The sequence below is a fragment of the Ostrinia furnacalis genome, unplaced genomic scaffold (genome assembly GCF_004193835.3).
Source record: "Ostrinia furnacalis isolate ACB-3 unplaced genomic scaffold, ASM419383v2 OfSCF3655, whole genome shotgun sequence".
NCBI classification, from domain to species: domain Eukaryota; kingdom Metazoa; phylum Arthropoda; class Insecta; order Lepidoptera; family Crambidae; genus Ostrinia; species Ostrinia furnacalis.
The window spans coordinates 11,441-155,619 of record NW_021133894.1 but is presented as its reverse complement, the minus strand read 5'-3'; the positions used below and the strand labels follow the sequence as shown (position 1 = coordinate 155,619).

At 35.3% G+C, this 144,179-nt stretch overlaps 8 protein-coding genes and 1 long non-coding RNA gene across 16 annotated transcripts; 3 read left to right on the top strand and 6 right to left on the bottom strand.

Moving 5' to 3' along the window:
- Positions 1-24,770: 24,770 nt before the first annotated feature.
- LOC114358053 (uncharacterized) lies at positions 24,771-26,622 on the bottom strand. Its single transcript, XM_028311917.1, has 3 exons — positions 26,125-26,622; positions 25,792-26,007; positions 24,771-24,969 (listed from the first exon to the last, which is right to left on the bottom strand). The coding sequence occupies exons 1-3, from the start codon at positions 26,408-26,410 to the stop codon at positions 24,839-24,841; spliced, it is 633 nt and encodes a 210-aa protein (XP_028167718.1). The 5' UTR covers positions 26,411-26,622; the 3' UTR covers positions 24,771-24,838.
- Positions 26,623-27,970: 1,348 nt separating this feature from the next.
- On the top strand, positions 27,971-30,095 carry SCCRO3 (defective in cullin neddylation 1 domain containing SCCRO3). 4 transcript variants are annotated; one of them, XM_028311914.1, is made up of 3 exons: positions 27,971-28,171; positions 28,388-28,620; positions 28,720-30,095. In XM_028311914.1, the coding sequence occupies exons 2-3, from the start codon at positions 28,548-28,550 to the stop codon at positions 29,625-29,627; spliced, it is 981 nt and encodes a 326-aa protein (XP_028167715.1). In that variant the 5' UTR covers positions 27,971-28,171; positions 28,388-28,547; the 3' UTR covers positions 29,628-30,095. The 4 variants fall into 4 exon arrangements, with proteins under 4 accessions (XP_028167715.1, XP_028167714.1, XP_028167716.1 ...); XM_028311913.1 differs by having other exon boundaries at positions 27,971-28,175; XM_028311915.1 differs by lacking the exon at positions 27,971-28,171 and adding an exon at positions 28,187-28,303.
- A 4,501-nt stretch (positions 30,096-34,596) lies between these two features.
- On the bottom strand, positions 34,597-45,309 carry eRF3 (eukaryotic translation release factor 3). Of its 3 annotated transcripts, none has more exons than XM_028311921.1 (12): positions 44,936-45,309; positions 43,828-44,063; positions 42,848-42,953; positions 42,605-42,751; positions 42,306-42,451; positions 42,053-42,207; positions 41,633-41,750; positions 41,328-41,531; positions 41,086-41,244; positions 40,817-40,921; positions 40,442-40,610; positions 34,597-36,069 (listed from the first exon to the last, which is right to left on the bottom strand). In XM_028311921.1, the coding sequence occupies exons 1-12, from the start codon at positions 45,171-45,173 to the stop codon at positions 36,026-36,028; spliced, it is 1,827 nt and encodes a 608-aa protein (XP_028167722.1). In that variant the 5' UTR covers positions 45,174-45,309; the 3' UTR covers positions 34,597-36,025. The 3 variants fall into 3 exon arrangements, with proteins under 3 accessions (XP_028167722.1, XP_028167723.1, XP_028167724.1); XM_028311922.1 differs by having other exon boundaries at positions 45,113-45,309; XM_028311923.1 differs by lacking the exon at positions 44,936-45,309 and adding an exon at positions 44,637-44,727.
- A 430-nt stretch (positions 45,310-45,739) lies between these two features.
- snama (something that sticks like glue) lies at positions 45,740-70,886 on the top strand. Of its 2 annotated transcripts, XM_028311918.1 has the most exons (17): positions 45,740-46,244; positions 46,925-47,159; positions 47,377-47,488; positions 47,621-47,748; positions 47,826-47,992; positions 48,119-48,209; positions 48,303-48,409; positions 48,499-48,561; positions 52,921-52,982; positions 53,068-53,139; positions 53,261-53,328; positions 53,405-53,524; positions 53,723-53,965; positions 54,860-54,949; positions 55,591-55,806; positions 57,402-57,470; positions 67,768-70,886. In XM_028311918.1, the coding sequence occupies exons 1-17, from the start codon at positions 46,079-46,081 to the stop codon at positions 70,658-70,660; spliced, it is 4,902 nt and encodes a 1,633-aa protein (XP_028167719.1). In that variant the 5' UTR covers positions 45,740-46,078; the 3' UTR covers positions 70,661-70,886. The 2 variants fall into 2 exon arrangements, with proteins under 2 accessions (XP_028167719.1, XP_028167721.1); XM_028311920.1 differs by lacking the exon at positions 53,723-53,965 and having other exon boundaries at positions 45,768-46,244; positions 53,065-53,139.
- Positions 70,887-71,201: 315 nt separating this feature from the next.
- Positions 71,202-77,796, bottom strand: LOC114358056 (sodium-dependent nutrient amino acid transporter 1-like). Its single transcript, XM_028311924.1, has 14 exons — positions 77,681-77,796; positions 77,461-77,601; positions 75,643-75,910; positions 74,836-75,055; positions 74,152-74,195; positions 73,918-74,065; positions 73,706-73,784; positions 73,515-73,618; positions 72,815-73,007; positions 72,546-72,722; positions 72,234-72,333; positions 71,966-72,145; positions 71,706-71,800; positions 71,202-71,568 (listed from the first exon to the last, which is right to left on the bottom strand). Exons 1-14 carry the CDS (start codon positions 77,681-77,683, stop codon positions 71,395-71,397), a joined length of 1,926 nt encoding a protein of 641 aa, XP_028167725.1. The 5' UTR covers positions 77,684-77,796; the 3' UTR covers positions 71,202-71,394.
- Positions 77,797-83,514: 5,718 nt separating this feature from the next.
- Positions 83,515-86,719, bottom strand: LOC114358045 (sodium-dependent nutrient amino acid transporter 1-like). The gene is made up of 7 exons (XM_028311908.1): positions 86,624-86,719; positions 86,255-86,441; positions 85,747-85,923; positions 84,851-84,950; positions 84,289-84,468; positions 83,823-83,917; positions 83,515-83,715 (listed from the first exon to the last, which is right to left on the bottom strand). Exons 1-7 carry the CDS (start codon positions 86,662-86,664, stop codon positions 83,548-83,550), a joined length of 948 nt encoding a protein of 315 aa, XP_028167709.1. The 5' UTR covers positions 86,665-86,719; the 3' UTR covers positions 83,515-83,547.
- A 33,896-nt stretch (positions 86,720-120,615) lies between these two features.
- On the top strand, positions 120,616-124,971 carry LOC114358046 (uncharacterized). Its single transcript, XR_003656351.1, has 2 exons — positions 120,616-120,643; positions 124,904-124,971. It is a non-coding gene; the product is annotated as an uncharacterized LOC114358046 (long non-coding RNA).
- Positions 124,972-125,885: 914 nt separating this feature from the next.
- LOC114358044 (sodium-dependent nutrient amino acid transporter 1-like) lies at positions 125,886-131,615 on the bottom strand. Its single transcript, XM_028311907.1, has 7 exons — positions 131,455-131,615; positions 127,679-127,900; positions 127,157-127,427; positions 126,835-127,048; positions 126,602-126,645; positions 126,189-126,336; positions 125,886-126,101 (listed from the first exon to the last, which is right to left on the bottom strand). Exons 1-7 carry the CDS (start codon positions 131,455-131,457, stop codon positions 125,951-125,953), a joined length of 1,053 nt encoding a protein of 350 aa, XP_028167708.1. The 5' UTR covers positions 131,458-131,615; the 3' UTR covers positions 125,886-125,950.
- A 214-nt stretch (positions 131,616-131,829) lies between these two features.
- On the bottom strand, positions 131,830-140,342 carry LOC114358043 (sodium-dependent nutrient amino acid transporter 1-like). 2 transcript variants are annotated; one of them, XM_028311906.1, is made up of 14 exons: positions 140,051-140,342; positions 139,518-139,731; positions 138,707-138,750; positions 138,398-138,545; positions 138,239-138,317; positions 138,018-138,121; positions 137,345-137,531; positions 136,825-137,001; positions 136,245-136,344; positions 135,888-136,067; positions 134,845-134,939; positions 133,606-134,626; positions 132,117-132,215; positions 131,830-132,086 (listed from the first exon to the last, which is right to left on the bottom strand). In XM_028311906.1, the coding sequence occupies exons 1-12, from the start codon at positions 140,256-140,258 to the stop codon at positions 134,459-134,461; spliced, it is 1,704 nt and encodes a 567-aa protein (XP_028167707.1). In that variant the 5' UTR covers positions 140,259-140,342; the 3' UTR covers positions 131,830-132,086; positions 132,117-132,215; positions 133,606-134,458. The 2 variants fall into 2 exon arrangements, with proteins under 2 accessions (XP_028167707.1, XP_028167706.1); XM_028311905.1 differs by having other exon boundaries at positions 131,830-132,219; positions 133,610-134,626.
- Between the last annotated feature and the right edge of the window lie 3,837 nt (positions 140,343-144,179).

Genomic DNA, 144,179 nt, shown 5'->3' with positions numbered 1-144,179 from the left:
CAAATAACCAAAAAAACACGAATTTAAAAGCAGATTTTTTTCAAAAAGTATCATTTTTTATTATTTTTTGGCCTTTTTTGTGTATTTTATGTATTTTTTTAGTATTTCCTGTTATTTAGCATTATTACTGTTTTTATTTTATCAGGATATACCGCTTAGTTTAAAAGTTATTACGTTTTCTTTACAATAAGTAATTGGAAGAAAAAACATTCTATAAAAAATTTAAAAAAAAATCTCAAAAATTTTTTGACCTCTTTTTTGTCGATAAAAATAGGTCTAGTTTCATCTATTTTCATATGTACACTTTAACGTGACTCACACTGTATAAGGTTGCTTTCCAGGTCCAGTACATTCGTGAATTGATCTCGACTAAATGTGATGAATTCAAGACTTTTAAACAAAGAAAACAAGCCATAGTATGCTCATGAAGGCTATTTATTACTTTACAAGTACTATTAGGGATGATGACTAGGTAATGAAATCGAAATTCTATTTAGTCCGTCAGACAGATAATTAGAAAATATTAGACTCATATTTTTTTCCATAATCGAATAATTACAGTGTTATATTGAGTTGAAATGTCGCGTGACGTCACTTTTGAATAAAAATTCTACTCAAGCGTGACGTGTCGCGCCATTTCTACTCGATGTAGCACTGTTATTATTTAATTATGAAAGAAAATAAAAAATATGAGTCTAATATTTTCTAATTATCTGTCTGACGGACAAATAATTGAAATTTTGTCATCTAGCCTTTACTTTTAGCTGTAATTTAAATTTGGGTTTCTTGTAAAGATATAAATTCCTTAGAGAAATTCTCAAAAAATTACAAATCCTTCTCTTGAGCATACTGGGGCTCTTCTCTTTATGCAAAATTTATCATAACCAAACGAATTCAATATGCGTCAGCAGAGAACCAGGAAAGCTGTCTTAATGTTTTGCTGTAATTGTATTTTTTTGTTCAAAATTTATGGTGATAAGTTTTGTTTAAAATTATTAGTTTTGCCATAATTTTCCTGCAAAATTGTAAAAAAAAACAATAAACTTGTTATTTTTCGTATGCAAGCAAATTTATTATTTCTACCTCAACCAAATATAGTTTTTACACTGTTAAATATCTTTGTGCAAATTCTCTAAACAACAAAAGCCTGGAAATAATAAACAATACATTATTTACATGTATAGTTTTAATAATACATTTGAATAAATCACTTTATCAATGGGTGTATAAACCAAAAAAAATTCATCTAATGGTCTTTAAGCCATCAATTTCAGTCTCGTGTTTACTAAAAAATCAAATACGACGTAAAGAGTTATTTTTAGGTCCAATATAATGGGTCGTATAAACCACCCAGTGCCTTTTTTAAGGACGTAACTCCAAGCTAACTTTAAAACTACTGAAGATGCCCATTTTTTAAATATAGACTATACTATACTAGACTAGACTTTTACATCGCAAGAATTGAAAAATGTTTTCTCTTGGTCATTTTTTTATAACTTCTCAAATAAAAAAGTTACGATTTTTTTATTTAAAAAAAAAAACGTTTTTTGGCTCTCCTGAAAAGTAGGGTTTTGGTTTATACGACAATTGAACCTGAAGGTATCGAGATAGTAAATCCACCTCTTAAATTACTCATCGATACCGGCGCAAATCAATCATTTATTAGCCCCGAAGCCGTCGAAAGATTTTACTCAAATATTCCATGTAACTATGACCCCTTTGAGGTAACTAATATTCATGCCACTTCAAGGAATGATTATTCAATAACAATACCTTGTTTTCGGGAGTTTAATGAACAGGAAGACATCACTCTGTTCATATATAAATTTCATAATTATTTTGACGGGTTGATTGGTTATGATTTATTAGAAAAACTAGAATCTAGTATTGATTTAAAGAACAAGGTCTTGGTTACACGACAATCTCATACGCCCTTATTAATGTATGACTCTCGTAACTGCAATCTTTACGAAAATATCATCCCAGCGAAGTCATCTAAATTACTACGCATACCGGTTAACTTTTATGACGGAGATGCATTTATATCAGAGCAGACTATCTCAAATTGTAAAATAAAATATTGCATAACCACAGTTATGAATAGTCGCGGCGTTGTCGAAGTTTTTAACCCGACTAAACATGACATAGTTTTTTCAATGGATAGACCTGTTAGTGCAGAACTGTTTAATGTTCAGTGCACGCGCACCGAACATTCACCCGATCGCGTAAAAGAAGTACCTACTATCGCGCTTACGTACAGACCATTTGAATCCTGAAGAACGAGCTAACTTAGAGTCGCTTTGCGCTCGATATGCCGATGTCTTTTATGTTGATGGTGAGCCCTTAACTTTCACTAATAAGATCAAGCACAGCATCCGTACTACAGATGAAATACCAGTATACACTAAGACTTATCGTTATCCTTTCATTCATAGACAGGAAGTTCAGGATCAAATATCTAAGATGCTGGATCAAGGCATCATTCAACCCTCACAATCAGCATGGAGTTCACCTATTTGGGTGGTTCCCAAGAAAACTGACGCATCTGGGAAAACCAAATGGCGTATTGTTGTAGATTTCAGAAAACTGAACGAAAAAACCATAGATGATAAATATCCCATCCCAAATATTGCTGACGTCCTGGATAAACTGGGTAACTGCCACTATTTCACTACCCTGGATTTAGCCAGTGGATTTTATCAGGTTGAGATGAACCCAGAGGATATTCCCAAAACAGCCTTTAATGTCGAGCATGGGCACTTTGAATTTTTGCGCATGCCCATGGGACTTAAGAATTCTCCATCTACTTTCCAACGGGTGATGGATAATGTCCTCAGGGACCTCCAAAACAAGATATGCCTGGTTTATTTTGATGACATAATTATTTTCAGTGTATCCCTACAGGAACACATGGATAATCTAGAGAAAGTGTTCAAAAGATTAAGAGATTCGAACTTCAAAATTCAAATGGACAAGTCGGAATTTTTAAAATTAGAAACAGCTTACTTAGGACATATAATTAGTAAAGATGGGATCAAACCCAACCTAGATTCCTAGGACTGTTAGGCTATTATAGGAAATTTATACCAGATTTTGCTCGTGTAACTAAACCAATGACACAATGTTTAAAAAAGGGTTCGAAAATAACATACAACGACGTAAATTACATTAACTGTTTCGAGACATGCAAGAAACTGTTGACTAACGATCCAATTTTACAGTATCCCGACTTTGACAAAGACTTTATTCTCACCACTGACGCGTCCAACTTCGCTATAGGAGCCGTACTTTCTCAAGGCACTATAGGCAGTGACAAACCGATAGCTTATGCGTCGCGAACACTTAACTCTAGTGAAATAAATTACAGCACGATAGAAAAAGAGCTCTTAGCCATAGTTTGGGCTACTAAATATTTCAGGCCATATTTATTCGGTAGAAAATTTAAAATTGTCACTGATCATAAACCACTACAGTGGGTATTGAATCTTAAAGAACCCAATTCCAGATTGACACGATGGAGATTAAAGTTGAGTGAGTACAATTTCACTACGGTGTACAAGCAAGGCAAACATAATACCAATGCTGACGCTTTATCTCGAATCAAAATAAATAATGAAGATATCAGTTCTATTGTAGTCAATACCTCAGAAAAGCCACCATCCTTGGCTAGTTTTTCCACTGAAACAGCTCACACAAGTGCTAAACACCCTATTTTAGAGATTCCAATATCCGACGACCCTCTTAATAAATTTAACCGTCAAATATGTTTTGTAATAGTAGGTGACATTAAAAAACGGCCGACCGTGACTAAACCTTTCGAGACTCATACTAGAACGACTATTCAATTATCAGAATCCCAGCTCGAAGATGATGTTATAACAGCAATTAAAGAACATGTCAACCCTAAAGTTAAAACAGGTCTTTTTACATCCACCTTTGGCCATGCACAAAATCATTCCCATCATCCAAAATAAGTTTAAAAGCTCCGCTATGAGCTTAGTGTTAACTAAAACAGAAGTAGAAAATGTGAAAGACTATTTACGACAACAAGAAATCATACAGAAATATCACGACGGCAAGACCAACCATCGTGGTATTAATGAATGCTATTTAGCCCTGTCCTCTAAATATTATTGGCCGAAAATGAAGAGCATATAACTAAATACATCAACGAATGTAGCATATGTGGCCAAGCCAAATATGACCGAAGCCCCATCAAACAAAAGTTCTCGATTGTTCCACCACCTACCAAGCCTCTCGAGATAGTTCATCTTGATCTCTTCACGGCTCAAAACGAGAAATATCTAACATTAGTCGATGCCTTCTCGAAATATGCTCAAGCATATCATCTCAGAGATGGAACAGCTCTTAGCGTCGTCCAAGGCCTTCTTCAATTTTCTACACATCACGGGCTCCCTCTAACAGTTATCACCGATCAAGGTCCCGAATTCTCCAACCAGCTATTCGCTGAATTTATAAAACTTCACAAAATCCAGCACCATAAGGTCCTGGCGCACTCTCCAAATGATAACGGTATCGTAGAAAGATTCCATTCCACAATTTTAGAACACCTACGCATATTAAAACTCCAGAAACCCGATGAACCCGTAATCAATCTTATGCTATGGCATAAGCGTATGCGCAGTCTTAGCTTATAATAGCTCAATTCACAGCTTCACTAGGTGTAGACCTTTAGACTTGATTACAGGTCACTTTGACCCACGCGACCCCTTAGACATAGACCTAACAGAACATTTACTACAACAGTATTCTACAGACCATAAGAAACGAATGACTCAAGTATACGACTTAATAAACGAATCTGCCTTGCAACACAGAACTGTTTTGACTGAAAGTAAAAACAAGGATCGTGAACCTGAAAAAAATTATGTTCCTGACCAACAAGTGTTCATACGAAATCCTCTGGCAAATAGACAAAAGTTAGCCCCACGATATACCCACGACACAGTTCTTGCTGATCTTCCCATACATATTTATACGAAAAAGAAACGCGGTCCCGTTGCCAAATCTCGCCTGAAACGAAGTCCTAAAGATCCTACTTTGTTACAGGATACTTCTACTAACGTCACTGCTTCAACTGACTCGAGGGCAAGATGTCCCAATTGATTCATTGGATGGCGGACCAGGTTTACTCCCATTTAAGCTAGGACCTACTAAAATCGTTGCCCACTACCATTCCTTCCTGAACTATGTAGATCTCGATGACATTCATAAGCAAATTGAACTAGTTAAAGCCCAGTTACTCGATCTTAAACCTAAACTTAACGATAAAACCTTATCTATATACGACCCTCACATTAATCATCTTAATACTAAAGTCGAATCGATTTTAGATCAACTGCGTACCTTTGAACCAAATCGTATTAGAAGAGGCCTCATTGATGGACTTGGATCTGTAGTGAAGAGCATTTCAGGTAACTTAGATTACACAGACGCTTTAAAATATGATCAAGCCATTAAAGTTCTCCAGGATAACGAGTTTAAGTTAGAAACTGAGTTTAATAATCACGTTACTTTAAATAAAAAATGGACTTCACTTAACACAAAAGCCATAGATAATCTAGTAAAAAATCAAGATAAGATCAATATAATTTTAAATGCAATCATGGCAAGTGACACTCAAAGAGAAACGGACATAATTAAATACGCTCATATGGCATAATATCTTATTATTTTAGGAGATAACATCGAAGATTTATCTCAAGAACTCGTAAAACTAGAAAATACCCTAGCTTTTATTCGTGCATCGAGCACTCCTCATTCTATTATAACTTTAGATAACCTTAAGAACATGCTTGATAAAATAAGGATTTTATACTCCAAAAATGAAATCCTTGACTTAGAATATAGGGATTTTTATGACGTAATTAAGCTAGGCTATTTTTATGTAGGTGATAGAATCACTATAGTTATAAAGGTACCGATTGTCTATCCCTTACCTTACGACCTATTCTTCNAATGTTATTTTTATAATTATGTAGATGCTAAAAGTCCATTCTACAAACATTATGATGTTGCACATTATTTAATTAACTAGCTGAGTTTACCTCAGGTTTATTGCTGACTCTATCAAGCTACAGATAATCTAATTCTCGCAATACCTAATTGCAATTAGGTGTTGATTTTGAATCGGCAATAGAACTAATGATTTTGCTTTGCCTGAATACGTTAGATTAAGTCCTTATTAATATTGCACGATATTCTATGAGTGTCAAGTTTCATACTGGAAACAGATTTGGAAGGTATATACAGGGTATGAAATTAATGTCTACAGATATTAAACTATGTATGTATATAATCGTAGTGCAGTTTAGGATAATCATAATGTATTGTGGGCTAGTGCTGAGCACAAGAAAATCACTCACTATTGGCATCCTCTTTATTTCATACCCAAAGTGAGAAAATATGGGGGTTTTATATAAAAAAACGATTTTTTAGTTTTTATTTCTTTCAAATAATTATTATTATAGTAATAGAAGGTTCAAGTATTGTATGATGGTAATAAACCGTTCGTGTGTAAAACTCACATACTTAACTGGTGTTTAAAAAGTTAAATTAATAGTAATTTAATCATGTTGGCAAGCGAAAGGTTATTGGTTCGATTCCCACCTTAGGCAGTTGATGAAATAAAATTAAGAAGCAGGAAAAACAAATTGAATTACTAAAAGCAATCAGCAGTGACATTGTACATAAGAAGACAAACATGACTCCAATACGAAGAAAAATTTTACATATAAACACAAATATATCACGGACGTCTCCAATACACATGGACAAATCAGTTCTGTATAATACTTGTACATCGCCGAGTAACTCGAAACCCCACGTAGCAGAAGAAACCTGTACACCCTTCGATAGGAACACTGACATCTCGACGGATGGCAGCAGTTGTGTCAACAATAGCACCAAAAATGATACACAGAGTGAGAAAAAATCTCAGATCTTCATTCTGGGCGACGAACAAATCAAGGGCTTATCAAAAAAGCTGCATAGTAGCCGGAACTGCATCTTGAATAATCCCTATACGATTACTACGATGACGAAAACAGAGGCAACAAGTAAACAGGTACTGAATACCTGCGATAACCTAACAGAAACTCTCAAGAAAGACGACATCGTAGTACTGGCCATCGGAGCAAATGATAAAAATCCTTACGTCCTGCTATCTGAGTTAGGGATAGCATTGTATAAATTAAGAAATTTCAAAGTTTTTGTTGTAAACGTCCTGTTTAATACACACTTAAACGTAGACTTATTAAACTACAATATTAATTTACTTGTTACGCTTTCCCGCTTAAACCTCGCAACCGATTTTGATGAAATTTGGCATAGAGATAGTTTGAGTCCCGGGAAAGAACATAGGATAGTTTTTATCCCGGTTTTTGAAACAGGGACGCGCGCGATAAAGTTTTTCTGTGACAGACAAAATTCCACGCGGGCGAAGCCGCGGGCGGAAAGCTAGTAATATTATAAAAGGGAAAGTAACTCGTGTCTGTTACGCTTTCACACCTAAACCACTGAACCGATTTTGATGAAATTTGACATAGAGGTAGTTTGAGTCCCGAGAAAGGACATCGGCGTGACTAATACACATATCTCCACAAAATTACAGCTCTCTAGTGCAAGTTGAAGAACAATTAAATTTAAGTAATATAAAGTTTTTATAAATTAATACTCACGGACAGCATGTGTATAGTTCAGCATAGCTGCAGTACGAGCACTCAACACTTGGGCAGCAGTTTTGACCTTCATTTTTGTTATCTTTTTAGGATCAACATGCTCTGCTGTTAATCTAGGCAACGCTCTTGTATGCCCAGATTTGCTATCCAGGTCATACACATAAGATATATCTCCCCATGATGCTCGTTTTCCTTGAAATAATATATCTTTTTCTACAAAATTATTTCTTATCCCTTTTAGTAAATGTGGGGGATCGTGAAATACAAATACATCATGTCCAGCAACATGGATTGTATTATCTGAAACAAATAAAATAATATTATTCGGCATGTAACGATGCACAGCATCTGGTGAGAGAGATGCGTCTACTTCCGGTNACTTCGCAAACAACTTATCGCCAAAGTTTCATTTCCCAAATGAACTTTTAGCAACTGTACTTTTGGCAACTAATTCATTTGGTCAAATTATCATTTGGTCAAATTTTACTTGGCAAATGTTTATATAGCAAATGTTTTATTTCGCCAAATATTATATCCCAAATAATTTGTTTGGTCAAATTGACACTTCACTTCACATACTTACCCACCGTTACCCACAAATCAAAGCATAAGGCGTGGTTTTCACAAGAATTTGATGTAAAACAACACAAGAGAATGCAGAAAATAGTATGATTGCAGAAAGTAGGTATTGAAGAAAATAGTAGGTTAGGTTAGGTTAGAACAGTGACCCTTAACGNCAAAATAGTGAATACGTTATGCATTCCATTTGCTGTTTAGACTCTACGAATCATAATAAGATTCAATAAGATTGTTTTGAAATTCAGATGGACATTTTCAAATTGGTGTTAAATAATGTTGGAACTAGTGAAAGTTATTAATAACATTAAACAATAATTATAACTAATGGCCATATTATGCGATAATATCTAATGTTATACAAAAATAAAAATACTGTAAATGTTTGTTTTACTTAATAATAATTGATTGTCGTAATTAATGAATTTCATTCCCTTTTATAACGTGTGTAAAACAGAAACTTAGCTCAAATATCTAATCGACAGTTATAATTACTGACTTTTCCTTTTATAGATCATGATTGTACAGTGTAATGATGGTCGACAACACCTCAGTATACCTACATTTTTATTGCAAAAACGCACTTAATACAACAGCTTAAGAAGCCACAGTGTTAAACTTGATGCGCTGTCGTTACCTTGTAGTTGAACATTGTAGAATGCACACGCGTTTGTAAATGCGTCGTTATAATATTATGATATGGGACGCGTCGTGAGAATGGACACACCTAATTGATTATGTCAATCTAGACACTTGGGCTGAGTTGCACCACCAAACTTCGACCATAACTATAACGATAACTGCCCCCCTAGACAAAACGCACTTTTTGATCGAATCGAAAATCGAATCCGTCAAAACTCCATACAAAAAAGGGGCTTTTCGACCACTTATCGACTAGTTTGCGATTATAATTTGCATTTTGTCTAGACCTACTGGTGATTTTTGTATTGAGTTTGACAGACTTTTGACGTTTGTTACAGTCAAAGTAAGATGGCCAGTGGGTCTAGACAAAGTGCAAATTATAATCGCAAACCAGCCGAAAAGTGGTCGAAAAGCCCCTTTTGAGTTTTGACGGATTCGATTTTCGATTCGATCAAAAAGTGCGTTTTGTCTAGGGGGCTGTAGGATGACCCAGCCTAAAATAGCGGCATAAATGACATAATCCCACAAAAAAAGGTGCTAGGCCATTTTATTCTTTGTGAGTTGTGTCATTTTTGAACTCGGACAAAACTTAAGTATGCATACACAATAATTCAAAACTGGCTTTCTCATATTTCATTTCATTTGTATACAGGCATATTATTTTTCAAAAAGGTATCAACAGCTTGTCTATAAAGACAGCACAATAAAATAATAATAAACTATTAAAAATGTGATATTTCTAATAAATTAGTAACCGACTGAGATCCCATATTATGACAGGTGGCAATACTAATAATGCACCAGGGTCAATGTATTTAAATTAATATTCAGTCACATTTTAATATGTCTGATGCCTTTTTTATTGAAACTTGTATATCAGACTGTTCGTTGACCGTAGACAGGTTTTTTAGTTAGTAGTTGATTGCTATCATATTTTGAAGTTAGGGTAATTAAGATTTTACAAAAAACATGTCTCCTTTTTTATACGAGAAGTGTCCACACATCTTCGATATCATTAAGCACATAGGTAGACTTTGATAATAGTGCATCAGTATTTAAGAGCAATTGAAGATATCTATCAATCAATGAATGCATAAGTATTACTAATAATGACTTATTACGGAACGATCAAGTTGATAAAACCTGTTCATTACGAACTAAAGCCAAAATAAGTTACATAAAAATATACTAATTTCTAAGAAGTTCAGGTAAAAATAAAAAGGGAACAGCGAATTACGCTACAAGTGTAACTCTTTGGTGTACTGGCACAAGCGAAAATAAGCTCCTCCATTTTAAGTATGACGTAACTACGTACCAAAGACATAGTAGGGGAGACTGGGTACGGTTGAAACAAAGGACGGTTGAAACAGAGCAAATATCTCGTAAACGGTTCTACGGGGAGTTAGGGGTCCTAGGGGAAAAAGAAGCGGACAACAGGTCCGAACACGAATTTAGTGCCTAAAACTTCCTAACGCGTTGACGTTGTGTGCAAAACGCCATACTGTTTTTTACTACCCAAAAGTAAGTATTTTTCTTCAGACATTAACGCTTATACTACCTGTTCTTTTTATGTGAATGTATCGAGTGTGCGTTTGCGATTATAATGAAGCTTGTAGAATAAGGGACAGTAACTATTTTTAATGTGATAACATTAGTGTCGAAACTATAAAGCATATTTTACCAAAAGTGGGGTTGGGGACGGTTGAAACATTTTTTGTGGGTACGGTTGAAACAGAAAATTTATTAATGTTTATTTTTTGTAGATACCGAGAGTTTGGGTAAGGAAGATTTCCAGAGAGGAAATTGACTTAGTAAAGCATAAGAGGAGGTAAAAGCTGGAGATTCATTGCGGAAAGCGACGGAAAAGTCTGGTTTGAAAAAAAAAAAGATTTTCGTTAACTTTATTCAGAATGTTAATATTATTTTATTATTATTGTTTATTAGGTTTGGAAATATCATTTAGTTAATCATATTTCTGTAATTTTTTTAAATGTTTACTACTTATCAAAGGCTAATTAATGTTTTAGAAATATTAAATACTTAGACTGATTAATGTCGTCATGTAGTACCATAATTTTAATATTCGTAGTATTAATTATAAATAAAACACGTTTTATTAGTACTTATTGTATTATTTGTATGTATTTCAACAGATCCCAATCGCTGTTTCAACCGCCCCCGGCATGGGGACGGTTGAAACAAAATTTCTTTTTTTTTAAATTCCGTATATTTCTATAAATAGTAACCCGGGAACTATAATGATACAGCCATATCATAGCTAAAACTTCAAATTTCAATTTCACGTATCGTAATCGTCACTTNTTCGCCCGCGTGGAATTTTGTCTGTCACAGAAAAACTTTATCGCGCGCGTCCCTGTTTCAAAAACCGGGATAAAAACTATCCTATGTTCTTTCCCGGGACTCAAACTATCTCTATGCCAAATTTCATCAAAATCGGTTGCGAGGTTTAAGCGGGAAAGCGTAACAGACAGACAGACAGACAGACAGACAGACAGACAGACAGACAGACAGACAGACAGAGTTACTTTCGCATTTATAATATTAGTTGGGATAGTTGGGATTCAGTAAAAAAATATTAATAGTGTCAATTTACAAATTATTTAAATTGAAACGTGACACTCAAAATGTTGATGATTTCCAATTAATTTTAACACTTTGTATGAATTTTGGCTGATTGGTAAGATAAGAGTCGAAGATGAAAGTTGTTAGTAGTTAGCTTTATGAATCAATATGATAATAATATCAATCGCACGTGTGAGGGTTACTTTTTTTTCTATTTCTGGTAATTTCTGACAAGACCCTACTGGCAACACTGGAAACAGTTTTTTTTACAAAGTCAAACAAACACAAGTTCACACAACACATTGGATTTATCGTATTTGTGACTTGTGATATTTTAGATGGATTCTAAACTACATAATAATAATCCTAAACAGCAGTTTTTTTTAATGTGTTTCAAACGAAGGACGAATTGTACAGACATTTTAATTAAAACTGACTTTAAATTGTCAATAAATTCCTTTGTCACACTGACGAGCTACGGCCATGAGCTACGGTAAGTGGAATTAATTGAAAATTATTTTAATGTAGGTAGGTAGGTAATTATTTAATTTTTAGCGTTAAGATTTGCATCTCTTGATTACAACTAATTTGAAAATTATAAATAACTTGAAAAAATTGGACTGCCTAAGGCGGGAATTCCGGGATTACCGGGCCGGCGACTGCTCTTCCTTTATAATTTTCTCTATTTATAATATTTTTCTGTTTTATAATTTTCAAATTATTTTAATATGTAACTCTAGCAAGTACTGATAGTAGAATGTCAGTTAAAGGGGAACTTGTACAGATTTACATTCGATAGTTAATATTATTGAGAAATACTACTTATTTAGAAAGACTTTCAGCAGTCAGCACTACCATTGTAGGTAATTATTGTGTAACTCAAACTGTGAAAATTAAAAAAAAAAGCAAGCAATAATTGTATTACCATAATAATATTTCTTGTAAAAACAAATAATATTGACTTTTCTTAGGATTTTCTCTTGATCTTTTAGTTCATTCAGTATTAAGTTCGGTACTTTTAAGCATAGCTGGGCACCGTTAATCAAATAGTTAACTTCGTTAATCGTTAAACCGTTAATAAAAAAATTAACTTCGTTAAACGTTAAAACGTTACATTTAGCAAGATTTAACGCAAGTTAACGTTAATCGTTAATCCGTTAACACATTATAATAAAACGAAAAAAATAATTGTATGCAAGGTTCTAATAATTTCGAAAGCTTGTATCGCGCATGGAATTTATTCCTCTTTTTAGCCAGACAGTTTTGACAGTTCCAACTCCTTGCCAGACAGTTTTTAGGGTTCCGTAGTCTTAGTAAAAGATTATGAGACATGTAGAGGCTCCTTAAGAGCAAAATGACGATTTGTAAGAACTATTTATTAGTCCAAACAAATAAAGAAATTTTGACTTTTGACTTTTTGACTTTTAACCAGGAATCCTTATAGTTTCGATATGTCTGTCTGTCTGTCTGTCCGAGGTTTTGCTTTGAAACTATTGGCACTAGAGAGCTGTAAGTTTGTAGAGGTATGTAGTTATATTGATCATGCCGGCAAAACGGTAAATAAAATTTTGAAAAAAAAAAATTTTAGGTTAGCTCCCGTACATGTTAAGTGGGGATGATTTTTTTTAGTCTACCCCATCGTGTGAGGTNTAAGGATCTATATCCATAGCCGTAAAACTTGTATTAAAAAAAAAGATGACAGTTGACTGCAATATTGAGAAACAGTCAGTGTTGCCAGAAGGTTACTTTTGTAACCTTTTAGCTGATTTTTGAACTGCTTTGGTTACTTTTAGGTTACACTAATGAAAAGGTTACTTTTAGGTGATTTTTCGGAATTTGTAGAATTAACTTTTACAGGTTATTCAGTAAAAAAATATTAATAGTGTCAATTTACAAATTATTTAAATTGAAACGTGACACTCAAAATGTTGATGATTTCCAATTAATTTTAACACTTTGTATGAATTTTGGCTGATTGGTAAGATAAGAGTCGAAGATGAAAGTTGTTAGTAGTTAGCTTTATGAATCAATATGATAATAATATCAATCGCACGTGTGAGGGTTACTTTTTTTTCTATTTCTGGTAATTTCTGACAAGACCCTACTGGCAACACTGGAAACAGTTTTTTTTACAAAGTCAAACAAACACAAGTTCACACAACACATTGGATTTATCGTATTTGTGACTTGTGATATTTTAGATGGATTCTAAACTACATAATAATAATCCTAAACAGCAGTTTTTTTTAATGTGTTTCAAACGAAGGACGAATTGTACAGACATTTTAATTAAAACTGACTTTAAATTGTCAATAAATTCCTTTGTCACACTGACGAGCTACGGCCATGAGCTACGGTAAGTGGAATTAATTGAAAATTATTTTAATGTAGGTAGGTAGGTAATTATTTAATTTTTAGCGTTAAGATTTGCATCTCTTGATTACAACTAATTTGAAAATTATAAATAACTTGAAAAAATCGAACTGCCTAAGGCGGGAATTCCGGGATTACCGGGCCGGCGACTGCTCTTCCTTTATAATTTTCTCTATTTATAATATTTTTCTCTTTTATAATTTTCAAATTATTTTAATATGTAACTCTAGCAAGTACTGATAGTAGAATGTCAGTTAAAGGGGAACTTGTACAGATTTACATTCGATAGTTAATATTATTGAGAAATACTACTTATTTAGAAAGACTTTCAGCAGTCAGCACTACCATTGTAGGTAATTATTGTGTAACTCAAACTGTGAAAATTAAAAAAAAAAGCAAGCAATAATTGTATTACCATAATAATATTTCTTGTAAAAACAAATAATATTGACTTTTCTTAGGATTTTCTCTTGATCTTTTAGTTCATTCAGTATTAAGTTCGGTACTTTTAAGTACCTACCTACTGTGCTAGATATTACCAAAATATTGAATAAGGTAACAGAAGAAACACTTATTTTTAATTATGATTATACAGGTGACTCAAATAAGCTACTGACACCGGAGGTAGATTGACAACAATAAGGCTACAAATAATCATGTCCGTGGAAAAGTTGCGAGAGTTTTAAGGTATGACCAATTTCAATTATTAATATTCAAAGAAAACTGTCATATTATTTATGAATTCGACTGTACATAAATGTAACTCAGATGACAATGCAACCTAATGATGTCAGGTCTAATGATAACTACTTTTTTTGGGGAATGTAGTCTCCAAGGACAGTCATGTGAGTGATTAGCCACAAAATAGACTAACCCTCTTAACGCAGCCCAGTTTTAATAATAAATTGTAGTGACCGTTTTTTTATATTCGTTAATAGTTTTATATGATTTTAATGTTGGATATTATTACAGATCCATAACTACTTTCTGATGTTTGCTGATTTTCTTATGGATGAAGATACTATGAGACGCCTTTTTGTCATGGTGCACTTCGCAGTGAAAACAGTCAAGCAAGTAAAATAACAAGATTAGTCCATTAATTAAGAATGATTTACGAGTTTTTATTACAATTCATGTTGTTAGTTTTTATTCTGTAATTTTAGTTACATTATTTTTTTAAAATGTTTCTGCCGCTTTTGTTATATTGTATTGTATTATCATTTTTTTTTATAACTTTGTTGATTCTATTAGCTAGGAATAATAAGTCTTTAGGAAAACATCGGGGTCGAAAGCTAAGTGTAGACCTGGAGCAACAAAGACAAGTTTTCCAAAAATATAAAAGTAGGATAGGAAATTTTGTACCTCCCAATAATAAAGAAAACCGCGCTTTATACTCCGATCTTCAAGATGCTTTTAAGTATCGTTTGTCGTGCAAAGCAATTTATTGTTCGTTAAAAAAAAACTATAATTACTTCTTTGATAATGATGTTAACAAACCTCTTTCTCAAGTTTCTCAATTTTCTGACTCAGAATCAAGATCAGATAACTTAACCTCGTAAGACCGAAGAGTAAATTTTGTCGACTTCTAAGTATCGCCGAATGTGCTTTCAGAAGAACGAAAAATTTGTAGTAGTAAACGCCGAGCACTTCGAGTAAAAAAATTTCTATGTTAGAGATTTTCTTTTGCATTCATATTTTCAAGGGCCCTATATAATAGTGCATAGAGCTTATTTTAGGTGAAAAATAATAAAAAAATGTTTTCTCTTAAAAGAACATTCGGTATTACAGACTATAAAAAGGAAAAGTAAATAAATTGTATTTTATACTTTAAAGTAAAACATAAATGTAACCTTCTTACTTAATTAATACTACATAAGGATACAATAATGATATTAATAAATGTAACTGAAAAGGAACAACGGTTTTAATTTTATTTAATGTTTCATAATTAGTACTTTGAAAAGTACTATCGGTTTTATAACATACACTAATGATAGTTTAGAATGTACAAGAAGTAAAGTGAATATTCATGTTAATTATAATATTTACTAAATTAAAAATTAGAACATTCTCATGGTAAATTTTCTCAATCATATAATAATTTTAAAAGTCCAATACTCAATCCATCTCAATAGAAAAAAATGTACAAAAATAAAACTTTCACTATCAAGACCGAATGTTCCTTGCAAAGAACTATTATTTTCAAACGAAAAAAAATCTTACAAAACTTGTTCGAATTGGTAAAAATATTTTTTTGCTTGTTTAGCAGTATTTAAACTTAAATTATACTGGTTAGTTTTTCAATTAAACAACGCTTTCGTGAAGAAAAAAAATTAATCGTACATCACGTCCTCTCGGAAGAACCACCTTGTCAAAGAAAAATGATAATTTGACAGTGACATTTTGTTTTTTTTACATTAATAAGTTCGGATACCTGATTTTGAATAGTTTAAACCAAAGACTATCACTCTTTTTGTTCGATAGGCGCGAATTTTTGAACTTAAAATTATCGCTAAAGTTTTAGTTCCTCTGAAGGCACATCCGGCGATACTTACAATTCACCTCCGAAAATGTCTCGGCGTTAATGACTACAAAGTTTTAGTTCCTTCTGAGGCACATCCGGGCTTACGAGGTTAAGCACAGTACTAAATCAAAATGAAGACGATAGTGATTATACAAACCAGACTGATGCATATGAATCTTTTAACTTTTATGTTGACTCACATTTTTGGAAAAAGATTGAACCTATAATATATATAACGAAACGATCAGATTCCTCTGGCAGCTTATTTCAAAGGCGACGATCGCTGCAAAAAAATAAATGGACGGATTTTGTTAGAGAAATCATATGGAAAAATACAAAATTAAATTGCTTTTGGGTGTTTAAATCCAATATTGTAAAACAGGTAATAGATAAAACAGTTGTTGTTTGCAAAGGTCGTTGTAATTATAGTGAGTGTAAAGCTAAAATTGAAATAATCATGAAAAATAAGACAGAAAATTTTACAGAAATGCAATGTATCATTAGACACAGAAATCCAGATGTTAAGCACAGTTCAAATAAAAGGTATAGAATGACAGGTTATAAATCACAAACACTAGCAAAACAATTGTCAGAAAAAAGTGCAATTGAAGTAAGAAATTCACTAGCGAATGATACTATATGTCAAACCAACTCTGACTCGCCTTATTTTTTGCCAAGTGTAAATGCACTAAGACAGTTGAAAAAAAGAGATAAATCACAGAGCTTATTTCACGATAATGTTTTACTGTCGTTATGGATAATGAGTGAGACACCTCCTTTCAAACATTTTATAAAATATATATCATTGTGCCCATTTATTTTATATTATTGGAACAATTTACAAATAACTTTTTTTAAAAAATATTTAGAACAAGTGAATAGAATTGTTATTTCTTTAGATGCTACTGGATCGATATTCAAAATGTTACGTCCACCACAAGTTAATGATTTTATTAAAAATATGAAGAAAAAACATTTGTTCTTATATATAATTATGGCATATAATGATTTTGGCAGCAGTGTACCACTCTGCCAAATGATTTCTACGTCTCATACGGCGGAAACAATAGCAACTTGGCTGCAAACGTGGAAAAAAAGTCTACCAAAATACCCTGACGAAATTGTGACAGATGATTCAAGTGCCCTGATAAAAGCCTTAGTGGAGACATTCACACAATTTACAAGTACTGAACATTATTTGCAAAATTGTTTCAAAATTTTAGAAGGCGTAATAGATGCAGAATTTCCAAAATCATTTTTGCGACTGGACACCTCTCATTTTATCAAAACTTTACACGATCAAAAGATTTTTGATACCGTTGAAACACATGTTAAGTACTTTTATATCAAATGTATAATTTCAATTAAAAACAGCTCAGAATATAAAGTAGTGAAAAAGATTTTAACCAGCATTATTATCATTGCGTTGAACAATTTCGAAAGCAATCGATGTCAAAAAGCTATTGAGACCTTAAACCAAATACATGATTCCGAAAAACATGATATAATTATCGACTCAACTCCATCAGATATAATTAATAACAATGAAGATGACGAAATAAATTCAGAATCCTTATTAGACTTATGGTTTTTAGACGAGGTTGCCAAAGAAAAACTTTATATCGATCTAACAGAAGACAAAGACAGCAAACATCCCAATCCATACTTTTTCCCTGATTTAATAAAATTACTGACGCGTTTATTAAAAAAGTTGCCCATGTGGTCAAATGTTTTGATAAAACACTTCAATTCCAATAAAACAAGACCGTCATCTAGCAATTCAGAAAGCTATTTCAAAAATATCAAATGTTTGCTTTTAAATAATAACCGCGTACGAATCGATTTATTTCTGATGCGACATTTTAATTATATTTCCGGTGAAGTAAAGCTAGCGTTAACAAATATGAACAAAAAAAATATTCCAAAAATAAGTAGTTCTTTTGAACCTAAAAGCAAAACGACAGCACGATCTCGCCAAAAAAAAAGAAAAAACACAGACCGCGATTCGTTTTCACAAGATTCAATTTTTTCAAATAAGCCATCATATATAGAAAACTGGAGAGGGTACGCAAAAAAAAAGTGTAAAACTATAAAACGAATAAAAGAAAATGAAAAAGAAAAAGAAAATGACATTATTGATTATTTATTACCAGAAATTTTCATTGAAACCCCTAAACAACATGAAAGCCAGTTCGAAGAAAAAGAAATATCAATGTCATTAAAACCTCACGATATAACTTTACTGAAGAATGGCTCCAACATTAGCGGTTCTTTTTGTATATATAACACTTGTGCGTTTGACAGTGTTGCTCATCTGTTTGCAGTAATATGCACTATAAAGAAAAATATACTACAGGTTTTTAAAAGTAGTAGTGACCTTTTTTCTAATTTAATTATTTCTTTGATTTTAAATCGGCCGGACATTGAAGATATTAGGAATAATCTATTAAACTTACACTTCAAATTTGAATCTTCAACAGTAAACTGTGAATGCAACGTAACTTACATCATAGATAAATATCTTAGTTACAGCTATTGTAAAACGACATGGACAAAAAACTGTACAGATTTTCTGTGCACTGTAAACAACTCGAGTATTAAAAGATGTACAGGGTTTGTACCCATCAATATTGAGTTAATACTTGAATCGGGGCCACAGGTTTTAGAGAAAGCTGCACTTGAGTGCATGACACAAATGTACAAGTGCACAGAAAAATGTTGTGACGGGTACAATTTTTACATATATCAATTTTCACAATTCATTGCTATTGAGCTAAATTCTCCAGATGCCGAAAGAAGCATAAAATGCGAACTCCAAAAATTTCCCCACAATTTAACTTTTTTTGACAAAACGTTCAATAATCCATGTGTGATCGAGTTTTTAGAATTTAAAAAACACTACAGAGTTCACTGCAATGTAGGAGAATCAGAATGGCTTACTTATGATGATCTAGAAATGACAATCGAAAAGCAAAGTAGTAGTACTAAAGTATTACCTCACTGCGTTATTTATTCTATAAATTAAAATACAACTGAAAATATAAGATCTGGTTATTATTATAAATATTTTAATCAAGTATGATAGGTTACTTCTGTACTGTCATAATTCATTAATTAGTTTTAAGAAATATTTTAATATTAAGTGATGACTGTGATGAGTGATACTAGCCCTGACCAATGTTCACTGTATTATTAGTAATGTGTGTAGCTATACAGTGTGAGTCACGTTAAAGTGTACATATGAAAATAGATGAAACTAGACTTATTTTTATCGACAAAAAAAGAGGTCAAAATTTTTTTGAGATGTTTTTTTTTATTTTTTATAGAATTTTTTTTCTTCCAATTACTTATTGTAAAGAAAACGTAATAAATTTTAAACTAAGCGGTATATCCTGATAAAATAAAAACAGTAATAATGCTAAATAACAGGCAATACTAAAAAATACATAAAAATACACAAAAAAGGCCAACAAATAATAAAAAATGATACTTTTTGAAAAAAATCTGCTTTTAAATTCGTGTTTTTTGGTTATTTGATAAATTTCTCCAAAAAATGCCCCTATAACCGGTGGATTTTATTACTTTGTATTATTCTCTATCGTATTATCTTCGTAAAACCAAAAATCGCATGTCTCTATCCCTATCACAACATTTGCTATGATCGTTTGAACAAAGGCCTGCCACAACATTATTCTCCGCTACAGGTAGAGACAACTTTAATTTAACTTAAATGCTTATTTTACTTCGAAATATTTTGTTTTTATTTGAAATCTAACTTGTCTTTATCAAAATTACAAATCTAGAGCCATTTTCAGTTTCGTTGTTAACGAAGCGTTGAATGGCGCGCCCGGAGAGGCTTAATTCAAACGATCATTGCAAACGTTGTGATAGGGATAGAGACATGCGATTTTTGGTTTTACGAAGGTATTACGATAGAGAATAATACAAAGTAATAAAAACCACCGGTTATATGGGCATTTTTTGGAGAAATTTATCAAATAACCAAAAAAACACGAATTTAAAAGCAGATTTTTTTTAAAAAGTATCATTTTTTATTATTTGTTGGCCTTTTTTGTGTATTTTATGTATTTTTTTAGTATCGCTTGTTATTTAGCATTATTACTGTGTTTATTTTATCAGGATATACCGCTTAGTTTAAAAGTTATTACGTTTTCTTTACAATAAGTAATTGGAAGAAAAAAAATTCTATAAAAAATTTAAAAAAATCTCCAAAAATTTTTGACCTCTTTTTTGTCGATAAAAATAGGTCTAGTTTCATCTATTTTCATATGTACACTTTAACGTGACTCACACTGTATTAATTATGTAGGTACCTATGTTAAGTTATTAAAGGACATCATCCATTTTGGTCCAAAATCAAAAGTGCCGGCCAAAAAATAAAAGTGCTGTATTCTGATAGAATACGTCCGCCTTAGCATTTATTACTATGGCACCAAAGCTGTAGCACCACTGTGCATCGTGGTATTTGAGTTCTAAAAATATATGAAACGACTGACTTTGATCTCAAATACTACGTGTCTGTCTGTATGTTCCTTATAGAAACAAAAACTACTCGACGGATTTTAATGAAACTTGGTACAATTATTTTTCATACTCCTGGGCAGGTTATAATATACTTAGGAGTATCCCACGGGAACGGGAATTAGCGGGAAAATCCTTTTGTATGAAAAATCTAAACCGCTTAAGTTAGACGCTTAAAATTTAGCATGCAGGTACCTTAGTAAACTTAAAGCTTAGTTACAACAGGATATTGCAAAATTAGAGTTAGCGGGAAAAAACATTTGTATGAAAAAATCTAAACCACATAAGATAGATGAAGGGGATAATAAAACGGGATCCACGCGTACGAAGTCGCGGGCGGCCGCTAGTCTTTCCATATCTATGTGCGGAAACGTCACGAAATCTGAATTTTAGCTGACCTCCTACCCCTCTTAAAAGCCAAGGTAAATTTTATTGATTGGTCTATGTTAGTTATGTTTAGGTTATTTTATTGATTTAAGGAAAGTACGCGAAGATGCTTATTTCTGTTTAATTTTGTTTTTAATTGTAATAAAATATAGTTATTTTAATGTTCATATTTTTCATTTCACTTTCATTTATTCGACTGACTGTATTGTGTCAGTTTGCAACTGTGTCCACGTGGGAATGTGTCTGATTGAAAATGTGTCTCGTTGAAATTGTGTCCCGTTGAAACTAAATCATGTCGCTTAGTGTGCCGTGTTAGATTCTCGCTAAAAGAAAAAAAAAACTCAGAAGAAAGACAACAATATTGGAATTATGGTCGGGTGGTCGCTGCTCCGCCCCTATTGGTTGTAGGGTGATGTTATACAGGGTGTTAGGTAAATGGGTATATAAGCCGACACTAGCCCATGTTAACATGGGCATATAAATGGTATGGTGAAGTCAGAAATTTGATATTATCATTTTAATATTTTTAATTTTCATACAAAATATTTTTTATAAAATCCGATTTGTATGAAAATTAAAATAATTAAAATTAAGATATCAATTTTCTGACTTCACCATACCATTTATATGACCATGTTAACATGTGCTAGTGTCGGCTCATATACCCATTTACCTAACACCCTGTATAACCTAAAACCATCCTTGATAAATGGGCTATCCATAACAAAAAGAATTTTTCAAATCGGACCAGTAGTTCCTGAGATTAGCGCGTAAACTACTACAATTTTTCATACAGTCATAACTTTTTACTGACAGTTTATTTATTTTTCGTCCCATACTGAAAGTTAATCTCTATTTAATGGACCATAAGCCAATATAGGTCTCATTAGTGGTGGACATTTGGACCACTTTTGGTCATTGTCCTTTTAGTACGATACCGATTTTGGAATGAATAATATATTTTTTTAAGTTATCTATGAGTGAACCTAGTCGCTGGAAGAAAAATATTTAATTTTTATCGATCCAGCGACTGGGACCACTGTCCCAGTTAATTGCGGTCCCAGTAGCCGGAATCTACGGCCCGATCGCGAACGTCTTCGCTTTCGCTTCGCGAAGCCCACACTCGGCCTCGTCGGCACGCGCACCGACGATCGCCAAACGGCTAGAGTACCTTCTGTACTCGCCACTCTGCCCGGTGAAGCTGGAAAAGCTCCTCCAGCTACCAGCGCGCGTCCCTTCAAAAAAAAAAAAAGCCGGAAACCTCCCCGACCCGACCGTGGATCACCAGTATTCTACTACACAGTAAAGTATAGGGTAAGGTGGGGCACAATGTTACAATGCATATTTCTCCGTCCCTTTCTATTAGTTGTATGATGTTCAGCGGCTCAGTTCAGCAGCTCTTATGAGCTTGACAAACGTGTATACCAACATCATACAACTAATAGAAAGGGACGGAGAAATATGCATTGTAACATTGTACCCCGTGTAACATTGTGCCCCACCTTACCCTACCTAGGTTATTAAAAGTTGATCGATCTGTGATAAATAATTTACCTGATTAATTAGTTTTATGAAGTAGGAATTTTATTTCATTAGTGATACCCGACAAGAACGTAGATCATCGGATTTCTAGTAAAGTGTATCTACCTTAATTATTAAAAATGTTAATTGATCTGTGATAATAATCGAGCTGAATAAAAACGTTTTTGATTGTTATTTTAGTATTTCATTCTAGCTATTATATTTCCAAGAATAACCTGGTTTTGCCATGTCTGAATACAGTTTTTTTTTCGGTTTCGGTAAAACCGGTTTTGTGACCCCCTAAATCCCACCCTTACGTTCATATAAAAAGAATGTGCGTAATCTATACGTACATAAGGCACCTAAAATAATAGAGAGGAAAGAATTGATTGTATTGAACAATGAACCGTCTCAGCTATAAAAGACCCACTAAACTGAACTGTCCCACCAAACACATTGATAGGGGGCGCCACCATTGTTCACCTGTACAAGGTTTCCCAAAAAGTACTGTCAAGCCGAAGCCCAGAGGTAGAGTATCACTAGGGCTACCCGAATACTCGATTTTTTCAAGTTATTTATAATTTTCAGATGATATGATAATGATGAAAATCTTTATCATATTTCAAAAACTGGGATAAAATCTATCCTACGTCCTTTCCCGGGACTCAACCATTTCTATGCCAAATTTCATCAAAATCGGTTCAGTGGTTTAGGCGTGAAAGCAAGACAAAGTTACTTTCACATTTATAATATTAGTATAGATGCAATGTTTTTGCCTCGATTAAATAAAACATTGTGATCAAAATAAAAACTTATTATCAAAATATTTTATAGGTTATTAGGTACTCAATACACAAATCAGCCGGCTCCTAGTCTAAAATTCTTATAATCGAAATTAAATGATTTAAACTACAAATAAAAATGATTCAAACAGTACTAGTTTTTAGGTTCAAATTCGACTGCTCTAGTGGACGCACGGAACGGCAACGTCGCAGTCGACCCATATTATTTGAATTATTTGGCGGGAAAATAGTTTTTGGCTTTTAATTCTGAAACTAAGAGGCCTAGAGATTTGAAATTATGTCTCGTGTGTACTTCAATTATAACGAATTATTTGATCTTTAAAACGCAACTCTAACTTATACGGTTTTAATAATCCACCGTGTGTTACGTGTCACCAGCTTACACATACGTATCGGTTCGTAGTTCGAAAACGGTTCGAAATAAAGCTTTGAAAGAATTGAAGTCGGGTTTTTTTATTCGACTTTAATTTATGAGATATAAAACATTGATGTAGCTTAAATATTTACGAAGATACAGATGTGTAAGCTGGAGACACGGTACTCCAGCTCGCACATAGTTTTTTGATCGTGGTTTTAACAGTATTTGAGCTAAAGTCTTGAAAAGTGGAAAGCCTACTATTTGGATTCGACTGTAATTTTTGAGGTATAATACATTATCGTAGCATAAATATTTACGAAGATACAGATGTGTCAGCTGGAGACACGTGTCCTCAGCTTACACATAGAAAACAACTCATAGTTATGAAGTTCTAATGGCTCTAATTGAATGACTGAGAGGTTTGATGACTCTAATTAGGCTTTTATTGATGGTATACTTGGAATTGCTCTAGGGCCAATGAGGAAGTTGGAGACATGTTCATTTTTTATTATTCACATGTGGCAACATTGACGCCGAATATGAATCTGCGAATGAATTGAATTGCGGCAATTCTGCCAAAATGTAAGACCATTTTATGAAAATTAGAGGAATTGCTTATGATCTGCTATGAATTCTGGAAATGAATTCCTTTTAGCAATGTTGCGTGATTTGGCCTTTTTAGGCCCGCAGGATGATAAAGCATGCTGATGACTCCTAATGATAGAAATGAGCTGAGCTGTCCCTCAATAAAAAACGGAATAGATCTCTCACCTAAATGTATTCTTTACCACATTTACAATTTTCGTTGTTGTTGTTACATTATAAAAAATTAATGTTTATTTTCTTTAATTACAACAAAAGCTTGTCTTATACTGCACATAATTCCAGGAACATCATTGGTTTCTTTCAATCTCCTCTGCAGTTCTTTTAGAGAGTTCAGCTTTGGAGTTGTACTCAACACTGAAAATAATAATATTATTTTAGTATGTCTCCATAAAAGTATAATGTATCATCTGGCTATGGTGCCTTCAGGTTCAGAATGTCCAATTCCCAAAATGTCCAACGGTTTCAAAATGTCCAATTCCCGGAATGTCCAATTCCCAAAATGTCCAATTCTCAAAATGTCCAATTCCCGAAATGTCCAATTCCTGAAATGTCCAGTTCCCGAAACGTCCAATTCCCAAAATGTCCAATCTACTATTATGATGGGTTTGTTAAATAAGTCCTCATAGGCTTTCTTAAAAATATTTAACAATTAACCATACTTAAATTTAAATAATAATTTATTTATTTACAAATTATTCTTTCCTTTTTAGGTCAATAGAAAAAATATAAATAACTATACATACTTGTACGAGTATAAAGTGCAGTAGCTACAATTTTTTTCTACGTACTTTTTGCAAATAATACAAATTTTCTATTTTTATATGCCGATTTTGCAAAAACTAAACGCACTCGTACAGAAATATATTAATTACTAATTTTTAAGAAAGGCTATGAGGACTTATTTTAATAAACCCATCATAATAGTACATTGGACATTTTGAGAATTGGACGTTTCGGGAACTGGACATTTCAGGAATTGGACATTTCGGGAATTGGACATTTCGGGAAATGGACATTTTGGGAATTGGACATTCTGGGAATTGGACATTTTGAAACCGTTGGACATTTTGGGAATTGGACATTCTGAACCTGAAGGCTATGGTGGTATGGCATACATGATTAAATGTGTAAATTTATAAAATACCTATGAATATAATAACTTGTTAAATGACTTACATTCATAATATCCGGACTTAGAATCACGAATCAAACGGACTGAATAGTTTTCAGCATCCTTCTTAGATTCGGTAAAAAATTGAAAAAATATTGTTTGTTTGTCTTTATTCCGCTTTTCTATTGAATAATATACTCTTAAAAACTTCTTGTAACATTTTTTAGCCATCAAGAAAGCTTCATGAGTTTCCTTGACTTCTTGTGAGAGAAGCTTCTGATCTGAAAGTACAAACAAACCAGATTATTTACGCTTTTTTTTTCAGGTTAATCTTAAAAAACAGTACTCCATCCAATGATTAAGTTTTATGTAATATTATAGTATGTTTGTAAACAAACCTCTTTTATAACTTTCATATTTATTTTGCTGTCGACCGAGTTCTTCAATTTTAGATTCGATGTCACACCTCAATTGCTTATTTTGTTCGTTCAAAATCTGAAGCTCGTCATCATTATTATAATTTATCGTACCGTTGAAAATACATTTTTGTACTTTGAAACCATCATCAAGTAATATGAGAATGTTATCTCTTTTGATGTTTATTACTTGCGCAAAGTTATCGAAAAGATCTACATCAATATCACGAATGTTATTTTGAAAACTCCACTCTTCGATTACACTCATTTCTCTGGATTAGTAGGTAACACTACTTCACAATACAATAAATTGTTTTTTGGACGCAAAACTCTTCTCACTCAATCAATCCAAATCCAACCGAACAAATTCAAATAATCAGCAGCCACCACAACTGTCAGGTACTGTCACACTGGCAGCCAACGACCTAATAATTAGGCAGCCAACCTCTGCATCACTGACATGCTTTTATCCATGGCTTTTATCTATGTTATTTATTTATTTGTTTGATTATTTATATAGTTTTTCCAGTTTTTCTTTCGCTATTTTTTAATTTTTTTAAGATGATTGTAAAATAAAATATCTATTGGTTATTAGTGTGTTCCAATTAGAGATGGGTTTCCACCCGGGTAAAAACCCACATGAGGGTAAAAACCCAATAAAAACCCGTTTCATTCCACCCGTGGGTGTTTACGCCGGGTGAAAACAAATAATTTTATAATTATTTCAATTGGTATCTTTTCTTTATTTTTATTGAATTTTTCTCATTTAAGTTTATTGATTAATAAGTAATAAGTCAAATTTAACACTAATATGCATTTATGTCGTGGCCAAATCGTAAAATTGATCACGTTATGATGATGTGACCAATTATTTTATAAAATGTAGTTATTTCAAGAATCGTTGAACCGATTTAGAAGAAATTTAGTAGGAACACAATAATTTGTGATCATGGCAAGGACATGGAGGGGGGGGGGGGTGATGCCAAAGATGCCAAACTCTCTCTTTGATGACATTACGGTATAAAGTTACAAATAACAACACCAACTACAAAGTACTTCTGCTTAAAAACTTGAAATCGAACCGCGCTTCCGCCACTGTAACGCATTGTAACGTTTTTCAAGACCTCCTCTCCCCCCAGATTGCATTACGTAACACTAGAACGCCCCCTTAGCAACAAATACCACTTCTCACTTTAAAAAAACGCTATTTTTGTTTTCACCCACCAGAATGGGTGATAATGGGTAAAAAGATGACCCACGCTGAACTGTCCCACCAAACTCAATGACAGGGGGGCGCTACCATCGTTCAACTATATGGTTTCCAACATGGCAAAAATCGGAACCAGCGATCCGGTATTGACGGTGGCGCCCCACTGTCAATGTCATGCATACATAGGACAGTTCAGTATTTTGGAACTATATATAGTTTCCAACGCGGCAAACGTGGCAAAAATCCTTAGACAAAAGTCGGAACCAGCGATTAGGTATAGACGATTGACAATGGCGCCCCCCTGTCAATGTCACGGGTTTGGTGGGTGCATAGAGGAATTAAATTCTTACGGTGAGTTATTACAGTTCAGAGCCCCGATTACGGTAACTTTTATTAACGTCTACAATCCAGACGCGTTTCTGATTCTGCAATACGATTGGTCAAAACAGCTGACGTACGCTGTTGAACGACCAATCGTATCGCAGAATCGAGAAGCGTGTCTGGATTGGAAACGTTAAAAGTTACCGTAAGCGGGGCTCAGTATAGTTCATCCATATTATGCTATCTTTGGAATGAAAAAAAAATGATTGACAGTTCTACTGTCTGTTTGATGTCAAAAAAAGAGAACTGTCAGTCATTTTACTCTTTGGTCTATATTTTCGTGAAAAATAGTGAATTAGTAGTAAAAGTATTTGTACGTTCAATCCTTGCTATCGAAAAACATTTATACACTCTTTTCCATATTTACTGCAAGCTTTGAATATCAACATAAGCAATGCTATTATGATCTTAATAAAGTTGTAAAGGGAATGAATTCAGGTAGGTAGGTACCTACTTCATCATCATTGATGTCTTTTACAATACCTGTGCTTCCGAACTTGATCAGGTCAGGATAAGGACACCTGCTGCAGAATTAGTAAATTTTACTTCTGAAATTTGACTGAATTTTGAGTTAGTTTTTAATTATTGTAAATGTATACCAAAGTACTAAACTTTTTGCTACAAATATTTATCACAATATTTTTACTTTTGCAGATTTCATGACAAAGTTATTGAAGGAGCTTATACAAAACTCTCTGTCTTACCATTATGTTTTATAGTACATATTTTAAAGAATTGAATAAGATCGACTGGAGTTATCATCTTTGTGTTATTAATTGTATGCCTGTGACTATTGCCATAAACATTTTGTCCAATGGGCCATTGTCTAAGTTGTTTCAAAAATCAAGCCAATGCTGATAACAGTACATCTCAAAGAAATAAAGATGGTAAGTATTTACATTAATTGGTGCCTTTTTACCAAGAAAGAATAATAAGAAAGCCTTTAATAATATGTACAATAAAATAATGTTATTGTTTCTTTTCAGAGATGACAGAAATTGTCACTACCCATCAAGTGCCTGCTGTCATGGTATCGGACTATCCTCAGGAAGAACCACTTCTTCATAATAATGAGAACAGCATAATTTACAGGAACAACACTAATTTGCAGAATGCTAATACTTTGGCTTCGGTAGGGGAACCCTGCCCAGAAGTACATCCTCAAAAAACTCAGTATTGTCCTGACAAGTCGCAAAAAACATTCTATCAAAAATTGCCATCAATACCTCGAACTATGTCATCATTAGGAACAAGTGAACCACGAATTTCTGAATATAAAATTAATCAACTATTTGACCAATATAAAGATTCATTAGAAGATGCTATTTTAGCAGAAGGAATAGAGAATCTTTGCAATGATTTACAACTGAACCCTGATGATTTCAAAGTTTTGGTGCTTGCATGGAAGTTAAATGCTAGTCAAATGTGCAGATTCACAAAATCGGAGTTTGTACAAGGCCTTAAAAACATGAAAACTGATTCTATTAAAGGTATTCAGCTCAAGTTGAATGAAATTACTTGTGGATTAAATAGAGATTCTGAAAGTTTTAAAGATTTGTATAGATTCACATTTAAATTTGGTTTAGATGTAAGTACTGGTCAAAGAATACTGCCAACAGATATAGCAGTACTCTTGTGGCGTCTAGTCTTCACAAACAATGAACCACCAGTATTAGATAAGTGGCTGAGTTATCTGGAGAAAAATACTCACATCCGAGGCATTCCCAAAGACACTTGGTATATGTTTTTAAACTTTAGTGAGTTTGTTGGAGAAGATCTTGGCACTTATGATGACACCGAGGCTTGGCCAAGCCTTTTTGATGATTTTGTGGAATATGAAAATGATCAGATGAACCAGAATGTTACAAAAAGTGACATCAAGATACAGGATTGAGCTCTTATATTTGCCAAATTTTAGCTGTGTAGGTACTTAAGGACATTGAGACTGATAATTGTGTGGAGTGTTTGAAAACATTTATTCTGTATCTCACTACTGAATGAAGAATGAGTGTAATATAGGAATGTGGTTCAAAATGCAGATGTATCATAAAATATACTAATGAGATTCAAACAAAGTTAAATGTACATAAGGTTATAATTATAAATTTAATATTTGTGAAATTATGTGTAGACTTAGACTTAATTCATACTTTATGTACTTGTACAACATTCCAGATATGGAATTAGCCAAAATCTGTATATATTAATATGTATTCGAAATCTGTACCCATTAAATCTAGGTTGCTTGACTTGGTTACCAGTACATATTTATTTTCTTTTGTGAATTCAATTTTTGGTGCCATTCAAGGTTGCCTAGATTGCACAATTTTTTTGATGAATAATAATAATAGATTTAATCAAAGAGAAGCTTTCATTTCAATCGTAGTCGACGCCGATTGTAGAGGCGGCCAATACAGCTCTCCGTGGCAGTTTCGGTCCTGAGTATGACTACCTTCATATTCCTTGTTTATAAAGTACCTACCCAAGAATAGAACATGTGGGTGTAGACCAGCGTTGCCAGACGTCCCGATTTTGGCGGGACGTCCCGATTTTTAAATCAAATTTAAATGTCCCGCGCGGGACAGGCTCTGTCCCGCTTTTCGGAGAGAGACACTCACTTCACCAGACTATTGTTTGAAACGCCATATTATTCTAAAAAAATAAAACTTTTTTAATTTTTTTCTTTTTTTATTCTAAAGGCGAATTTAACGATAGAGTAAATCTGATTTAAAATATAATTTTTTTGTTGAAATACATTTTCTATGGCTACTTTTGCTATCTATTGTCACGTAAACGTAATTTTAAGTCAAATAAAAAGATAAATATTTGAAAACCTTTGATTATATACGTTTTTTTTACTTTGTCCCGCTTTTGACGGAAGAATCCCGCTATTTTCACTCAAAAAGTACCAAAGTCCCGACTTGGCGAAAAAAAAAACTGGCAACGCTGGTGTAGACCAGCGTTGCCAGACGTCCCGATTTTTAAATCAAATTTAAATGTCCCGCGCGGGACAGGCTCTGTCACGCTTTTCGGAGAGAACTCGACCGTAGGTACGTAGTTTAAAATATTTTTTTTTTGTTATAATACATTTTCTATGGCTACTTTTGCTATCTATTGTCACGTAAACGTAATTTTAAGTCAATGAGGGTTTTCGCAATTGAAAAATCCGCCAGATGGCAATACGTAGACGTGAGGTCCAAATGCTGCATGATTGTGGCATGATTGGTTATTTTTGACATGACATTGACAGATATGTCGCAAAATCCACCAATCATGCAGCATTTGGACCTCGCGTCTACGTATTGCCATCTGGCGGATTTTTCAATCGCGAAAACCCTAATTAAAAAGATAAATTTGAAAACCTTTGATTAGATATATACGTATTATTACTATGTCCCGCTTCTGACGGAAGAATCCCGTTATTTTCACTCAAAAAGTACCAAAGTCCCGACTTGGCAAAAAAAAAAACTGGCAACGCTGGTGGACTGAGTGATCTTTTCAACACTCATCCAACCACAACCAAAGGACATTGGGAACTTTAATATGAGAAAATGCCCCATGGCGGACAAAGATGAAACGTATTTTATTTCAAAGCTTTATATTTGTAGGTAGTATATTCACTTAAAGCGCTATGTTGTGAGATATGGGAATTCTGAGATATGACGAGTCTAGGTTGAAAATATATTTGTCTAAAATGATTTGATATTTTTACATGTTATGTTGTTTGGCATTGCAGAGTAACCAATAAAAGTAAATAAAATAATATAAATAAATAAAAAATATAAATAAAATAATATAAATAAATAAAAAATATAAATAAAATAATATAAATAAATAAAATATTATAAATACTTAAATTAATATTAGACAACATCTCATATACAGTGTGTCCGGGCTTGTAGTGATCAAACTTTAATGGCGTAATCTATGGACAATTTTATCGATGAAAATACTTCAAATTTGAGGCTTGACCCATTTGTCGCAAAATTACGAGGATCTAAGTTTTTAATTTTTAGTTTTCACCTCTTCCTTCAAAAACAAGTGAAAACGTGGGTAACTTAACATTAATAAGCAAATATTTGATATCATGCGATAGTCAATAAAATTATCTATTAGTAGCGGTAGAAAATGGACACAAGTTTCGTACATTTTATGGAAGTAAGAATGGATTGAATTAGAAAAAGACATGTTTTCTTTCACTTCTTTTTCAGTTATTTTCCAACACAAGAAAAACCAGGTCATTAAAGTATGTTTTATTTGCATTGTATTATTAGTATTTGAGCTATTCTACAGAACGAATGTAAATGTATTAGTCTACGTCTATTAGTTTTGATTTAATAGTTAAACAAAGATACCCCTTCCCAGCCGGTTCCATAGCGCGTCGGAATAGGTTGTGTGATTCTTTCAGGCAGTGCATTTTCACATGTTAGCAGCACTATGGAACCGGCTGGGAAGGGGTATCTTTGTTCAACAATTACGTCGAAACTAATAGACGTAGACTAATAAATTTACATTCCTTTTGTAGAATAGCTCAAATACTAATAATACAATGCAAATAAAACATACTTTAATGACCTGGTTTTACTTGTGTTGGAAAATAACTGAAAAAGAAGTGAAAAAAATCATGTCTTTTTCTAATTCAATCCATTCTTACTTCCATAAAATGTATGAAACTTGTGTCCGTTTTCTACTTCTACTAATAGATAATTTTATTGACTATCGCATGATATCAAATATTTGCTTATTAATGTTAAGTTACCCACGTTTTCACTTGTTTTTGAAGGAAGAGGTGAAAACTAAAAATTAAAAACTTAAATCCTCGTAATTTTGCGACAAATGCGTCAAGCCCCAAATTTGAAGTATTTTCATCGATAAAATTGTCCATAGATTACGCCATTAAAGTTTGATCACTACAAGCCCGGACACACTGTATTACTCCAACCCAAAATAAGTAGCTAAGGCATATTTTGTGTTATGGAAATCGGGAACGACGAACCACAACACACCCAAACCAGAGACAATGTGAAAAGATCGTTTTCTATATTGTCCCGGCCGGGAATCGAACCCGGGACCTCAGGATTGGCCCGGCACACCTTGAAAACCGGTGTGTGCGGCCAGTGCGGCTCTCCGCCACGGAGGTCGTCAAAAATGTTACCTAAATGTAAAATAAAATAAAACATTAAAACTTCATTTTCTCAATATTCCCATATAAGAGAGAAAAAAAATGCACGGAAATTCATTGGATATTAGTATGTATCATCTGTGATAGGTTTCGTTTGTATCCGCTACTTTTCGAAAAGTGGGGCAAAAAGTTCCCAATGTCATTTTGAGAGGATTTAGGAAATAACTGTGAAAACTTCATGGTTAGGTATTAAATATGCGAAACCTAAAAAAAGAAAGCTAGAACTTATTAACTGGATCACTCAATCTGGACACCTGAAGAATAACTGAATAAGCCATAACGCGTATCCCAGATGTGTTTATAATTTGCGTTTGAATTAATTGTAAAGAATCTGAAAGCTGCTAAACAAATTTTTTTGATTCGATTCAAAGCCACATACCTCTACCTATAAGATTTAGAACGGTTTATGATATGGATCACTCAGAATGCACTATGTTCTATTGAGTGATCTTTTAAAACACCACCTTATACTGAAAAAGCTTAGATTAATAAAGGCTTTATAATCTAAGTGAACAAGTATGAAACATCATGTTTATTACAAATTATGCTTCTGGGAAAATCTGTGAAAGAAAGAAGATTGACATCCTACTGGTTTAAGAGAAAATGAAAATCTTGTTTTTTCTCGATCGTCCCAACTGAGTGATCCTTATCTTGAACTACCTACCTATGTTTCATAAACCCAAACTCATAGGTAGAAGACCTAGTTACCTACATCAGAAATTGTGAAAAATGTTGTACTAAAATTTGACGAACCAATCGTCGTGTGTTATATTATAAAAGATAGGGTCTCTTTTTTACAATCCATAAGGAAAACGTTGAGTAGGGTGACCATATCGGTTTACTTGAGTGTAGAATTTGTTCCTTCATTGTCCCGATAATATTGGTTACTACAGGGGACATGGTATCCATAATGACAAAATAGTCTGTTATGATGATTTGATGGGAAAAATGTATAACAGCAAAGAAGAACCAGTTATTTTACATACATACTTTGTCCTACGGATTTATCTATTAGGTTACATCCTAGTATTTGTATGTTAGAAAAAAAAAGTTAATTACTTTAAAAATGTTAAGGGATAGCTGTAATTCTTTAATAGTAGGGATAAAATGTTTTATTCCAGTGGATTTTACTGCGCCCTAACGGGTCGGACACTGGTGACCGGACACACTGTAAAATAAGCAAGTACAAAATAATGTATTATGATGTGCCATAAGCGGCAAGGAACCTTGCTGTTCAAAGCAATAAAACAACAATAGTATTAATAAAATTTTATTTTATTTTAAACAAAATAATATACTTGCAGCCTGCCAATGCTCTTCCGGTGTCTTGGCGCGAGGCGGCGTGGCGGCCGGCCGCGCCGACACAAGGCACTAGAGCGCGGCGGCCGCGGCCCCCTCGCGGTGGACCGACTCGGGGCTACGCACGCCTCGCTATTTGTCCACTGATATACACAAAATATCGATAATAATATACAGTCGCCACTAGACGAAAATCTGATTACATTAAAAAAGCTGAAAATTTATAAATCCATAATATACATTTACTATAACAATTCGGATGTTGAGCCCGAAGTTATAAGAATTAACGTTTGTGATACAAACCATCTTTTTTTCATAAGTACTCTCATTGATCCTACGATAATACTTGACAAGTAAGAAGCTTTAGGGGAATAAGTTTTACAAAAAATATTGTTTTCATCTGCTAAAAAACTGCAGCCCAATTTCTTTTGAAATCGGTTAGTAAAAGCAAATAATAAATTAAATCTATTTATTATAATTATGAATAAAAATATTGCAGATAAAGAAAGTAAACGTATGAGGGTATGTCTAGCGAGACCATGTCAATGTGGGTTTTCGCGATTGAAAAATCCGCCAGATGGCGGGACGCGGACGTGGGTCCGACCGCTGCGTGATTGGTGGATTTTGACATATCTGTCAATGTTATGTCAAAAATAACCAATCACGCAGCATCTGGACCCCGCGTCCACGTATCGCCATCTGGCGGATCCTTCAATCGCGAAAACCATTATTGATCAAAAATATTTAACAACATATTATTTGTATGTAAATTTTGTTAAAATATGTAAACAAAACTTAAGTTTTAAGTATTATTTATTACAAATAACTAAAACAATAGAAACTTGGCTAATTATATCCACAGGGATATTTACCATCTTATAGTCGGAGGAACAATGAGAAAGATGGAGTCTTGCTAGGCATACACTCGCTTTGTGAATAGCATTTACCGAAACCAATTTGAACTAAATTTAAAAATAATTTCAGTTGGCAACTGAAACACAAAATACATATATTTTAAAATCTGTGTACTGTATGTATTATAATAATACCAAACTAAAATAAAGAAAAATACATAATTTTCGCTTTACAAATAGTAACCAGTACTATAACCATTATAATATGAAATTATAATCAATAGCCTATTGTTAGGATGACCATCTATCTTATTTGAATATATTCTTAGTGAATGTCGTGAGTAGCGATAAACACGAAAGCTATATTATAATATAATATCCATTAAATTATATTAGGCTCGCTACCCACACTAGCGCTAAGTGGATGATCTCCCTAACAACAAATAATTATATGAGAGCCTTACCCATCGCCCACCGTGCTTTTTGAGTAAAATAGAACAAAACATTGATGTAAAATATATTACGATCTTTATACAATAATTCTTGGCCAAAATATAATTCAAGGCAATAAAGAAGCACATTTTACTGTAAAAAAGCAAAACTACTCGACGCTTTACACATTTTAACATCATAACAGGTACACAGATAATATTGCAATTACTGAAATGTGGCGTAAATTGAGACAGTGTAGAAGTATTTAGAGCGTCGCGTCGCGTCGTGTAATTTTAGCGTATTTTGTTCCATGGCAGTGGCTGTATAAAATATTTATTTATTTTCCCGGAGGACTAGCTGTTCTATTTTATTAAATTGCAAACAACTTTTTCTTGTGGTATTGAAGCATTACACTCGAGCTCTCACGTGATGATCCCAAAAATCAGGATTACATATTACATGCACTCTCGACTGATATAGGTTTGGAAAGGCCTATCCTAGCTAAATTACAGTTATAGTGCCAATTTACTCGACCACTTTTAGGACTTTGCCAATTGCGATTGTTTTATCTGAAACAAAAACATTTTTTGGTTATGATAATGAAAGCAATATGTATACAGGGTGTTTGGCGGAAGGTTAGACAAACTTCGTGGGTGTATAGGTAAGGTTATTTTAACCTTTAACTATGGACATCGGGTCTCAGAGGCCCACCCCCCTTTCCGATTTCTTGGTTTAAACACCTTCCCGCCACGTGTTGCTCTCGACCATCTCAGTAGCTTCAGTTTTAACTGTGTTTGGACCGAGGAGGCATAGAATCGCGTCTTCTGGCACTTACTACGTGAGTAATAATCATTTAAAATTTTGTCCGGGTCTGGGAGACCCGATGACTATAATTTCCATACAAACGTCTTGTATGGATGTGACTTGTCAACTATAATTTTTTTATATTTTATTATTATAATCTTAAGTAAATTATTCTAGTTTAAGAATACATAGTGGCAGAAAGTATCTGAGTACATCAGCTATGTTATTAGCCCAACTATCTAAAGAACATTTCAGGAGTAAGGTATTAATTGTATACTATTCTGCTTTTGAGTTTAGATGTCTTAGAATTCACCATTGCTGCAGATTCCGATTCTGAATGATGTACCTACATTTTGCCTACTTAAGTTTTCAAAGAAAGATAACACATGCCTGTGGAAATAATTTGTCTTTAGTGTTCTAGGCCACTGTGTATAAGTTTAGTAACTTTAACCCTTGTCAAAAATTTTATTTTATGTCCTTCAGAAATTCTGTTCATGTTTTTATGTTACATGATTATTAATTAGCAAAGAAAAAAATATTACTTTCATTTATTAATGATCGACTGTAATCAAGGAGCCTATATGTGATGGCAAGTCAATTTACTCTGAAAAATATCTAAGTTTTTTAAATTTGCAAAAAAATAATTAAATGATGGTTAAAATTTGATTACATTTTCTACTAAATCCTTTATTAATAGTTTTAATATATACACCGTGTTACTTTGCATTCTTGCCATATTCACAGAGATAAAAGTAGGGAACAATACCTATTATTTAAGATAAACAAGAGACTCCCATAAAGAAAGTACACTAAGATTTTAGTAAATTTGGTTTTTCAGTACAAATTGGAATAAACCAATTTTGTCTCGCACGTTCTACAGGTGCAAGTGGAATAAACCTAGTGGGCGTGGCCTAGTTCTTAATTTTATGGCTCTGGGTACCAGCCTTTTTATCCAGTCATAATAACTATTTTAAAATACTCTTCAGTTGATTTCAGATTTTCCTTTCTACTTTACGGGCTTAGGACCGTCAAAAATACGTAATAATTAATAGGGTTTCAATTTATTTACAACATTGTACCCTATTTTTACAAATTAATAAATTAAGTATGAAATGAAATCACCTTATTCACAATTAATTATTTATTTATAAGTTCCTACTTACAAAGTTTACGTACTGCGAAGCAAGTGTTTTAAGTGTCCTCCGTTCTGATGAAGGCACAGTCTAGCACGGCGAAGCGTAGGTTTTTCGCTTTAGTTTTCGCAACACATAAACGTTTTGAATCACAGTTGCACTAAAACAATCCTTTCATGTAACTAGGGTATGTAAAACCGAAAGTTTATCAAAAACCGATTTTTTTTTCGGTTTTCAAGAAAAAAAACCGGTTTTCGGTTTTTAATCGGTTATTATCGTTCTATTTTTTTTTTAATCAACTAGTAGTTACATACAGCGATTAGTTACGTCCTGTCCGTTTTGTGTTAGATTCAATGATATTAAAGAACTATAGATATGTTACGTTCATAGAAATTACGATTTGAATCCGTGCCGAGCTATTCCAAATCGCACACATTGACAAATGTAACTGATAAGTGAAACAAAACATACGAAATAGCACGCAAATGAAAGAGATAGCTATAGTTTTAACGATTCTGCACTAATTAATCTATGTCCGCAGCGCACGCATCCTTTTCGCTCTAACGTCAAAACAAGATCGCTTTCTCTTTCTTAACTTGAACATGGCGCATGGCGTCTTCATTGTTTGCATAAATAATTGAAAATATAAATACTAAATAATTTTGCATAATCACATGTGGTAAGAGATCCCTTGTATTTTGTTTACTTTAGAGTCATAATTGGTACACTTTCGAAACACACACGATGGCATTTTTTATTTATTTTGGTAAGAACAGGAACTTACGGTGTGGTACGCACGCGATTGCGCACGACGCAGGCCACACGAAGACTAAACACAAGACGTCCCAATTGGGACGTATTTGAGTATTCACAGCGCGAGCGCTTATAACATATCTGCTTTTGTTTTTATATAATATCATTGGTTAGATTACATTATTTAAGAGAGGGTTATAACAGTTTTGATAAATTTAGCTTATTCATTAGGCATTATAGGCACATAATGCATAATGTATAAGCTAAATTTAACTCAAGGGGTGGTAGTTTATCTCCATTGTACGTAATAATTGTCAACGAATACGTTTTTAAAAATAATTCATTACTCTGTCGGTTTAGTATTTTGTTAATTACCACCATGTACGTAATGTACCTACCTACATCAAAAACGTACTTGCTTACAATTACTATTGATATAAGCAATATCTTAAATTAAAAAGTAGAATAAAATGTAAAAAGCTTTATTTGTGAACGTTAGGTGATTACGATTGATATTTTAAGCAATATCTTAAATTAAAAAGTAGAATAAAATGTAAAAAGCTTTATTTGTGAACGTTAGGTGGTATTTTTGTCAAATTTCAATACACTAAGTATTACAGTAATAAGCTTCTGCAGATATCGCAAATAAATGAGATTCAATGTTCAAAACAATTCAGAAATAAAAACTGTTCAATTCACTCACACATAGGTTAATTATTCACTGCAATAATCACCAACCACCGGGGATTCCCCGTTTAAAGGTAAACGACGGAGTAACCAAGTGACAATGTTGCCAAGTTATAAATTGTAAAATAACCAAATATTCGTCAAATATCAAAATACCCAGGTTATATTATAATAAAATGATGTTGCTTATTTATGGAATTTGTTACATGTATACAGATAGAAAAACCGATTTAAATCCGGGTTTCGATTTTTAAAACCGGTTTTAGAATTTGTCGAAAAAGGGCGGTTTTTCCGATTTTTCGGTTTCCGATTAACCGGTTTTGCATTCCCTACATGTAACGCGTTTACACTGTTTATCTCTTTTGCGCATACCAGTCGTTTCAAGTCACTCCAAAAATCCATTGGTGTCAGGTCCGAGGATCGTGGTGGCCAAGCTACTGGGCCCCTCGTCCAATACACTGTTCACCAAATGTATTATTCGCGCACTTGACGTCCTTATTGTGGGGGAGCACCATCCTGCTGGTAGTAGAGCATTTGGTGTAACACTAAGGGTACGTCATCAAGCATTTCGTCTAAGACGTCTTGCAGACACTCCAAGCACCATTTTGATTAAATTATTCGTTGTTTGAATACACTTCAGTCATTTTTGTATTATTTTTAACGTGATTTGTGTTTGATGGATTTTTCAGTTTTTTACAAGTGTCAAAAAGACATTTTAAAGACAATAGATTGCAATAGATATTTAAAAATACAATAAAAAGTAAAAAAGTCTCCATCGCCATCGCAAACAAGTGATGTGCATGCGTTACGATAATTAGTGGTGTGTTAAACAGATTGTCGATAAAATAAAATACTCAAGATTAAAAAAAATTTTTTTCGGGCATTATTTTTTTACGGATTTGTGTTCAGTATCAGTAATATAGTAACCTCTGTAAATATGGCAAGAATGCAAAGTAACACCCTGTATATCAACTCTTTAATAAATTCAAATTGATTCAGATATGAAAATAAGAAGAATGTTAGATAGGGGTCTGTGAGACCCGACGTCCATGGACGTGTGATTATTTTTTCACGTCCATAGTTAAAGGTTAAGAATACAAGTTCGCCCATTTGACTCTAAGTGAGCTACTTTTTTTTTAATTCATAATATGTTTGTTTTTATTTTTAACACCCACGAAGTTTGTCTAACCTTCCGCCAAACACCCTGTATACTATACTAAACTAATATTATAAATGCGAAAGTAACTCTGTCTGTCTTGCTTTCACGCCTAAACCACTGAACCGATTTTGATGAAATTTGGCATAGAGATAGTGAGTCCCGGGAAAGGACATAGAATAGTTCTTATCCCGGTATTTGAAAGAGGGACGCGCGAGATAAAGTTTTTCTGTGACAGACAAAATTCCACACGGGCGAAGCCGCGGGCGGAAAGCTAGTCTGGAAATAATATTATTAAAAACCTGTCAGAAACGAGTTAATACCTAAAACGAGGATGTTGAATCAATATAAAATAGGTTGACGATTTATTAACGACTTGAAGGATAATGTAATAAATAATATACTTACTCTCGTCTCTTAGTGTGAATCTGCCCATTTGAGCAAACTTCTTGAATGGTTCTAAGCAGATGACGCCAGCGCATTCTATCCTCATTATGGCTACTTGATCTTGTTTCACAAAACGTGGTCTTGTTTTCGATTTTTCGCCAGTCTTCTTGTCAACCAAACAAATTAATGCCTGCAAATTACAAAATGGGTTACAATATTATTTAAGTCTACTAGCGTTCAACTCAGTCAATGCCTGAGGTGACATGACATAATCATGACGCTGACGGTTGACTTTACAAAAACCCCCTTTCGTGCCGCTCCCATACCTCAGTATGTTGGGCTACTGATTTGAAGATGATAGTGAACATGAACTATGGATACTAATCGCATTATTACCTTGACTGTAACTTCTTCAGCAGCACAATGTATGTGCATCACAGCTGAGTAGCCAGCACATATAATGGATTTATGCTCCAATATAACAACTTGAGCATCAAAGCACTGTAAAAAGAAAGAACAATAGGTTAGCCTTTTAGTTAAATTGTCCCGCAGGTGTTTACTCACAATCAAGCTCAATTTTATTAATTTAAAATGTTAATGTAAATATGTACTATTTACTTTACATCAACATTTTAAATAAAAATTATCGCATTCAATATACTTACTCTTCCAGTTGTAATAGGTTCTGCAATATCACAGAGGACAAAACCGGGAGACACATCTTCTTCCTCAATTCCTTTGAGTTTGACTTTAACATTTTCACCAGGACCGATGGATGTTACCTCAATGTCATCGGACCAAAGCTGGTCAACAGTTACTTGGACCTGAAAAGTTACCATATAAAGTATATAATAAACATAATTTTGTAGTATTTAACTGAGTAAAACTATTAAAATTATTATTTTACCCTGTTTGGCATGAGGAACAGAGTACTGCCTTTGCGTGTGGTTCCTGCTTCAACTTTTCCCATCAGGACTGTGCCCATGTCCTTGTACTTATCGACCACTGGCATGATGAATGGCCCATCCATTTTACGGTTAAGTGAAGGCAATTCATCAATCAACTGAATGAAGGAAGGTCCTCGGTACCATGGACATATCTCTTCAGTCACCTAAATAAATAAATAAAAATGTTATACAAAACTGTTATTTTAACACTATAAAAAGAATACACAATTACAACAAAGTTAAAAATTTCCACTAAAATGCTTACCCTTTCCAATAATCCTTGTCCAGTTTGTCCTGACACAGGCAGGAAGGAGAGATCTTTAGCTGTATTAAAGCCCAGCTTTTTAAGGTATGGCAGGATCTTGTCTCGACATTCATTGTATCTGATAAAATAAAATATAAAACATTAAAAAAATGTTTTAACTATGTGGCACATTTATAACAGGATATGAGTAAGTAGTAGTAGTATTGCTTGCTGACATAAGAATACCAATTCGATGTGTAGGTTTGACTCAGTAATGTGACAAATCGAAAAACATGTAAGCCGTGAGCCGAGCGATAATACGAAATATGTTTATGTAAATTCTACTTGGTAACAACACTAACAACATACTTCTTATATAATGATTAATAATACATGTAGTTTTATCATGTGCTTGTTTGCATAATATGATAAAAAAGTTACCTTTTCTCATCCCAATTTACGGTTGGGTCATCCATCTTGTTGACTAGTGCAACTAAATGTTTGACACCTGCGGTTTTTGCTAACATTGCATGCTCTCTCGTTTGTCCCCCTCTGTCAAAACCGGTTTCAAATTCTCCTTTACGTGCAGATATTACCTATAAAATATAACATACACATTAAACAAATGCTAATAATTAACAGGTATAAAATAAGAACAAAACAAGCTAAAAAGATATAATTATTATTCACATACCAGTACTGCCAGATCTGCTTGCGCTGCACCGCCAATCATGTTTGGTACAAAACTCTTGTGCCCAGGGGCATCAAGAATTGTAAAATGCTTCTTTTCAGTCTCGAAATAGGCTCTCCCCACTTCCACAGTTTTCCCCTTGTCACGTTCTGAAGATTTTTTAAAATGTTACATCAGTACTACTGGTCCAGTAGTACTGGACAAAGGCCTCCCCCAAAGATTTCCATAACATATAAGTTACATCAATATTGACAATAAACCATAATAAATATTTAAAAATATTGACATATGTATTTACATACCTTCTTGGTTAGTGTCAAGTGCCCAAGACAAGTACCAGGATTCTCTTGATTTCTCTCGTGCTTCTCTTTCATACTTTTCTAGTGTTCGTTTGTCCACCATGCCAGTCAATGACATAATTTGCCCTCCAATCGTAGATTTACCCGCATCTAAAAATATAAAGACATTGTTTGTTATAGGCTATAATTTAAATTTAAATGGTAGATACTTTACAAAATATATTAAATGCAAAAATCACTACTTGCCTACGTGTCCAATGAATACAACATTAACATGTTCTTTTTTGCTCCTTGTATCTTCAACTCGCGGTGGCTTTTTCTTGGGGATTTTTTTCGTAGTTTCGCCATCCTCCTGAAATGTTAATTAAGAAAGTTTAATAAAACATCATCAATCAACAAACAGCCCAACATGGCCTTATATTCTTGTGCCTGTAGACCATGTAAGATTTGATTTTGGTACAAGATAGGAATGACTTCCCTGCATTCCTAACTTGAACAATATTTTTTTCGCAATTTTGACGAATCAAAATCACTAATGAAAGTCTAATGGTGAATTGATCTTAGCATTAACTAGTTAAATGACCAGCAAAACTAGTACATAATTTTAAATGTCTTATATCATTAACTAATATAAAACTGTGTGATTAAGCTGACTAATTGCCATCTAAGAAAGAAGAAATAAATGTACAAAAAGTATTAAATGATTGTGGAATGTATGTAAGTGCAAAAAATTAGCAAGCAAAATTTTATTAGTGCAAAGTTTACTTATTACACAATAATAAACAACAACCTTTATATTAAACTATACAAAAAGAGTAGTCACATAGTTAATAAAATTATATTAGTTAAATGTATGGATGTGGTTCTAAGGATGAAAACTGCAAACTGTTATTTCAAATAGCTAAACACAAATTAGAATAACCAAAATTATCAATGAGGTGTTATCATTGACAATAAAACAATGTTATGATGAATATTAAACATGCTATGTCATATAGTGTGTCAAGTGAAGGAAATGTCTTTCCTAAACCATATCACAGTATACACTTCATAACATAAAAACAAATGAAAACTAATAGTAATTGATGCAGACTGCTACGGATGGTTCCCACTGGAGTTCAATGGGGTGGGGAGCCGTGTTCTGCAGCGGACATTTACGCGCTGAGACGATGGATGGAACGTCAGGGACAGCCAACAGTGGGACATGCAATTACAGGGTTTTGAACCTGTTGCTCTAATTCTTCTTCATCAGGTTCATTGTTGTCTTCGGGCGTAAGGAGTGGGTCATCAGCTTCTGCTTCCCAGCTATCAGCAGTGGGTGAAACGTCGGCAGGGATGGGCAGCGCCGCGGCGGCGGTCGCGGCGGCGGGCGCGGCGGGTGGCACGGGCGGAGGCTCTTCCACGCGCGGGGAGGCCGAGGCAGCTCCTCCGTCTCCACTCTCTCCGCCACCATCTCCGCATCCTGATTATTTCAATCACAGACGTTAGACTGTGTTAATACAAGCAGATATTTTGACACTAGATGACTTCAACAAAAAGTAAAAGGTAAAAACTGAGTACAAATGTCAAAAACCCATTCTCTAACAAGTTTCTTGTGTACAAGAAAGGAAAATATTTCATAAATTTATGTATATTTTTACTGTGTACTCAACAAAGACATTATGAGCAATTTGTTAGTGGCAAAAACATTTGAGTCATGACTATGTTTGACAGAACTTATTGCATTCATATCAATAAGTAAGAAAGCATTAAATACACATTTAAAATCAAATATTTGAAGTTATGTGAGGCCAAATAAATTCATAACCTAACTTTTTTTTGAAAATGCAAAAATGCAAATTTAATTTAGGAGAAACCTTGTTTTGTAATGCAAAACATACATAAGTAAATAGGTTAGCACCTAAAATACCACTAACATTTGTTAATTACTATAAATAACACTAAAGTTTAACTTTCAAAAAAGTAGAACAATCCACATCAACAAAGTTAAATAAAGGTTGTAGATAAATAAATAACAATTAAATTAACTACTAACCTTTCATTTTGTATATTTTTCGGAATTACACTGAGAGCTTAAGCTTCTAAAGAGAGTGCATGTAGAGAAAGTTAGAGCCATTAATGAGAAGTATCTATGTATAGTGTAGCGGGCCGCGTGTCTCGACATAACCCGTTAGAACTGGATTCGGAAAAAAAATAAAGTCATCGAACCTATTGTTATGTAGTCGGCGAATGTTCGTAACTTTTAAATGAATTACACAGCAAAAATATACTCATAATTTTAAACAAAATTTAGAGAAATAGAGCTTTAGAGCAGTTAGTGACAAGAGTACTCACCATTCAACACGGGACTCCCAGAAGAATTAGTAGAACCACTATCAGATTTTTGTGGTGAAGAAGGAGAATCCGTATCGTCGTTAGCCTGAGAAGGCTTACAAAAAGAAGGCACGAACTCCACGGCGTTGACGTTCAACGTGGAAAATTTAGTAGACACATCATTGGAATCTTTTGCACCTTGTTCACCTATAACATCCGCTTGACTTTCCCAAGAGTCCGGAGCACCGTTATTGGACATTATTGTAAACTGACAATGTAAAATTAGTTAATTGGTTTCCCTATCCCCGTTAATTTTATAATTATTCGCGTTCTTTTCACGATAGATCCGCGTGTGTCTTTATCTTAAACCGGAAGTTCATGGCAATTTGCCAAATATGTCTAATCAAACAAATTCAGTTTCTTTTATTTGATATGTTATTTTAAAACAGTTTGCAAATGAATTAAATCTATTTGAAAATAAAATACTTTATTTGCATAATGCTTAGTTTCGAAAATGTTGTTTAAAACCAATTTCTACATGTAAAAGTGCTAAATTTGACTTAAAACTTCCGGCTACAATTTCAGAGTTGCCATGTCAGGAAAATCTTGGTAACCGACGCGCTTTTAGTGGAAATGATATCCACTTTTTACCTCATTACACATTTCAAAAATACGCAATGAATTTGAAATTTTATATTTGAATTAAAATACTAAAGGTGTATATCTATTCTCGAGTTTATACTATTTCAATTGATTTAATCGATTAGTTGGTCATAGACTAAACTCTCTCTCTTTCTATCTGCGGACGATCGGACGACGGTACATCACTATTGTTAAGAGAAGGAAGATGGCGGTCTGCGTTATTTTACTTGCGTTGTGGCAGACTTTATCGTGTTAGTTTTCATTGACGCTGCTATTCGTGTAGACGTGCCACCGTGGTATTTCTAGACTAATTTTTAGTTAGCTAAAGTGAATTATTGTGTACTAGTGTATTGTGCGTGGTTGTTCTTTTCATAACCTTTAATTAACGAAGTCAGTTCGTCTGGTGCCATTTCTTTTACCGAAATTAATGCTATTTCGGATGTGGTAATAAATAACTTTAGATCAATTTCGGCTAAGTGTCATGCTAAATGATACGAGATATTCACATATCTACTGTCGGAAATGTCTGTGCATTATAAGTTCAAAAGTGCATTGGATTATGATACAGTTACTTTTGACGGACTTCACATATCTGTAGGAGACCTAAAAGCTGCTATATCACAACAGAAAAGAATCGGAAAAACTTCCGATTTTGACTTGCAGATTACTAACGCGCAAACGAAAGAAGGTATGAAATTTATTTTCATTATACATGATGTAGTTTAACTTTGGCCGTTCCTGATGTAAAACAGTAGAACATAGAACATGAATATATCATAAAAAAACATTCTGTATTGGAAGGTTAAGGATTAAAATGCAAACATGCAAATGAAAATGATAAATTTGGTTTAATATTTGACCTTAATTAAGTTAAAAGTCATAAGCTAGTGCACCTACTTAGTTACCCCATCCTGTGGTATTTTATAGTAGTACAGTAGAGCGTCGATTATCTGAACTAATTGGTGGACATGGGTGTTCAGAAAATTGTTTTTTCTGGATAACTGATGTGTATTCAGGCATACCTATGTATATTAAGTATGTGTTTACAAAAAAAAAAGTATTTAAGTATGTTTATATCCGTTTTCCAGTACAAGCTTTGCTTAGTTTGGGGCTAGCGGCGCAGTGTAAAATGTCCAAGGATATTTATTTGTTTATACTTATTTATCCAAAGGTGATTCTTGTATTAAACATGTACTAGGTACAATAACAGTAAACTATTTGATCCCTTGCATTACATGGCTTATCTCAGGGAAGTAGTTAGGATAAGCAGTCAATCTGTTGATTAATTTTTGGATAATTGATGCCACACTGTAGTTCATGATTAATACAAGGTCGACTGAAATTTTAATTGAGAATTTTTCTTTTTAGTTTATGTGGATGATAATACTTTGATCCCGAAAAATACATCTCTGCTCGTTGCGAGGGTTCCTCTTTCACAACAACCTAAAAAGCAGTGGGAAGGATCCAACAGTAATACATCTACACAACACAAAGATGCTGCCCTTAACAAGGGATTGGCTGATCTGTCTCGCATGGAAGGTAGCGAACAGGATAAAATAAATGCTATGATAACACAATCTACTTTTGACTATGATCCTAGCAAGTAAGAGTAATATTATTTGTTTATAAATATAATTGGTGTGTGGGTCAACAAAAAATTATGGGAAGTTTTTTCAATTCATACATTTGTACTGAAAACGAACGTAGGAAGCATTGCAAATATCAACAATATTTCCTCAGTCTTGGCTGCATGAAATTAAGCTCAATAAAGGTTTTTATTACTTTTAGAAGTTTAGTAACAGTGTTTCATTTATTTCCAGCTACCAAAAAATTAGAGGACAAAATCAGAGAGGTGTTGTGCCAAATAACTATATTTGTTACAAGTGTCAAAAGCGTGGACATTGGATCAAAGACTGTCCTATTGCTAATTCAGTGAGTATAAAAATATCTGTAGATTATAGTATTTCAGATGTATATATTAGTTCATATTTTTTAACAAAGTTCATCATCATTCATCAGTAACACAATTATTATTATGACCAACAAAATCCCTTTTGTGTTTAGGCTGACCCTGTAGAAGTAAGACGAAGCACAGGAATACCTCGGAGTTTTATGGTGCCAGTTGAAGGCCCAAAGGCACCAGGCGCTATGATGACCCCAAGTGGAACTTACGCTGTGCCGGCTGTTGATCGGTAAGTTTATACAGTACCTAAATAAAATTAATGTCTATTCTATGAGTGTGAATAATAATAAATTTGTTTACTTTTAGTGAAGCATACTTGGCTTCAGAAAACGCTGGTGGAGCAGATACCCCTACTAATGCTCCCGCAGCACCGGAGCCCAACATACCCGATGAGTTGATCTGCAGTTTGTGCAGAGATCTCCTAACTGATGCTGTTATGATACCGTGCTGTGGAAACTCTTTTTGTGATGAATGTATGTATGATTTCCTCATATTATTTCAGTTAATAGTTAGATATTATAATTATAAAATAAATATATCAGCTGGCGAAATGGATGTTTCATTCATTAACATGGTTTAATAGTGCGTTTTTTTTTAAGGTATAAGGGGCGCATTGTTGGAGTCGGAAGATCACGAATGTCCTGATTGTCGTGAAAAGGAGATAGCCCCAACTACACTCATTCCAAATAGGTGCAAATTTTAATCTTACAATTTTTTAGTATTGTTATATTATTTTTGTTTTAGTTGAATTTACTAAATGGTGCCATTATGATAAAATTTCAGGTTTCTTAGAAATTCGGTGTCATCCTTCCGCAATCAAACTGGTTATAGCCGGAGGACTCCTCACCGTCCGTCAGCTCCACCGATGCAGGCGCATCCTCCGATGATGGGTACGTGTTATTATGATCCAATATAAACTATGAACTGTGGGTTTTATCATTTAACAGCACGATTATAGCTATAATTGTACTTGTTGCAGAACCACCTGCTGCTCCCATGCAGCAGCCACCAAACGGAGGTCAGCCTGCTATGCCAAATAATGGTCAGTATCTGGTTTGTTTTACTTAAATGAATACGACGTTGTCGTAACGTAATGTTGACACACTAAAAATTTTTGTGATAAACAATATAAAATAACATAAAAACAAATAAGATGTACATTTTTAAACTTTGACCCGCTTTGAGTCCGTGAGCTACAACCGCCCGACCACTCACCGGCCGCAGGCGGTGGGTTTAATCGGGAAACGTTTAGAAATCACCGAAGAACTGGGAGACGTCTCTCGCCGATCAGTGGTCGGGCGGTAACCGTTCGCGCAACGCTCGGCCGGTGGTTCAAAAAGAGTGTGCGATAGATACCGGCGACGCGAGCCACGGCTCGGAGGGCGGGCTCGGCCGCGACGGCTCGGAGTCGGACGGCTCGGCGGACGACAACATCACGGTGACGGTGCCGCCCGCGCACACGCACCCGCACTCGCTGCGCACGCTCGCGCGCCCGCGCCCGCGCCCGCCCGCGCGCGCGCCGCACCACGCGCCGCGCCACGCGCCGCACAACGCGCCCCACCACGCGCCGCGCTACGGTACTACAGATCTAACAGCGATGTTGTCCCTTACCTCTTCGACTAAGGCCCGGTTTTTTGATTCGTAGTTAAAATAACCAATGATCAAGTTTGACAGATGTCAAATGACAAGTGGTTAAATATCAGAAAAAAATGTTTTTCGAACAATGGTTAGCTTGACTTTTAGTACATTTTTTAACTATTAGTTAGCATTTTGTTAATATTTAACCATTAGTAGCAAAAATTAACAATTTGTTATTTTAACTATGAATCAAAAAACTGGGCCTTAGTCTTGAGGTTCCTGAGTACATGAATAACCTGGTCGTTTTCTGACGATTTTTTTCTAAAACTACCTCCAAATACCAGAAAGTCAACTATTGTGTTTTCAAACTGCAACTAAGCCGGACAAGACTAAATCCCAATTTTAATGACTTAATTCTTAATGATTTCCCTTTGATAATATTTATCTCTAGAGGTTGCTAACTGGTCTACTAGCTACTAGATTCTAGTAACTAGAACTGTAAAATTCCAGAAAATATATTTTTTACAATTCTATAAACATAAGCATAACAAATAATTTGTAACGAAACAAATACAGTAAAATTATTATCAAGTACTAGATTAGAGGAAAGGGACAACATTCCTGCGATACGATCTATACCGCATACGCATCGCATGCGCACGTTCTATTTTGCATGATCACGATACGCTTCTGTTATAACTATCGTCACGGCTTGTTCTGTTTTGTTGTCCAATTTTTTTTTCATTTTTAGATCATTAAGCTAAAATAGTAATTATGTTGTTACTTTTATATGCAAATAGACACAATAACCGGGATAGAAACTTCAAATTACCATTAAAATAAATTAATATAGTTTACTTACTACTTGTCTCCACTCTGTTCATGAATTAATTTTTTTTTTCGGCATTCCTTTTCTTTTTTTAAAGTATATTGACCAAATTGACTTGAATATTTTAATTTTCGTTTAGAACAAAACTAATTGCGCCTTTTTTCGCACGTAAAATATGCGTATGTATTGCAAAAACAAATAAGTATTAAATACACAACACACAACATACAATGTTATTGCGTACCCTGGATACGTTTTAATTCTGGTGGTGGGATTGGTGGGTTTATACCTTGGACGAATAAACCACTGGACGCGTAACGAGTGACGTTTTCGTCTTTACCCCGCTAGCACTTACCATGGCTAAATTAGCCATGGTAAATGTTGTCAGGTTGTCACTTTGTCAGTATGACGCCAGCTCTCGAAGAGTAAAAATATCACGAAAAATGGGTAAATGCGCCGTACTTTATTGCAAAAGTTATTCCTGTCACACAAGAAATGTTTCTTATCACGCGTAAGTACATTTTAAATCTATTATAGTAGCTATTTTTTCGTAAAATAAATAAAATTTGATATGTAAACAAAATATGATTACGTCATTTTATAAAGTACTCATTGTACATGTAAATGCTTAAAACATGTAGCATATTTAATTTGGTTGGATATAGGTTTCATTCATTCATTCACATCTCATTTTTTATGACGTAAAGGGCTTGAAAAATGTCGATAAGTTTATCGATATACCAAACAAACTGAAACTGAAATTATTCAAATTAATTTAAGATTTCCAGTGGATCCAAATAGAAGGAGAAAGTGGATAGAGGCAGTCAGAAGACAAAATACGTGGATTCCAACTAAAAACCACTGCATTTGTAGCATTCATTTTGCGGAAGAATGCTACAATGCCAATTCTACGAAACAGAGAAAACTGCACAAAGATTCTAGGAAACGATCTATGAAAGCAAAACAAGGAGAAAGACATTCCGCGATTCTGCACAAAACCCTAAAAGAAATACCCCTCATCAACAGTATAGGTACCCTGTGTAGTGTGTACACATCTTCGACCAAAGATAATATCCAGCTTACAGCGGAAACGCGAAATTGTTCTGGAATCAATGAAGTTAGGATATACCGACGTCTTCAAAACTGAAATAAGTATTAAAACACAGTAATGGCGTGGCAACGACTGACTTTTATTCAAAATAGCTTTCTATATGAACAACCAGGTGGCGCTGGTGGTAATAGACAATACTTATTTTGTTACAGATTAAATAACTAAAATAACAATAAGTACTAGGAGGTCTTCTCGAATGACCTAAACATAAGAATATCAACAACATTAGATAAGAATTAAATATTCTCAGATAGTGCATCCGTACTGCAAGCGCTACAAAGCAATACATTGTCATAATGTTATCAAATTGTGTTTCATGAAATGTATAGAAATAGGCTATTGATGAAACTTTTGTCCGTGACGTGAGACAGATTATAACATTTGTTGAGACCAAAAGCTAGTTAGCAGTCGATCGTAACAGAATATTACTTGTTTATTGCTTTACGAATTTGATAATGATAACGCAGCCAAAAAATATTTCACCTAGTTAGGTAACTAGGTGAAATATTTTTTGGCAAATAATATTACAAATTATTCATATAGGTAGGTACCTATATGAATAATTTGTAATATTATTTGTACCTATGATTTACCAATGGCATTATAATAAACACGATACAATAATTAATTATAGTCTTTCAATTAAAGAAACTTTCAATATTAAATCAATCCATAATTCATTTATCTCGTTAGGTTCATTCATTCATTCATATAACTATCGATAAAAATTTACGATCTTTTCCCAGCACTAAATGTCATTATTTGACAATTGTCAAACCTCTCCCCCCGCAAAAAGTGGTTGATCGTGTTTCCTTAGAAATCTTGTAGGTTTCGTGTCCNGTGTACACATCTTCGACCAAAGATAATATCCAGCTTACAGCGGAAACGCGAAATTGCTCTGGAATCAATGAAGTTAGGATATACCGACGTCTACAAAACTGAAATAAGTACTAGGAGGTCTTCTCGAATGACCTAAACATAAGAATATCAACAACATTAGATAAGAATTAAATATTCTCAGATAGTGCATCCGTACTGCAAGCGCTACAAAGCAATACATTGTCATAATGTTATCAAATTGTGTTTCATGAAATGTATAGAAATAGGCTATTGATGAAACTTTTGTCCGTGACGTGAGACAGATTATAACATTTGTTGAGACCAAAAGCTAGTTAGCAGTCGATCGTAACAGAATATTACTTGTTTATTGCTTTACGAATTTGATAATGATAACGCAGCCAAAAAATATTTCACCTAGTTAGGTAACTAGGTGAAATATTTTTTGGCAAATAATATTACAAATTATTCATATAGGTAGGTACCTATATGAATAATTTGTAATATTATTTGTACCTATGATTTACCAATGGCATTATAATAAACACGATACAATAATTAATTATAGTCTTTCAATTAAAGAAACTTTCAATATTAAATCAATCCAGAATTCATTTATCTCGTTAGGTTCATTCATTCATTCATTTACATAACTATCGATAAAAATTTACGATCTTTTCCCAGCACTAAATGTCATTATTTGACAATTGTCAAACCTCTCCCCCCGCAAAAAGTGGTTGATCGTGTTTCCTTAGAAATCTTGTAGGTTTCGTGTCCAGTGGTTTATTCGTCCAAGGTTTATACATAATAATAACATAGTTTAACTTTGGCTGTTGGTTCAGTACTTTTGTAGACTGCTATGGTATACAATGTAATTTATTCATACTCGTACATAGTATTTTTGTTTGAAGCAATATGTTAAGTTCCTATTATTTTGCACGTTAAAATCATCGCGATTATGAAAATGCGAGAGAGCAAACTTCGTGCATGTGCATAATAGTAGTGTATGTTTCAATACATATTTAATTCGTTTTTTTTTGTTTTAGGACCGCCACAACATAACGTGAAGCCACCGGGTCTGGAAGCTCCTCCTATGATACCTTTGAATGTGAGTCTTACATTTCTGATATTATACTTGTATTTTATATACTTACATAACGTCTTAAAATTAATTTATGTTTGTCCAACAGCAGATGCCGAGAATAGATGAACAAAGAGCTAGCACACCGACCATTGATGAGAGGAGAGACATAGGGTCGGCACAGGTAAAAATAGTTGTGATAGGAAACAAATAACTACCATTTATTTCTTTCAATGTAACATTAAAATAAATACAGAATTTAATTGGCTGTGCACACAAATTTAACGAAATATTGTTTTCATTAGGTTGTCTACAATCGTGGGCCTCCTCAATTTATTCCCGGTGCTCCACCCCAATCACGGCGTTATAATAAGTAAGTATTTAACTTATTCTGGTAACTGGTAATTTGAATAAAATTTTATTTTTATTAACAAGTAAATTTTTTTTAGTCCGCCGTACGACAGACATGGCCCACCACGCGGCCCCTCCATGCCTTTCAACGATCGCTATCCGCCGCCCGAACCCTACCAGCCTCCTCCGCCCGGAATCAAAGATTCGCCTTCAAACGGGTAAGTGATTTATTTCTCACCTTCACAACAGCCGCGCCTCGACTCTGTCATACAACGGTCTGCATGTCGTAAGCATTACCAGTGTTTGTGACAAGCAGCTAGGTCGACATGCGGCTGCCCCGTTTCGGCGCACTCTTGCCCGCTTCGTTCGTGTTCCTTCTCGGCCGCGCAGTTAATGAGCCGCGTTTACTGTCGTAGGCACGGCGAGGACCCGCTCGAGGCGTTCAACCGGATGATTCGCGAGAAGGAGATGCGAGCGAAGCGGCGCGAGGAGGAGCGGCGCCGGGCGCAGTCGGGCTCGCGCTCGCGTTCGCGCTCGCCGCGCTCCGTGCGCTCGCGTCCGTCCCGCTCGCCGCGCTCGCCGCGCTCGCCGCCGCGCTCGCCGCCGCCGCCGCGCGCCCGCCCGCGCAGCCGCGGTTCCAGTCGACTCCGATACTCTAGGTTCGTTACGACAAGCCACGCTCGCTACGCATGCTCGTTACTCTTAACGCTTTCGCACGACTCGCTTGATGTATCGTCACATTACCATGACACTCGATGTAACAAACCGCTGTCGGACTAGATAGTGTTTTGTAATTATGGTTCCGTTATCATTATTTTATAACATTTTGTTTATTATTTATCGCAATTATTTGTTTGTCCGTCCGTTAAAATATGTAGTTCTCGTTTGCTTAAATGGCAATGCCAGATTTTGTATGGAAGGTGGCGTCTTTTTTTTTTGCGCGGCCATCGACCAAACCTTATTTTTTTTATAACAAAATAGTGTAATAAACCAAACTTACTATGACATGTATACCTCTAAACTCAGTCTGAACTGAGTTACGAGCATTAGAAGTTTGATGATTTTACATACTAGATTTGTTTTCTGCGTGCAAGCTTTGTAAGAAATTGCAACAAAATAGTGACTTTGTATGTGTAAACAAACAATAACATCAATCATAGGCTCCAGTTATCAGTATGAAGCAGAATCAGCGCATTAAAAAAAGATGTCACTATTTTGTTGCAATTTCTTACAAAACTTGCGCGCAAAAAGCAAATCTTAGTATGTAAAACATCAAACTTCTAATGCTCGTAACTCTGTTCAGACTGAGTTTAGAGGTATACATGTCATAGTAAGTTTGGTTTATTGGTTTGGTCGATGGCCGCGCGAAAAAAAAAGACGCCAATTTCCGGCATTGTCTTTTCATTCAAAAATAATATCAATACTGCTAAGTATTTTTGCGTCAAGCTCATCTTTAAGTATCGGCTGGTTTCATTTCTATGTCAGCATGTTTTGGTGTAGGTCATTTAAAATTGTATGATCCTTTAAAAATAAAATATGCTGTATCTTTTCAGATCGCGGTCCATGTCTCGTGGTCGCCTGCGCAGGTCGCCCTGGTCACCACGGCGGCGTCGGACCCGCGAGAGAACTTTGTCATTGACGCGGTAAGAATAAATTGATTGCAAATTATTTAGTATATTTTGTAATCTTAAATCTAACATTCACATAAAAAAAATACGTAGATATAGCCCTTCATGGCCAATAACCATGACGTAGGGACGTTTAAAAAATAAAATCATTCAAAGCGCCTAAAGAAGCCGGTGTTTGAACATTTCCACACTAAGCTGATGCATGCAGGTCCCCAGTTGCTGCTTTCAGTCGTTAGACCAAAAAATGTTCGGGATTCTTTATAGATATCTACTCGATGAAGAAGACACTGTTTCGTGTTTCAAAACGGTTTACTACTTGTTAAAAGGAAATACATTAAATTGCGTAGTTGCTCTGATGTGAACGATGCAAAAACAAAAAAGGTGTGACAGGCGCGAGCTTTCCGATGCCAACTATGATCATTAATCTATCGACACATATGATCACATCTAACGACTGAAAGCAGCAACTGGGGACCTGCATGCATCAGCTTAGTGTGGAAATGTTCAAACAGCCTGTAATGCAAATAAATGATTTTATTTAATTTAAAGTCAAATTTTAAACAATCTTATATTATTTTTAAATTATCAAAATAATTTACGCCTCGCACTGTACATGAAAATAAACCTTGCTAATAGAATGGTTTGATTTTGCACAGGTCTCCCTCCCCTCGGCGGCGTCACCGCTCGCCGCTGCGATACCGCTCGCCGCTGCGCTCGCCCGGGCCGCGCTCGCTGCCGCGCTCGCCGCCGCCGCGCTCGTTGCCGCGCTCGCCTCCGCGCACGCCGCCTCGCTCGCCGCACCGCTCGCCGCTACACCGCTCGCCGAGGCGCTCGGCGCTACGCTCGCCTCCGCCACGACTGTCACCGCATCGGTATGTTGCTAACAATTTGTAATCAACATAGAGACAAAGCCAAGCCAAGCCATTACTTGGTAAAGACCTGAAAATAATATGTATTATTACTCATGTACCTACGTTACGTCCGCGCCAATAGAAGCTGCGATGGATAAGATTAACCTGTTTTACTCGCCATTATGTTTTTATTGTTGTATTTTGAAATGCCCTGGTGTGGTATCTTACGGTCTTTGTGTAGTTTAGATCAAAGATACTATTAGAATACGAGGGCTTTTTTACTTCTTCATCTATATGATTCATTAAGTATGTATTAGAACAAAGTCTACATAACTTTTATCTCAATCTCATCAGATACCGATAATATTATTAAACATTCCAAAATTCATGTCGTGCATTCTTCAGGGCATGTGTTCCAAATTATGATAAAATATTTTTTCGTGATGAAATCAAATTGGCTAACGCTAATAGCCTAGATAATTGAGTTATCGACGGCATCAGTCATAGTCTGTCGGATATGGAATTGTATTGTTCGCAAAAAAATTTGCAATATCATGAAAGTGCTGCCAAGTACCAGCTAAGCTTATTTATATAAAACTTAAATTATGTATTCATTTATTAATCTGTCCAGGAAGGTCTGATTTTGACACTCAGATTATACTTGATAGGGCATAAATACGTAGGTATATGCCATATTTTATAGTCCATTCAGCGTAAGATGGTGATTATGACAGTTCTATTTAGTGAGGCGCTCCTTATAAACCTAATCGATATTTTTTAGAATCGAGAATATTTTCTATAGAAATCTAATCGCCTTTTATTTGTTTGATTTTTAATCTTGATCAAAATTATATCTATGAATTTGAACTATCTGGAAATGGAATAAACGTGAATATTCTTAGTGGTACAAAATAAATCACAAAGAATTAAATATATGCATTTTATTCAATAAAACATCAAAATAACAATAACAAACAATACGTGGAGAAATCGCATAAAACAAAACCGTCATCAAAGGCAAACGCACACGTACTGACTTAGCTTTGACCTGCCTGAGATAATAATCGTGATTCGATGGTAAGATGACCACCATGCCGATTACTGATTTATTGCGATTGTTTATGTCCCATCCCTATGAGCAAAAGTTCCGACTAACGCAGAAGCAATTCATTTAATATTTTTTCACAATTTTTTCTAAATAATAAACTAATAAATAATTAGAAATTCTTGTTTAGGTCAATTGAGAAAGATTAGTAATTGATATTTTGGAAGGAAGAAAACACACAAAAGTAATTGATTTTTACAACTCAATATTTTTATTCGTAGAAAGTTAGAATCATAAAACGAAACGTTTTATCTGTCTAAATCACCATCATAAGTTGAATGAACTATAGTTACGATATTTCAGACTTGAATCTACCAAATTGTGAAAGAAACATGATTGCGTGTTGCGGTCGGCTTTTAGCTATAGCGTTAATGCATTTGCATACTCTAATGACACATTGACACATTACATTCACAAAGTCTTATACTAAGTTTGTGAGCGCAGTTTCGTCAACCCACGTGATGAAATAATTAGTGACCTCAAATTAATTGTAAAATGTAATTGTTCCCAGGTACGCTGGAGTATACGACGAAATGTTGTCGCCGCCTCCTCGTAGTGTTGAGCCGCCTTACGGATCCAGGTACGATTGTAAAACTGTAACTAGTGTCTCCGTGCACCCTTTATCGTCGACTCTGAAAATGCGTTCGATCATTGACGTTAAATACATGCCTAACGGATTGAAATTGCGGTCAAAGTGTCTATACTGCGTACGGACGCAGATCCAATTTTGTGTTGATGTTTTATTAGCTTTAGATATGTTGTTTTTTTTGTATTATTTTATAACGTTGTTGCACAAAAAGTGATAAATCGCACGTTTATTACGTTCGACGTGGTAAGTATGTAAAAGAACCTACAGCTATTTTTCTCGCCGAGCATCTACTTCATCATGCCTGTTATATTCGTTTTATGTATGTGAACATATGAAATATAAGTATAAATGTGTGTTAAGTATTTATTTACGCTTTATTACGATAAGTCATAATTGTTAATGTCTGTATAGTAATGTCATAATATCTATTCTTGAATTCTCTATATGACACAGTGGTTGAGTATTATTGCATTTATAATAGTATCTAAGGTCTGTAACAATAAAGATAATTGTACTCCTAATGCCCGTTTTCACCATCGATCCCTAATTTTTAAGTAACTCCTATTAAACAAAGTTCCTGTTATGTGTTACCATAGGGATCACTTAAAAATTAGGGATTGATGGTGAAAACGGGCATAATACTTACAGGCGTGTATCCTACCACCCCTGAGATGGGCGTTGTTTTACAAAAGCACACCCTGTATACAAGCCGAGTTACATCGACCGTTAAATCACTAGATGAGACTCGTATTTGCGGTCACTAGGTGGCACCAGCGGCAAGTAAGTTCCTCTAGCCCAGTGGTTCCCAAAGTCTGGGCTACAACTCATCTAATACAAGTTCCTAAACTCGGGACCCACCTATAGAAAAGGAAAACCTATAGGTCATTACCAATATACCTGAAATAAAGGTCTTTCTACAGGCAGGGCGGGCCCACTTACGCCCGATTCCCATATTCAATCCTTGTCCAAATCCGGATTACAACTGTCAAATTGAATTGTCAAGTCGATGCATTTACACTTTAATATTGTTTAAATAGTCTTATAAACAATATAAAAATGTAAAAACATCAAAAACCGCAGTTATTTTTGGCCATAAACATATTATAATTTGGATTAGGATTGAATATAGAAATCCAGCATTAGTGTTCGCTAGCGACCCACCACTGGGTCGCGACCCATAGTTCTAGCCCATATTGACGCCAACTAGTGAGTGCAAAGCGATAGAACTCGATAGGGTTTACCACCGTAAATTATAATTATAATAGCCCTCATTAAAATGTTTTAAGTTTTATTTTAATGCGAAATGTTCTATGAAGATAACATTATGTGTTTAATTATAAAAAGTCTATCATATACGTCGTTAACTCATTTACTGCCGAGCCCGCCCATGAGCGGGAAAAATGTCTATTGTCTACTCACATGCCGAGTCCGCCCATCGACGGTGGATAATAAGTAAGCCGAATTTTTTCGGCACTGAATGGGTTAATATTGCTTGATTGTTAATTCTGGTTTTCGTAGGGTAATATAAATCCAGGCATATTATGTAAAAATGTACCAGCTTTATTACAAAATTGATTGATTACGTTAAAACTTAAGGGTGATTTTCACATCTGGGTCTTCGCTAAAACTTGTGCGGGCGCCCGCAAGCGGGCCTGTATCGGAGAAAAGTTGAGGAGCGCATGCGTGTGACGTGTTTGCACAAGCGCGGCGGTGAGCGGGCGCAAGCCGCGGGTGCCCGCCACGGGCTTTAGCGGAGGCCCTAAATGGGAAGATAAGTAGGCACGTTATGATTAGCTCTATTTTTTGTAATAATATGATGAAAGCTTTAAATTAAATTACGAATAAAAAAAATAATTTGCAATATCTTAAGAAAAGATCTAGTGAGCTTACAATTCTAGTCAAAATAAACTATGTTAAGAAGCCAAAGCTTTGTGTTAGTAAACTTTTTTTTTTTAGAGTATTCACTATGACTTGTTTGGTGCTATCTTACATGCAAATAGTGCTAAGTGTTATTTTTATTATTTATACAGGTGTATTAATTTTACTCTTTATCGTATTTTCCCTTTTTGCATGTTATTTTGAAGACTTCCATTTGTTTTATTTTGTTTTGTGGGAGGCGCTCATGAAATAAGTTTTATTTCCCATAACAAGATAATTGTAAACTGACTGCTATAGCTGTTTTAATGATTCCATGAATGCTTTCTTTTTATATGTTTCTATATATTTTGTAAAAGCCTGTTTTTGATATATTTACAAAAGGTATAATGAGGATTTAATCATTATTAATTTACTAATAATAATAGCGAGAGACGTGTCTCAAGAAAATAATAATCAAACTAGGTATGTAACTTGCGATCTGTGGCTTAATTCACGTATTATGACACAGTCAAAATCCCGTTCTCGTTTAGAAGTTGTCCTATTGAAAAAAATTCTAAATCCGTATTCACAAGGGTTATTTCGATAGAATGATTACTCGATAGGATCGCAACTCAGCGATTTGTTGTCGTTGAAGTTTTGTTACGTGAATAAGGCTACTGGTTAGATGCTTATCAATAATACTATACTTCGAAATACATAAAAGCTTAAAAAGAAAGTTAAGAGGATAAATTGCAATAGCTTTAGTCTTAAATCAGGAATTGAAATTGAACTCGAAATTCGACAAGGGCGAAATAAATTGGTAAACTAATGTGCCTATGGATCATACCGATGCTGAGCGTGCCGTGCCGTGTGTTGCCGGTAATCATAATCTTCTTTAATATAAATGCTACGTTTTCTGACGGTGCAAGTTTCAAGTCGCAGAGCTCAGAGCAGATACTAACCCATATTCACAAACGATACTTGCTTAAGTGTAGCAGAAAATCAAACGCACAGCGTTGAATAGAGTTCTGTAATTAGTTCGTGTGTGACCCTCTGCGTCCACGCGCACTGTGAGACCATGTGAATACGGGCGTGCCTATAGGTTTTTAGTGGTATGACCTTTTAGACTAAAGTTTGGCACACCTGGAATTTTAGCGTGAAAGCGTGAGGATCTTGTGGTGTGGCAACTGAAATCTCAACCCGTGTATTCTGAATTTAAAACTCGGTAGCACGGGATCATATTTATTTTTAGATACACGTTTACGAACGACTGAACTAACTTTTCGTTATAAATCTGCACTCCCGTCAGATAGCCGCTGTTTGAAGGCAGTAGTTATGCAGCTGGCAGCTTCTAATCAATGCTACCTAGTTTGAATTGAATTTTGGCCATAGGTTAGAATACAAGCTTTAGTACTCAATTCTCAGTTAGTCCAATAGAATCTTGATGCCTATCAATAACAATATCGATTAGTGTCATAAAAAGCTTTCAGCTCTTTTTCTTGCATTGCAGACTTCTAAAATCTAAAGTCTTTATTGCATGTGAACATTATCTCCAAAATTGCTTTTTACAAAACGTTACACCTAGTTTCCCTTATTTTAAAATATACTGAGACGCCATGTAGTCTCAAACATCCTTGGACATAATGGTTACGTACGGGTAATACGCATAGGCTTTTGTCTTGAATGAAGACACTGCCTTTTTTATCACGTGAATCCAGAAACCCTGTATTCTACCCAATCCCTGCTTTACCTGCTTAGCGCACACACCTGCTAATATTCCTCGTATTTTGTTGTTCAAAAATCTAAACAAAAAATTATTTATTTCAGTCTACCGTTGTTATAAAATATATCTATAGGAGCCAGCCTAGTAGGCGCATAGATAAGTTCCCGCTCTAATAATTAAATAGACATAATACAAAGAAACTAATTTGTTGTTTAACTATTAATTGATTAGTACTGTAGAGTACTTCTAAGACAGGTTTAAAGTTGTCATTTCATTTTTAATCATTGTTCTACAGGAAGGCATCAAGGTATCTATTGGCAAAAACTTTAACAGCTAATTCAGAACATGCTGCTTAGTTGAAATCATAAATTATTTAATGTCGATGTTCTTTCAACTTTTTTCTTTGTTAAGGTTACGTTTGTTGTAAAAATATCTGTTTATTTTCATAATTTGTAAATAAATTAAAACTTAAGATGATAAGTACGACGATTTGCTCTGGTTTGGTCCATTAAAAACCTTCCCTTTATAAAATTCACATAATATATGCATAGATGATTTCTATGAATTCTGATTAAAAGTTTATTTTTCTTTTCGAGATTACAGACAACGATCGATAAGTACGTTATTCGGAATAGTGAGCTCAATTCTCTGTTTGAGTTTTTAATGAATCCATACCTTAACACCCTGTGGGATCCACATTAGTGGAGCCAATCTCATGTTTTCTTATTTCTTATCACATCTCTGAGTCGGGATTTTAAGAATATAGATCGTTTCATTCACGAAGACGCACCCCACCATTCTTCCGCTAATGTGTGAGTGCTATCGGTATACGCTAAATCATCCATGAGTGCACACGCACACTACAATAATGACGCTCGGATTGCTCGGATCAAACTCCACGCACCCCGCGCTTCCCTCGACCAAAAATTGTTGTGGCGCGCCGCGTCGTCGTGGATGAAACGAACTATAAATTGACTGTATTATTCCTGTTTATATTGCGGAACATTAGTCCTATTATTATGTACAGTCGCGGAATGAAAAGGTTCGTCACCTTAGTGTCGGTTTTCGCTTGCACTAGGTACTGTAAGAGTCAAACCTGCCAACATAACCGTGCAAGAAACATTGCTGCTAACATTTAAATAAATATGACGTTTGCTAACGAATAAGGTTTTGCTTGTTTATTTTTCTATCCCATCAGTGCAATGTCACAAAATGTAGTTTTTTTTAATTTAATAGATAATGGCAGGTTGAACCAACAAGTAGGTTTTAGTTTATCAATCATAATAATCTTCTTGACAAGTTAAATTGTCAAACAACTTTGATCTGAATAATTTTGAACTTTACTGACGAACAGTTAAAGATTATTTTCTCTTAACTCGAGATTATTTTGTAACATAGTTTCAAAAGGTAATATCTGCTCGCGATTCGTTGAAGGAATCAATTTGAAAACTGACGAACCTTTTCATTCCGTGACTGTACTTAAAAATAGTGTTATTTTATAGAAGTGTTGTTATTCTTATAGATTATTGTACAGTCGACATCAGCCAGCCTTAGATGCGCGTCACGATATATTCTTTTTGATGAAATGCCTCTATAAAACAATAGAATGGCGCGTATCCCAGGTTAGCAGGCAGGATAACATTATTGTTCCAAAATAACTTCTATGATAACTACGTAAGATGCTACACTGTCTAGCTTGATGTGCCGTCTGTAAAACTTCATAGCGATATGTTTTGATTTGTACGTATGTTTATGTTCCAAGTGGTGTGGGTAGAACGTGCAGATACAGATGTAATGTACGTACAGTCACCGTCAAATAGTTGGTGACACCCAAAGTGACCAAAATGTTAATAACACCCAAAGTGACCAAAAAGTTGATAACAATCTTATTCCAATGAGGGTTTTCGCGATTGAAAAATCCGCCAGATGGCAATACGTAGACGCGAGGTCCAAATGCTGCATGATTGGTGGATTTTGACATATCTGTCAATGTCATGTCAAAAATAACCAATCATGCAGCATTTGGACCTCGCGTCTACGTACTGCCATCTGGCGGATTTTTAAATCGCGAAAACCCTCATTGCAACAAAGACGTGTTGCGAACTTTTTGGTTACTTTGGGTGTCATGAACTATTTGACGCTGACTACCCCGCGCACGCCACATGGTAGTGTGAATATCTTAAAAAATACGTATTGAATTATTCAACTTAAATCGATATGATCTTTAAAAAATATTATTTTAATATAAACGTTATAATTTTATAATAAATATTACACTTTTTACTCTTGCAAAAATCTTGTTATATTTTGAAGCAGTCGATGTGGATGCCAAGTGTGTGCATCTTACAAGTATACAGGGTGGAATTTTGTAATGCCACCTGAAGGGAAAGTACTCCTAATACTGTAGATAAAAAAATTTACTCAAAGGAAACATTCCTTTATTTTTAAAAAGAAATAGAACTGCATTCAAAGATTTCCAAAAATTTGCTTGCCACACCCAGGAGTCCAACCAACTAAAATCTGTTAAAAATTGCACCGTGTATTTTTATTGCATCGATCGTTAGGGTTAAGTATAAGGATGATATCTCTCTAACAAACTTGATAAATAAAATGAAAGGAAAACCATGAAATCATAAATTAATCTAATTTTTTAGAGAAAATTGTATGGCATGATGGTGAATTTTCGAAAAAAAAATCGGACATCTTTGAATGCAGTTCTCTTTCTTTAAAAAAATAAAGGAATGTTTTCTTTGAGTAAAATGTTCTAACTAGTATTAAGAGTACTTTCCCTTCAGGTGGCATTACAAAATTCCACCCTGTTTTAAGTCCATTTTTAAAAATAACTAATATAAGTCATATTTCGAGACTCATCAAACTTTTCTATGGAAATAAATAAATAAAATTGGTCATATCTTAAAACTTATGAAACTTTTTCTTTTCTTTGGACACATTAAGCTTGTTCGATGCGTCTTAGACTCGGCTACCTCCAGTGTCAGTGAGACGTGCTAATTTTGGGACAACCTGTATAATGTTCACACTACCATGTGGCTAAGCGGTATGCGTCCTGTATACAGGGTGGAAACTATAAGTGATCTCACTCGATTATTTCTAAACTAAACAAGATATCGAAAAACTGGTTACTAATCCTGAAAGTGCTTTATGAGCTCTTTTAATTTTAAACGGTATCAATTTATAGGTTACAGAATAAATTCCGTACTAAATGTACGCCAGCCACACAAAATTTAGAAGTGTAATTGTACTTATCCTACTTCCTACTAATATTATAATTACGAAAGTTTGAATGTCTGGATGTTTGTTACTCTGTACACCCATCCTAGGCCATAATTTATGACAATCCGTGACAAACGAAATTTCACGCGGGTGAAGCCGCAGCCGCAAAAGATAGTTAAATAATAAACTCTTAAACTCGTAAATTGCATTCTTATTTTAAATTATTTATGGAAAACATTGGTTTCAGGCTTTACTTGGTATAATATTGTCAAGAGACGAGTGCCATGACTGGCTGTCGTATTAAATGTATGGAAGCTCGAAAAATTGAACTTTTGGATAGATCCAGTTCATTCTGTAACTTATTATATTGATACCGTTTGAAAGATCTCATGGAGTACTTTCAGGATCAGTAACCAGTTTTCCGATATCTTGTTTAGCTTAGAAATAATCGAGTGAGATCACTTATCGTTTCCACGGTAGTGTGAATAATAATTCAAATCTGATATCTATGTAATTATTTTACTATTGTGACATTGAGTTGGGTTGATGAAACAGATAGGTTGTAGTATAAAAGATATTTGAAATGTTATTAATTTATAGATGAATAAGTTCATTTTTGCTATCGAATTATTGGTAAAGAACTGTTCTTTAGTACTTTGTCCGTTTTATATGAACTGTGATATAATTGTGATATTTGTTTAAAATGAATAAACCATTCAATGATGATAAATAGTGTTTTTATTTTATGTTGTAAGCTTTAGTATATTTATAAGGAAATTTAAATTAACTATGTTATTTTTAAGGTATTCGTATTCTGGGCATTATTTTAGTAACTAATCTATGAGATTTTTCAGCGGTATAGGTAAGCTGTTTATTTTAATGTAGAAGATGACAACGATTGTTCTTCTAATTCATCGTTTGCAGATCAGCGGTTGTGCAAAAATGAAGACTTATAGAAGATACACATAAATGCGTAGTTTACACAGGTTTCGATGCTTTATATTGAATTTTGAAATTTGCTTGCCAGTTTGAATTTGTGTGTGGTTTTTTTTAGATTAATCTAAGGTTCAATTTAGATTAAGTTAATTGAGGTCTTCCTTTTCTGACTATTTCGTCACAGGAGCGTGCTATTATTTCGTCATCTGGTAATGTAAAATATAGAAATGCTATTGTAAGACAATCTCTATTCAACACCAATGTCTATGCAATATTTTGATATTGTTACCACGTTATTTCTCGTGTACATATATTTTTATTGGGGTCGGTTGGTCCATCTTGCTTGAACCATTAGCATATGGCCTTCGCCAAAAGGTATACCAGATTTGATGAATGAATCATGATTGGAAGAAAAATGGCTCCCGGTAAATGTTTAGTCAAGTAAAAATTAAGTTAATGGATTACCAAACATAAAAATAAAAGCCTTATCTTTGGCAGCATTTCAGTGTGGATTTACCCATACAAGATGAATTCAGTTCATGACATTGTGACTAGTGAAATGAAGTTATGCTTATTTTTTGCCGACTGCGCCAGTAGGAGTGTTATTTATTAATCTGACAGAGACATTTCTTATTTCGGCATTTATATGTCCATTTTGATAATTATTGCATTGTTTTCGTTTGGAATTAAATATAAGATTGCTTGACTTAGCCTTTGCCTGGGCAAATGCTGGGCAAAGGCTGGCCTCATCCCTCACTGAGGTGGATTCAGTAGTGAGAGTTTGTTACTGTTAAACATATTTGTATACTATTATTATTACACGAGTTTTCGACAAAATAGGAAAGCACATGAGGAAAAATTTGTTCTGTATACGAAATTGTTATGCATGCCAATTTCTTACAGTCGAATGACATCAGTTTTAGTTGATATTACACCAGCAGCTAAACATACTGGGTTTGACACAGAACATTATTATGCTCTTCGCAACAAGCACTACTCAAAATATACATTTTGCGAAGTGCACGTTGTAAGAAGTGCCATGAGGTTTTTTTAGTCTAGATGAGAAAAAGTTTTAATGGGAATATCATTAATTATCCTCAATGATAATCCTGGATCCCGAACACGAACATTTTACATTTTTTTTTAAAGGTTATTAGCAATTTGTATTGCCCAAATTACTAATAGTCCCATTAGCCCCTCGTGTTAAGGTAAATAAGCTTGTGTTACGAGTGGGCTCACCACAATAGTCGAGCGGCGGTGGGATTCGAACCCGCGTCCTCGGATTTCGAGTCGGCCACTCCGACCCCTTCACCGTTCGGCTATCGTGGTTATCGATTAAATTGTTGTGGTACCCGAGATCCAGGGTTACCCTTGCTGAAAAGCATATTAATTTAGTAAGGTAGGTAGGTAAATGTTACAGGTGTAGGGGTTATGTGTCTTGTGTACCCCTACGGTAGTTAATGTTGGATGTAGTTGTATCTACGTCACGGGATGTGGTAATTAAAACTGTCCGATTCCGTAGAGAGCGTTTATTTTACTGAATTATAATTAAAGTATAAAAATGAAGTAAAACGAACAGAAAGTAGGTCGCGCGCGCAGGCGCTATGTCAGCAGATTTACTGAAAAACAGTAAATGCTATGTACTTGCTCGTACAACAGTTATAAAAAGAATGCTTATGATGATGACGATGATGGTCGGCTAGAAGATGTCTTTTTTGTAGAGATAAGTTCATTTGACGGTATTTATATCATAGCCATGAAATTAATATGCTACACCGCCCCCCCGCTATATGTATACGCGCCTGCGTTTAGGTCATTTATGGTCCAGGGCTCGTCTAGTTGCCGGTAAATAGACTAATTTATCTCTAACAGTATAATAATAATAAATCTTTGGACAATTTCACACAGCGCCAGCTAGCCTCTAAGTAAAGCAACTTATATGCTTGACTAATTATACATTATTTCTTAATAACAAGAAAGAAAATTAATGTTCAACCAGTTACAATAATGTCTGGCAACCTAAAGGATGCTGTTATAGGTCCGGTTTCCACCAAGGCGGAGCGGATCGGAGAAGTGTCAGACTGTCAAATTTTTCTACAGAATTTGACAGCGGCGGCGAAGCTGTGCGGAGCGGAGAAGAGAAGTGAAAATAATGAAATCTGATTGGTTATTCAAAGCACTTCTCTGCTCCACTGCGCTCCGCTCCTGCGGTGGAAACCGGGCCTTAGAAATAAAAAACGAGTATCCACGTAAAACGTCCAACATTTAGGTAATATTTAGCAACTAATCGCCTTATACATAAAACAAACAATGATAAAACATCGTTTTTCATACTCAACGATTCATAGTTTTCATGAATAAGGTGGTTAAAGTTTAGGAAGTAGCGGTCTAATCTGACACTTTGTTGTAATTTCGATTCGTAAGGCATTTTGTAAGATATTATTAAATAACGCATTTGTTTCGACGTAGGTATATTATATTAGTTTGGTTATAACATATTAAATTGAAATGTTATTAATAAACATTTTTATTTATTTTCAGATACGGTTCTAGAGGTAATGTACCTCCTTCGATGTATCCACCAATGGGTGTGAAACCTTTACTTCCCATGGATAATGGTCCAGGCCTTGAAGGACCTCCTGGGTATCGTGGACGTTACGATCCACCACCATTTGAAGATATTCCCCCTGGCGTGGAACCCCCGGTACCTGGATTTGAACCTTCGCCTTTTGAAAAGCCACCTGGTCTCATGGATAGGGAGCGGTTACCACCCCCTAATTTTAGAGATAACTATAGACCTTCACCGTACATTGAAGGCCCAGGTACTTTTAGAGAATTGCCCATACCTAATGCTCAAAGTGAAATTCCAGTCCACGTAGGTGAACAACGTTATCGTGACAATTTCAGACCATACCGTGATCAAGGAATACCATTTCGAGACGGACAGCCGTTTAGGGAGCCCGGTGCCCAAGGGCCCCCGTATCGCGATGGTAATTTCAGAGGTGCCGGACCACCTTTTCGTGACAACTACAGAAACCTTCCGTATAGAGAAGGTGTTTATCGAGAAAATCCTCCACATAACTTTCGTGAAGGAACTGCTCCATTTAGACCGCCTAGTGCTGATCCCAGAGATCAAGTACCACCGAATTACCATGACCCTAATTTCCGCGATGCATATAGAGATGAAAATAATGTTGTTAGAGACAACAATATGCGACCAGGTTATCGGCCTGGTATTCGTAATAGAGTTGGAGCTAGGCGTAATCCTAACGCTGAACATGAGAGACATAGGGAAAGAGACGGCCGGGAACGTGAACGTTTCCCTGAAAATCGAGACCCAGATAGGCCAAGAGAATTAGAAAAGAGGTCTGCGTATGATAAGTCTCGCGAAGGTCGTGAAGGCCGTGAGCCACGTGACAGCCGTGAACCACGCGAAGGACGTGAGCCTCGTGAAGGACGTGAACCGAGAGAGAGGGAAGGCCGTGAGCCGCGTGAAGGACGTGAACCACGCGAGAGAGAGGGGCGTGAAGACCGTATACGGGAATATGAAAGAAGTCGCGATTATGATAAAGAAAGGGAACGTGAACATGAAAGGTCAACCCCTGACAAGAAAAGTCGTACATCTCCAAAACGTAGCAGAGAAGCACGAGATAAAAAACGCAGTGAGTCGCGAGGAAGGTCACGTGATAGAGATAGTCGACGTGAAAAGAGGGAAGACAAAACTCGCGATAAATCTGCAGACAGAACAAAAGAACATAAAGAAAAAGAGAAGAAGATAAAAGATAGAAAGAAGAAAAAGAGAGAGAAAGAAAAAGAAGTGGAAAAGAAGAAGAAAAAGGAAAAGAAAGAGAAGAAAGATAAAGATGTTATTAAGAAAGAAAGCGATGAGACCGCTGAAGATAAAACAAACTCTGAATCTAAAAATCAAGAAGATGGAAGCAGTGAGAAACAAACAATGTCTTCTCCAATAGACAATTCTCAGAATGAAGAACAAACAACGGAAGTAAAATCTCCTGCCATTACATCTGACGATAAACCGGAAAATGATCTTTATGGCGATGAAGCAGCTGAAGCTGTAGATAAAGAAATTATACAAAATTATGTCAAGGTGGAAGAAAATGTGGAAGTAAGTGACACTAAAGAGATAAACGACACAAGTGAAAAACAAGAAGAACCTTTTGATGGGATAGAACTGCAAGCTAATACAGATGAGTTAGACTTGAAATTAGAGGTTGAAACGAACAATCCCAGTAAAGAAATGTTAGCACCCTTACCTGAGCTATCTAAATGGGAAGTGGACGATGACAACGTTGAGAAATCCAAAGAACCAGGTGAGATATCTTCTCCTGAAGTAGACGATGACGGTAACAAAGTTACATCAGATGTAATCAAAAGAGCAGAAAATGCTATATTTGCTAAAGCTATTAACTCGTTAAGACCTATAGAAATTAAGAAAATTAGCAGCGAGCGTCTCAAATTATATGGTGACGAACAATCTAAGGGAACTATGAATAACATTCAAATTACAGTTCCAGTGACTGATGCTGATCAAAGATCTATTGAGATAAATGATAAGAAAACGAGATCGTCTAAAACTCCACCGCCTCGGCTTTCCGTTAAAGACCGTCTTGGCGGAAAAGTTGAAGATGTAAGAAAACACCGTGAATCCCGTGTTGTGCACAGCACTGTAGAAAGAGTGAAATCACGGTCTAAGACCCCCAAAAAGGAGCAATCGTATCGTAGGGTGACGGTTGAAAATGAAAGGGGTCGTAAAAAGGACGCATTTAGTAGACTTGATTCGTCTAAACCCGATCGACGCAATGTGTCAGAGAGTGGTAAATCAGTAGTTAAAGGAAGCCGAAGTCCTGTTACAGAAGCCCTTAAAAAAGATTCTGATAAAAATTTGAAAGAAGAAAAAGGACATCATTCAGAATCCCGTGCTCGACATCACGATAAGGACAGATCCGGAGATGGTAAAAATCAGAACTCTGAACATGAACGTAAAAAGTCGACGTTGGACGAAGCCCATTTTGAACCTGACTATGACGAGCATTTAGAGTTTGATAATGAAGCTAAAGATGATTCCATCTCGAAAAAAAGAGACCGTTCTGGTTCTCCCATAGGAGGACCTACAGAATCAAAAAAAGCAAAGCTAGAGAACGAAACTATAAAATTAGACTTGGCTAATGTCAAAAAGAAACCTGACACTGATAGTGAGTCTTCTAGTGAGTCGGAATATTCCTCATCATCATCTTCTTCAGATGCCCGCAAAAAGAAGAAGAAAAAGAAAAGAAATAAAAAGAAAAAGAAACGAGCAGCAAGTGAGAGCAATAGCGACTCTGAATCGAGCTCCGATGACCATAAGAAAAAGAAAAAGAGGCGTAAGCATAAGAAAAAGTCTAGCAAGAAGAAGAAGAAATCTAAACATAAATAAGAGGACCATTACGCTTGCAGGACAACAGTTCTATATTTTTTTTTTAGCTTTAGTGGAGGTATAAATATTAATTTACTTCAAATATCTTTTTATTTCTTGAATATTATAGCTTATTAGAAATCTAAGGGCATTGTAACGTGTTCTTTATTATGGAATATACTTTTATGTGTAGTGTAAAACTTAAATAAACTTGAAACGACAATCTCATCTTTTATTTAATAGCCTAATTAACGTTTATTATTTTTAAAGCGGCCGCCCGCGACTTCGTGTCCTCGTGGATCCCGTTTTACCCCCTCAGGGGTGAAATTTCGTAAAATCCTTTCTTAGTGGATGCCTACGTCATAACATCTACCTGTATGCCAAATTTCAGCCCGATCCGTCCAGTGGTTTGGGCTGTGCGTTGATAGATCACTATGTCAGTCAGTCAGTCAGTAAGTCACCTTTGAATTCATAATGTTATATTTTCTTTAGAGTTTTCATTATTCTCTGTCGAAAAGACATTTGGGACAAATAGGTAATTATATTGTGATTAAGAAAATAGTTAATACTAAAAAATATTTTATTTGAGATTAAATAAATAATATGTACATTATCATAGCTCTAAGAATATTGTCATACAAATAATTATTACGCAACTAAATGATGAATAATGTTATTAGATTACAAATAATTTACATTCTCGTAATTTGTTGAGTTATTGACCCATATTCCTGTAAGCAAGCCGCTGCTGCCGTCTATTTTCCCCATCTATATCCGCCAATGAGGATCATTCCAAGATGGTGGAACCAGTTCTTGCGTTGCACGCTGCGGTCGAATTTAGCATCTGATCTGAACTGACGCCACTGCTCTCGTAGTTCTTCATCGCTAGGTCCATAAGTTTCCTTTTTGCGGAAAGACACCTTTATTGTCTGTGAACAAATATTTTTTTACATATCATGAATGAACATGGACATGACACTTGCAACATTTTTTTTTTAAATCGGTTACACCAAGAACACAATCTCATACTGTTGCTAAACTAAAAATTGTACATTAGGTAACATACTTCAATGATATCCCCACTTCTATATTTCCATAAGGCAGCGATGATGAATAGGGGGATCAATGCAATTCCGATGTACTGAAGCATGTTGCCCGCAACTGAAAATAAATATTGGTTGTAGGTATTTTAGGAAAATCGAAGTTTTTGTTAATATGAACTGAAAATCCGGTATGGTATGGCTTGTATTGAATGAATGTTACTTAGCTTGATATTTAGATAGAGTTTTTGAGTAAAAAGAACCGAATACCAATTTTAATACGTACTGTAAGCTCCTTCTGGATATCTGTAAGTGCCACCGTAGACGAGAGCCTCTGTGGTGATCAATGCGTACATGAACACTGCTATCATAATCGCTGGGGTTATTATTGACCAACAAATACGCCAGTAGAATGAACTCTTGACACCCAACATAAATTCGATGTCTAGACAAATGTTTTCTAAACCTGGAATTTAAAAAACAATTCTTAATACTACAATTAATTAAAAATTCAATCATTTTTATTAACTAAAAATACTAAGGAGAAGTCATACCATAAATCCAAAAGACACCGATAGTTTCCGCTATAGCAGCAAATAGCCTCATAAATGTGCCGCCATAGTAATCAACCAATTCCAAAATATACTGGCCACCCTGTAAATATAAAAATAATGAATGGAAACATGAAATGTGTACTTAAATATCCGTTTTCCTGAATTAATTATTTGGTTCACAGCAAGTGCCACTATGGATTTGTCTTCGAAATAGAAAAAAAGTTTGTAAATATACTATTTGTATTATATTCGTAATTGAATTTAGAAAGAAAGAAATAAAAGAAATATAATTATCTTCTTTTTTATACTTACCGGTGTAACATAAACGAGTCCAAGCAGAAAACCAGCGGAACAAGCTATTGCGGACATGTAAATGGTAGGCACTCGTGGGAAAGAGTCCATTAGAATAGTGTTGACCGTGGAAAGTAGCGCCACGCCAGAACCGATACCAAGGACTGCCATCATCAAAAAGAATAGCACCGAGAATAGCTGGAAACAGATAATTTTATGTGTAGGTAACTAACCATAAACTTAGCCGATTATAATAATAATTATCGTCGCTAAAATAATTCTTATTGTACCTGTGGCACAAACGGAGACTGTGCAATGGCGTCAGGGTAAGAAATAAAAGCTAAACTTGATCCTCCAGAACCAATGACTTCCCCAACATCATCTTGGTTCAGTTGATGGGCTAGGTTTCCCAAAATTCCGAATATAGTGATTCCTGACATTAAACTTGTGAACGTATCCAATGTAGTGACTATCATAGAGTCTCTGAAACAAAATGAAAGAACTTGACATTCTCGACTTATTTACGACCTATCTTATCAGCAAACACCAGTGACTGACTTATGGCATTAAGCTCGCCTTTTTGTACGGAACATTCCTATGTGTGTGCAATAAAGTCTTAAAATATTTTTTTATTTAAACTTGGGCTTTTGCCATGCTGTTTTTGTTACATATCTATGTGAAACACGAGAAACTTATCTGAAAATTTGCACTTAAGTATTCAGGAATTAAACAAATTAACAATACTATTTGTAAGTATTTAAATATTATTATGGAACGGGATTAGAGAGATTATTATTGTAAGTTGTTCGATAATAATAATAAATACATTATACTACCCACAATCACACCTAATTATCTGGCCTGTGCTAAGCAGAGCGTGTACTATAGCTTGTCAATAGATAATAATGCATACGATACGGATCACTCTTATTAAAAACAGATTTGTTATACTTCATCACTCAAGTTGTCATACAAACATTTTGACTTTACCTGTAAACGTTTTGTCTGAAGCCATTGTAAGAAGAGAACATTATAAGTGCACCAGAACACACTGACAAAGAAAAGAACACCTGGGTTACAGCAGCATACCAAACCTGTAAAAAATATCAATGTTAGCAATCTTTTTCATATATTTATTTTGTGTGTTAGATAAATAAGCGGTGAATACAACTGAGGTTTACCTTAATTTCTAAAATTTTTGCCCACTCAGGTGTAAGGAAGAACATGATTCCTTTGCCTGCTCCCTCCAATGTGACTGCTCTGTTAACAGAAATACAATTTTCGTGTAATTAATAAGGTTAATAAGCCTTATGATCTGTCGCACATAATTAAACTAACAATTTGACTTAAAAAGACGAAACATAAAGAAAAATAAATTTGAGTCACATCTTACCTGATTAGCAGAATGAACATCACGATGTATGGGAAGATGGCTAGAAAATACGCAGCTTTTCCTGAACTCTTTACACCGCGAGCGACGATCACGAATATTATAATCCAGGACGCTAGCAAACAGAGAGTCAGGTCCCATATCGGCGCCCCTAGTAAAAGTCAGTCAATTAATAAAAATATGAAACCCATTTAAAATATTTTTTATATAATTTTAATAATAATGGTAAGTGCTTACCAATTCCGTCATCAATGCCATCGGACTGTCTAAGTACTGTTTGTCTGTAAAAAAGAAACTTAATTTTACAAGAGTTCCTTCATCCACACTGCTGTACCTACCTACATAGTCACATTTAACCGCATCATTGTTGGATATGTATAGTAAACCCCCCTGACTTTAATGGGTATATCTATTTTGAATGGTATTGGTAGATTATCTCGTACTTACTAAAGTTTGCTTTTGGTAATAGGTAAGGCAGGTAAGGTATTCATACCCAATATTATGATACCCGTACATTAATGCTAATCACAATTATCTAATTACGTACAAATTCTTCAATTGCTTTAATTAATCTTCTTAAGCTGCGATGACTTTACGAAAAATGGTAATTAAAAATCTACTAAAAGATAATATGAAAATCTTTGAGATATGGGTGTCTGGTTTAAACATAGTCTAGTCATTGCCTTTAGTCACGTAGGTACCTAAATAAATACTGGATAAATATTTACCTACGAATAGTGACAATTATTAGTTTTTAGACAAATAGATGATACTTTTTAATACAAGTTGATATTTTTTTTTTCCTTGGGGAAATTACTTACTACATTTTTTAGGGGAATGTTGCTCCCCTAAAATTGTTAAACTGCTAAATAAACATTGGTAGAAGAAAATTAACTATTAAAATATGATTAAGTAACTTACGTGAAGTACAGCTCTGCACTACTAGTGCCATTTATGCCTGGAGGTGCTGTGTACCCTGAAGGCACGCAGTAGACTTTGTCCGACTCCCACTCAGGGTCGCAGAGCGCCCACGGCAGAGTGGACTGGAAGCTCATGGCCAGGTAGTACAGACATAGAGCGATGATGGACACGTAGTACGATAGAACGAAGCTTGCCCCCAAAGCTTGAGCGTAGCCAGTACCTGGAAGGAAAGTTACAGGATTGTTTTCGCTTAACTTTTCGAAAGTTAGACTTTTATTCTAGTTTCAATATATTACGAGTACTTATGCTCAGTTTTTTAGAACTCTTATTTGTATTATATTTAAGGAGGATAAAAAATAGTTTTCTGAAAGAATTGAATAAGCCATATTTAGATCTACTGACTACCTCTCTAATGCTTTACATCTGTGGCTCTACATTACTTATTATTTACTTTATTTTTAAACCGACAGTTAAAATAAATATGCGTCTGTCTACGTAATTATAGAAAGCTGGATATCTTTGGATTAATATTATTTAAACAGCATGCACAGTAATAATCCAAGGCTTTCAACTACATATTATTATAATTTCGACTATTTAAATTGTGAGGAGACTTCACAAGGGGGAAAACACCACGTACTTGATCTTGATCAGAAGGATAGATATTTCATTATCAAATAATAAACAGATAATTATCAATCATTTGATAGAGAGAGGTTGACCTTTGATAAGTTAATGTTAAATAATAATAAAATAAATACTTGGCTATACCTAGTAGGAAATAATATTACAGCTTGAACTTCTTACCTTTCATTGCCGGCGATAGCGCCCATATTTTTACACAATTACTGCTGCTGAACTGCCCAAGGACTGTCTCAAGGTAGTACATAGGCTTGCCTATAACCAGCAAGACAATGATGTATGGGATGAGGAAGGCACCACCGCCGTTTTGGTACGCCACGAAGGGAAACCGCCACACGTTGCCCAAACCGACTGAGGTCGCGATACATGACATTAAAAATTCTATTTGATTGTCCCATTTTGGCCTTTCCTGAGTTTTTCCTTCGTTTGTTGGCTGTGGACAAATACAATATTTATTTGATAAAATAGCAAGAGTCAAATTATATTTTAATGATTTATGTAAATATAATGGTATCGGAGAAAATATGCATTTGTGAAATAATTACTTCGATCGCATAAAATCTCCCTAAGATTAAGAAATCAGTATTACAATTTAATTCCCAAAAAATTAATTCCTTTTTATGGCAGTTAAATTTTCCCTCGCTCAATATTTAATAACAGGATGTTGATTATCATTTAGATAAGCCACCACTACCTATATGCGAAGAAAGTCATGGCATTTTCTAACTTCCTAGCTTGCCATATTGATAAAATTTTAGGAGCATAGGTTTTATAAAATGGTCCTACTTTTCGAGTCTCGTGACTGTTAGATAAAAAAAATATTGCAAATTATATCGACAATTTGACACCAATAAATACTTCGGTCCGGTAGTAATAAATTATATGATCAATCATATAAATAATCGTATATTGTTTTCTATCAAAAGAAAAGCTGTGGTATTTTCTTTGTATGTATAATGTGTTTCATCCAATCAATAAAACACATTAATTTATGGAGTTAATCTTGAACAATAAAACGTCAGATAGCGATAAGTAATCGAGTGATTAACTAGGTAGTAAAACTATAAAAAAAAATTTTTTTCGGTTTTGGTCCGGGCTATACATGTTAGAATGTTTTATCAGTGTTTGCAGGGGGTTTGTCTAGAATAACGAATACCTACGTGATATACAGTTGGGAAACTTATTTTGTCAGCTATATTTGATAAGATTCATCTCTATCGACATCATCAGCTTAGCAGTTATTATTTTTGGGAAATGAAATGTTTACGATTTATTAATTCCATAAGATTCAACAACTCAACCTACATACCTCCTTAATGTCCCTTACTTATAAGCTTAGTTCAAAAGTTAAGTTAAACAAGAAATGAAAATTATTGACGCAGGCAGAGCCTTAGGCAGAGCCATGAAAAGAATAGAAAATGTCATTATAAAGAACTTGCAAACTAATCCATTTCATTTCGTTAAATATTGCGTCTTTCAATAAAATCGCAACAATTAATTTGAAATATGTGTAATAAATGGAAAGAACTTATTTATAACTAAGATGGTTGAATACTCATTAGAGAATGTTAAGTATCTATACATATTTAAAAATTCTAAATAACATGTATTTTATATCCAATGCATATCTAATTCCTGCAGGATAACGGTTAAGTATAGATACTAAAGCTGCGGGAAACATTTAGGCGTTAAAAGTAATCCTATTTATGTAACTCCTACGGTATGATCTATGGCTTCTTTGGTATTGAATTCCTTGTCTTCAAGCAATATCGTTCATTTAGTTAGGAAATAGATAAGATAATAGCAATATTTCGTAATTTAGGGTAAACGCTGGATTTTCACAAAAATGTTACCTTTTAAATTATTTTTACATATTTCTCTGTTTCTGGATTTGTGGAGCTTTTTAACGTCACATTGTTCATTTTAGATATTTTGAAATTAATCAATAAAAAAATATAATGTATTAGTCACTTTATATTTTACCTTAGTGTTTTCTAAATCAGTGTCCTTCAGATCCTGTTTTTTCACGTCCAGTTTGCTCATATTGCTTACACCATTTTCAGGAGATGCGTCAAAAGCTTTATTCTCTTGTGTCCCATTTTCCGCAGTTTGTTTTTCAGAATCCTAAATTAAAATAGAATTATGAATTATTGTAATAGTAATAACAATTTGTATTAAATTCGTAGTAATTATTTATATTCACCATTATTACGGCTGCGGCCTGACTGCGCGCTATAACAGGCGCTATTAAAGTGAACTGCGTACATGATTGTTTACCATCGTTGAAATTAGGCAATTCAAAAGATATATCAGAAGATAAAAAGTACCGCCAACGACAGAAGCAAAACGTAAAAAGTTGGTAACTACTAGCTTATCTAGGTATATATTTAACTAGCTTTCCGCCTGCGGCTTCGCCCGCGTGGAATTTTGTCTGTCACAGAAAACTTTATCGCGCGCGTCCCTGTTTTACAAAACTAGGATGAAAACTATCCTATGTCCTTTCCCGGGACTCAAACTATATCTGTGCCAAACATCAAAATCGGTTCAGTGGTTTAGGCGTGAAACCGAGACAGAGTTACTTTCGCATTTATAAAATTAGTATAGATTGCGTGAGACCTATTGGGTGTACGTACGTCGTACATTATACAGTTTTACCTGTGAATTAATTTGACTGATACCCATATTCACAAACGATGCTTGCTTAAGTGAAGCAGCAAATCGAACGCACAGCGTTAAATAGAGCTCTGTGATTGGTTTGCGTGTCACCCTGTGCGGCCACGCGCACTGTGAGATCTCATAGTAATGTTTGTGAATACGGGCGTAAGAAGCTTTTATAAGCTGATACTAAATGTATTAAATGTCTATATCACTGTCACTATACACAAACAGTATGGCCCAAAATATAGGTAGAAGTAATAGACTAAGGTAGAAGTAATAGTGTAATAGATAAATAATATTCACCTCTACAACCGATGTGAACAACGCCTCAACGTGACCACGACCGCTCTGCCAAAAGCGTAACGAATAAGAAGAATAGACTAAGAGCTAGTGAACGCCAGACCTAGGTACGTCATTTTATAAAAGCTGTAAGTTTGTCAGCGTATGCTCCCAATAAGGATAATTATAATGTTGGTAAATTATGAAGTTTGGGTCAGCGTGGCTTTGGGAGCTACCCTAAAAAACCTGTCTGGCAAGGAGTTGGAACTGTCAAAACTGTCTGGCTGTTGAACTGTCTTCTAATTATTGCCCAAATATTACCTATACATAAAAAAATCAGATTTTATGGTATAACATAACGTAAGTCTAACTTTTACGGTGGCTTTTTCTGTATATCCAATAGACTGTAATTCGACTAACGTACCTACGTACTTCAAAAACTAAACCGCTTCCAAAAAAAGTTCACTAAAAAGTATAAAAATAATTACGTTATTTATTTATTAGGACAAATACAATAATGAGCATGATTGATATTCGGAGTCGGTGCCAGTCTGCCAAACGCCAAGCTCAAATATACCGACTTTTTTTAGTCGGTTTTTTATGTATTTACGTTAAAGAGGTTTTGAGTTAGAGAAGGGTCAAAAGTGGCACCAAATGGTTCGTGTAATATTACACTCGGCGCTGGCTAGCCAGTTCCTTTGCTTGAACTTGGCTTGACAGGCTCCCATGTGTCTAGATAAAGACATGTACGTTAAAATGATTAAAATGTGAATTACAATACAGGATGTCCCAAAATTAGTACCTCCCACTAACTTGCTACCTCCAGGGTCAGTGTAATGTGTTAATTTTGGGACACGCGTATAAAACTTTAATAAAATGAAAAAGTAAATGTTGTTACTTCTAAAATTTATCTATGCACCTATTATACAAACTAAAAACGTTTTAAAGGTATATGGCCAATAGAAGCGGCATCTGAAATGTTTTGTTTTATCTAGAAAAGGACCCGGGATGTTATTATTAATATCGGCGATACATCGTTATATTGAATTTTGTATTATTATCAGAAATAATCTATAGATTAAAATAGTACAACAGTAGATAGGTAGGAATGTACTAATCTTTACTCCATTTCAATTATGATCTTTTAAATAGGCAATGTACCTACATTTTTTTTAAATCTGCTTGTAAGAAACAACATAAAGTGACTTCGTATTTTTTTGTTTAACCCTGACGGAACAATAGAAGTGCCTATTAAGTTTAATCAATACCAGTTCTACTATAGTTCAGTCAATAAATGCTCAAAAAAGGTGTCAAGGAATACAAATGCTTGGAATACAATTTTTGACTTCGTACTTTTGTTTGGACTAGTTAGGTGCACGCACATATCAAAAGTCCCCTTAGCCGTTGAGCCGGCGGAGAGGGGGTTTTGAAGGTCCCATTTTTCGGTTTTTAGCTTATGTCTTGGAAACTATGAGACCTAGAGACATGACCAAATTAGATTTGACTCAGTCAAGTTTTTCTATATCTTGTTAGTCTGTAATATTGAAAAAAGGTCAGTTAAAGCTTCCCATACCAACTTGTGGCCCTGTACTTTACAGTTGGAAGTACGTAATCTTATTTTCTGTTATTACGAAATAATTTACGAAAAAGTCCAGATGTAGGTAAATTAAATTAAGAGGCGCACTTCTACCTAAAGTTTATAGACGAACACAAAACTCTGAATTAGTTCAAACGTATCAGTAGATAGATTATAAGAATAATAAGATTCCTTTTTTATTACATTATGAATTAAATTAATTACATTTATCTTATCAACATTGCTCTATGTTGCATGCATGATTGATAAAATGCTTAGTTGGTTCTTAAAAGTAATCACAATCTTTCGTGTAATTTTACGTAGGTATGTGAAAGTGTGTGAGGATGGATTGATGTAAAACAGTAACTAGGTAAAGCTTTAACCGACCTATATGGAATTTGGTATATAGTAGTTTGGGACCCAGAGAAAAAGAACTTCATTTCGCTATTTGGAAGGGTGTGCCCAAGCGCGAATAAGACCTTCATTGCCAGAACGAGACTCACGTGGTTGAGGTCACGGGCAAAAGCTAGTGTCATATATCATTGATGAATTTCATGATATGGATACAACTTTTTAAATGTTGAAAAGAATTACATATTAGCCACTGTTATCAATAAACGCTCGCTCACGATTATGATACCGACCTATTTGCTGACAGTTTTGGGCAGTTGTGTTGCAAAGCCTTTTCGTTTATTAATGACATTTGTACTTGTTTAACATTGTGTGACTTGTTTTAATGTTTATTTCTGACTTTGCAATGATTTGTGTTGACTTGACTGTTTTACATTATGTTCTTCCTTGGACGCCTGTTTCTGGAGCTATGACTTGTATTTAATGACCATATTAATGATAATGTATTTTATTTTTGTAGGTATTTGATTTGACATGGTAATCCTAATTTATGACATGCAACTAAATGTAAATTTAATTTAATTTTATTATAATATGTATGTGTTTTGGACCTGTCTGTAAACATACATTTTCTGATAATAAATAAATAAATAAAAAAAGCACGTAAAACAGAACTTGTTGAAACCGCGTCCGTGGCCTTCGTAGATTAAATTTAGATAGTTATCCGACTGTGATCTGATATAACATTCTCCGATAATTGTGATTCTGATCATACCTTTCACGAAATCACGTTACTTAAGCTTAAGGTAGGTACACACATATACATAATATGCTACTCTAGCTCAAAGGATTTTTATCATAACTTTTTTTTTTACTCCTATTAGAGTGATTTGAGTGAGAGACCAAAATCTTTGGATTTATTATCTTTGTATTTTCAGATTTGGGTCGCCTGAGTGTAAGCAAGAATAATAAACACGCTAAATATCAAAAGGGTGGCTTCTTCTTTTTTACTGATAAAATATCTTCTCGACTGCAAAGTAGTCAGTTAAACTAGATAAGTGAGGACTATTTGCTAGTTGATTTATGTTATTAAATTATTTTTTCTTATGAGCATCATCACATTCATCTCTTATCGTGGCTAATTGGTGTAAATTACACACTGAATACCAGCTATTCAGCTATGACATATAGCAGTATTAAGGAGCTTAAACGTAAGCAATTAATATAAGATTAAAGTGATATGGATAAAGCAATGGTGGAATATCGTGGCAATTAATACAATGTTAATAATTCTACATAAATAGATTAGATTCCACTTGTCATGCTTAACAGGAAAGAAGCATGAAGACTAGGTATATTTGTTTTAATATTACTCGTAGTAGGTATAAGGTCACCTCCAAAAGACAGACGATATTTAAGGGATCAATAAAACATCTTAAATTAATTCGTTTTAGATAATACAACCATATTTTTAGAATGCTAGTTTTCGAGATTTTTTGATGTTATGTTGAGTGAACCCGAAGTGCTCAGTGCGGTCCGGAGGCATGGCATCGATCGTGCCAGACAGTGAATCCGTGNCTAGATGGCGAGGCAGTACACATGACAGTCGAATTTTTATGGAGAGCAATATAAAACAACGATTTGAGGATAGGCAGTTTAGAGGACGCCTTATTGGCGATTCGGGCTACCCTCTTCTGCCATATCTATTTACACCTATTTTAAGGCCTAGTCGTCCAGAAGAAGAAGCATACAATAATGCTCACATCTCAACTAGGAACACTGTTGAAAGGTGTTTTGGGGTGTGGAAGCAGCGGTTCCAATGCCTACTCCATGGCTTACCAGTAAGCCTCCAAAATGGAAAAGCTGTGATCATAGCATTGGCTGTATTNTGCTCAGTGCGGTCCGGAGGCATGGCATCGATCGTGCCAGACAGTGAATCCGTGTACAAGGACGTCACGTCCAGCAGCTTATGTAAATAATGTGAAAATGACAGAGAGGGTTTAAAAATAAAAATATTACATTTAGTTTGTTAGGAAAAGTAAAAACAGAAACTTGCCTATTTTTTTTGGTTTTAATGCTAGGGTCCAATTTTTCTAATATTATTAGATGCCCTATTAAAATTTCGTCTGTCTTTTGGAGGTGACCTTATATGTATAAAAAGCTAGTTTCTCAATACCCATTGTACATAGTACGAGAGGGGGACCGTAAGATACCCTACGTCTACATCACTTGATACTAAGATAACCTCCATGGCACACGTTCAGAAAAGTTGTGATAAGCTTGGAACTATTACAGATTTGGCCGAAAGTGTGGAAAAAAGCAGATTTTAAATTTACGTCATTTGATACCGATGGCAGACTTATGGCAGCAGTTACTAATACATAATATTATTTGTATGTATTGGTAGTGACGGATGAATCCAGTCTCTCAGTCTTCCGAGGTTTTATTATCATATTTTACTTGAAATAATGGAATGTAAAACATCATCGCGCGTCGTTTAGTTTAAAAATGTTGACTACGAGTCGTAGCGTCGTAGCCTACGATGCCGTAGTCTCGTAGCAAAACGCAGACTCTGCATTCGTAGTGTAGGCAAGTGACCATTATCAAACTTAATTTGAATTAATAATTTAATTAATCCTGAGTGCCGTTTACTTAGTATGTGTCTCGGCTCTGTGTTTTATTATTATAGATAGGCTATTTATGAACTTTAGCCGCGCTTTTTCACCCAAGTGCTATAATTAATTAATTAAATTTGATGATTCTATTCGTCGGGAATATTAAAAACAAATTCAGTTACATAAGATCTTTATCCATGTGTTATCAAACAAAGGTTTTTGTTTCCCTATTCAAATTGATTAAGATTATTTATGTTTGAATTACCTATTCAAGGTTTACCAAGATGAATGTTTCGTGACTCTTCTAGAACTAAACTAAAGCTACCATATAATTATTATTATGGGTCGATTCCACTTTGATCACATATTGGATGTTTACCCAATTTGTTAACCTCTTGATTTTATATTTACATATGAAATAGATTTTTCCATTGAACGTACTAAATAAAGTTTCTTCGGTGCATGGAAAAGAAACACAGAATGTTGAAAATATTTTTTAATAATTCACTTAACAAAAAGTTATTATACCTACTATTTCTTAATTCTATTGATATTTACATATTTACATTAAACAATCTAATAACGACTAGATTATTTTCCCGACCTATATCCACCGGTCAAGATATTGCCTATGTGTCTCCAGAAGGAAGTACCCATGCGGTCTGACTTGGCTTCTGCTATGAACTGCTGCCATTCCTCCTTTATCAGGGCAGAACGAGGGCCCCATTTGGGACTATAATGGAATGACTTCTTGATAACCTGCAATGTTAAAAATAAATACAAAATTAGATAAGTTCTATATTTAAAAACGTTACTTTATATAAAAGAGAGAAACTTGTTTTTTATTTTTTTATAATATCACTGACCTGCTTGAAGCTGTTATTTCTATTTTTCCATATGACCATGCCCATAACTAAAGGAACGAAAATGATCCCCATTCCCAGCATGACATATCCGGCAGCTGTAAAAAAACGTTTCATATGATAGATAATAATAATATATTCCTGTGGTCTACGTTGTTTTTTGACTAATTAATTATTTATTTATCCATTGATTATGACGTCGACTATGTAACAACAAGATCGAAATTTGGCTTGGACTTGTAGGATTTACCTAATAATTTTGTCCACGGCAAGTAACTTGGTTCGTTGACTTCATAAAGTTACTGTATTCTTATTTAGTTCTCGTATTCTTTCACTTTTAGGTTAATTTCCAAAAAAACGAATAACACTTATCTGAAGTTATAGTATAAGTTGGACAAATTGTCAGTTTTTGTATACTACGTCAATTTATAAAGGGTATCGTACTGTTATGATATTTGAATGAAAGTACCATATCCAGCTGTAGGGTAGTAGTAGTCCTCGCCGAAGACCAGGGCTTCGAAGGAAGCGAGCGCGTAACCGAACACGGTGACCATGAGCGCCGGCGTGACGATGCCCCAGCAGATGCGCCAGTAGAACGACGTCTTTATGCCCAGCATGAACTCGATGTCCAGGCAGATGTTTTCTAGACCTGGAATTAAGTACATAAAATATTATATTGGGCAGGCACTTGAAAGAACCTGATAGATGCCTGTATCCACCAGTCGGAGGTATACATTTAAAGTTAAGTACGTATTCTAAATTAGTTTTTCTTTTGAAATTGGCTATAATTTCTTTTTAGAGCTGGTTAAAGCTTAGCTCAGAATATTTGTGCGAGTCGTTTTGTACTGCTAGTTCATTGCTAAAGATGATGACTCCTTAGATTTGTAGAGTGTCCTTGCTAATTGATTTCAGCTTAACATAAATATTAGTGCAAGGAATGTAATGGTAAGTTTTGTTTAGATTATTTTAGCTATATAATCTTCATTCTATAAGCAATTATTATTTTAGTTATAAAATTATAGAAAACGTACCATAAATCCAGCAAATTCCTATTAATTCTGTAATGGCACAAAACAGGACCAAGAAAGTACCGCCATAGTAGTCAACCAGCTCCAATACGTATTGGCCACCCTGGAATAAGACAAAGAACAAAGATTTAAAATCTAAAGTACAGCTTATTATTATTATTTATTTAAATTAACTAACTTAAGGTTTTACGATGATTCATACCTATTTACAAGAAATGGAAAAGATGAGACAGATTCCTCTCAATGAATGTGAATTACCTCCTTGGCTTAGTAAAATCACGCTTGGTGAGTAATATAGCATTCTTGTTGACGATGTTCTTTCACTTCTTTTGGTGACTAATTACTTTGTGATACAGCATGAAGCTTAGCTTCAGTCTAGACATTTGAACAATACAACTATGCAGTGGTTCTTCGTCCTTGGCATGATGAACAACTAAATGAAGGTTAAGATAAACAGTATTTACGTTATGCTACTTTATTTATAATAATATTCCCATATAAAAATCCCATTTTCCCACAAAACTAAGAAACGTACGTATTGAAACGATTGGAATCATCATCATTTCAGCCACAGGACGTCTACTGCTGAACATAGGCCACCCCAAATGGTTTTCAGATTTCCTTTGTGAGGACATCTGTCCACCTTGTGGGTGTAGGTACACGAATGGAATACAATAAAATTGTTGAAAATTGCCCGCGGCTTCACCCGCGTGAAATTTAGTTTGTCACATATCGTCATAAATTATAGTCTATATGTTATTCTGGGTTATAAACAATAATACTGTAAAGTTTCATCAAAATCCGTTCAGTAGTTTTTGCGTGAAAGAGTAACAAACATCCACACAAACTTTCGAATTTATAATATTAGTAGGATAGTACAACATAATATGGGTTTTTACCGGTGTAACGTATATGAGCCCCAAGCCAAAGCCGACGGTGCAGCACATGGCTGACATGTAGACGGTGGGCACGCGCGGGAAGGCATCCATTACGACTGTATTGATAGTCGACAGCAGCGCCACCCCGGAGCCCACGCCCAGAACCGTCATCATCAGGAAGAACAGCACCGAGAATAACTGAAAACAGGTTTAATACTGTGTCAAACCTTTGAAAGACAGATAACAATTTAAATTGGATTACCTATGAATATGATGTTCTAAAAATCATCATCATCATCATCACTATCAAGTCCGACGTTCTCGACTGTAGTAAGACGAATCCCTCTAATTTGCCAGAGGAAAATAGATCAGTTGGTTTACAATGCACTCTTTATACTGGTCAGACGCATATTTCACCATTTCTTATAAAAGTTACTGATATATCTTCTGTCTACTAATAACCACTTGATTTAAATTGAAACCATAATTTAGCAATAAGTATTTTAATTAATTATTTTGTGTATCATACCTGTGGCAAAAATGTCTTGGCAATTGCGTCAGGGTAGGAAATGAAGGCAAGACCCGTTCCTCCTGAGCCCACCACTTCGTCTACCTCAGTGTTCAGTTCATATGCTAAATTGCCAAGGATCCCGAAAATTGTGACACCGGAGAGGAGACTTGTGAAGGTGTCTAAAGTTGTCACGATCATTGCATCTCTGTAACGTGATTTAAATGATAGTTACTGAAACATGAATATGACTATTAATAGGGTTTACAGGGAAACTCGAAACAGGAATATTGACGATATCGTTCCACGGTGATTATTGTAGGTAGTGGAACGATATCATTAATCCATCAATTAGTTTTAAGTTTTTTAATACCTAATGATTGTGCTCACCTGTAAATATTTTGCCTAAAGCCGTTATACGATGAAAACATAATGATTGCTCCGGTACACACTGATAGAGAATAAAACACCTGTGTCACAGCGGCATANAAAGAAAATATTAAACTCTGTTTTAGCTATCAAAGGTTTATAAACGATTATGAATAACGTTTTTTATCAGAGGTTTATAAGAGTGTTTTAAGCCTATCAAACGTTTTAGCTAATGTAGGTTTTAAACCTATATTAGCATTTTATTATGAATAAGACCGTTATTCAATAGTTATCGATGCGGCAGAAAAAGGTATTTATTTTTAACCAAATTCAAAAAGAAACATACAGGTTATCAATTCAACAGAGTTATTTTTGAGCCTACGGAATTTTTTTTCCCCAACTTAAAAAAAGAAATGGTTATAAATTCGATAGCTTTTTTTGCGACTGCGGAACCCTACTTGTGCTGACCTCACGTCTTGTCCCATTGTGTCCTTGCCCCTTACACAGTGGGGCCAAAGGGGAATTATCTTTTTAATCTTCATCTCACGCGTTTTGTCCCCTTCATCTTACATCTTTATTTCGAACAGAATGTTTTCTATTTCTGGTTCCTTTAAGTTAATTAATATTATTGCGTCAGTTACTTTTGATTGGTAATGAATATTTGATTAGCAGTCGCTAGCCTTAACGAACCGATGAAAATACAAAGTATTTGAGCAAGGCAATTTACAGCTGGAATTCTAAGAATAGATTTTATAATAAAGTAAAGTACTAAGTAAGACTTTATCAATATTGTAGAAATTATTATTTTCGTACCAGCTGTATCACAAAATATTTTTTAAAGAAAGAACGTTATTTGGTTAGCAATCTCTCTACCAATTTCAAAGGCAATAATTTTTATCACCAAATTCTACCCCTTTTTCTCCGTAAAGAAAAAGGTAAGGAAGGACAAAAGCCATGAAGCTGATGAAGCTCAATTCCATGTTAAAGTCCCACGCTGAAACGTCAAGTGGCAAAAATCAAAAACTAACAACCCTAGTTTTCATATTTTTTAGGGATAGTACATTAGTAGAGCTACCTCCCCTAGCAGTTTGATTCACCCATTCTGGGACACCCTGTATAAAACACTGATAAAGGAAACAAGGGAAATCCTTCATTACCTAACAAGTCCGCGATTTTCCCCGAAAACTTTATTACACGTCTAAAATTCACGTTGTACTTCCACAAGCCATCTTGTGTCGGCGTGTTGTTGACACCAACTCATTTACCGGTTTACCCGCACCCGATTAGAAGTGATTATCGCCCAAAACTTGGATTAATTAACCGATTTAATGCAAAGCCGTATCGGCGGGGAAGAAATTATTATTTGTAGGGAGAGCATATTTAATGATAGAGAAGGATTTTTTCCTTCTTAGCACATTACAACAAACAAAGTATACTACATCTTAAGCCTTTAAAAGGCAGCGGGAATATAGTTTCCACCGTATTTTGAACCTTATTCGCTTATCTTAGGGTCCAAAAACAATGAAAATTATGTACAAATTTATTTTTGCATTAAAGTTTAAAAAAAAATGATTATGTTATGACTGTTAAAGGGTTAACTAAAGTACAATAATATGCCTTTCATAAATTCACATAGCGCCATCTATTGTCGCGCTTATCAGAACTTCCTACGTGAAAAGCGAAGTCAATTGTTACAGCGCCATCTATTGTGCCACTACGCTAAACATTTCTACAAATGGTAATGGATTGATAGTATTACCAGTATTACCGTGACTTGACATAGAATTTATAAGACCTAGACACCGAGTAAGCGCAAGAAGAGTCAAGCATTTCATTGGATGATATAAAGATTTTTCAGACAAAGCGCTTGTATAAAGACTATCCATCTAGGTGTTATTAATCTAAGTATCTTGATTCTTGATATCAAATACTTTTTATGCAAGACAAGGTAGGTATTTGACCGCAATCGCACCTGATGTTAAGTGTAATCTAGGAATGGTAGTCTAGGATCTTTAGCTCTCAATTACATTATCTTTCTCCACAAATCAATTTATCATTTTACAGTCCTCAATTCAAAATCCTGGCCCCTCTTACCAAGTAGAAAACTTAAAACAGTTCTCCAAAGTAGCCCGGCGAGTTGGAAACAAAAAGAGGTGCTCCAAAACGATGGTGGGAAGTGGGAACTGGGAGACACTTAACTGTTGGTTAAGTTGACAACTTGATCGGGAACTACTTCGGAATTGGCGGGTATGATTCTGAGGGTAATTAAAATATTAGTTTTCACGAGCTTTTGCTTCAAAGAGGCGCTTTTGAAGTTATTTCAGCAATTAATAATGGCAGGAGTTGGGTCCTAGTGTTTTATTTTATTGTTAGGAAAACAAACAGCATTCTATAACACACATGGAGTTACCAATTAAACTTCACATTTGCCAAAAGAGTTTTCACAACACTCCTTTTCATTGTAAGTATAATACCTATAATAGAAATAAATTGTCAGTATAAATAGCAGTAGGATATCTCTAATAAAATTCTAAGGCTGACTTGAATCACCTAACTTTACCGTAACTATAACGATAACCGATGATTTTTGTATGGAGTTTGACTGATTTTTGACGTTTGGTAGAGTTAAAGTAAGATGGTGTAGGAAAATTAGGATATCTCTACATTAAAAACAAAAAAAAAATTATAAAAACAAAAATGTATAAAAAAAAAAACATTGTATATAACTATCATCATCATCATCATTTTTGTAAATATTATTGACACACGTAGGTACTTTTACAGTTTGCTCGTACAAAATAGCGAGAAACTATTCCACTCTCTCCCAAAAAAAAAAATTCTATTTAAGAAAGTCAACATCTACATTTATCTCTAATTATCTGGTATTAAACTACCAGACTAAAAAAAAAAAAAAAAAAAAACAAAATTCTGAGGCTGACTAACCACCTAACTTTACCGTAACTATAACGATAACCGATGATTTTTGTATGGAGTTTGACTGATTTTTGACGTTTGGTAGAGTTAAAGTAAGATGGTATAGGAAAATTCTCGTGTCACACTGTTTGACTGTTAGTAACACTACACTCCTTCGAAACGGCTTGACTGATTCTTATGAAATTTTGTATATTCTTTAGTAAAGTCTGAGAATAGCACGCAAACTATTTTCCATACCCCTAGGTGCAAAACAAGATTTGCTGGGTCATAGCTAGTGATTTCATATGATCCAAGTAAGGTTTCAATAAGTTTTATAAAAATTCAAAAAGAAAGATCCTAGACATTAAACAAACAGAAACGCTATATATTTTCCTCTGTATACAAACTGCTAGAACTAAAATGGATAGTTTTTACGACGCCAAGACACGCGAGTGGGTCATTAAGAAGACTAGAGAACAACGTTACAAATTGTACAAGTCTGTAGGAATTCATTAGTACCACCAAAACGAAGTTTTAACAATAAATATCAATTTATAGCTATTTATGATTAGGTAAGATTAAGGCTGGTTTTAGAATCACGCTGACGCACGCTGACCGTCAGCGCTGATAGCCGAAATGTATGGAGCGTCGGCGCCGAGCGATCAGCGTCACTCAGAAACGTTCCCTTCAATCATACATTTTGATTTGTCAGCGCCGACGATCAGCGAGCGGTCAGCGCGATTCTAAAACCAGCCTATATGGACTCAAAGTTGCGTATTTTTTGTTGCTGTGCCATAGTCTAAGTTGGAAACCACCATAGATTGTTGATCATATAAAATGCACAACATAGTAGGGAATTTAGTGCAATGATTTGTATGGAAACCCCTCCACTTTGGTATAGAAGGCTCATTTTTGCAACAGTGTTTCTTTGGGTGCTCCTGAGTGAATTTCCGTCGGTAGACATCGGGAGCCCCCCCTGTGGTAGCAGGGGGAGGGGGGGCAAGTTTCCTNATAAACGATTATGAATAACGTTTTTTATCAGAGGTTTATAAGAGTGTTTTAAGCCTATCAAACGTTTTAGCTAATGTAGGTTTTAAACCTATATTAGCATTTTATTATGAATAAGACCGTTAATGTATTAACATAATCAGATGAAAGAGACTGGATCCCACAACACAGGGAATCCTAGTGTGGGAACCAGTGCCTTACTTTGTGTACATGTAAACTTTTGAAACAAATAAATTTTTATTTTATTTTTTTTTTTTTTTTTATTTTTTTTATTGTAATCTAAGTAAGTACAATACCCAGCGATTATTTTATTGTTACTTTTAGCTCGACAAAGTAGCTAAGTCGATATAAACGCAAAAATTTTGACTGTGTTACGAGCGTTTGCCATTTCAGAGAAATGCAATTAAGTCACAGAATCAATCTCGGTAGAAATCTTTTTGAAACTCTAGGGATTAGAGACGTGATTGTAGAGTTCTTCTGTTCTCATAAAAAGATTATTTTCTTGGTATAAGCAAATCCATTTTGATAATAGGCCATCCTATTACACATTTTTGTCTGACGTTGAAAGAAGAAACTTGAAAAGAAATGTAATTTTGCAAATTGTATATCACGGCGCGATCCCCTCTGGGCTCCATTCATTTTGTGAGCACTTACATACATTTGTTATTTATTACTTTTGTCTAACGCGATATAAAGTCTACAAAGAATTTGAACTTTGTAAATAAAGCCTTTTACTTAACTATTTAAAGAAAGTTTTAATTAAAGCTAGTAAATTCCAAGAGCATGAAGGAGCGGACGTCGAGTGATTCGATTTATTTCTCGAGTACTTACAATTTGCGAGTAACTACACTTATTAAAACAACTCAGTTACTTTTGAACAAATATTAACTAGCGCGCAAAATTCCGTCTCTTTGCAATTTCAGATCGCAAACAGATGGGAGACTGTCGTCTTCAACCGGCACTTGTAGAAAATATTGAATTTAAAGCAAGTAGAGCATTTCTTTGGAATTTCATGAGCATAACAAGCGAGTTGAATAATAATATTTTTCAATTCCAAAACATTTCTTAGAAATCATTAGTATTGCTATGGTAAGTGTAGGATGGTACTTATTTCAGTTAGGCGGTTAAAGATACTTACGAAGAATTGACTACCCACGACGTAGTCTACGCTCAGCTCTCTAAAAAGTTTGTAGATAATTGGAAATGAAATAATTGGAATCCATTCGTTTATAGAATGAAGTAGGCTACAGTAATTTTATCTACGAATCTCTACATTTTCTAGTAAAGGTTGTGCAATTGTGCATTGTGCTTCCAAAGCATCTGATTGCGAATTAGCTGTGCTTTACAACTTTTATCGCTCGTCTGATAAACAATATTCTAAACAATAGTGCAAACCTAACTTTTCAAAAGAATATTTAAAATTTAAAGTAGGTATACTTCATGTAGGGAATTTTATAACGTCTAATGCATCCTACACATATATCCTCACTGGAGTCTGCGAGTGTCAAAAGGTGTATTCTGCTCACTGGCCGTTGCGTACGATTCTAGGAAATGTCAAAGGTCGTCCATATTTTTCGATTCTCGTAAAGATGTCATAAAGTTTCGCTTCGAAGGTAGATAAGGAAGTTATATGGATGGCGCGACCCTTACGGCCGCATCTAACTCTCACTATCCATCACGGGTAATTGCAGCACTTCCTTCAGTGTTCACAAGAAGCATAAATGGGACGACCTGCACGTGACCAGCCCTATCAAGCAATTTATTACAGGCTGTTCACCTGTTCTCTTAAAAATATTACACGCCCTGGTGGTTCGCGCGGGCGCCGCGAGTAATTGAATGTAATTTCGTGACGTGTGAAATAAATGCTCTAACTACCTACTAAAAATTCTTCAATATACTGTCTACAGATTCAATGTAACATGGCTTTGTGTAGAAAAAACTGTATAAAATTAAAGTCTACCACGCTTGAATCCTAATTAGCTTTTCAGGATGTTTTTCTTATGTGCTTATTTAGTCAGCTAGGAATATCATTAGAATAATAAGATTTATTTTATGAGTAGATATAATCAGTTACACGTTTAATATTCATTACACTCGCAGGCTTATTGACTTCAATAGAATTCCCACCCACTGAACATTAATAGCGTGAGCCAATTTGTTGATACTATAACCGGAAACGTGTCTGGGTCGTCAAATCCACACGACACGGTATGAAACAATAGGCCGGGTGGAGAAACCGTAAGCCTACGTTCATCTATTCCTATTCCGAGCACTTTATTGTGAATACAAATTAAATTGTTTAAGCCCTGTTCCAAACAATGGCGCTAATCTGGCGTGCTTTGTAGTGGTCAGGCCGCAAGGACGCGCGCGGGCTCTCGATAGGCCGCCCGAATGATTATAAATTCACCGCTCCATTATTCACAATTGGCTCCATAGCGCCACTGACAGCTGGCCCGATAATTCGTTAAGTCCTAACAGCGACCGCTGCGTGCACCCGATAACGCTCCAATAGGATTCAACAAATACGCGTTTATGCGAGGAGCGTTACTGCGTGAAGTTGTTTGTTCGTCTCCGAAGCAAACTGGGGCGGTTAACGCTGTTTACCGCTCTAATCAGCGTATTTCACCGGCTAAGTTGTCGGATATAGCCACGCTATACCAATATTATCTTCAGTTTTTAAAGTTAACAAGCGCGATGCGCGTGCCCCCGCCCCCGTTCAGCGACTCGTTAGTGAATCCGGTTACTGTCGACGTTCAAAGTTTGTGTGCTCTCGCCTCTGTCTGACGGATGTCCAATATCCTGATTTTCCGTATGCCGATTTTGTGACTTCTCTACGCGAATTTTTGATGTTTGCAATTTGAAAATTGTCAAAGCCATAGAATGAAAGTACTGAACTAAAATACGAATCTGTCGTGAGGAAACTACCCACATAGGTAGCAAGTACGTTTTCGATTATGAAACATCGCAGATATGATTATGTATTTTTGTCGCAGAAACTTTGTTTCCCTCGAAGCTTTCCTGTCGTCAGGCTAAAAATTACTTGATTAATTCGCCCGGGAATGTTATAAAGAAAATGAATAAGTAATAATCAAATAACAGGAGATGGACAGTCGGAGAACTGCGGCAATTACGAGTGATGGATCGTTGAAGTTCTCTCCGACAAAAATGACCCGTTGCTTTAATATCGCCTTGTTTCTTTCTTAGGACCTTTAGGTGATTTGTCACCAAGGAATTTTTGTTCGAATAAAAAAGAAACGTTTTCCTTTGAAATCCGTACACGAGCCAGGAAACCAGACTATAATAATACCTACTCAATACAATATTACGAGTATCTAGGTACTTAGGTATTCTGTCTCGGTGGTAAGAGCAGTTTAATAACTTCCAATCTGTTTAGATAATATACGAGTAGGTACATACCTACCGTACCTATGTCTTGACTCGTAATTAAAAAGAGCTAATTTAAAATTAAGGGGAGTAGAGTAGAGACTTACGTAGTAGGATTAGTAGAGACTATTGTCAAACCATAACTAAACTTTAATGTTTAATAACTACGCGTAAGTGTCACATAATTGTAGTGTGATAATTTTACTTACCAAGATTGAAATGCTATTTTATTCAAGTTTCATAACGTTATACATAACCGGTTACAGCGTTTTGGGTATTTATTTCTTTTTATATACTCGTACATGTTATAAACAATCATACCTTTTCTATCTAACCTTTAATGAAATTACACACTTACTCGATAAATTATTGTAACTTGGTTAGACACTAATAAATTTTTAAGCATGTTGTCACCAGCGGCTTACATGATTTTTTTAACCTTAACAAAACTTTATTTTGTAGCTGGTGTGCGTATGACACGTTTGAAGTAATAATATTTTCATTTAACCATACTATTATATTTTCAAATGTATCCCAATGGTTATTATAGTGAGTGTCCCATCTGTGAAACTACGTTATAAATATTCCATACACGTACATACGAACGTACTATTGAATGGAAAACTCAAACCCAATAAAGATAATAGAAATTCAATTGAAAAGAACTCATTAGTGTCTGGACCGAGAATTATGAGGTCGATTGTATCCTAATCCTAACACAAGAACGAAGTAGTTAATGCATAAAATGTAAGTAGCTAATGATATTTCAAATGACTGAACTACTACACTAAATTCTAATGATCTCAATATGAATTACCTATTGTTTAGAAACGAAACCGTTAAAATAGGTTTCTGCTACAAAAATGTTGTACAAACAAAAAGTAGCTACTACATTTCATACGTGCTTAAAATATTTTAAATTAATAACATCACCAGCTTAGTCAGGTTTAACTGCATTACCAAAATGGCTTTAACATAAATTACATTAAAACGTGATATTTGCGGCGATCGATAAGTTGGTCGGCGGCGTAGCGTGACGCGCCATCCATCTTGCGCCTGCCGCGGGATTTACCTGTGTCGAATCAAGCGAATGTGATTAACGGGGGCACTCATGCCCTCATAAAACGGACCGATCACCGCATAAAGGCCGTTTAACATATTAAGACGAATACCCAAACCCTCTCCCTATCATAAATCGCTGACTTCCTCTTTTAACAGCTTAATATTTTATCAGACGAAAAAGCAAGCTTAGCCTCCATCGAGCCGTCGACCCATTGAGCCGTAAGCGCTTGATTAAGTACCCACTATCAACTGTATCTCACTGTCTCTGATAGAATTTAGTTTTATTAGTCACGTGACTCGAAAACTGATGTTTCGATTAACGTACGTACTTAACTTTTCTTCTAATCTTCTACTAACTCTGGGTATTCAGATTTACTAAAGAGCGGGAGTCAGTGGCTAAGCCAGAGGTCCAGGCGGTAAAACTAAACAAAGCCCTGTATAATTAGGTACCTACTCTGTTTTAGCTTACAGGATTTCATTTTAAAATAAAGTTCTTTTTTGTTGTAGACAGACACCCTTATTATAATTACGAGCACCCACTTACCAAAGCAAGAGTAGGGAGTAGTATGGCCTGCCAACCAGTTTATAATTTCACTTCAGTACAAATTTTTCGAGGCCTCATCGATCGTCATTTCTCGACTACACTCGATAAATAAACTAACTGGGGCTACGGGTGTCTATTGGCGGCGGTAACCACTAACTATAAGGTGATCCGTCTGCGGGTTTGCCTCCTGCCCTTAATAAAAAAAAACTTAAAGGGCCCAGGGGCGACCGTATCTTCTTCGCTCTCCCTTAGTCCGTCACTGGCTTAAGTATTACATGAAAAATATTCCACGTACCTAGGCATTAATCTTTGACAAATTGCGAACTTGATTAATAGCTATTTAGTGTTTCTTGTTGCGAATTGTTTCTATGAACTCCTTAATCATGAAAGTTGGAATGAAAGGGTCGTCAATCTTGCGTTAAAAAACAGCCCGAGTCACTGAACTCGAAAGAGCATAACTAAAGATTTATCAGAATGTTGAGAAGCGCTGAGACTGCGACGCGACGTGACAAGCTACCGTTAATTCTTACTCTCGACGAGCTTCTAAACTGTTAAAAGAGTGAGGTAATTAAGTATGATGGATATTCTGAGTTTATCGCGTGGCAGCGGGGCACTTGCAACTTTCTTATCGCCCTGGGACGAAGTTGGCGCCGTCTTCGTGACGCTCCTAGACCTTGCGTGCGGCGCTTCACGCTCTGACGAACTAGTGTCTGTCTACAGACACTTTGTTTGACAAAATCACGCCCGCGGTTTTGCCTTCTTGGATTTATTTTATCGACAAAAGGGGTATTTCACGGGCCACATGGAATCATGAGCGTATCGAGCTTTTGGGTTGAGATTTTTTCAACTGCCCTTTCCCTGCGTGGAATAGCTGTGTATATTTATTCCGTAATGAGAAGTTAAATCGTGAATACTAAAATAATATCTATAATAATAGCTAGATATAAAATTATAGAGAGGTATCGCAATGTTGGTTTAAGGTATGAATTTTTTTTAACGTTTTACGTTTACTATTTAGTTTAAAAATATTTTTTACGTTTTCCAACCAAATGCGGTTTATATTCAGTTGCCAAATATATTCAAAATACACAACATAACCTACGAGGTATTCCTCACGCGCCGCGAGTAATCCTCGCTCGCGATGCCTGTTATGTACTAAGCAGGCTTAAGTACTACATTGTCCCCGTGATGAAATTACTGCCACAAATTCCTTTAATAAATTAATGATCCAGCCACTATGAACTACACCAAAGCGCTTGATACTCGTAGACTATAAAGGGTAGAGCAAGGTGATGTAACATTGCTTTGAAATTGTAGGAAGATCCGAGTTAAATTTGAGCAAAAGGTAATTCAGACGTATATGCCGACATAAAATTAATATCTGGAGGATATAACAGAATTCATACAAATCTAATTGTGTTGGTATGTACTTTCACCTAATAATTTTCAGGAGGAATGTTTTTACGACAGATCAGAATGTTTGAAATGAACTTTATCATGTTATCAAAGGGAAACAAAATATACTCGTATATCTGAAATACTTTATTACTTTGTATTCGTACAATCTCTAGACGGCTATTTAGACAGGTATGTAACTAAATTAATTCGTAGCTTTTCGTTTACGATGCCGGAAGCCGACCGTTGTCAGGGCAGATTTCAGAAAACAGACGGTTAAATATCATGCGCTTCTGACAAGTCGCTGGTAGACCAGCTAGGTAAGTAAGTTATCTTTTGGATATTATGTTTATTAAATAAATAAGCCTTTATACAGTTATGTCCGTAGTAATTATACAAAAAAAAAATCTACACTTATTACGTTTTCGGAACGTAATAAAAAAATACTTACGCATAATTTCATGTTCAACGTTTGCAGAATGAATAGGGCTGTCGCAGGTGTTAAAAAGGTCTGTGCTCTGACCACAATAGGCAATCGGGCTGGTTACCCCTTCACCTGCTAATTAGGGCCCTATTCCGGATTAATACGGACACCCCTCGTTGTCTCATTCATTAAACTGCACTCGACTCACTTTGAAAATGTTTCTTTTTAATTACTCCTTGATTTTTTATTAAAAATTAAGTTGTAAGCCATCGTATTATTTTTACTTTACCGTTATTACAATGATTCGATTTTAAAATTTATTTGTATTAATATTTTCAAAGATTAAGAACGAAGAACACCCATAAGAAGATCTGGTAAGGAAAGATAAGAATAAATGATTAATATTTAAGCGTAAGTAAGTGGGGGCTTTGCTTTATCAAATATGGGTGAAGGACGACCGTAGGAAAACAATGATAAAAAAATGACATTCAAACCGTGATCTAGCAGGATTCGTTGTTATACCTTCCTTATTTCTTCTTGGCCGAAAAAACAGTATACCCTCGTCAAGACGGATTTGTTAACTGAAAAAAAGATGTACAATTTGGCTTTTTATGTTTTGTTGCGTCACCTGATCAAGATACGGGCAATGGAAATCGCTAGCTCGGTTTTGCGGATAACATCGTCTTAAACGAAACTATGTTATTTCGTCTTTGCGGTCTTTATAAAACCGTCAGATATAATATTGTACTCGTTTGTACCGGAATGAACGTTTTTCTTTGAACGTTGTGAAATATGATCCTGTAATATTTTGCGCTTTCATCTCACATAATGTACGTAATACTCATAGAGGTATTGTACTGTACATGTACGAGTATGTTTTGTAATAATGCGTTGCCTACTTACGGATATTTTTGTAACTGATTTAGTGTAGAGATTAGGTAAATGTTTACAACAAACATGGTTATTACCACTCAACTTAGTAACAAGGTTTTAGATAGTGCAATAACCAGAAACTTGATCTTTCAACATTTTTTACAGCACAGTCGTAAAACTATACCTGCCAATATGTCATCACTCTTGCAGAAAGCCCATTTGAGCGAATTGCACGTTACAGTGTTTTTACGTCCGAAGTGAACTAAAGTAAAATTTATTTCCATCCAAAAATATAACACGTTTATTCACTAGTAACTGAAATAGAATAAAACCATGGGAGTTCAACTGTGGTCCACTGAAGTCGCTGCGGCAGCTAACCGTATGCATAATAATCTTTTGCCCGCCAGTGTGCAAAGTGTTTTTTGGCGATTCGTATTTGAACAAAGCGTAATCTTCTTTTAAATGCAACAAAAGGGATTTGAAAAAGAGAAATGAAAACGTGAAAAAAGTATGGACCAATACGTTCGTTTGTATTTGTTATTTTGTACATTGTTACTCGTATATTTCAACATTTATTACTGTTTTATTTAGACATCTGCTGAAAACCAGTTTCGGACATGCTTTAATGGGTATCCCGATTAATACTGAGCCAAAAAGCATCCCTTCCCTTTTTTCACTTTATATTTACGTATAATTTAGTTATACTGTACGGTAAGCATGATAAAACCAAACAGTGGCATATGTACATTAGTTTCAATTTTGAAAGCTACGTACGTACTTAACCACCGATTTTCATCAATAAAAATCCGAATGCCAGAAAGGCAATGCCCAATTGCCTTTATTATGCGCATGCCTCTGCAACTACGATGTTTTAACTTTTAAACCGTTTCGAATTACTCTATTAAAACGCGTTTGTTATTAAACTAATATTTTACACGTATTCAAAGTTGTTATTTCATCGTAATATAGTATTCAAAATAATATGGGTTTAATTCCTCTGCAATAAATTCAAGTTATAAAGTTTTCTGTGTGTCCTATAAAATTTCCTGGTAAATTGAGTTAGCCTGCAAAAATCGTACAGGGTTAATGACGTAAAAGCCTTCAAAATGAAGGCAAAAACTACATGTTTCTTTCGTGACCTGAAAGACAAAACATTTTAGCAAAAAAAGAAAGGAAAGGCGAAATGGTCGGGGCAAGTTAAAATCACATAAAACAAAAGTTGTTTGTTTCCACTAGCCTTATCACTTCTATTACGCTTGTCGCATTTTAAATCAGCTTATCTAGTTTTTCTTGTGGGGGAGGAAACAAAATGGGATGTTTGTATTCCGGCCCTCAATTATTATCGGCCTAGTTGTAACCCTTTGTTTTGTAAAATATTTTCACGGGATACTATGTATATTTTGTTCGGAACAGTTAATAAACAAACGTGTGTTTCAGGTGAACATCTTCCTTAATTACAATTATTTTATATTTATGTATTTAATACGCTTAAAAATCAAAATACCGAGATGAAAACATTTTAAGATATCTAGTCAAAGACTATTGTGGGAGATTTAGTTGATGCTACTTAACTTACGTTCAGTAAAATTATATGATCAAACGAACTTACCAAGTGAAGTTCGATCTGAATTATCCTGTTTTCGCCGAAGAGATTTATTTTACCGTGTAGTACCCCTGTACGACAAGCCAATCCGCACACAATATTCAGCGTAGTAGTAGTAAAAAACAAAAGAGCGGGCAACCCCACCCCTACCACGCTGTGGGCTCGGTGTCCGANGGTTTATAAACGATTATGAATAACGTTTTTTATCAGAGGTTTATAAGAGTGTTTTAAGCCTATCAAACGTTTTAGCTAATGTAGGTTTTAAACCTATATTTTATTATGAATAAGACCGATAAAGTTTATTAATTACTCGCGTCTTTCTTTGAACAGACTTGGGAATTTTCTCACAAATATTAATAAGCACCTACTCAAAACAGAGGGCAACGTTCTACTCGTAAGAGTAATTAAAATTACTTGTACTTATTAGTAATGTATTCTTTGTATTAGTTTTCAATTAATAATACCTCTCCATTGTTCTATACGTGTATTTATAGCTTATATAGCTGTTGTTATAAGGTGGCATATTTGTATAAAAAGGTAATATTTTGACGTAGGTAGGTACTGTCACATCGTATTGAATATTATATGTAAAAGAAAAGATTAATAAATGTGTGAACACGGTCTAACTAAAAGCTTTAATAACAAGTTGTAGGTATACCTATAAGACTAAAACTGCCAATTATAAGGTTAATAGGTCTTAAATGTAGCATACAAGCGATATTAACGTTTAGCTCAACATTAGATCATGTTGACAAGACGATGTAATTAGAATCGATCTAGTAATTTGAGTCACATAATGAGAAACAGTCTCATTCTAGCCCAGGAAAAACAGATAGTTCACTTTAAACGTACAATTTTCTTCTTCAAATAAAGAAATAAATAAGAAAAAAAATGTTTGCATAATATAAGAGTCAATCCAATTGTTATTAGTCTTTCTGTGTTCTTCATGAGTGTCACCTATTTTTATACATTATTTTAAAAAAAACTAAAGGAATGTTTTGGCCAATGGCAACAATTACATCCTACTTAATGACATTAGTTACAAAAATATGAAAATTTTACTTAAAGGTTTAAGAACCTTTAAGTAAAATTTTCATATTTTTGTAACTAAGGATAAGGATTTTTGATACTAAGGTATCTCCTTATCAGAACACAGCTCTTTCAAAACACTACTGGGAAAACCACCAATGAATTTATCCTAGGAAAAGCTTCTCTTTTTATTTTTAGATTCAATCTCTTTTCTGGACACCGGTTGGGTTATCCCAATGATTTCCCAACAGCCACAAATAGATTTCGTTTTTTAGGCGCAAGCTTTTTATAGTCAAGGGCGTTTTGCTTTTCTTATTGGACTACCGAAACTGTTTCTGTGATGTTGGTAATTAGATGAGATACTTGGCGCTGCCGAGTTATTTTCGACCGCATAAAGAGCCCGCAAATCCAAACATAACAGCATTAATGGTTTCCCCTGGATATACAGGCGCGAGACAGGTGGGTTAAAAGCTTATCAGAGAATTTAATAATATCATGTAGCTTAAGCCATGTTCTAAACAGGCTGATCGGTGCATATAGGCTGGGTTTAATTAAACGGTACACATCTAAATACGGGTTCCACTTTTCTTTTTAAGATAAGCAAACCTGGCTAAAATGTTTAAAATATGTGATTATTTTTTGCAAACTTTGTATGCCACTGTTCTAAAGGTAATTAAAAATATGGTAATGAAGAAATCCATAAATTCCTAGACCTTTTAGTTGGGTTGAATGAAACCAGCTCTACCTTATTTTGTTTGTTAGTTTTAAATTGATAGTTTGAAATGTTATTTCTGTGAAAAAAATCACAAAAGGTTTCCTGCTACGTCTCAAAAATACATTTTACATTTTAAAGTACTTATTGGCATTGTTAATGGCTGAAAATACTATAATTTGCGACGAAAAATGGCAAAACAACATTTTCAGTCGTACCTATTCTAAAACAACGGTCAGACATGAATCTACACTCTTAATTCGATTTAAGCCTATAATGAATTGTATTTCGATTTGACCAATCACACGTTTATATCGATGGTCCAGTTTGAATCGAGTTTTGAATGTTGTTTGCAAACTAAAACCCCTAAGGTAACTTCGACAATGTAATCGTTCTCGGTATTCGCAATTTCACAAAGCAACTTATTTTATTTTATTTAGGTAATACTTAATCTCTACTCAATAAGGGCTCTTCAAGTTCTGAATTTCATAACTATTACTATAAACCATTAAATGTTATTGTTTCAACTCAGCTGGGCATTTAATCGTACGATTATTAATCGTACCTACTTAAGCTCACTCTCCGCTGTATACTGTTCTATTTTTTTTTGTATTAGAAAGGTAGTCTACCTATTTTTCTTACTAATAAAATACTTAATGATAGTTTAATAAAAATATATTTTTTTTTTGACAATTTCACACATCGCCAGCCAGCCCCAAAGTAAGCAACTTAATGCTTGTGTTATGGGTGCTAGCCTAACGGATATACTACTTATATACATTTTTTTTTTAAATACATACATATTATACATAGTAACACCCAGACCCGTCACAGAAATTAAAATTCATCATTTCAATTTCTGCCCGGCCGGGAATCGAACCCGGGACCTCTTGGCATAGTAGCACGTTCTGAACCACTACACCAAACGGCCGACTATATACTAATGTTATGAAATAACATTTTCACTATTCTATGTACGATGTAATTACATCATTACAATTTTATGTTTGTACAACACCGCGTATCGCCCGTATTCACATACGATGCTTGCTTAAGTGAAGCAGGAAATCGAACGCACAGCGTTGAATAGAGCTTTGTGATTGGTTCATGTTTGGACTAGAAATTAATCATTTTCTATCACGAACTGTACAATTTTCAACTATCTTGCCTTAGTAACCAATATTAATTTTCTGGCTTAGGTATTTACACGTGGTTTTCACTTTATCACACAAAAACTCATCCCTATGGAATCGTTAGACATATCTGGGATAAAAAGGAGTCTTTTCTAAGTATTCGGGAAGGCAAATTTTGTTTATAAGAAGTAACTGAGCGGGTTGATAGGAAGATAAAGTACCCATGGGAACGGGATCCAGACTCTGGTTATGTAGCATAAAACCTCATTGAAACACAGGTGCTTATACTCATTCATTGCTCATGAATTATTAAACTATCTTCATAATAGAAGGTAGCTTAATTAATTAGTATTTATGAATAAATATTCAAAACGTATTATATCACTGACAATTCCAAAGAAAAACAACTTCAAACACTTTTTGGCCAAGAATTTATTAATAACTTTTTTACACCTCTAATAAAGTTTTTCGAATCGCACTTTTAGGTTATGGAATATAATCTTACGAAAAGCTTTTGTTTGGTCTCTCTTATCAAATTACAAGGTACTATTAAGGTTCAAGTACCTACACTACAGTAACAGAACATTAGAGTTAAGTATTAACAGAAGATCATTAGAAGTTAGCTGATGTCGAAGCCTGTTGTTAATGGCATCTCCGCTGGGATCATTAATTCATCTGACGTTCAAACGAGAAGTCTGTAAGCAGCAGCAAATACTTGTGCAATTGGCAAAGCATTTTAATGGAAACGGACGTTAAGCTACGGTTATTAACACCATTATATTCCTGTTAATACTGTTCTATTAATACAACAAACTGCTGCTGCTCATTTTGGTTAATAAAACACTTTTTTTCATTAGAAGACCCTTAATAGAATTTTATTAGTATTGCTTTTTGGCACAGGCTTACAATATGAAAGGCATTTACTTATTTAAAAAAATAATAATTTTAGGTACATCTAAATAATTGATTCATATTTTTGTTCTTTGGTCTGCGTAGGCTAAGACTATCTCCTGTATATGCCAAGCTAATAAATATATTCAGAAATCTATACCTTATGAATATTAAACTTCAAGTGCTACGCATACATCTTTGAATAGGCACTTACCAAGATACTAAGGTAAACGTTATTCAGAGTAAGTACTCACGGTGAAGCATTATAATTAGGTTTCAAATAAAATTATCGTATCCATTAAACCGAGTTACAAATGGTACATCCTTGGCACGTCCATCTATAAATTATTCACAAGTCCCGGACGAGGACGCGTATAATCAAATTCTGAATCAAACTTGCTATCATTAGCACGGTATAGAAACGGCTTCAAATGACACACCATTCAGTTTGGGATTTAAAGTGGAGTCGATACCGTATATACGTAGTGATGAGGATCCTATTAAAGTTGCTTTCATTCTACCTTTATTGTCCCATAAAACCTTCAACCCTCATTCCGATGGCAAAAATATCCGACCTAAACTGGTTTATGGTTATTTTATAGCATCCTCACAGGAGATTAGTAGAGTAGTAACATTAGTCTCTCGTTTTTGAAAACCAATAGCCAAAATAACTGTTCTTATTAAGAGAGAAAGAAAATCTTAAAATAGAGAATATATTAGGTACCCATAATGAATACTTCTCTAGTTAATGACTGATTATAAAAGTTCTTTAGGGGTATCAGAAAGTCTGAAAAAAATGGTCTTGTTTTAGATTTTAACCACTTTTCACCAACGAGCTCTCAAAATCTCTTTAGTACAGAATATTTTAATAAAGCCCATCATTATTTTTTCATCAAAATAATTATGATGAACATTTTTAATTTAAAAAATATTGTCTCGCACCGTATTTTACTTTGATCAATTCCTCCAAAAATAGGCAACAAAACCCTTCATAAAATGGAGTTGGGGTGCTACGTACATTCCAATTAAAAACGATGTTCATTACGTGCAACTGGAGTTAGCTAGAGGAGAAATACAGTTGCAAAATCGCACTTATTACAAAATAAATAAAGTGCTACAGTTTTTCCTTTAATGTGCTGTCTGTAAACTACGTCCATTTAATTGCCTTCTACTCCAAAAATAAAGTGGAGGTGAATGACACCGAGTCTATTGGAAACTTTGAAATTAACACTCGCTTTTGATTTCTTAAGCTCGTACAAAAGAGGCGATATTGGTAAAGTTGTTTACAAAAATAAAAAATAATAAGTACCAATTTGGTATTTTTATTTTTTCATAAGAAAATATTGAAGTTCAACTAGACGAAATTAATTTTATTATGTTTCTAGTCTAGAGAATATAGGCGCAAAATAATAGTTAACTTTTACAAGACATTTTAGAAGGACATTTTGATCACGGTTGAATTGTTAGTTATTATCATTAACGAAAAAACTTTTTTATTGCTGCCAAAAAGACATTATATGATTGTACGTTCATACACCTACGTAATTACGTAAATGGATGTTTAATTACATTTTAAAAACTTATTAATGTTTCAAAAGCTCGAAGGAACAATAATTAGAGCCCGCAATATCAAACCGACATTATACTTAAGTTACCTACTTAATTTAATTAAGCGTGAATTTTTTAAGCTTATTAAGAAGAAATTGTGGGCTTTTGATTCTTCTCTAATTTATGATTATAGTTAAACAAAACGTAGTCTCTGATTAAAACGTTTACCTACTGAGGCAAAATGAGAAATATACACTCTAGACAAACAAAACGACCTACGGGGTCTATTCAGTGGGTAATTTTATTACTGGCTGAAAAAATATCGTAAAAACTGCCATAATGCTGTATGATTAAATCACGGTTTCAGCACCACAGAGTGAAAACCACAACTACCTGCATTAGAGGTTTTGCTTTGTGGTTCTATTTATTTAATCGAGCTAGTTATTGCTGGCTATCTGCCTCAGTTAGGCAGTAGGATGAAGTTAAAACCGGGGAAATATTATTCAAAGTAGGTATGAAGCTAAAATGATTAAGGCCTGTTTCGCCGCTGGGGGGTGATAAAATCCCTATATGTCATAAGGCTTCTCTGGATCTGGGTTTGTGCTTCGTCCGATTGATTGATTTGTCCTCATTTAGTTTGAGTTGTTGTGGAGTTGTGACTTCAGTTTTTATAGACTACACATATAGAAGAAGGAAAAAAGTAGAATTAAATGGCAAGAAAATCTAGCTCATTTTGTTCCGTATTTAAGCTATCTGCGTACCTCAGCAGTAGCTACAAGTACAAAAAAACGTTTTAGCATAAGAATGGCAAAATGCTTATTTATTATTCATGGCTTTGTTACCGATATGTACATAGATTTATTTTGTAAATACGATTGTTCGATTCTCGTTTCTGTAGATTTTCCGTTGTGCTTACTCGAGTAAGATAAATGGCTTGTACCGGCTGGATATCCAGACGGATTTTTTTTACAAAATAGTGTGCTTACCATGAGTTTACGTTAGGTGTGCTCGCTAGTGACTGCGTAAAAAATGACAATATGTATGACAAATCGTACAGCGCCCCTAGCGGCAACTTTCGAGAACTAAACTCTTCATAGATTTTTTTGACGCACTCGCTAGCGAGCACACTTAACGTAAAGTCGTGGTAAGCACACAGTAAGTTAGAACTAATTGTTCATTTACATTTTACCTTCGCGTGTAATCAGAAGTTTTATGGTAATTTTAATAAATTACTGGGTTATATTAGTCAAAACGTAGCCGCGGCTAAATCCCAATTTCCACTGGGAGCAAAATATTGCAATGAGCTCGAATGCTTAATCTAGAATATTACGTTTATAGCTATTTAATAAATATTACAAGTATCTTTTTATCTATTCCTGACATTTAATAAGTACATTAAGAATTTAAGATATCTATATATATAAAAATGAAACCCGTTTCGCGTTGTCACGGCATCACGTGTGAACGGCTGAACCGATTTCGATAATTCTTTTTTTTAAATGTTTGTGGAAGTCCAAGGATGGTTCTTACGGAAAAAAATATTAAGAAAATCTCTACGCTAAGGCGGTATGAAGTTCGCCGGGTCAGCTAGTTATTAATAAATAGGCGCCTGTCATAATCATTAGTAAGTAGAACGAGCCGCAGATTATCCCATCAGTCAGTGGGAAGAAACTTCGCGCTAATTTAGAAGTTATCATCTAGTTTCCGCTTAGTACAGCTTTAACTGACTTTAGCTGACTATGCGGCCTACTAATAACAAGTTATATTCCAACTTTCATAGTCATTAGTAATACTTAACTTTCGTAACGTATAAAATGTAGTAAGGCTTTTATTAATTTCGTTCATAGGTAGAGCTACTGCATTTTTTTGATAATGTGTAGACGATAGTCACTTCAATATGAGCACTTGGACCGTTTAAATGTCATATTCATCATATTTACACTATTTATTTATACTTCTTTATCTATACTAATATTATAAAGAGGTAAAGTTTGTGTGTTTGTATATTTGTTAAATTGTAAGGAGTAATCTCGGGATCTACTGAACCGATTTTAAAAACTCTTTCACCAATAGAAAGCCACATTTTTGCTGATTGTCATAGGTTATATAAAAAACCGACAAATTCCACTCGGGCGAGCCCGCGGGCGGAAAGCTAGTTAATAATATAAAGCTGAAGAGTTTGTTTTTTGTTTGCTTGAACGAAAATTTCATGAACTACATTGGTCCGATTTGAAAAAAAAAAATGTGTTGGATAGCCCATTTATTTTAGCTTTTTGTCTATTTAGCATCATCCTCATGCCAATAGGGGCATTTATATTATTCAAACTATTTTCACGCATACAAAGTCGCGGGCACAGCTAGTGGTTGATTATGTTCGTTGATTGCAAACGAGCGTCAATTCTACCTAGTTGCTGTGGTTTTCAATGTCAGTCAGTCATGTTGATGTCGCTACAATCCAAGCCTATTGTCGCACAGTAACTGGCTGTTACTTGAGCTATAATTAAAATGGTTTGTAACCGTGTATCTCGATTTAGAGACATAGGTACCTATAGGATTTGTTTTTGAATGTGGAATGGTGAATACAGAGATCAAATTTTGTCTCTGGCAGATTAATTAGTTTTCACGTACCTATTGTTGTTACTATTACAAGTATACAGTATTTATTTATTTATTTATTTAAACTTTAATGCCAAAATAAATTTGTACATAAGGCGAACTTAATGCACTAAAGCATTCTCGACCAGTTTACCTTTGGGTTGAGCAGAAAAGAAATTTGTTTGGCGGTACTTCTAGTGCAGTATCTGTTGAAGGAGTTTATTACTTTAGGTAGTTAATGTCTAATTTGACTTAAAATAATGAACTTCGTTAACGATAACTTTCGAAAAAACTCGACCCAAGTTAAAGGCTTTAATTTTTCATTACAATTTTAAAGTTGCTTCATCAAAGTTATAAATTTAGGAAAAAGGTTAAATTTTCTTGACTAACTTAGGTACCTATCATGTTAAAAAGATGGTATTCGATTCCTATGGAGGTAAGTTTTAACTTGGGAACAAGACCCTTACATTAAACTCTTTTACTTTTATTAATTAAAGGTACCTACCCAATATTATACTCCTGACGTCCTAAAGTCAACCTCGTTCCGATTTATAAATCCGAAGAGGTTGGCTTTAATATTGAAGAACATTGTCCCCCAACACTAATAGCAAACAAATTAAGTGTAATATTGGAAAATTTTGAAGTCACCCAGTAAGGCAAAAGTGGCAAATTTTTTCATTCATGCGTGGCCAATCAGTGAGCATCTAGTGATAAATTCCGTTTAAATTAAACCCTCGATCACGTTCAGGAGAATTTCCCCGGAAAATTTCGTACATATTCAAAGTTACACGCTCATTTACGTTCCTACGTGCTGTTGTGTAAGCCAACATGTTACATCAAAGAGTTGGACCAAAACATTTGAAGCCAATATACCTAATATCCATCCGTAAACGTATCTACAGCAATGTTTTCAAGTCTTTTTTAATCAATACCATCAAATTTAAGAAGTACTTGTCTAAAGTTAAATTCTTTAGTACCAAATATTTGTAACTGTCTGGCGAGTCCCGACTGAGTGTTAAGTACGAGTATCTCAAGTTTATACATATTTGAAATTACTTATATTTTTTTATCACTGCGATCTCAATTTATATATTTACAGTTTCCATTCATCTTGTTGCCTTCGGAAGAGGCAGAGGTATAACTTAGGACGTTAAACTTTTAGTACCTACCTAGGTCTTTAATAAATATTTCAAAGAACACAAAGGGAATACTTAACACATTCTCTAGAGTTAAGTAGCTTTGATATTACTTTTCTCTTTGCAGTTTATTGAAATCAAATAAGTATCATAGTAGCTACCTAACAATATTCCATATCACGACAAAATTGTTGCCACTTAACTGTTCTGATTTGACAAAGGGAAGCGGAGGTATTTTGTGAAAACGAGAACTTTTTTCCAGGGTTGATGACTTGATATCTGACAAGAGTTAATATCGCCATACAGGATACCCAAAACGTTTTTAATTTACACGTAAACGTGCGATATAACACGAAAGGAATTTCAGAAAACTCAAATTACGATTGACTCCGTGGCACTATCGCACTTCAGCGGGATAGTCTATAAAAAATACAAAGCAAACTGGCCACGTGACACCATCGCATGTGACTGTGTGTGAATAAACCGTCTCAATGCCAAATCAAATGCCGCTATATAAAAACAAATGCCAATTTATAAAAACAAATGAAGTTTACCCAACGAGACCTTACTATACTCGCGGAGAGTTCCATTTTCGAAATCATTTATTGTTTTTTTTTTAAATAATTACAAATGGCCAGTTTCAGAAACTTTTACGTGCGATGTGATTATTCCTTCAATATCTTTTAGTGAATAGGAAGTAGGTAGTTGCTACCATGGCGACTAGCCAACGCCAGTCGCCAACTGATTTTCTATTGTCCAGAATAGTATGCCAATAACATCAGTATTTATGACTGGCGTATTTTAGTGGTCTGCAAACAAAAACATAGAGGCTCTTAATTCATTCAAAACGTCTAATATAAATTTCGTACTATAATCGTCCGTCGAAACACCTCTAAGTACCTACTTTTGTACTCGTAATATTGTAGCACATTATTCGTGTTCTGTTCTGTGGCACAGGTACACATTCTTGTATTTTTACAATAAAGTTGATGAAAAAAAAACAATTTAATAAAAAATCAAGACATTATGAAAAACAAAAGAAAGACTAAATTAATAACATCTGAGCTTTATTTATTCACCATAGTGATATTCGAGCTTCATCATACATTCTTCAAACGAAATAACGTTTTGTGTTCTCACTCAACTCACTGCGTGAATTCCTTCCCGAAACAATATCAGAAACATTCGTATCGCTACAGTTTTATCAAATAAAGCAATAAAAGAAATACTATTGAATTGAAAATGGAGGAAACATTTTTGCCGAATATAGGGGTTGATATGTGTGAATAAGATGTTAAGGGTCGGAAAGATAGCTATTATTATGCTTGGCGGACCGACGCTCAAATAGCTGATACGATTGAGTATTGTGTAAGTTGATACAACAATAAATAAATCAGGACTGTATCAGAGAATGCCTACACGTATAGGGGATATCGAGCCTTAATAAAAGTAACACTCACAGCTGCAAAATATACATCATGAGATTGAGTTGAGAGCTATTTTTAGCGGAACATGGAAAGTTTTTCTGCAACGTCAACATTGCCCGATTAATTAAGCCGTTCGAAATTAATCTCAACACACACAATTAAGGCTCAAAATCTAGTGAACGTGTGCTGTTTAACTCAAAATAAAGTATAACATGATTTGAAAAATATGTCACGGATTAGTCGCCGAAATAAATGGTGCTTATCCTAAAAGCTTTGGATTAATTTAGGCTAGCGTTCTAATTACTTTTAGTAAATTAGAAAGGATCTCCCTGTGGAGAGTTACTGGAGAGTAATTGACCTGATGATAATGATGATTTTCTTTTCTCAGACCGAAAAGCAGTGTCTCGCCGAGGAGTCGTGCGTGCGGCGCTCCAGTCGCACCGACCGCACGACTCGGATGCTGCTGGCTGTGCTGGGGCTGTTCCTCTCGACTGAGGTGCCTCAGGGTCTACTGGGCCTCGCCAGTGCACTAGCTCCAGACTTCTTCAAGAACTGCTATAGCATGTTCGGTAAGTCATTGCATATACTCCCTTACTAAATCAAGATAATATGTATATGATAGATGTAATACACAAGGCAAGGCTGGTACCACAAAAGGATGATTCGTGGGTGAACTAGATTGATACTGGCTGTGCTGGGCCTGCTGGGTCTCACTAGCGCACTAACTCCAGACTACTTCAAGAACTGCTATAGCATGTTTGGTAAGTCATAGACCACACTTACTAAGTCAAAGGCAAGTACCAAGAGGATTATTGCCAAGTGAAGTAGACTAGGCTGCTGGCTATGCCTAGGCTGTTCCTCTCGACGGAGGTGCCTCAGGGTCTGCTGGGCCTTGCCAGTGCACTAGCGCCAGACTTCTTCAAGAACTGCTACAGCATGTTCGGTAAGTCATTAAATATTAAGTACCCACTCCCTAAATCAAGACAAGACTGTACCTATAGATGAAGTGGATTAAGCTGCTGTTTGTGCTAGGGCTATTCATATTGACAGAAATGCCTCGAGGCCTGCTATACCTTGCACCAAACTTCTTCAAGAACTGTTTGCTAAGTCATAGACCACACTTCTTAAGTCAAATGCGATCTGACTGTGCGGGCACGAGCAAAGAACGCAAACCGCACCTCTCACGACCGCTGACAAACTGTCTTGTCCGGACCGTAGACCGTTGCCCTAACCGACAATATTTTTCATACATGATGCTGGCTGCGTTCACTTTGACCGGACCGCAGACCGCAGAACGTATCCACCAGTGTGGCAAATCCTTAAGTCATAGATACATTTTCTAAAATAATTAAACTACAAATGGGCTGAAATGACTACGAAAAAGCGTCGAATGAGGATTCTTCTAGTCGTTAAAAATACTTACGCTAAGATTTTGAAATGTTTGAAAACCCCAAGGATAACGGTTAAATTGTATAATTAATAAACGTAATATTAAACTCGACCTAGCTTTTAGAGACCTGAGTACGCTATCACTACTGGGCTACCTACCAGCCTATTACACGCTACAGCAATCCAATTTGCCAAAATGTCTTTCCTATTCGAGTTTCTATTGCAGGATTTTAGTTCCCTTTAAATTCCTCGGGATTTTGTAGAAACTTTGTAGCCAAATGACCGTCTAAATTGAAAAGAGCCAACCTTCACTGAAAGTCAGATATAAAAAGTACAATCAGATTTTTAATTACAGTTTAGAATCGTTATGAATACGAAGGAGAGTATAATGGAAAACACGGTAGGGATTATGGCATTGTGTATGTGTCGTCGATGAAACAGGTATTTGAACACATCTACAACACGTATCAGTTTAATGACAGCTTTAAAGCATTTAAGCTTGCAAATTGCATTAATTACTTACTCGTGCTACATAAATGTTGCCAGCTTTTCAAATGGTTTATACAATCAATAGCTTTGCTACACGTATTAATATTGAAATACAACAATAGGAATAGCTTAAACGTGTACCTAAATACCTATTCAGATGATTTAAATTCACAATATTTTTGCCCCAATTTTCAACAACAACAGCATCAGCAGTTGTACTCGTATATAAATTTATTGCTGGGAATATTTGAATAAAGCATTTTAGCTCTAAATGCGACGTTTATTCAGATTCAACCAGTAACGATAGCAATTAAGCAATGTTTTCTAACGAATACTAACGTCCCATTTCCACGATGGAATTTTATTATTTCTACCAATTAGAGTTGGCTGAAAAATAGACAACTATTGGGTTTGGAATTGTAACGTTTAAATGGAAAACCGAATCGTTATATCGCCGAAGGAATTTCTACACACAGATGATTTTTTTGGCTGAAACATGAAATTTTTATTTTGTTTATTTAAGACAACCAACTAGACAAATATTATTACTAGCAAAAGGTTGAAACAATGGTACTTGTTATTTTTACTTTACATCCCAAATGTATTTTTTTTTTCAAGATAATTGGGGTCAGTTTTGCAGAATTACTCAAGCGCACCTAAAAGTTCTAAAAACAAACGCAAACTTCATTCGCTATAAAGTTTTACAGCGCACATTCGTTTCGCGAAAGCAAACAACTTTATTGCATCGAAGATTCGACGTCTTCTTTTAACCTGGTTCCATTGTTTTTCAGGTCACTCTTGCGATTTGAACTGTATGTTACAGCTGTCAAAATATAAACAGGTGCGCTTAAGGTGAATGAGTCAGATGACATTGACTTCATGATCTTGAAGATCATTTTACCAAAACAAATTTTGCGAGTCATCAAACAATACAATAAAGCATCGAAATGAATATTTTATCAATGTCGATCGTGTTAGATACCGTACCGTTACAACAACTTAATCACGGACGGAAAGTGTCAGCGGCACCCAAGCGAACGAGGGTGGCGGCGAAAATTGGATTTTAATATGTATACAGCAGTCAAACGTGTCTACGCGATTCTAATGCACCGCCTGTCATATCAATTTCCATATATTACGTGGGATCAAAGCTGGCGACAGTCACCGAAATGCCCAACATGGGGATAAGCTAGCGTGAAAAATAACTGTACTTGTTACTTAAGGTAGGTACATTCTAAGTAGGAAGTAATAAAAATGTCGCAAAAATAATAAAAGATTGATTTAATACTTTCCTTCAGACAGTTTTATTCTGTCTATGGCAGGCTTGTCTATTATTATTATACAACACGCGAGAAAAGGCCTTTTAGGATGTAAGTAACAAAAAGAGAAAAACGTGTTTGCTATTAAAGGACAGGTGGGCATCAAAGAAATATTACATTCTTGTAGTTGAACTGTCGTCGCAGTGGATCTTTTTTTGGGTCTAAAAGCTCTTGTCATCTTCACACTTTATTTATTTTATTGGACAGTTTCAAATTGCAAAAACAATTGATGATAATCGAATTCTTAGCAATCTTACGGATATTATTTTCGTGAATTCTTCGTCTATTCTGAAAATGTAATGTAAAATTATTTACTTAGCTTGATTTCAGAGAATAACAGTAGTTTTAAACTTTAAGTTTTTATAGCTAAGTAAATAAAAAACTATTAGGTATAAGTACCTTATATAAGTATTCATATTTTTCAAGCACAGAAAAAACAATATTAATACTTCCATTAAAATAGCGTTTTTCTAAAAGTACCAGGCGACCAAAACTCTACAGGAGATGCGTTCAATGTTAGTAATCAATCAAGTGGTCACTCGTTCGTGCGGCCGAGACTAATGGATAGTCAAATAGTTTTAACTTAGTGGGTATTGATCCTGATACTTCGTCTATGGAAACTGTACTTGATGGATGCTACATGAAACGAGTTTAAAAACTTGTTTCACCACTTTACCCATAAAGATCATGCCTTTTAGGAACCTTTTATCTTTCAGATAAACTACTTTTGGGGTTATGTGTCTTGCAAGAAAGGATTTTTTCCTGGCGGCTTGGTGACTGGAATTGAACCGCCACCGGTGCAGACGGAGAAGATGGTGNAAACTTGGGAGTTGATCGAAAAAACCGAAAACTTTATTAAATTTTCGTGCCAAATGTCAATGTCAGTAAGTAAAACGTCACAGCTGCCAATTTTTTGTTTTTTTTTTCTGCGATTTTTCTATGATTTTACATGGTCCATCAAGTTAAATCACCAAAAAAGCTGTTTTCGTTCATTCTTTTTGTATAGTCTGTGGAAAGAAAATATTAAACTCTGTTTTAGCTATCAAAGGTTTATAAACGATTATGAATAACGTTTTTTATCAGAGGTTTATAAGAGTGTTTTAAGCCTATCAAACGTTTTAGCTAATGTAGGTTTTAAACCTATATTAGCATTTTATTATGAATAAGACCGTAAAAAGTTTTAATTATTCAATTAATATGTGCATTTTTATGGAGTTCACGATCACATCACATGGCTTCTTCAGAACATACGATATAGCTACAACATACAAAGGGTGTCAACGCCATTATTGATCGAACATTTTATCACAGAAAGATAATACTTTTGCGATTACAAAACTGTAATGGAGACAAAATTATGAAAATAATTCAAATCAGGAGACGGACTTACGAACACCGCATAATTTAGGCATTATCGGCGCGTGAACATTGATTCGTAAGAGTTCCACATTCTTAAAAAATTGCGATATTTCTCTGGAAAAAAATTTTTAGCTCTCGGAAACATTCTAACTGTAATGGTAGAAAATCCTGCCCGACATTAACGAAATCTTGTGCAGGCAGACTAAGTTACAACTAGCTAGTAATTAGTAAAACAGCACTAATCAGTCTATTTGATAATGCAACTATAGGAAACGAGCTCCTATCCTAATGCACCGGGAGAGAAAAACGCTAAAACCTTCTTCAAATTCTATCATGAGGGTTGTGGTAACTGACATCACCAGTAACCAATGAACCAGTACATTCTGGATTCTGGTTCAGACTGAATGAAGGTAACATAGAGCTGACAAGGCGCAGGCATGGACCGAGCCTTCCACAAAATGTCACATCTCCCGAGTCGCGACATCGAGCAACGTGAATATTAGTCAATTCTTCTCAGAAAATCCGGTTAATTTATATAAATGTTACAAATTCCGAAACCAAATAGAAGGTAAAACAATCACTAAAAGTATTGGATGAAATCCAGCATGAAACAAGAGACTCTACCTACAATTAGGAGACTAAAACTGGACTATTCCCACCGTTGCAAGCCTGCAACTCCTGTGTAGCCAGGATCTATAGCTTGACCTCCATAAAAACCCAACCAATGAAGGTCAAGTTTGTCCCGGGGGAAAGTTAAACTGTCATTGGACCCGCAACGATAATTTCGTTGCGGGAATCAGAAGAACATAGGAGGAGTTCGAAATTAAGGTTCGACTTCCCTCTATTGCAAAGCGGATGACAAAGGTTTAATAACCTCTAAGAAAAGATATGCACCACGGACAATAAATATCAATTAAGGGGGCCTGTCTTATAAGCAATTAGGAGACTAGGACAGACATTTTCCATCATCTGGTCAATTCATAAAGCAAGTGTTTTCAAAACCACCTGAGCTAGAGCCATCTAGCATTACTATGTTGTTTATTTAAATCGTGAACCGCCAAATATATTGTTTTGTGTCGCGAAAGTTACAACACGACGTGCGTCTATTGATAAACAGCGCGTCCGCCATTGTACGCTGCATCGTTGTCCGTTGTATAACATCACGTGACTTCTGGAACAACATCCGAAAAGTCACGCGTACGAGACACGATTCATCATATTGTTTTACAATCACGAGACTTCAATACTTCAATAGCTATCGAGGAGATACATCTTGGGATGACAAACCAGGTACACCCATACCTACCCATAATTTGAAACTTCCTTATGTAGAGAAGAAGAAACAAAAATATATGCTTATTATTGTCCATTGGTTTTAGTCAATGAGGCAGATAATATTATCTGACCCTGACAAAAGTATCACAATAACCGTTTCCCCTATCACGGTATTTTTAAAGATTACAACTAAAAAAATAAAGCGCAGTGGACCGGTGTTTATTTTGATTTTTTGATTTTACTGAACTGTCCTGTGCATGACATTGACAGCGGGGCGCCACCGTCTATACCGGATCGCTGGTTCCGATTTTTACTATGTTGGAAACCATATAGTTGAACGATGGTAGCGCCCCCCTGTCATTGAGTTTGGTGGGACAGTTCAGCGTGGGTCATCTATAGAAGGACGTAAAGCCGTAGTGTGACTACGAAAAAGCCGTGAATCAAGCGCGCAACACCCTCTACCTCAAAAGTTACCTCAGTGTACTCCTGGAATAGAGCACTTAAATAACTTAAGTTTAGATAATAGGATAAGATATGAAAAATGTAGTTATGAGTTGGTTTGTCACCAGAAGTTTCTTCATCTTTGTATAGCCGCCATAGTAAATAAAGTAGAGAAGGTAGGTGCTGTATGCAACTTAATTAACATAATTATGTTCAAATACGAAACATTGACCGATTGGAATAGTTAAAACAATGCAGGTCAATATCACAAGGTCTTGAATACATTATGTTGGAACACAATACCTCGACATAGGCAGTTGGCCAAACATTTTCGCTATGGTTAGAGTTTATCTTAAACTACTATTTATCAAGATAAAACTGAAATATTTTTTGTTAACAGTTAAAACGCGATATTTTTTTCAGTTCCCTATTCTATTGACACAGTTCTAAACAATATGTTGGGAACTCTAACAGCGATCTACCTATGATCTAAATTAAAAAAAAACTCGTCTTATCACGAGTTCAAAGAGTATTGACAATCCAAACTAATATTATAAATGCGAAAGTAACTCTGTCTGTCTGTCTGTCTGTCTGTTACGCTTTCCCGCTTCAACCTCGCAACCGATTTTGATGAAATTTGGCATAGAGATAGTTTGAGTCCCGGGAAAGAACATAGGATAGTTTTTATCCCGGTTTTTGAAACAGGGACGCGCGCGATAAAGTTTTTCTGTGACAGACAAAAATCCACGCGGGCGAAGCCGCGGGCGGAAAGCTAATTTACCGATAAAAAACAAAACAATAGTTGTTATGTATAATTTACATAAATCATTAATAAATGAGGCCATTGATATGTATCTTTTAGATAACTGTTTAAGTTTTAGCACTACATAATCGTATGGTCAAGAGAACATTTTCAGGAGTTGGCAAAATACTTACCGAATTTTAAATACATAACATACTGACAACAAGACATACTGCTTGACAATTTTGAAGTCGCAATTAAATACAATATGTGTTGAAACAGGTGCTATTTATTATACAAAAGGTTGACTCTTTAGTTTGTTATTTAGTTTATCAAAGTTATTAGGGACACATCTATTAAGTTGGTTAATTTAGAGTAATTTAAGTTACTTAATTAGACACTATCACAATGACCTCTGCCCCAAATGCAGCCTATTTAAGCTGATTACGGCAAAATAATGTATCACTTTATTTCCCAATCCAATATCTAGTTAAAATACACAAGCTTAACTACTTTGAAGCGGTTATTTTTCGGTAATTTTAAATTAGCTTTCACAGCGAAATTAAGTTGTGAAACATAAACTAGAAAAAGATGTGTTCACAGACAAAAAAACGAGTAAGCAGATAAGATTAGCTGATTAATTCGCAAATTGGTAATAACTTTTTTAGACACCACACTACGGAAACATAAAATAATTTAAAAAGGTAATCAAGTTTTTATGTAATGCCTTTGTAACCAATGTCATGCCAATGTTAATTGCTGCACTGCCGCCGAAACTTTTTCAATGCAAACAGATAATAAACGAGTTCACGTTAAGAGTAATGAATTGAGGTATTTGTACTAAATTGAGGTTACATTAGTGCTGTAGGATTTCCTGGCTGTATAGCCCCAAAATAAACTATTTTATTTAGGCCTTCTAGTGGCACAGTGCCACTCTATGACGCTTGTCAAAGGAGATGAAGGTTTTAAAGAATCACCACACCAATTTTCTGATGGAAGGAGGTGCCATACGTTTATAGAATTTGAATTTATTCGAATAATTCCCGTTTTCACCATCAATCCCTAATTTTTAAGTGACCCCTTTGAAAACAAAATTCCTATTATGTGTTACCATAGAGGTCACTTAAAAATTAGGGATTGATGGTGAAACGGGCATAAGAATATTGATGCAACTTATTCTCAATTAAATTAATATTATTTTTCCCCTCGGAGGATGCGGCATGCGTTGCCGGTATCCTGGGAGCTACTAATACAATACATGGCCATAGTAAGAGGGTCGGATGATGACATGATTGGGCTAATTCATCATCATTTGTGGGTCCTTCTCCCTGCCTATCTGTGTCGGCGTTGCTTTGCATGGTTGACTTCCATATAATATGCGAATATTAAACCAACGACTTTTAGAGAATGTAATCTTGTGACTGGCTCTACATCTTTCGGTTAGCAAAAGTAACCTAATATTAGCTTACATTCTAATAAATAAAGTCACATTACTAAATGTTGAGTCATTATTATGTACAACTAACAGCATTCGTTTTAACCAAAAGGTGTCCACAGCAGCCTAAGGATTTCCTCAACATCTAGAAGTCAAGCCCTGCGCTGTCCGCATCCAGTTGCTTCCCGCGACCTTCACCAGATCGTCGGTCCACCGAGTGAGAGGCTACTATATTTAACAGCATATAAAAGTAACCCACATGAAATCCTCGCGGTTTAGGACAACAGCGATGTGTTTCATTGAGACGAGGCCGCGCGCAGGAGAAAGTTGCGCTCGCGCAGACTTAGCTAAACGTGCGCGAGAGGCGAGGTGAGCTGGATTATGTTACATTACAGCCAACCACATATGATTAGGGATTGAACTTCACAAACTAGATCCTAGACTAGACTTCCGAGTGAGACCAATAATGATGATCCCTAATTTGTAAGTGACTCCTATGTAAAAAAAAAATATTGATTGATGGTGAAAACGGGCATAAGAATATTTAAATTCAGCAAATCGCGGATTCGGCATATACGAGTTGTGCCAAACCAAAATCGGTCAACTTCGTTTACGTAGAGCAGGCGACGAGTGACCTCCGTTCTCTCGTTATACGCAGTTAGTAGTAGGTAGGATCTTTGAATGATTTCAGTAGGTAACACTATGTAATTATGCGGATAATCAATCAAATTTTCCTTACAGTACACGTTAGAGTGTAATCATTTTTTCTGCATAAATGGAAACTTCTAACCTCTTTAACAGCACTTATTTAAATCTAGACACACGGTAGAGCGGATAGAAAACAAGGTAGTTTGTCGTGGAATTTAGTGACATTATAAAGAGTTTACACAGTATTTTAAGAATCACTTTTAGTTATAATAAATCATTTTCATGTATGCGTGTTTGTCTTGTTAGTTGTCCTAATAAATAAAATAAAATAAAGTGCTTTAGAACATCTTTATATTGTGTAGTAAATAAACATAGCCCCAACCTGAACGCGTCGCTTTCAAAAGGCTGCAGTAAACAAACGTGTGGTCACAGTCCATTGCATCACACTCCACATTCGGTTAAATGTCCTACTTCCTCAAGTTGATGATGACTTTGCAAAAAAATTTATGTCGCTCTTGGTAAAGAGGCAAATCTACTACACGTCAGACTGACGTGTTATGTACTTTATTAATTAGATCTATGTATGGAATTCGACCAAACTTTACAGTATTATTGTTTATAACCCAGAATAACATATAGGCTATAATTTATGATTGAATCACAGTGTACCATTTGTTAAAACGGGGTAAAACGGGGTCCACGCGTACGAAGTCGCGGGCGGCCGCTAGTTCATAATAAATGTAAGATTCATTAGGTATTACAAGAACCAAGTACATACAAGTAGTAGTTAAGTAAATACAAGTAATGTTAAAATGGCCAAATCCGAATAAATAAAAAATAGTTTAAGAAAAGGGATGGCGATAGTGAAATAAGTTTAGTAGTTTGAGCTGTTTGTTTCTTCTGGAATGAATTTTTCTCTAAGCTACATGTAATTTCAAGATTATATTCGTATTAGGACTTAGGAAAGAGGATTTTTAAAAAACCTTTATGACAGCAAAAATATGACTAATGCAAACAAAATTAAATTTACTTAATAATAAAGTAAAATAAGCAATTTAGTTAAATCTACTTCGTGGCTTTTACAAAACAATAAATATGTTTAGAGCTCACGCCTCACACCTGTTCACGAAGTAGTTACCTACATTAATGTTCAATAAATATTACTTTTAGTGTAGAATCGTTACTAACAAACAACTCATTAAGGCGATTAGTGTCCTCAATCCGCGCCAAATGGGCATNCGATTATGAATAACGTTTTTTATCAGAGGTTTATAAGAGTGTTTTAAGCCTATCAAACGTTTTAGCTAATGTAGGTTTTAAACCTATATTAGCATTTTATTATGAATAAGACCGTTAGTGACAAAAAAAGTACATAATAATATAATTATTTCTGTACATTTTGGGATATTATTATATTTGAACATTCTAACATTCTATGTTGAAAATAGATTGATCCATTTTCCAGTTAGAGTTGTCCTATCTTTATTTAAAAGGATATTTATTTGAACACCAACAAGGTTACATTGAGGCTTCACAAAAGTAACTATAAAAAATGACACTTGTTAAATGCAAACTTAATTATGGGTGAAAACATCATGCGTTAGACACTAAAGCAACAGCATATATTTAGTTATGGTAATAGTGTCGATGGGAATGAAAAGCTATACATTTCTAAGATTTGTTATGTTTCAATTTGGTTTGTATTGTCACAGAATGCGGACGAGAAAGGCGAACAAAAGAAGCGAGGGATTCGTGAAAAGGTTCTGGAGTACATGAAAAGGAGGTTCAATCCTCCACCGGGTAAGTGATTCTTATCATCATTTAATTTCAGCTTTTATTTGTTATTTAAAATGTTTCCAGACAATTTGGGGAGACTGAAAAATTTTAGCAAAATGAAGTTACGAAGAACACTCAAAACTCTAACTTATTATTCAGTTATAACTCCATCTATTGAATAATTTTTGCACCACATTGTTGCTAAACAAGCCAACGCCATCTTTGGGAAGATATTTGAATTACTTTCAATGGTACGCGTCGTGTTTCAGCCATTCCACTGTAGGTGGCATTGTGTGTATTTTTTTTCGCTATCTTTTGCCTTTGTTGTTGACATAAGGGTGACTAAAGACTAGAGCGTTTCTATGTAATGTAACGTTCAGATAGGTAAAATGTATGACATTTGGTTCGTGAATGGGTGAACATCTCACAGAGTGGCTCGTTGCTCTGTTACAAATAAATGATACTAATTTATATTAATAGGTTTGATTAAGTTTTATTATTTACAAAAATGTGCAATTTTGCACAACTTTCAATGTTGATTTCATAAATGGGCCATATATCTACCCATTCCGGCCATGTCATCTCGTTCTATCGCAAAGAATCGCCATTTGATGAGAGTGAGAGAAAAATCGGTAATGGTAAGCTGGAACTGGTCCACTGCTGTACTCAAATATTATTTACTTAATTGACAAGTGAGATTGTCATAGAAGCTACACAGAACATAAAGAGAAAAAAATTAAACTTTCAATTATTTTCCTTGAAGCTTCCTTCTTTTTCCACATAAACTAAAATTCTGAAAACATTATTCTGTAATCAGAAGCATCTGCCTGGAGCTATAAATCTAGGAACAAAATTAGCACTGAAATCTAGCGTCAGGGAGAAACCGACGCCACAGTGCAGAGGTTGCATTGGTAGTAAATGTTCGTGGTATATTTTTAGTGAGATTTCTTTATTTCAGTAATAAAACATTTGATAATTTTGTTGAACAACTGTGAGCCATTTTAAGTATAAACACTGTGAAATAGAAATCCGTCCGTGGTATGGTAATATAAAAGTGCAATTTTCATTAACACTATACATCACAGAGTCTTTATAATGCGTCAAAGCACGGTCGTAATTCTATTCTTAATTTCTTACTTAGGTACAAGAGTGCACTTTTAGATTCTTTAAAATCCATAAAATTTAAAAATATTTCACTCTTTTATTTTCTTAGACAATGTAGCCTAAGTCTTTTACCTAAGACCAATCTTTTATCTATGTAGTGATAGCTCTTATAACTTACTCACTTTTACAGGACTTTGGTTATGTTTGGTTGTGAAACGACGAACGAAATTTATCTTTTTTCCTACACATTTTATTTCGTTATGATACTTTTGGTGTTTCGAATTAATAAAAATTACAGTATAATACTGAACTATTTTCCACTGTGCCCCAGACAATATATTCAGACACAATTTGGTCCGCGGAAGTGGAGCTCCTGGGAAGATGCATCGCTGCTGCAACTCGCGCGTGCCATGTTATACCTACTGAGTGGCATTATTATTTAATTGGCAGGCTGGATCTTAAACCTATAATGTAAAATGTTTACCAAGGAAAGAGTCTTCATAACAAAACTAAAGATAAACAGCAAACATCTCTTTTAAAACAAAATAATAAGCTAGCAATAAAATAACAAACTTTTAAGCAAAAGTAAAGTAAAGTATTGTATAAAATCAAGCACATAATAATATTCCAAAAAAAGAGGCATCGATCAATACCTTTGTTAATGAAAATAAAGATTTATTTATTGTTTATTTAACTAGGAAAGCTTATGCGCAAAACTCAATTTTCTCCGTAGTGTGATTTTTTTCCGGATTGCTTTGTTTATTGAATTGTATTTCCGTGAATAATGATCCGATTTTAATAAAACTTCGTATTTATTCTCTTGATGAGTGTGATTACTAATGCAGGTAGTTAGGCAAAATCGTAATATATTGTATACTAGCTTTCCGCCCGCGGCTTCGCCCGCGTGGAATTTTGTCTGTCACAGAAAAACTTTATCGCGCGCGTCCCTGTTTCAAAAACCGGGATAAAAACTATCCTATGTTCTTTCCCGGGACTCAAACTATCTCTATGCCAAATTTCATCAAAATCGGTTGCGAGGTTTAAGCGGGAAAGCGTAACAGACAGACAGACAGACAGACAGAGTTACTTTCGCATTTATAATATTAGTTGGGATTATTTAACACAGTGAAAACTTCATCTCTTTATTAAAACACTAGCTTTCCGCCCGCGGCTTCGCCCGCGTGGAATTTTGTCTGTCACAGAAAAACTTTATCGCGCGCGTCCCTGTTTCAAAAACCGGGATAAAAACTATCCTATGTTCTTTCCCGGGACTCAAACTATCTCTATGCCAAATTTCATCAAAATCGGTTGCGAGGTTTAAGCGGGAAAGCGTAACAGACAGACAGACAGACAGAAAGACAGACAGACAGACAGACAGACAGACAGACAGACAGACAGAGTTACTTTCGCATTTATAATATTAGTTGGGATAAAGATGAAGCTTTAAGAGCGTTTACGCGAAGCGCGGCGTTTCAAGGGGCATCATTGGAAATGATTCGCGCGCGGCGTTTTTTAATAGTTTTCAAATGTTTATGGCAAAACAATAACAATGAATTAATTATAATATCGTTTCAAAGTAAATATTTAAAAGAAGATGTTATTTTATTATAGGTATTAAGCTATTTTTATGTTGAATTAAAGAAGAATAATGGTGTAAAAATCACTTTGATTTTTGGGTATGTCACGTTCTTTGAATTTGTGATTTCTTATTGTAAAATGCTTAAATCTAAGAATATAAATAGTATTTTTATAAAAAAATCAGCTTGTAAACTGACGCTAAAGTGGAAATTTAGAAAACCTGTGTGGACTTATGTTGATAGAATTCTTAAATACTATATTAATAGAAATATTTACTCAACTAACTATTTAGACGATGAAATTACCTAATTATTTATGCCTATAACATATTTGTAATATAACTTGCAAGAAAGGGATTTTTTTTCCTGGCGGCTTGGTGACTGGAATTNTGGAAAGAAAATATTAAACTCTGTTTTAGCTATCAAAGGTTTATAAACGATTATGAATAACGTTTTTTATCAGAGGTTTATAAGAGTGTTTTAAGCCTATCAAACGTTTTAGCTAATGTAGGTTTTAAACCTATATTAGCATTTTATTATGAATAAGACCGTTTAAGGATATTTATTGGGCTTTCAAATAACACAAATATAGTTGGGGCACTGTGATTGTGTCAGAAGAAAATCTTTAAAATTCGCGTCGCGGATGGTGCGGTTTATTTGATGTTTAGTATAGTTTCGATATGTCTGTCGGTCTGTCCGAGGTTTTGCTTGGAAACTATTCACAATAGACAGCTGTTATTTTGTGGAGGTATGTATATTAATCACGCCGACAAAACGATAAAATAAAATTTTGAAAAAAAAAAACAAATTTTTTTAGGGTAGCTCCCCTCCATGTAAAGTGGGGATGATTTTTTTCATTACCTAGTTTAAAATTTTAAGGGCTTGAAATTTGTGTGCGTATGTCGCACTGAAAATTGCGTTTATTACGCTGGTTCAGGGAATTTGATTTGAAAGTGGACTGTATAGGTTTTTTATAATAGAAAATTGATGAAAGGTAGATCAGTCCTCGCAACACAGAGACAGGTAATCTGAGCTTCACCAACCTTAAAATCGACCCTCGNTTATCAGAGGTTTATAAGAGTGTTTTAAGCCTATCAAACGTTTTAGCTAATGTAGGTTTTAAACCTATATTAGCATTTTATTATGAATAAGACCGTTTATGTATAATCTCCGAGGACTTATTACACGTGCCTGTTTTGTCTGTGTGTTACGGTAAATGTGATAAATAGAAAATTATTCATAATTACCGACAGTCGAGGTAAAAGTAAGAAATTAATCACATTTATCTTGATAGGAAAGTGTAATCAATTATAATAAAGAATTGTTCAAATAATTGCAAAAGTTTTCTCTACAATATAACATACCATCGCCGGCAACAGTATTAACTATCCATTGCCTGTCATGTCGTCTCGTTATATCGCAAAGAATCACCATTTGATAAAAGCGAGAGCAAAAACGGAAATGGATAGTTAACAGTGTGGCCGTGTGTACATAGGTAACTAAGGAATAGTTGTGGGAGTAGCGATTTTCGGTACCCAAATGTTTAAGATGAAAATATTGCATGTCCTTTTTATTTTTTTAATTCAACGATATCGTTGGCTAATATTTAATTTAATTACCGTTATTATTGCGTATAGGAATAAAATACAACTATTTCTGTACTAATGGGGAATAAGCGAAAGGGGAAAGTCGTGTACTTTAAGTGGGGCAATCCGGGAAGAGTGGGTATTCGCATTTTCAGAACTGCCACGTATTATGAGCTTGATATATTTGTGCGACGCGTGTGCAATGTGTGCATTNTCTGATCGTTGCCTTTTAGGCGGTCTGTTCTCCTTCGTCATGGACATAATTAGTATCCGATGTAACTAGCCGGGTCGTCGTAAGAGCTTATTGCAGAGTACAGGGTAAGAGGTACAGAATCCAGAACATACAATCCCAAGTTTTATAAAAGTTTGATAAAACTTGGGAGTTGATCGAAAAAACCGAAAACTTTATTAAATTTTCGTGCCAAATGTCAANCTAACAAATTGGTTAGTACACAAGATCGCGTGGAAACAACTTCATGTAAGTGATTCCATACTTTTGCTCGCAAGTGTAGTTTTAAGTCAAAATTTAAATCAAATCGCAAAGATATTTTCAACGGTAGAAATTGTTAAGCTTAATAGAGCTTTAATATTTTTAACATTTACCTCAAGTTTTAGAAGTTTATCCCATTGCGGTGTAATGAAAAAGAGGATTCCTTTACCAGCGCCATTCAGTAATAATGTACTGAAATAATAGTAATGGTAGTGTTAGACTAAAACATAAACAAAATACCTAATCTAACAAGTCACAAATAAATATCTCAGTACTAACGTGATGAGTAAGATGAGCATAACCACATATGGAAATATGGCAAGGAAGTAAGCAGCTTTTCCAGAACTCTTGACTCCTCGAGCTACAATCACGAAGATGATGACCCAAGACGCGAAAAGGCATAACGCCAAATACCATACAGGAGCTCCTGTAATTTAACACAACACTAATTAAAATTAGCTTTTCAGCTATAATAATAAGTTCCAATGTAATTTTTATTACACGTATTATTATGTACCTATTTAAGATTTTTTTATTAGTATCGAAATATTAGTAAAAATAAGTAAAAAATGCACTCATGCATCAATCGCTCTGTAAAATTTATTAACTTATAGGTACGTAAATATTTTGTCTCGAAGTTCCTTTAATATTTGTATTAACAAATAGGATAATATAAATCTATAGACACTAACCAAGTCCTTCTTCCAGGCCCTTGTTTTGTTGCAGAACCGTATGACTGAAAATAGATAAAAATAAGTTAAATTAATAATAATAAATGAATCCATTTATTTTTTTAACAGAAATAATTTTATAATAATACCTACATTAACTTAAAATTACTTAAAAACTAAAATTTAAAAATAAATGAATATTTTTTATATCATCAAATATAATTTTTTCATAGATATTTCGTTTCAGAACTTACACAAAGTAAAGTTCAGCGCTACTTCTGCTTTCGTTTGTTGTAATGATGTCGTGGTTGGGGGCTGATGGCACACAGTTGGCCCACTCAGGATCACATTTCGACCAGGGCAGCTCCGCCTGGAAGCTCATTGCCAGGTAATACAAGCACAGTCCTACGATGGACACGTAGTAGGTCACGATGTAGCTGCAACTGAGTGCTTGCGCGTAGCCTATACCTGCAAAGAAATTGTATTTTCATAAATAATTATCCAAACAAGTTTTTTTAACATAAAGCCTGCAATCAGCGTTCTACTCAAAGAACCCTGAGCAATTTTTGTACGTACCTCTCATTGCAGGTGACAGTGACCAAACTTTTACAGAATTTCTTGAACTGAATTGTCCCACAATACATTCTAAGTAGTACATAGGTTTTCCGACTAGAAACAGGACTATAATATAAGGAATGAGAAAAGCCCCTCCGCCATTTTTGTAAGCGACGAATGGGAATCGCCAGACGTTGCCAAGGCCCACTGAAGTGGCGATACACGACATAAGAAATTCGATCTGGTTATCCCACATCGCTCGCTGTGGTTCTGCTTTTTCTGCATCAGCATCCTGTTTCAAACAAATGTCATAAGTTGAGTTATGTTAACGATTCGTCTCCGATTAATACTTCGAATTTATACGTTGATATTTTTAATTGTATCATACACATGCACTGTTGTATCTGGTGCTTCAATCTGGTAGAGCTACATATTGCCACAGTTTTCATATAATTATTTAATATTGTTTTCATAAACAACATATTATTAACATTTAGCAAACTAATTAGGTTTGAAATTCCAAAGAGAACATCCCAAACTTACTTGTTTTGCTGTCTCAGATTGTTCTAACGGTACTTTTATGATAGGTGGAGGTGACATTGGTTGATCATGACCATTCGTTGACCATTTCATTTTCGAGTACTCAGGTGCCGGACCTGAGGGTGCCGTAGTTAAGGGCGGTGTAGAGTCAGGGATCCACGTTGAGTCAGCCGACGTTGTTGGCGGAGGATCTTCCATTGTGAATCCATTGTTGTTCTCACCACTCTATAAGTCACAAAAATTAGTATAATATATTTAGTTATTTAGCTTATTATGCTACCTATGTTTATTGAAGCAATAATACCACCTTGCTATTAGTCCAGTCAATGAATGCTTTAACGACGGTGTAGAAAGAAATCCTTGGAACACAATTTCTGACCTCGGGACTTTATTTAGACTAGTTAGGAGGAGAACACAGTAAAAGTCCCCACCCTTAGCCCTTGAGCCGGCGGGGAGAGGGGGGTTTAAAGGTACCACTTTTAGGTTTTGCGCTTAATCCTCGGAAACTATGCGTCCTAGTGACATGGCTACTATGAACCAAAAAAAAGCTTATTCAATTTGCTACAGGTGAGACAATCAAGTTTTTCTTTAACTCGTATAGTTTTCGCGGCATCTGCTCTAGAAGGTCTGTAATATTGGAAATTTTAATTTTGTCTTACATGTTCCCATCAGGAGAAAATCGACTAAATCAACATTAAGCAAACATTATAGACATGCGGGAGCATGTTAAGCCTAGTTCCAGGGAGGGGACTGCATCGTGCGTATATTTAGACGAACTAATTGGAGCCACTTTTGACTCCTCATCACTCAAAAAGCACTGTGCATTAACACTTCAAATTAGGCTCATGTGTTGAGACTTGCAAGATAAACATCAGCTTCAAATTTCATAAATATACCTCAAACGGTTATTTAGGTGTATAAATTGTGTTCCACGGATTTCCATCTATAATGCTTTATTGACTGGACAATGGGTATATGAGCCGACACTAGCCCATGTTAACATGGACATATAAATGGTATGGTGAAATCAGAAAATTGATATCTTCATTTTGATTATTTTAATTTTCATACAAATCGGATTTTATAAAATTTGTTTTGTATGAAAATTAAAAAAAATTAAATGATGATATCAAATTTCTAACTTCACCATACCATTTATATGCCCATGTTAACATGGGCTGTGTCGGCTCATATACCCATTTACCTAACACCCTGTATATGCATTTAAACGAGTACATACATAAAGTGTGTCATTATAAACAGCACATCAAGCTAAACAAAATTGTATTTTATGCAGTTGTATTAGGCGCTATTTTGCATTAACAATCAAATTGTCTGATATGCTGTCGACGGTACATTCGGTATATAAAATACATAGATGACAGATAAGTATCCTTAAACCTTATTAAGTTAATCTAATCTGTTATTGATTACTATTCACTATCTTAAGATTAATATCAAAATTACCTTTTAATTGAATTGCGTATCATTTTGATTGTAAACATACAGGTTGTCAAAGACTGATTAAAACAAATTAAGTTAACTATACAAAGGGCACCAATAGTGCTAGTATTGGTATCTTTCATCATTCCGGAATTATTGACAAAATCTTTTCAAAAACCTATTTATGTTTCTCTCAATAAGTTGATGAAGAAGATGTTCTAAAGTTGTAATTTTTAGTCTCTCGTAAATTACAAAGGATAACTTTATTTTAAAAGCTGTATCATAGATAGTTCGTATTTGTCAAGCAGCTTAGGTACTAAAGCTTTTCTTACTCTCTTTTAGATAACATGATCGAGAGCGGCCGATAGTAGAGCAAAAAAATCTTTCAGTATCACCCTGTATGACTGTAATTAATTTATAACTAGGTAAAGCCGGTTGATACTCTAAATTTAATTTTGCACATTCGCTCGCCTATCATTTACAAGCTGTATTATGAAACAATACTCAAAATTCAAGCACAGGTTCAAGTAGGTACGTGATTGGCGGTTCTATAATAGTTAGGCCTTGAAAATGATATTCTAAGTAGGTATGCAATTTAGTTTGTAATAACTAGGCCATATTGTTGAAGCAAACACTTGAACTTTGATTGTGTAAAGCACTCCAGTCGAACCAAATAATGAATTATTTAATAGAGAGTACCACTTAAGATAAAAACATTTAATTGTGATTGTGATGACCCATTTTTATTTGAAAATAGTTTAAGTACGACTCATTCTTAACGTAATAAGCAGGATTTTCTGGTCTTATATGTTCTAAGAAACTCTGACCTCAAGTTCTCGGAAAGTTTTTTTTATCCTTCGTGAATACCACCATTTCCAATGTTTTCCTTTGAAGGAAAACTACTAAGTATGATATAATGTATGTACTATGTTAGTTACTTTAACTATTAATATTTAGTTAACTGGAATAGTTAAGTAATTTTATCAACAACCATCCTTATCGAAATCGTCAGTGAACAAGTTTGCATAAAGAAGCTGTCTGAATTTCGAGTTATGATTATAAGTTATTTATCTTGATTGAAAGATCGCCGCTCAAACTAATTAGGCTAGCTACTCATGGGTTTGTCCTTTGATTAGTAGGTATAGATAATATAATATAATAGATAGATGTGGAGGTTTCGGTAGGTCTACTATAGCGTAATTTACTAAACTATTATTACCAGGAAAATTCCCATAATCTGTTTGTTTAGTATGACAAAAACAGATAAGATGTATTGCCTGATTGTAATGTTTCGTTAGTTGTTAATCCTTCTGAACAAAATTAGGTGCGATGTCATATACCTACTCGTAATATGAAATGTATCATGGTACATGGCGTTATAATTTTTGATTGGTGCAAAACTGCAAAACTGCAAAACTACTGTTCGTATCACATACTTACTGAACTTTTAGTTGTGAAATTGCCAGTTCATATTATGAAGCACGGTCATAGTATGAGTAAATCATGATGAATGTTTATAATTATTTAACAATTGTATACCATCAAAATAGTCCTGTAATGATTTTTTACAGTTTGCTATGGTTTCAGAATTTTCATAGGTATACAGCTTATAATCTAGACTTGGTGATACAGAGCGTCTCAAAATTAGCACGTCGCACTGACACCGGAGGTTGGGCTTAAGACAAATCGTACAAGTCCATAATTTTTTTAAAGTTTTTTAATATCTTGTAAAACAATGTTACGAAAAGAAAAATTAAGAAAATTGGGTAATTTCAGAACTCTTATCAATTATTTTAACTTTCCCGTTTGACAGTTCGTGCGTTTGATAAACGTGATCAGAATAAATGAGAGGCTAGTCCTCTCATTTATTCTGATCACTATTTACAACGGATCGAAAACTATTTACAACGGATAATAGTAACTTGTAAAGTTTCGTAGAAAAAAATAAGCTGTCTACTCTCGGTGACTAAATCTTTCGGCTTAAGCTGTAGATTTCACTGCAGGCCATCGCTTAAAAATTACACACTCTATTTACTTAGTTATCCGTGTTTTGTTTTATTCTAAGAAGATACGCCAACCAATAAGTTTTACCTGATCTCAAAAGTATATATTTAATAATAATAAACTATATCGCAACTTCAATACAATTAACACCTATAAAAATGTTCCACATGTTCCAAATGTGTTGCTATACAAACAACTTTGATTCAGAGGAATGTTCTACATTCAAATAACTGGAACTTTAGATTAGGTATTATGTCATATAACTGTATTTGATTGTATTTATTGGTACACTTTAATAGGCATTACTAAAAGTGTTTATTGTTCGTACATACCATGGTTACCGGTAGTCTTCAATGCACTCTCATATGTTTTTGAATTGTTTGTTTTCTGTGGAGACCGCCCCGCTGCCGAGGTATTGAGAAGCCGAGCGCACAGCGCGCAGGTTTTATATTGAATATACTATCAGGCGGCACTCGCGCCGGTGACTCCACGAAAGGAGCCTTCTCACACGTATTTATCATTATATCGCGTATTAGATCCATATCATGGAACAATACTTCTTGAAATTAATATTAATCACTGATAGATACAATAGCTATCAATTAATGTTCGTCCAACCTTGTTACTAGATGCAGACAGGTGTTTTGATTGCAAGACCTATGTCACTTAACCAAAAGCATATTATGTTAACATCAATAAAACAAAAATTAAATTACTAAATATGTTTAATTTTAAAAAAATGTATGAAAAACAAAACCTTGTAACACTTTGTTTTACATGAAGTGAAACAATGACGGAATAGTAGAGTATCTAATGTGCTACATAGTGCTACGGTAATTCATTCAGCAAGAATAAACGGTGAGATAACAACAATAACAATTAAAATGCGCATTGGATTACTTATGTTGCGGATTTTCATTCACATACCTTAGCAGTTAGCGTCTGTGCTTGTTCTATCGCATCACCGTGACTTAAGTAGGACACAGCTATTATGTGTTTAAGTTAATGCCTGACTCCATAGATACTCACTAGATTGTTGCTAAACAATACGCAGCGGAAGTAATAATTATTATAAGAATGATGCGGTCTTTCCCAGTAGTCCAGTCAATAAAGCATTATAGATGGAAAACTGTAGAACACAATTTCTGACTTCAGGACTTTATTTAGACTAGTTAGGAGGTGAACATAGCAAAAGTCCCCGCCCTAAGCCCTTGAGCCGGCGGGGAGAGGGGGGTTTAAAGGTGCCACTTTTCGGTTTTTCGCTTAATCCTCGGAAGCTATGCGTCCTATTGTCATTACTACTTTGAACCAAAAAAAGCATATTCAATTTGCTACAGATGAGATAGACAAGTTTTTCTATAAATTGTATAGTTTTCGCGGCATCTGCTCTAGAAGGTCTGTAATATTGGAAATTTTATTTTTGTCTTACATGTTCCCATCAGGAGAAAATCGACTAAATCAACATTGAGCAATCATTCTAGACATGCGGGAGCATGTTAAGCCTAGTTCCAGCGAGGGGACTACACCGTGCGTATATTTAGACGAATCACTTTGAGCCACTTTTGACTCCTCATCACTCAAAAACTACTGTGCATTAACACTTCAAATTTGGCTCATGTGTTGAGACTTGCAAGATATACATCAGTTTCAAATTTCATAAATATGCCTCAAACGGTTCTTTAGATATTGACGTCCAAAAATCTACATGTCTGACCTATAGACCAAATTCTAACCACTTCCAGATGACCTCGAAGGTTCAAATTTGGCATCCAGAAAGGTAGTTATGTAAATACAAAGGAACAAATAAAAAACCAGTAAATTTTAACATTTCACATGTGATAGATAGATTTTAGTGCTCTAAATATCGATTTTTGAACGTCAATACCTAAATAACCGTTTGAGGTATATTTATGAAATTTGAAGCTGATGTATATCTTGCAAGTCTCAATACATGAGCCAAATTTGAAGTGTTAATGCACAGTAGTTTTTGAATGATGAGGAGTCAAAAGTGGCTCTAATTGGTTCGTCTAAATATACGCACGGTGCAGTCCCCTCCATGGAACTAGGCTTAACATGCTCCCGCATGTCTATAGTGTTTGCTCAATGTTGATTTAGTCGATTTTCTCCTGAAAGGAACATGTAAGACAACAATAAAATTTCCAATTTTACAGACCTTCTAGAGCAGATGCCGCAAAAACTATACAATATATAGAAAAACTTGACGGTCTCACCTGTAGCAAATTGAATAAGCTTTTTTTTGGTTCTTATTAGTCATGTCACTAGGACGCATAGTTTCCGAGGATTAAGCGAAAAACCGAAAAGTGGTACCTTTAAACCCCCCTCTCCCCGCCGGCTCAAGGGCTAAGGGCGGGGACTTTTGCTATGTTCACCACCTAACTAGGCTAAATAAAGTCCCGAGGTTAGAAATTGTGTTCCACGGATTTCTCTCTACACCGTCGTTAAGGCATTCATTGACTGGACTACAGTGGAAGTTTCCTTTGAAGCATCTATGCTAATTTAGTCATTTCATGGTTTTAGATCTGTAAGATGAAAGATTATCTTGCAATACATTATGCTAAGATGGTTTAAACCTTAACGTGTCCATAAGGAGATACAAAATCAAAATAACATTTTAAAAATCATATTTAATTGGATATTTTAACATTTTAACAAAATTATAAAATGCCATAAATAAATTGATCGCTTACATAATTTATATTAAGATCAACATAGACTTATTAAATACAAATAATCTATCTAAAACTAGGACATTTCACACAGCCATAAAATATACCTACTCTACTCGTAATTATTTTATTTTTCTAAGTATGTTAGGCACATTGTTAATATTATCTACGTCAGGAGGTCAGCAACTGATGTCTTGAACTTTTGATAGTACAAAATGTCATTTTAATATCTTTTTAAAGCTAAACTCACTTGTGTAAGAGTTTGCTTGGGTTAAAAAATAATTTACCTACAGCTGTGCGATAAATAGGTAGAGCCAACTTTTCGTAAATTACCTATGATGTAAACGTTTGTTTACCTTATTTAATAATCAAAATATACTGACCAACAATGTAGTTAGAGCATATAGATAGTATTTAGGCACAATATTGAAAGCAAAATAGCAAACTGGAACAGGTTTAATTTTGTAAAGAAACAGTTTTCTGCAATATAACTTGGCCGTCCGCTGCTAGTACCTATCTATTTGAATTTATATTGCTACCAAATGATAATGAAGTCAATCGACCTGTAGGCTTTCCACGATAAAAAAGTATTGACGTGTGTTTAATTATCGATTTATCTATGTACAAACTCTTTGGAATAACACTAGTGTCAGCGCCTGTAGCCGCCCGTCATGATGTTCCAGATGTGCCTGAAGAAGGAGGCGCCCTGTATCTGCCGGTCAGCTCGGGCGTTCAGCTTGAACATGTTCCACTCTTCCCGAAGCACTGGATCCCGAGGACCCCAGGTCTTCTTTGGTCGGAATGATTTCTTTGCGGTCTGCATCAAAAACATACAAGATAGTTAGGTAGGTATTTATACGCAAAACATAATCGTTTTTTTTTATGCTAGACAAGGCAGGTATTTGACCGCAATCGCACCTGAAAACCTAAAAACTAAAACGAAAACCTAGTTTGTGCATATTTAACGAAATCGTCTGCATAACCTGCGGTTATTAGGTGTGTAGTTAATAATTTGTGTGTATTTTCATTTGTTACCTCCGTGCAATTTCCAGTCCTGTTTTTGTACATGGTGATAAACATGAAAATCGGCACGAAGGCAATACCCGCGAGGAGCATCAGGTATCCGGCCACTGAAATAAAGCATAAAAAATGGTTAAACACGAATCTAAATATATAAAAGGAGAAACTGACTGACTGACTGACAGATCAACGCACAGCCTAAACGGCTAAACGTAGGCACTTGAAATTTGGAAGGGACGTAGCTTAGGTACCGTAGAGGTGCACTAAGAAAGGAATTCCCGAAATTCCCACGGGAACAGGAATTAGCGGGAAAAACGGGATTCACACGTACGAAGTCGCGGGCGGCCGCTAGTCTATTATAAAAACTAGCTAACTATTGTTTAGGTAGGACATACGTAGTAGGTACTAAGTCTATAATAAGGTTGCCTGACGGTAGCTTTACCAGATGATAAATATTGTATTATTTTGTTGGAAGCTTTCATCTTATCTACAAAGTCACGTTTTGATGATAATATTCGGTGATATTATTGTCAGATAAGATAAGTTTATTATCAGCAACACAATGTTAACACAGTGACGATCCGTTTGTAATCACAATATTGACCTTATAAAGCTCACGCTAGGAGCGCATGAAAACATTCCTCAAGAAAAAGACAACGTTTTAACGACGCCAATCAGACCGTAACTTATTAAATACCTACTCTGGTACAAAAAGTGATAAAGAAGTTAAAACTTTCCGGTCATATCCGGCTTTTCCAAAATAGTATTTGAGCTAAAAAAAACGTAATTGATAAAACCCACGGCTCTAGTCAATGAAATCGTTTTCAAAAAAGTTCGTTTCGTTCCAGAAATGACTTCCTTTAAACTCACAAAGAGACTAAGTTTGTCTCTTAAATATAAAATACATATTAGTATGATTAATCAAATCCTCCATTTGGCTCTAACCAAATCCTCCATTAACCTTTGATAACTTTGAGTAGGTCGTGCGCCTGCAGCGAAGACTGAATAACCTGATGATGAAGCAAGTAAAGGATCTTAAAAGATTTAAGTCTACATACCATATCCGGCATCAGGGTAGATGTAGTATCCTCCGAACTCCAGAGCCTCGTAGGAGATCAGCGCGTACACGAAGACGACGATCATGAGCGCGGGCGTGATGAAGCCCCAGCAGCATCGCCAGTAGAACGACGTCTTGATGCCCAACATGAATTCGATGTCCAGGGTGATGTTTTCCAAACCTAAAAACATAGAAAAGACAACGATCAAGTCAAATCAAAATTCAAATCAAAGAAAGGCCTTACGAGACCCATACAGTAGTTTAACCAAATGGAAACCGATTTGGATATCACTGTGTAAACACGCAATATTGATGGCAATAGCCAATAGCTAGTTTAGTGTAATATCAAAACATTTACCGTAAATCCAGAAGATTCCAATAATCTCAACAATAGCACTGAACAGCGCCAAGAACGTTCCACCGTAGTAGTCCACAAGTTCCAAGATGAATTGTCCTCCCTGAAACATGAGTTTTGTTTGCTTTATGATATTTTTTTAAGGCAAAACGGGTATTGCTTGTAAACAGACTATCCGTGTAAGTAATCCGTAATAAATTTATGAATATCTATATTCATATAAAACAGTGGCCTTCATCATTGAGCCATTCAAAATTAATCTAACCAGTTACTTGAACAAACATTCTAAACTTATAATTAACTAAGAAACTATTAATATTTTGCATAATTAATTATTTAACAAGGTGATACACAGTCTCCTCTTCCTCGACTACTTCATTAAAACCGCATCAGAGGTCTAGCATCTATTATTCAATTCATCCACTTAAAGTTACTTCAACTCATCATATGTTCCTATGATTAATTTCGTTGCTGGGCCAATGTCAGTTTAACTTTCTCCCGAGACAAACTTCGGTGGTCAAGTTGTATATCCTGACTAAACAGGACTAGGAGTGGAAACAAGGTGGGAATAGTCCGTACTCACCGGTGTGACATAAATCAAGCCGATTGCGAAGCCAGCTGTGCAGCAGATGGCTGACATGTAAACAGTACGAATTCTTGGGAAGGAGTCCATCAGCACCGTATTGATGGTGGACAGCAGCGCGACCCCAGAGCCTACTCCAAGTACCGACATCATCAGGAAGAAGAGGACGGAGTAAAGCTGTAATAGAAAACATAGAAACTGTTACGACCGACCTATCTAGTTAAAAATAATTTAATTTTTAAATCTGAAAGTTATTAACTGTACTCACTGAAAAACTAAAGATAAACTGTAAACTTTAAGCAGTTAATCGTAATCGCTTATATCCGATTTAAAGCGCATCTTTTTCTACTATTGTAACCCGAAGCTATACGGATTAACAACGGCCCTCCCCGAGACACGGATTTTTTTCCAAATAGAGAGTTTTCTCTCACCACTGGATCATCAAATAGGAAGGCTTTAACATTGCAATTTTTGTTTATCTAAACAACTGTCTTATCTTTTATTTAACTACATAGTTTACCTGAGGCAGGAAAGTCTTGGCAATTGCATCTGGGTATGAGACGAAAGCCAGTCCTGTTCCAGCGGAGCCGACGACGTCAGCCACATCTTGGTTGAGCTCGTACGCCAGGTTGCCAAGGATGCCGAAAATGGTGATGCCTGACAACAGACTCGTGAAGGTGTCTAACGTGGTCACGATCATGGCGTCTCTGAAAAACGGAAAAGTTAAGTTGTGACTTCTCTGCTCAGCAATTAAGATGTACTTAGACTACTTTCTCTGCTAATGTTTTTTTGCTAATCGTAATCAAAGAAACCTACAACGAGTTTAAACGAGTACATCTGTACTAGGAGAATATTGATAACAACAGCATTAAGAACACTTCTCGAAACATTGATGATGGATGTTGGTTGTCTCACATGCAATGAAAATATTTGTCAGCTGTTAAATTGTTGATACCAATATGGAAAGTGAGAAGAAAATAAAAATTGAAGGTGGAACGTATATTTCCCTCAACACATTACTATCTAATAGATGCAGTTTCAAAACATTAAACGGAAACGTCCGGTTTTTCCCACCAAAACACTGCCACTTTCGTGGTATTTTTTATCATTTTGTTATACCTACCATCCATTAATCTATAAAAATTATTTGTTAATGCCGGCATCCAGTTCCGTGATAACGTTTTATCGCTTACCTGTATACGTTTTGCCTGAACCCGTTGTACGATGAGAACATCACAAGGGCTCCGGTACACACTGATAAGGAGAAGAATAGCTGAGTGACTGCAGCGTACCATACCTGAAATTAAAATAATTTGGTTAAAAATACATATTTTTCTCTTATAAACATGATAGGTACCAACACTACCAACATGGTTGTAGTCAAATTAAAAACATAATACAGGTAGGTACTTACATCGAGTTCGAGAATTTTTTCCCACTGAGGAGTGAGGAAGAATAGGATACCGTTACCAGCACCGTTCAGGATCGATGTACTGTTAAATAAAACAATGGAATTAATATGATAAATACAGATAATAAACGATTAATTCAATAAAGTAATTCATGCACGTACCTAATGAGTAAAATGATCATCACAACGTATGGGAAGAGAGCTAGGAAATAGGCAGCTTTTCCTGAACTTTTCACTCCTCGGGCCACAATCACGAAAATAATCACCCAGGACGCTAGCAGGCACAGAGTTAGGTCCCAGAGAGGCAAACCTGCGAAACATTTATTTATTAACTATACATATTTAAACTTTACCGTTAAAATAAATTAAAATTGTCATCAAAAACCAGCCAGTCTCTTCTATGAGTACTTTTGAGCGTAGGCTCTTATTATTAAGCAATATTCGAATAATGATTTTAATCGACAAACTTACCAAGGCCTCCTTCTATGCCTTCTCTTTGTCTTAGTACAGTCTTTCTGTGAAAGAATTATTGTGTAGGTTATTAAGAAAAGTGTGACTGAAAATGGCATTTTGGACTACATAAATGAATGAAACTCTTTACTACGAGTAGGTACTTCTGAATATTATATCGGTAAAGAAAAAATAAAACACTAACTAGCTGTCCGTATTAACCAAACGTATTAAATTATATCAGATCTTGGCGTAGATAGCATAGTTTACTGATTATTTGTTTATTGCATTACAGTTATTTGTTTACATTGTGAAGTGATGATTTCTAATCTGTAGGTACATGAAACTCTATTTTTTAATTCTGAAAGATATTGTGTTACTCATCATTACACTCCTTGGTATTTAATTGTTTAAACAAGTAGATAAACCTTACACTGGGCTGCTGATTGTTCATAGATACTTTACTTACTTATGTAGATAATATAATGTAATGTAAAAATACCAAAATATTAGAAAATTCAAAGTTTATGGTAAGCAATTTCTGACAAAATAGTTATGATCAAAAAAGACAATTACCTAATTCGTAATTTGCATTTGATTAAAAATTGAGGTAAATTCCAAAACATATTTCAATTAATTGTACTTTAATTGTACTCGGAATATCCAAGTGATATCTACTTGCGTGATCATTGATCAGTGTCTACTAAATAGTATCTTATATTATGAACATAATCTTGATATCTTGATAAAAGTTTAACACTATTCATAGAAAATCAACTGTGCCTACCCACTTTGTCAAGTGCTTTAGTTTTTTAAAACAAAATAAACTTACAAGAAGAACAACTCAGCACTGCTCGTAGATTCGTTCGTGATGGTGATGTTGTGGCCTGGGGCAGAGGGCACGCAGTTCTCCCATTCGGGCTCGCACAGAGCCCACGGGAGGGTCGGCTGGAAGCTCATCGCGAAGTAATACAGGCACAGTGCGATGATGGACACGTAGTACGAGAGGATGTAGCCGCATGTTAGAGCTTGAGCGTAGCCAGTCCCTGAAAGATTTTTTGAACACATTAATTTACGTACATAAACATGTTTTAGTTATCTATCATTGCCCACACAAATAATGCTCGTGTGCAATTTATTCAACTTCGTCTAACAGTGGGAACAGGTTTAAATATGCTTGGCAAGATTTTCCCGAAAGCCTTGCCTGAAAAGTTTGTGATAAAAAGAAAATTCGAATTCCAGACGGAAATCAGCATAATTAAATTAAATTGACAAGTTTTTTGTAGAGTTTGTCCTGATTTTGAAAAAGCTTTACGAGCTTTTAAGCTAACGTTAAACTAAGCGTGGATATTTTCAATTAGGTACCTTTCATAGCTGGCGCGAGTGCCCACACTTTGACTGAATTTCTGGTACTGAACTGGCCAATCACACATTCGAGGTAGTACATAGGCTTGCCAATCAGGAACAGTACAATGATGTAAGGCACGAGGAAAGCTCCGCCGCCATTCTGATAGGCCACAAAGGGGAACCGCCACACGTTGCCAAGTCCGACCGATGTGGCGATGCATGACATGAGGAACTCTATCTGATTCCCCCATACAGCACGCTCGGGCTGGTCTCCTTCCGGATCACCCTAAAAAAATTATATCTGTATATAGCTGTCTCCACCATATAGGCTTAATAAGTATGAAAGTTTCAAAAACATTGAGTGAAATACCTACTGTAAGTGCAACAGAAGAAGAAGCATCTTAAATAAGTGATTGTTATTATCCTGCTTTCGCCTCCGAGATTTATTTTACCATGTAGTAGTACCCCTGTACGACAACCCAATCCGCACACAATATTCAGCGTAGTAGTATTAAAAAACAAAAGAGCGGGCAACCCCACCCCTACCACGCTGTGGGCTCGGTGTCCGAGCGGTCTCATTCCTTTGTGCGCACGCGCAACGACCGCACGCAGTATAAGAAAAATGCTTAAGTGACGTCACCAGGACGTTTTTACCGACAAAAAACGTAATTATTTTAAGTTGTGCAGTGTAGTGACGAGAATTAGACCCAACAAAAGGTTGGTTGTAACAACTATTTTGTGCAAGTGCTCGTACATTTTTATTATAAGCGTTGTGACACGACGCGTAACTTTGACCCATTTTTAGCTCCAAGTTAACGCGCGATGTTAACCAGTAGCCATTTTTTTTGCTCCGAGGTAATGCGAGATGTTACCCAGTAGCCATTTTTTTTTTTTTTTTTTTTTTTTTTTTTTTTTTTTTCCAGTTTAGCCACAACGTTAAATTTTATTAATGGGTAGGGGACATTCATGAGAACTTATTGACTAACTAATTAACTATAGCTAGTACATATTTATTCCAGTGTTTCGACCCTTGTTACCGGCGGGCGTGCCACGCCGAGAATGGGTGGAGTTACCCGCCGGATACAAGACCCACCGAGGCGGTGATAGATGCCTGCTCAAGGTGGGTCGGGGGACAGAGAAGAAAGACTGGGAGTGTTGGGGGAAGAAGTTCAGAAGATTCCCCCAGCACTAGCCTTTACAGTTGTGGATATTAGGCCGCCCAGTACGGATTTTTACAAAACAAGTTCTTATCCTAACTTAAACTATACTTACAATCAGAGTATACATAGAATAATTGTAGTTAATGTTGCTTAAGCCGAGGGCCGGGCGCGAGGGCAGCAGGCCAGGCCCGAGTGCCATAGCCAACCGCCCCCGCACCCGACCCCCGGTCCCCAGCCCAGCACAGATCACGTTTATATCCTAAATTTAAAATATATTTACAATCAAAATGTAGATGGGACACAAACAATCAATATTTACATTTGCGGGCAGGTTAATACAGAATATAGTGGGGTGTTACATAAAGTGCTTGTTGAGCCGATGGCCGGACGCGACGGCAGCGGGCCAGGCCCAAGCGCCATAGCCCACAGCCCACCACCCCCGCATCCGACCCACGGCCCCCAACCCAGTACAGGTCAAGTTTTTATCCTAAATTTGCAGTATACTTACAGTCAAAAATGTACATATGACACAAGCGATATTTACATTTGCGGACAGGTTATTAAAAAAGAGAACAGAAATATAGTAGAGTGTTATATAGGGTGCTTGTTGAGCCAAGGACCGGGGCCCGGGCGCGGCGGCAGCGGGCCAGACCAGGCCATAGCCCCATAGCCCACCACCCCCGCACCCGACCCACGGCCCCCAGCCCAGCACTGATAAAATTTTTATCGTAAGTTAAAGTATGCTTACAATCGAAATGTAGATAAGACACAAATAATATTTATAGTTGCGAAGTTGCGGATAGATTTTAATTTTTTTTTTTTTTTTTTTTTTTTTTTTTCCATGACGATTAAATACTAAGACAATGTTTGTAAAGAAAGAGGCAACACATAATGAATTTAATCCTGTAATCGGCACCGCTCCGCCAGGACTAGACACCCACACCGGTCAAGAAACCGAAGGCCGGGCGCGGGGACAGCAAGCCGAGCCCAAAGGCTAGAGCCGACCGTCCCCGCGCCCAACCCACGGCCCCCAACCCAGCGTAGAACAGCCTGTCAGAGCGGAACCCATCGCAGGTACCCAGAACGTACAAGTCATGAGCAATCCAAATTAATACACACAGAGAAAAGGATAAGGGGACAAACTTATATACAAATCAGGCGAGATACTTGAATAGGACATAAGATTGTATATGGAAATTTATACACTAAATTGTGATTGTATGCAATCAACTCGCATTTTAGTAAGTAATCAACTAAGGCGCAGTTGCACCTATTAATCGTCATACCAGTCGAGACGCCGGGCGCCGGGCGCGGGGCCAACAAGCTAGGCCCAAGGGACAAGGCCGACCGTCCCCGCCCCCGGCCCCCGGCCCCCAACCCAGTACATTCATCATTGGTTTACATTTTGCATTATACACACACTATACTATACTAATTCTACTTCCTTGATCAATAATCAACAGAGAGAGTCAATCAACAATTGGGGTTATAAGGGGATCACCCCGGAGCTACGAATACAGATAGCAGACAAATAGAGGGCTATCAGAGCCAATCATTCGATCAATCAAGACACCGCCCGCGAGCGGTTTGCAATAATAGTAAGAGAAGTTGGATTAAATTAGGTTCAGGCGATTGGGACAGATCCCGCCCCATCGACTCGATCCTATCCTATGCTATGCTAAAGTGAACTGCGAGTTAATAGATTAAGCACTACTGCTGAGAGAGGGCGAATCTTTCTACCACTCCCTCCACCCCTACCAGTAATGCCGGGTCTACTCTGGCCCCCAGCGGGCAGGTTGTCATTATTTGGCTTGAGTAGAAGAAAAGGCCCCGAGGGTAGGAGCGAGAGTAGCGGTTCAGCGGGGGTTCGTATCCTTGATGTTTTCTGGCAAAGTGCCTGGAAATGTGGGATTTCAGGATCATTCCGCATAGGATGCATTGCCTGAACCTCAGCCTCATCGCAGCCGGCCCCCGGGTGGTTGGATGCCACCCCCAGCCCGGCTGCGGAGCCCGAGAAGCCTCAGATGTAAAGGAGGCATGGGGGGGAGGAGTGATCATTGTGTGAATATCTCCCCGCCTCTGAAGGGCAGGGGAGAGAGAGCGGGAGCGGGCCGTAGTTGGCGAACCCCGGAGCCGGCCAGGGGACGCTGGTGGGGATGGTGATGATGATGAGGAGGCCCTGGGAGATGGAAGTCCCGACCCCGGCAACCGCGAGCCCGAGCGACCCGGGGACCCAATCGGAGATATTGGCGGGCTAATTCTGGTCATTTCAGTCAAGATGGATTCCACTTCCAGACAAGCTGGGCCCCTCGGGCCCCCCAGGCCACTGCCGCCCGAGGCCGGGGCCGGTGCCTGTGGCGCGACCGCGGGGTCCGCGGCCGCGCCAATGGACCGGCCGACAAGTCGGCGGCCCTCCTCAACAGCCGGCCCCAGGATGGTGTCCAAGAGCAATCTGTTTTGGTTGTGCAGCCCTAGCAGCTGTGATTCATATCCACGGTACCTCTCCAGGTCCTGGAGGAGTCTTGCGTGTGCGTCCCTAACGGCTACACACCGAGGGCTGACGCAGCGCGGCTTATCAGACATGTTAGGTGAAATTGAGATCGGCAAGGTGACAAAACCAAGAGAAATTCGCAGTTTTAGTTACGAAAAAAACCGAAAGTAGCACAAATGGAGTCTCCAAACGTCACGGGAGCGCAGAGTCGACGGGGTTGAATCAATCTAGGCGAAAAAAATCTGAGGATCCGACCAAAAATGGTCGAGTAATGAATTCTTTAACTATGGTAATTTACTAAATTAATTGGGAAACAAAAGGTATCAATAAGTTCGCGAGATGAGGTCGCAGAGGTCTGGAAGTTGCACAGGGGTGTCGGCAATAATTAGACGCTTAAAATGATGTACGATACCCAGGGGTGCAGTACTATTTTAGAAATTGGGAGTTAAATTTTGATTCTGTCGAGCTCCACCAAGTAACCTCGGTATGAGCAAAT

Excerpts from the sequence above, each read along its gene's own strand:
- LOC114358053 (XM_028311917.1), bottom strand. The coding sequence starts at position 26,410 with ATGAGTGTAATCGAAGAGTGGAGTTTTCAAAATAACATTCGTGATATT. Across the intron at positions 26,008-26,124 it reads ATATGAAAGTTATAAAAGAG|ATCAGAAGCTTCTCTCACAA; the intron begins GTTTGTTTACAA and ends TTGTACTTTCAG. Across the intron at positions 24,970-25,791 it reads TAAGTCCGGATATTATGAAT|TGTTGAGTACAACTCCAAAG; the intron begins GTAAGTCATTTA and ends TATTATTTTCAG.
- LOC114358044 (XM_028311907.1), bottom strand. Across the intron at positions 127,428-127,678 it reads AATCTGAGACAGCAAAACAA|GATGCTGATGCAGAAAAAGC; the intron begins GTAAGTTTGGGA and ends TGTTTGAAACAG. Across the intron at positions 126,646-126,834 it reads AGCGCTGAACTTTACTTTGT|TCATACGGTTCTGCAACAAA; the intron begins GTAAGTTCTGAA and ends ATCTATTTTCAG.
- LOC114358043 (XM_028311906.1), bottom strand. The coding sequence starts at position 140,258 with ATGTCATGCATCGCCACATCGGTCGGACTTGGCAACGTGTGGCGGTTC. Across the intron at positions 138,318-138,397 it reads ATGATCATTTTACTCATTAG|TACATCGATCCTGAACGGTG; the intron begins GTACGTGCATGA and ends TTTATTTAACAG. Across the intron at positions 134,940-135,887 it reads CTACCCTGATGCCGGATATG|TGGCCGGATACCTGATGCTC; the intron begins GTATGTAGACTT and ends GCTTTATTTCAG.
- LOC114358056 (XM_028311924.1), bottom strand. Across the intron at positions 73,619-73,705 it reads CAAAAATTTTAGAAATTAAG|GTTTGGTATGCTGCTGTAAC; the intron begins GTAAACCTCAGT and ends TATTTTTTACAG. Across the intron at positions 72,334-72,545 it reads GACTCGTTTATGTTACACCG|GGTGGCCAGTATATTTTGGA; the intron begins GTAAGTATAAAA and ends TTATATTTACAG.
- SCCRO3 (XM_028311914.1), top strand. The coding sequence starts at position 28,548 with ATGGGCCATTGTCTAAGTTGTTTCAAAAATCAAGCCAATGCTGATAAC. Across the intron at positions 28,621-28,719 it reads ATCTCAAAGAAATAAAGATG|AGATGACAGAAATTGTCACT; the intron begins GTAAGTATTTAC and ends GTTTCTTTTCAG.
- eRF3 (XM_028311921.1), bottom strand. The coding sequence starts at position 45,173 with ATGTCCAATAACGGTGCTCCGGACTCTTGGGAAAGTCAAGCGGATGTT. Across the intron at positions 42,954-43,827 it reads AAGAAGAATTAGAGCAACAG|GAGGATGGCGAAACTACGAA; the intron begins GTTCAAAACCCT and ends TTAACATTTCAG. Across the intron at positions 41,751-42,052 it reads GTAAATTGGGATGAGAAAAG|ATACAATGAATGTCGAGACA; the intron begins GTAACTTTTTTA and ends TTATTTTATCAG.
- LOC114358045 (XM_028311908.1), bottom strand. The coding sequence starts at position 86,664 with ATGTTTTCATCGTATAACGGCTTTAGGCAAAATATTTACAG. Across the intron at positions 86,442-86,623 it reads TTTAGGCAAAATATTTACAG|AGATGCAATGATCGTGACAA; the intron begins GTGAGCACAATC and ends ATCACGTTACAG. Across the intron at positions 84,951-85,746 it reads GGCTCATATACGTTACACCG|GGTGGCCAATACGTATTGGA; the intron begins GTAAAAACCCAT and ends GTCTTATTCCAG.
- snama (XM_028311918.1), top strand. The coding sequence starts at position 46,079 with ATGTCTGTGCATTATAAGTTCAAAAGTGCATTGGATTATGATACAGTT. Across the intron at positions 47,160-47,376 it reads TTTGACTATGATCCTAGCAA|CTACCAAAAAATTAGAGGAC; the intron begins GTAAGAGTAATA and ends ATTTATTTCCAG. Across the intron at positions 53,966-54,859 it reads AGTCGACTCCGATACTCTAG|ATCGCGGTCCATGTCTCGTG; the intron begins GTTCGTTACGAC and ends GTATCTTTTCAG.